At 54.9% G+C, this 139,845-nt stretch overlaps 2 protein-coding genes across 11 annotated transcripts; one reads left to right on the forward strand and one right to left on the reverse strand.

Moving 5' to 3' along the window:
- Window positions 1-825: 825 nt before the first annotated feature.
- Window positions 826-100,964, forward strand: NRXN2 (neurexin 2). 10 transcript variants are annotated; one of them, XM_061164491.1, is made up of 22 exons: window positions 826-1,549; window positions 14,109-14,126; window positions 19,063-19,092; window positions 21,329-21,400; window positions 25,705-26,006; window positions 33,896-33,919; window positions 41,422-41,583; window positions 42,269-42,707; window positions 47,098-47,484; window positions 47,644-47,847; window positions 53,725-53,751; window positions 55,469-55,588; window positions 55,927-56,308; window positions 56,938-57,128; window positions 58,958-59,131; window positions 59,503-59,622; window positions 72,407-72,588; window positions 77,078-77,249; window positions 81,347-81,436; window positions 84,833-85,158; window positions 87,545-87,623; window positions 99,518-100,964. In XM_061164491.1, the coding sequence occupies exons 1-22, from the start codon at window positions 826-828 to the stop codon at window positions 100,402-100,404; spliced, it is 5,112 nt and encodes a 1,703-aa protein (XP_061020474.1). In that variant the 3' UTR covers window positions 100,405-100,964. The 10 variants fall into 10 exon arrangements, with proteins under 10 accessions (XP_061020474.1, XP_061020489.1, XP_061020510.1 ...); XM_061164506.1 differs by having other exon boundaries at window positions 100,100-100,964; XM_061164527.1 differs by lacking the exon at window positions 81,347-81,436 and having other exon boundaries at window positions 100,100-100,964.
- Window positions 100,965-106,944: 5,980 nt separating this feature from the next.
- Window positions 106,945-113,652, reverse strand: SLC22A12 (solute carrier family 22 member 12). The gene is given in 13 exon segments (XM_061158730.1): window positions 106,945-107,134; window positions 107,388-107,455; window positions 107,457-107,497; window positions 107,989-108,204; window positions 109,200-109,317; window positions 109,396-109,401; window positions 109,495-109,612; window positions 111,766-111,805; window positions 111,808-111,921; window positions 112,041-112,093; window positions 112,555-112,660; window positions 113,254-113,616; window positions 113,619-113,652. Coding segments are annotated over 13 exon segments (1,467 nt in total).
- Between the last annotated feature and the right edge of the window lie 26,193 nt (window positions 113,653-139,845).

Consider the following 139,845-nt stretch of genomic DNA (forward strand, 5'->3'; position numbering starts at 1 on the left):
CTTGGGGCCTGGAAGTCTGGGTCCTGGCTGGCTTCTCTCCCTTGCCTCCTTACCAGCCAGTTTACCCAGGGATACCATCGATGAATTGGCATTTAATTAATCCCAATGAATTATTTAGCAACTTCATTATCCAGCATCAGGAACTGATGAGAGAGAGCCCATGGCAGGTAGTGGGACCATGCACAGAGGTTGGGTGGCTCAAAGAGGAAGGGGCTGTGGTCATCAGCTGGAGGAGTCTCTAGGCCTCGCCCACAGGAGCTGGCCCTGGTCCTGATGGGAGGCGAGGGTGAGGACATCTGGACTGGGCTCTTACTGGACTGTAAGGTGTCACCTCCCTACCTGTCTACCTCTTAAACCCTAGATGATGCCCCTAGAGAGTGTTATCTCCGCCCCTCACCCCCCCCCCCCAATACTGGGTCCCGTGTATTCCCATCCTGGTGGCGAGACCCTCTTCAGGTGGGTCCTCCAGTTCTAAAGGGAAACAGTTGAGCTTCTGCGAGTGTGAACGGGGAGCCAGACACCAACGACGCGTCCCCTCCTGCGAGCTCCTCAGTAACCCTTTCCTCTCCGTTTCCCTGCAGGCCTCCCTCCCCCATCTTCCGTCGGAGCCCGCAACGGGGGAGGGGCGCCTCTGCCACCGCTCGGGGGAAGACGGCATCTGGGCCTCTGCGCGCCTCGCCCTGCGGTTGGGTCCATGGCACTGTGAGCCGGCGAAGGAGCCCCGCTCGGCGCGGGGGGCGCCCGGCCCCCTCCCTGCCCCATGCGCCCGCGGCTCTGAAGCCTGAGCGGGGCCGGGGGCCGGGCGGGGCCGGGGCCGCCGGAGGTATGGCGCCCGGGAACCGGTGGCGGCCAACGTCGCTGCCGCTGCTGCTGCTGCTGACGCTCGCGGCAGGTGCGGGAGGCCTGGAGTTCGGCGGCGGCCCCGGGCAGTGGGCGCGCTATGCGCGCTGGGCCGGGGCGGCGAGCAGCGGCGAGCTCAGCTTCAGCCTACGCACCAACGCCACGCGCGCGCTGCTGCTCTACCTGGACGACGGCGGCGACTGCGACTTCCTGGAGCTACTGCTGGTGGACGGGCGCCTGCGGTTGCGCTTCACGCTCTCGTGCGCCGAGCCTGCCACGCTGCAGCTGGACACGCCGGTGGCCGACGACCGCTGGCACATGGTGCTGCTGACCCGCGACGCGCGCCGCACCGCCCTGGCGGTGGACGGCGAGGCCCGCGCCGCCGAGGTGCGCTCGAAGCGGCGCGAGATGCAGGTGGCCAGCGACCTGTTCGTGGGAGGCATCCCACCCGACGTGCGACTCTCGGCTCTCACGCTCAGCACTGTCAAGTACGAGCCGCCCTTCCGCGGCCTCCTGGCCAACCTGAAGCTGGGCGAGCGGCCCCCCGCGCTGCTGGGCAGCCAGGGCCTGCGCGGCGCTGCCGCCGACCCCCTGTGCGCCCCCGCGCGCAACCCCTGTGCCAACGGCGGGCTCTGCACCGTGCTGGCCCCCGGCGAGGTGGGCTGCGACTGCAGCCACACGGGCTTCGGCGGCAAGTTCTGCAGCGAAGGTGAGCCCGGGGGAGACGCCGCTGGGTGCCTGGGCGCGGGAGTGAGGGGTGGGAGGGTTGTCCGGGATCCGGGCCTGTGGGGGGCACCTGCGGTCCGCGGGCTCCGGCACAAGGGCGAGTGTATGTACCAGCACGCGAGTTGTGAGGGGCGTGTAAGGACCCCTGTCTCAAGGAGAGGGCGCAAGTGGTCAGCCAGGGAGCAGGAAAAGCGGCCGGGTGCCCCAGGTGGGCGTGACCTGCCGGCAGGTCCGTTGTGGGCGCGGCCTGTGTGGGCGTGGCCTGTGTGGGCGCGGCCTCGTGAGCCCATCCGGGGCGCCTCTCCCTAACCCGAGGGAGGGTTCCGTGGCGACCTGTGGGTAGGACTGTGTAGTGAGCGAAGGCTCGCGAGAAGATAAAGGTCAGGCCCTTGAGGGCGTGTGGGTCGGGTGTGTGACCGACTGTGAGGCGCCCGCGAGGGCAGGTGGAAAAGTTCTGTGTGGGCGGGGCCTATGTGCGGCAGGGTGGGGCTTTGTGGGCGGGGACGGTGGTTTTGGGGGCGGTCCAGTGAGAGAGTCCTGAAGGCTGTGTGGGGCTTGTGTCCTGGCGCTGGGTAGGGCTGTGAGAGTGAGAGTGAGGTGCCCGGGGCCTTCGAGCGCTGTGGGGAGGGGCGGGCCGGGCGGGGCCTAGGAGGCGGGGGCGTGGTCTGCCCGGGTGGGCGGGGCCACAGCCTGAGGGTCCGCGCGCCGGCTGGAAACTCTGCGTGAGATACCCGGACTGGACCTGCGCCTGAGGGCCCGGGCGGGAGAACTTTGGGCTCGGGGAGAAGAGCCCACGGCGCGTGCGAGGGTGGGTGGTGATTTTGAGGCTGTGACTGCACGCGCCAGGAGGGCGGGAAGCGAGTGCTTCCAGAGTGAATGAAGCTCGAGGGAGAGGGTGGCTGAGGCCTCTCAGAGTTGGTGACTAGAGTCGCCGGTTTTGATAAGGGGGAAAAAAAATGGCTGGTCGTCTCTCCCGGGTGAGAGACTGCAAGCGGAGGCTGGTTTTGACCATCGGAGCCCTCGCAAGCGTGGGATTTGGAAGGGAGATTGAGGGGCTGGAGAAGACTGGTGAGGACTCTGGAACTGGGTATGAAATCAGGACTTGAAGGGGAGGTTAAAGGAAGGTTGCATCCAGTACCCGGGATGCTAGAGGCCTTGATGAGCAAGATGGGGGGACAAGGTCGACGGTGGCTGCGCCAGGCCTGGGGTGGGGTGAGGTTTTAGGGGAGTGGGCAAGGGAGGGATTTTGAGGCCCCTGTTGTACTTTGGTTTGGCTGGGGAGTCCGGGAGAGGTTCCGCATCAGTTTGGAGCCTGGGCATAGGCACCTCCTTCCTCCCTGGGGTGTGGCAGCCGTTTGGAGCGGAGGTGTGCAGCCCTCTCCTTCAGTCCCCCTAGGAGCTGTGGGCTGCTTAGCAGTTGTGGGTGTGTCTGCCCTCAAGAGGTAGGGTCTTTGAGGAGTGTGTGTGCCCACAGACTAGTGTGGCCCTGGGACTGCTTTGTGGGTAGTGTCCTCCTGGCCAGGACCTGGGGATAGCCACAGGAGTAGCCACGTTTGCAGGTGAAGTCCTGTACTTTGCCCAGTATTTTGACTGTGTATCTGCAGTTGTGGTAGAGGAATGCATAAGGGAGGTTTTCAGTGGCTCTTGGGAGTTATTTGTACAAGGTGGTGGGATGTATCTTCAGGAACTGTGTGTATTAAGTCAATCTGGCACCTTCTCGCCTTTTCTCGAAGGAGTGCAGGTGCTCCTTAAACTGTGAAATTGTGTGTCTGTGTGTGTTTGCTTGCATGCAGAGGTGCGGGAGTCTGGTGGTGTGAATATCATGTGGGAATGGTCTGTTGGCAAATAAAGTCCCGTGCCTAGTAGAGTGAGTAGGATGTGAGTGTAAGGGTGTGGTTGCATGTGTAGGTATCCATGTGCGTGTGTTTTCATGGGAGACCTCAGTAAGACCCTGGACTTTATGAGGAATCTTTCATGACCTTTAACTTGATTCTCTGGTCCCTGTGATCTCTCCTCTCCAAGCCTTCTTAAGAAAATAGCATGAACCATGCTATTTTTTAAAAAATTATTTTTTAGAGATTATTTTTTGGCTGCATCATGCAGCAGCATGTGGGAATCTTCATTCCCCAACCAGGGATTGAACCCGAGCCTGCTGCAGCGGAAGCTCAGAGTCTTAGCCACTGCACCGCCAGGGAAGTCCCTGAACCACACCCCTCTGACTTGATGGAAGGGAAATTTGAGCTACAGAGAAGCCACTGGTCCATGATCTCACTGTGGCAGAATTGGCCTGGCTGTATGAAAAATGCAGCCAGAGTCCTTGTATTCATTCTCTGAAAGGATTCATTGGCCGTAGGCTCCTAGTGAGCCATACAAGATGTGTGCTTTGGAATGTGCGTTGTGTGGTTGTGTGTTTGAGATGTGTTTGGGTACCTGTGTGTGATGGGGTGGTTGTATCATGTGTATGTGTGTTGAATGTGTATCAGTTAAATGTTGTGTCAACTCTGTTGGAGTTGGGAGAGGCAGCTGCATATCTAACCCATAGTGTGTGTGTGTGTGTGTGTGTGTGTGCGCGAGATATCCATTGAGGGAGTTGTGCTCTGTCTGGGGTAAAAAGGTAGAGATATTCACCTCTGAATTCCCTGCACCTAGTGTGGTATTTGGCACTTAATGGGTGTTTCATAAACATCTCTTCGATGACTGAATAGATATTAACAAGTATTTGATAGAATAAGGCTTGGGGAAGGCTGTATGTGTATGTGGAACTATGTATGTGTATATTTTCAGATATGTATTGTGGGCATGGTGTTTATCAATGCTGATAAACTCTGATTACATCTAGTGATGACAGGCACAGTGACAGCTCTCCTGCTTCTCCTCCCACCCATGACCTCATTCCCTCCCTTTACATTTGTTCCTTATTTCCTGGGTAGGTTTTGTAATATCCTGTGCTCATTACACTTCTTTTAGTACATTCTCACCCAGCCAAGGAGGAAAGGAATGAGCTGCTCCCCCTTGGGTATTGGGTTTGGGGTTGGAAGATTTTAAGGGGAACAGGTCTGGCTCCTGATCAGGGCCCGAGTCTTCAAGCCTCCCTGGAAATTACAGTTACTTCATTCTTATCTGCTTTGAGTGATCCCCAACTTTTTCTGAGATTGAAGACACTTTTAAAAGTCAGTAATTCACAGTGCCCCTTCCAAATAGTAGTTATTTTTATATCTGTTTATTGTGAAAATAGATGACTCAAAGCTACTATGAATTCAGGAAAGCTTTTACATGGCTTTGATGTTATATTTGCCATTGTGGTTAATCAAATATACATTAGGAAAAATGTTTTAGCTTTATATGTAAGACATACCAATCTGCCTTCAGCTAGTTGGTGGATCCTTTGGACACCCCCTACCCCCAACTCTCTCGCCTTCCTGGGTCTGGGCCTGCCCATTGACTGAGAACTTCCATGCTAGGAAATTGGCTTCTGTTCTCTGGGGTTCTGGCCACAGGTGACTGAAGACAGGGCTGAGTATGAGTCAGCCTGAGTATTCCTGCTGACTGTCTGCCAAAGTGGGGATCAAGTAGACTGGGATTTTGCATTGATTTTCATGGGAATTCCTCCTCATGTCATTCATGTGTGGGGAGAAAGAGCTGAAGAGTGATCAAGGAAGAGGAGTGTGCCGGTATGTGTGGAATACCTCGAGTGGAGTGGGGGCTCAGAGGCACACGATGGCGTGTCAGGTGTGTGGTGTGTACCTCTCTTGGGAGAGAAATGAAACCAGCGGTGATGTGTGTGTTAATAGGAAGATAGATGCATGGGTCTCATGTGTATTTGGTAGGTTTGTTGGCAGTTTAATTCAGCAGGTTATTGTCAAGGCCTCCTTTGTGACAAACTTTGTATTGGGGGCTGTAGGTGAGTCAGACGTGGAGAAGACACTGCTCTGGGAGTTGCCTGCTTAACTGAGGAAGCAGATGAAAAGCAGCCCAGCGTGTGGTTAAGAGAACAGATTCTATAGTCGGCTGTCTGGGCAGTGACCTTGGACTTAAGCTCTCTCTGCCCGATTTCTTTATTTGTAAAATGGGACAGCAATACTACCTACCTTACAGAGTTGTTATGGGAATTAAATAAGCTAATTTGTATAAAATGCTTAGAATAGTGCCCCGCACATAGAAAGTGCTCGAGAAATAATAGCAAATGAACAGCATGCTATATGCAGCAAGATGCAGTGAGACAGTGTAGCTTAGTGACAGTGAAGCTCTGTCTCCTGAGGGTCAGATTTGGGTTTAAATCTGACTTCTCTACTCACTAGGCCTGTGAGTCACATGAATACCTACCTAATCTTCAGACTGTTTTTTTCTGACCTGCAAAATGGTAACAAGCATGATTATCTTACATGTTTGTTGTGGGAATTAAACGAGTATCTGGTATGTAATTAGTGGTGTAAAGTGAAGTGAAAGTCACACAGTTGTGTCTGACTTCACAATTCCACAGACTGTAGCCTGCCCGGCCTCTCTGTCCATGGGATTCTCCAGGCAAGAGTACTGGAGTGGGTTGCCATTTCCTTCTCCAGGGGATCTTCCCAACCCAGGGATTGAACCTGGGTCTCCTGCATTGCAGGCAGATTCTTTGCCAACTGAGCCACCACGGAAGCCTAGTGGTATAAATGATAGTATTCTTATAAGCAGAGTATTCTTGGGATTTTGAAGAAGGGGAGAGTTTACAAGTTGTGTGTGCATACATGCTCAGTCTGACTCTTTGCAACCTCATGGGGTATAGCCCACCGGGCTCCTCTGTCCATGGAACTTTCCAGGCAAGAAATCCTGGAGTGGCTTTTCATTTCCTTCTCCAGGGAATCTTCCCAACCCAGAGATGGAACCCGCATCTCTTGGGTCTCCTACATTGGCAGTTGGATTCTTTACCATTTGCACCACCTGGGAAGCCAAGTTGGGGGATTAGTAATAAAAGGCATACTATTTAAGACTGGTCTTGAATGTTGATCCGTAAACTTGGTTTGGGGAGGTCCCACCAAGCAAAGGAGCTAGTAAGAACAATGGTGTAGAAGGGGGAAGTGCACATCATGGCCATACAGGGGCACCAAAGAGTGAAGGGAAGACAGTGAGACCTAAAGCAGGAGAAGCAGCTTGAGGCCAGGTCTTGGCATTGCTTTTTGTTTGTTTTCCCCCACCTCATAGCTTGCAGGATCTTAGGTCTCTGACCAGGAGTCAAACCCAGGCGCCCCCCAGCAGTGAAAACACCGAGTCCTAACCACTGAACCACCAGGAAATTCCCCAGGTTTTGACTTAAATCATTCAACTAACATGTATTGGATGCTGTGTGTAGAGTATTGGTAAATGGAACCACAAAATAATTTTGAGCAGGTGTGTGAATAAGAATTGTGATTTGGAAGCTGGGAGCAAAGGGTAGAATGCAGTATGGAGGGCAGAATCATGCGGTGGAGGAATCAGTGGGAGAAAGCTCAGGAAAGAGACATTGAGGCCCTGAACCTCGGCTGTCTTGGGGAGCGGCGAGGAAGGGTGGGGGTGGCTGTGGTGGCAGCAGCAGCAATGCGGCTGAGAGCCGTGGTAGAGACTGAAGTGGTAGGATTCTGCCTTTCCCACGAGGAGGGGCCGAGGTGCTGAGGTTTCAGGTTGCTTGGTTAGAAGGATGGTGGTGGGGGTGACAGGGAGGGGAAAGTTGGGAGAAGGAGCAGGTTTGAGCTACAGATCACAGTCCTGTCTTGCTGTTCCTAGACAGAGGTGTCCTGGCAGTCGGAAATGTGAGACCAGAGTTTTGAGTTTTGAAGGTGGGGCTGCAGGTGGAGACTTGGGAGTCGCGTGTGTGGAGAGAGTATTGGAAACTTTTGGGTCAGATGAAGTGGCCAAGGCGGAGGTGAAGAGACGTCAGGGGGCTCATTTGGGAGGAGGAGGGAAAGCAGCGGCCGCAGACACTATGAGGGAGCAGTTAGAACAGAAAGGGAATCGGATCACACAGTCAAGGGAGGAGAGAGCAGGACCTCACAGCTAGTGGGCGTCTGCTGGGTGTGTTGAAGGCATGACCGCCCCGTGAGATTAAGAGCTGGGATCTGAACCTGAGCTGACTCCGGGGGCTCCCACCTTCTCCACGCTGCCTCTGAAAAGGAGAGGCAATCAGTCAGCTGTGTCATGGATGACCTGCGTTTGGTTTATTGGATGACCTGCGTTTGGTTTATTGGAGGTGCTTCGGGACGGTGTTTCATCCGAAACCAGTAACCACCCCGGATTCCTTGGGCTACAGCTTCATCTTTCAGCCAGTGTGTGATGAGGGTGTTCCCGTCTTTGTTGGCTGGCTGTTCTACCACTGAGAGAGGGCGGTGGAAATCGATCAGTAAACTCTCAGACTTCCGGAGCCCTCCGGGAGGAACTCATCCTGAAAAGGGGGCATTATCCCATTAAAATACTCAACTCACCTCCATTTACAACATTTCAGATGGAAATCTTTAAAAAGTATGTTGCACACCTCTCTGCCTGCCCAAGCACATTTGGAAGGTGATTTAGCCTTTTCCGGATGACTCAGGCTGTCATGATTCCCCTCAGGTATTGCACTGGCCTGTCACTCAGTGCTGCCTTTGTTGAGGTCTGTCCCTGCCTGAAATGATGCCAGACTGCTGTACTTTTGTGTTCTTATGTTGGTTTTTTCTAGTTTTTCCACCTCCGCCCTTTGGAGGAGTTGTCAGGTAGCAACCCACCCCCCCGCCCCCGCCTCTGTTTGTGAACTTGGAAATCAGCATCCCCAGCATGTTAGAATTGTGTGCCACTAACAGAGAGCGGATTCTGGGTTGGGTGTGAGAGGCTCCCCTATGAGAAAATAACAGTTTTTAATGTATAACTGTTATCATGTCAGTTGTGGCTGCTCAGCACTGTTTCTTTTCTTCGGTTCTGGTCTTCATCACTGTCCTTGATAATGAATCTGCTGGAATCCTGAATTCATGTTAGCCAAGACAATACCATTTATGCCCTCTGGGGAGGCAGTCAAGACCTGCGTGTATGAAAGTTGAGTAAATGAGGTCACATATGTGGAATCACTCTGTCAGCTCGAGCATCTAATAACCTGTGGTCCTGACAGCTTCTGCTGTTGGAGACAGCTCCAGGCAGAAAGCGATGGACAGCTGAGAGAGCTGGGTGGGGAGCGACTGCTGTAAGATCCCAGAGATGAGGTAGGTGTTCCCAAGGAGAGCCTCCTAGGGTGGAAGGGTTAAGAGCATGAGCTGATGGGCTTAATCTCGGGTTTGCTAACTGCTGGCTGTGTGAACCTGGACAAGTTGCTGAATCGCATTGTTTTTCTTTGTCCTACTCTGTGAAATGGAGATCATGTGTTGTTGTAAGGACTAAATAAGTGAATACATGGAAATATGATGTCACTGACTCAATGGACATGAGTTTGGACAAACTCCAGTAGATGGTGAAGGACAGGGAAGCCTGACATGCTCCAGTCCATGGGGTCGCAGAGTCAGACACAACTTAGCAAGTGAACAACAACAAATGGAAACCCTTAGATCTTCCTTGGTGGCTCAGATGGTAAAGAATTTGCCTGTAATTCGGGAAACCAGGGTTCAGTCCCTGGCTCTGGAAGATCCCCTGGAGAAGGGAATGGCTACCCACTCTGGTATTCTTGCCTGGAAAATTCCATCGACAGAGGAGCCTGGTGGGCTACAGTCCATGGAGTTGCAAAGACTTGAACATGACTGATCGATTAACAATTTCACTTTATGATGTGCCAGGCACTATTCTAAGTGATCAAGAAATGCTACTATGAAAAAAAAAAAAAAGAAATGCTACTATGATTATTAACCCTCATGGTCAGAGAAGGCTTCAAGGAGGAGGTAGAACTTGGCTAGATCTTGAAGGATGGCTGAGTGAAATTTGTGGAGGTAAAGGAAAGGCTAGGGCTTTACCACCAGGAAAATGGCCTAAGTGCAGAGTCTAGAGGATGTGAGTTGAGTGTATCAGACCAAGATGGTTGTGCTTTATTATTATTTTTTTAAGCTACTTATTTATTTGGCTGTGCTGGGTCTTAGTTGCAGCATGCGGGATCTAGTTCCCTGAGTAGGGATGGAACCCAGGCATTGGAAGTGCAGCATCTTAGCTGCTGGCTGGGCCACCAGGGAAGTCCCTGGTGTGCTTTATGGGAAATAAGATTGGAACTGCAGATTAAAACCAGCTTCTAGAAATGTTGACTTGCAGGCCCAGAATGCAGCCCATCAGAACTTTTAAAGCCAAACAGATTTGGTTCCGATTTTGATTCTGCCCCTCTGCCCAGCAGTGTGGCCTTGGGCAAGTTTCTTCCATTTTCCGAGCCTTGGTCTCCCCACCTCTCTGAGGGAGTAATAGTATCTATTGACAAAGTATTAACAGTAGGGAAATGGTGTACAGAAAGTCAGGCTCACTCAAAGTGCTGGGTAAGTGAGGAGTGTTCACTTTTAACTTTTTATTCATTCAACAAGCACAGGCCTGCTTTTTCTGAGCCAGGAACTGTGTGAGCAGCTGGATCCACAGAGATGAATGAGACATTGTCCTTGCTCTTGGAGATCTCACAGTCCAGCCAGGAAGCAGACACGGAAACACAATTGCAATAGAGATCCGATAAGTGAAATAACAACCCAAGGTACATCTTGAGAACTGGCACAAAAGAGGGATGGATAGCTAGGAGATCAGCTCAGAACACAGACCCACATAGACTGACCTAGTCTGAAAGCAGGAGTTGACTTCTCAGGCAGCCGAGGGAACAGTATGTATAGACACATGGCATATTAGGGAAATGGGGTGTGGCTGGAGCCTGGATTGTTGCAAGGAGGGGAGGTTGGAGGGAGGCATGGTAAAACCTTGAAAGGACTTTCTCAAGAAAATTGGACTGGGACTTCCCTGGTGGTCTAGTGGCTAAGACTCTGCCCTCCCAACATAGGTAGCTGGGGTTTGATCCCTGGTCAGGGAACTAGATCCCACATGCCACAACTAAGAGCTTGTGTGATGCAACTAAAGATCTGGCATGCTGCCACAAAGATTCTGCACAAAATTCTTGCATGCTGCAACTGAGACCCGGCACAGCCCCCCAAAAAACAACCCAAAGAAAAACAAAAAAAGACTGGACTTGGACTTCCCTGGTGGTCCAGAGGTTAAGAATCCGCCTTGCAATGCAGGGGATGCAGATTCAATCCCTGGTCTGCGAAGATCCCACATGCCATGGAGCAACTAAGACCATCTGCCACGACCACTGAGCCTGAGCGCCTGGAGCCCGTGCTCCACAACAAGAGAAACCACTGCAGTGAGAAGCCTGCTCACTGCAACAAAGAGTAGCCCTCCCTGCAATGAAGAGTAGCCCCTGCCACGACTAGAGAAAGCCTGGGTGCAGCAACGAAGACCCAGTGCAGCCAAAAAAAAAAAAAAGATTGGACTTGATCTTGTAGGTCCTGGGAAGCCTTGAAGAGTTCTAAGCAGGGTCATGACTTGGTTGGACCACTTTGGTGGTGCTTGGACTGAATTATAGTGTAAAAAGACTGCCATGGTGGGGATCGTTTAGGAGTGCTCTGATAAGAGGGTCTGGGGAGGGTTTGGCCTTGGGCTGTGCTGATGGTGATTGAGGGATGGAAAGGGTTTCAAGGAGTTGAGCTGAGCTTTTAGTTTTAGAAGCTGGAATTGATAGGACCTGGTGATTGGTGTAGAAAAAAAAAGATCAAGGCTGCTTTCTGGGTGCCTGATCCAATCAGGGAAGGCTGGCAGGAGGAGAGGGCCATCGTGGACAGGAGGACACTCAGCCCGTGAGCCACTCGAGTCACGCTTCTCTGAAGGCAGGTCAGGAGCACAGAAGAGGTTTGTACCTGAGCCACTGAGAAGTTCTGCCTATGTGCATGTGTGTGTGCATGTGTATTGATCACGATGGTACTTAGTCAGTTGTATCTGGTATATGTACCAAGAGAACCAGGCTGGGTTTGGACGGGGCTACCAATCCGCAGGAGACTAAGGCAGGAACCCGGGTCAGGGGTGAGTGTGGGGGCTCTGATGACCAAGGAGTGCAGTGGGCAAAGACAGAGGTGATTTTGTGCTCCTGGGCAAGTGTCCTTTTCTGTTCAAAGCAGGGAGGTAACATACCAAGCTTGTGAGGGTTGCCCGGAAGCTGGTGTGCGGTGGCATACAATGTGTGACGGACTCATGGCATCTCTGGAGCCCGGCAGAGTGTGGGGCATATACTCCATAAGAAGTGTTGGTTGAGGCACTTTTCTGGCATCCCAGTGGTTAAGACCCTGTGCTTCCACTGCAGGGGACATGGGTTCAATCCCTGGTCTGGGAACTAGGATCTCATGCCACTCAGTGCAGCCGAAAAATAAAATTAAAAAAAAGAAGCATTTGTTGAAAGCAGTGCCTTTGTTGAAGGCAGGGAAATGGGCACTTTGTTGCAGAGGGTGGAGATGTCAAACGTGGCTTGAGCGGGACTGAATGTCAGGAATTGAGTGATTGCTGAGCGCACGGCCGTGGGTGCAGGACTGGCTCACAGGGAAGAAGCCAGGGCTGCAAATACAGGTTTGGGGGTCCCTCAGCCATGAAAGTGAGCTCTCACAGAGGAGGGCGGGAGAAGAGAGCGGAGTGTGGAGGGCACAGGGCTGAGCCTGGAGGGGCCCATGATGGCAGGTGAGGGGCACAGGTGAATCAGCAGAAAGCGAAGTGCAGCCAAGAAGGAGAGGCCAATGAGTCCCCAGGTGCCTCGCTAGGAAGCCAGGAGACAGGGGACTCATGCAGGCAGCAAACTATCCTTGGTCATTTGACCTTCCTGAGTGTAGCACGACCCAGATTTGTGGCAGGCGGGAATAGAGTTTGCAATCCCCGCCATGTTGGATTATTCAGAAACACTGAGCCTGCTCGTTTGTGCAGGAGCTAGAGAGATGAGTGTGCTGACTGGCTAGGGCCTCAGCACATGGGGGCCAAAGTGATCCCTGAGACACAGGGATGCTCACGAGAGCCCAAGGGTTTTCCTGGGGGCCCCTTCCTAGCCAGCTCCCCTCCCCACCAAAATGTCATGTGATTCAGTTTATTTAAGCAAGTCATTGTACACATGGCTGTTGGGGGATGCGGCTGCCAGGTAAAAGAAGTCCTATGTTGTAGAGAAGTGTGTGTGTAACACATGTGGATACGTACAGGCTTGTGTGTGTGGGTTTGGAAAATGGGAGATGATAGATCATAGACGAAAAATGGGAGCTGTGTTCCTCACGGGGGTGGGGTGGGGTGGGGTGGGTCTCCAGCCCCTGGAAGGAGCGGGGGGGGGTGATGTGCTGTGTGCAGCTCACATTATGTATTAGATCACAGCGCGGGTATTGATTCTGCATGGAGCCTGTGTGAGTACTGTGGGGGCGGGTAGAAGATGTGACAAATGACAGTGAGTGCTTCTGGAGTTTACCTAACCCCCTGAGAGTGGATGAGACAATAACACAAAGTGAGGTTGGAGGTAGGAGATGGTGTGTGCACGCGGGCATGAGTGTGTCCTGAACAGCTGTTTGCCTATGCACGTGTGTATCCTGGGGTCCACTTATGCATGTGTGTGTGTGTGTGTGTGTGTGTGTGTGTGTGTGTGTGTGAGCTCAGCCTGCTTGAGCTTAGTTGAAGGAATCGCCTCTCGGCTCCCTCCCTCCCTTCCTTCTCTCTTGCCCTACGAGGTGAGCCCCAAGGACAGGCTCAGGCAGGCCCCTAAGCAGTGCGGGCTGACTGCCCAAAGGCTGTGGCATGACAGAGGGGTGGGCTCAGTCTGGCCCCTTGAATTTTGACCCCCTTCTACCATTGAAGTAGCCCATCCAACCTGGGGGCACTTTGCCTCACCCAGCTGTTGAAAAGTCATTTATCCCAGAATCACAGAACCAGAGCCAGAAGGGGCCTCAGAGGAGCTCTAGTCCTCCCATCTCCACCCTGGAGAGGTACTGGGGGCTCAGAGAGGCTGAGTGACTGGGATGGGAGTCATGCAGCACTTTGAGACAGAAGCTGTGTACTAACCCCCCAACCCCAAGGGTGGTGCTGGAGAGCACGGTTGGGTCTGAGTGTGCAGAGGCCTCAGGTGTGAGTTGTGTGAGATTATGCATGTCTCTGCATCACTAAGTGCCTATGTGTGTCAGTGTGTCGGTGAGGGTGAGCCCTGCGTGAGCGTGTCCCCGTCTGTCTCCGAGACGCGGTGGAGTGCTGGGAGAAGCGTGCTGGGGGAGGCTGGGCACCTGACTGCTGCTCCTGGCCTGGCCTCCAATTCTCGAATGGGTGCCTCCCTGTCCTGGGCCTCAGTTTCCTGAAATGTGACTTAGGCTCAGGTCCCCTTGGGCTGTGTGACTCTATGCGTGAGGTGCCAACTCAGGGAATAGCTTGGTCTCTGTCTCGTCCCCCAGGGGCCTTCCAGGCTGGGTGACTTGTGTCCAGGCCTGGGAAGGCTAGAAGACCTTGAACCCACCTCCCATCACTCTGTTTGGAGCCCTGTCCTTGGTACCCTCGTTAATGGCCCTCTTTTTCTCTCTCTCTTTGCCTCCCCCTTCCTGAACCTCGCTGGCCTACAGAGGAGCACCCCATGGAAGGTGAGTGATGCCTCTCGGTCTCTGGGAGTGGTGGATCAATTGCTGGGGGTCCTGGAGGTTCCCTCCCCTGCCCATGTGGGGGGCCCCAGGGAAGGATGTCTGGTTGTCCTCTTGGCTGCCTTGGCCCCGCCTCTCACCTGTTCCCTCCTTCTGGTCTGCTGGGGAGAGCTGCCTGGCAGGGCCAGTCCTTCCACGGCCTGTCCTCAGCACTTCTGCCCACCGGCCTGTCTTCTGCCCTGGGAGGAGACCAGACGGGGAGTGGAGCTGGAGGGGCGGGCTGAAGAGTCACACATGTCCAGAAATGACTGAGAAGATATGTTTTTGCTCCGCCCAGGGGAGGAAGCGTAGACGGGCCATACTGCCAGGGCCTGGGGGTGGTGCTCGGGTAGAATTCGCTCCAGGGTCTGAAGAGTGCAGGCCATGGGTGGGGAGCTGGGTCTCTGGGTCAGGGGGTGTGGGCTGGGTGGCCGTTTCTCCTCTCTGACGCACTTGCAGTCCCCAGTCCCCCGGGCTGGCATGAGTAGGTAGGGTGGTCTGCTTCTTCCTTCAGCCCAGGCCCGGGAAAGGGCCCGGAGCGTGCCTCGCTTCAGGGTCTCTGTCCATTCTTTCCCTGTCTTCTGCTTCATTTGCCTTTTCTCTCTCTCTGGTTTTTGTCTCTGCCTCTCTTTTTCTCTAGGGCCCTGTTCCTGGACTTCTTTCTTTGTTTCTGTCCTTCCCTGGGCTCCCTCTGGGTTCCTGTCATTCTCTGAACCTTCTCCTCTCACTGTGCTTTTCCACGTTTCTTCTCCTTCTTTGAGGTGGACCAGATCAGGGAGCAAAGACTGGGTTGGATGGTCCAGGCTTGAAGGCAGGGCTGCAATGGAGCTCACGTGGCCCCCACAGGAGGGCTGGCAGTGGGCTGGGAGGGAGAGAGGATCCCGGTCACCAAACCTGTCCCTAACTTTCTTCCTGGAGCAGCGGGAGTGGGAAGCATGTGGGCAGCCCACCCTGCCCTGGATGCGGGAGTCTGGGGCAGAAAGAAGGCAAGGGGGGCTTGGCTGAGTGTGGGGCTGGAATCCACTTTCCCTCGTGATGTCCACGTTTGGCTGGTCTCTCTCCCCGATGTCCCTTCTCCTTGAGTGTCCTCAGGTCCCCTGATCCCTGTAGGCAGGCACCCATGTGCGCATGCGCGTGTGTATGTGAACCTGCGTGCACACGTGTTCATGCAGCTCTGTTATATCTGTGTGCACGTCTGTACATGTACACGTGTGTACGCATCTGAGTGTGTGCGGAGCTATGTGCCCCTCCAGCGTCCTGTCTGCTGTGGCCCATGTCTCTGGAACCTCTGTAGAAGTGTCTGCATCTGTGTCTGCATCTGTCCTGTCTGGGTCTGCCTCTCCATGTGTCAGTGTTTACCTGTGTGTGTGTGTGTATGTGTGTGTGTGTGTGAGAGAGAGAGAGAGAGTGTGTGTGTGTTTGTGTGGACGCAGTCTTCTGAGGGCTGGAGATAAGATTTAGTGCTGATGTGACTTTTACTTGCTCTTGATGTCATGTCTCCTCCGGAACAAAAGGAGAGAGGCAAGAGGAAGAGGGGGAAAGGGTGGAGGAGAGAGCCTGGGGGGAGGGGGCAGACAGACCAGAGGAAGGAGGGGGGCAAGCTGAGGCGGGAAGAGGAAGGAGGCAGTGCAGGGAGGGGCAGAAAGGGGGGGAGTGGGCGGGGGAGCAGCCAGGCCAGGAGAAGAAGCCGGAGGGCTGGTCGGGGAGGAGCAGTGGCCTGGAACTGAAGGGGGGGAAATAGGGACCAGTTTTCCAAACAAGTAGACTAGAGGGACGAGAGAGAAGCTAGGTTGCGGGGACAGTGGGGACTGAGCTGTCTCTTGGGGACACCATGGTGGCCTGCTGGTCTGGATGAGGCCTTGTATGTGCCTGCATGTCAGTGCTTGGGCAGGGGTGTGTGTCTGTGGCTCTGTGTGTGTATGTATTATGTGTGTGTGTGTGTGCGTATACACACGCAGGGATGTGATACATCTGTGTGTCTCTGTGACGTGGCTGCTTGTGTGTCTTCCAATCTTGTCCCTGTAGCCTTCTTTCTTCTTTTGATGCTGGTCCTCCCTGGGGTTCTGGTAGGAGAGTGAGGGGGTGAGACTGAGGGTGGGGCAGTAGGTCTGGCAGGTGGTGGCTTCTTGGGGGGGTACTGGGGGACTCCTCGGTGGCGCTATATTCTGGACTCTGCAGGTCCCCCTTCAGATTTCTGAGTTGTCCATGCCTTCACCCCCTTTTCCGGCCCTTGGACACTGGCTCAGGCCTAGCTTTCTCCCAGGAACCCAGCCATCCTGCTCCCCAGGCTCCTGTCAAGTATCTCCTTTTGGGGATCCTGGTAACCCTGCCTCCTTTCCCTCTAGCCTTTTGGAGCAGGGAGAGGAGACCCAGAAGCAGCCAGACAAAGTGCCCTAGGAAAGGACCCTTAGTAATGCCATCCATCACTGCCGGCTCTTCTTCAGGGGCAGGCGGAGGGGTTGATGCCACAGGTGGAAGCAGGGAGGGGTGTAAGGAGAAGGGCCAGGGCCTGGGGAGAGCAGAGAATTCAGGCCGGGTGGGGAGGCAGGCTTTAGGGAGGGCACCCTCGGGCCAGGCTGGGCTGAGCTGCGGGTAGATGGGTAGACGACGGGGCAGGGAACCGGCCTCCCCTTCCCCAAGATGGCTGGTACTGTCATGCCTGAGGGAGCTGAGCAGCTGGTTGCCGTGGTGACAGAGGAGAGTGCCGCATGCTAATGAGGCTGGCGGGGAGCCGGGCAGTGCAAGGGTCTGTGAGGCAGAGAAGCCGCTGCCCCCAGCAGTGGTGCGGGCCTGTGGGGACAGAAGCGGGGTTCACAGGGCACTCAGCTCTTGGGCCTGCAAGAGCTGGATGAGGGTCTAGGGCCCCGGGTCTGGGTCCTGCATGTAGGGGGTTTGGAAGAAGATGGTAGTTTGGGGGAAACAGTTGGTGGGGGCATTCGGAGCAAAGAATGAGACCTGGTCCAAATATTTGGGTTCCCTCCAGTTTTGTGGATGAATCCTGTGTCTCCCCAAGAACTCTTCTGTCCGGAGGCAGCCCTCAGCAGCTGTGCTTCCCTCCCCCAGCTGGCCTCAGACCCAGAGGTGGGGAGACACCCAAGCGCCTGAGACTAGAAGCAGGCAGCAGGAACCATTCGCCCATCTTCCGCAGGGCCCAGGTCCTTGGCCCTCGGCCGTGCCCTTCTGGCCTTCTTGCTATTTTTCTTTTTGGAACCCAGGCATCCTAACCCTCAGCCTTGCCCCAGAGACAGCTGTCCTGGTCCTGCCTTTCTGCCTCCAGCGCTCACATCTTATGATCACAGCCCCCAGGATGGTTTCCAAGGGTGATGCGATGCTGCAGGGCCGTTCCTTCCCCACTCTCTTGGCCAGACCCGGCAGGTGCAGGGGTGGGGAGGTGACGGCAGAGGTTGGTGGGGCTGACTGGTTGTCTGGGGGAGCCCCGGGGTCTCAGCTCAGCTGTGGGACCTGGTGCTGCTAGTCTCTCTGGAGGGGAGTTTTCCTTGACTGGTGCCTTTCAGGGACTGGGGTACTGGTCGAGTGGGCCAGAATCTCTCCCCCTGAGGCTGAGGGGTCCCCCAAATCAGAGCTTACAAGGCTCTCTCAAGGGACCAAGGCGACTCTGAAAAAAACCCCAACCAATCTTGCTCTCAGTCTTGGATGTAGGGCTGGTGTTTCCCATTTCCAAAATTCAGTTTTTGGGTCGCCTCAGAGGGGACCTGGCCGGAGAAAGAGGATCCATAGAATAGGTTTTTTTTTTCATAAAATAGTTTTGAATGAGGTGTGTTGACCTCTCGGGGAGCTCCCTCCCAGGGTTCTTGGCTATCCTCTTTTGTCTTTGCTGTCCAAGGGTGCTGGCCTAGCCTCCCAGGCCTCCCCATGGAAGGTCCCAGACCCCCATTCTTTATTCAATTTTTTGGCCACGCCCCAGGGCATGTGGGATTTTAGTTTCCCAACTACCTGGGGCCCCCTGCAGCAGAAGTGTGGCATTTTAGCCACTGGACCACCAGAGAAGTCCCAAGACCCCCTTCCTGATCCAGCATGCCCTTAGATTCTGCTTCCTCCTACCTGCTGCTGCTGTCTGTCCTCCTGAGCCCCAGTGTTCTCGCAGAACCTGGGTGTCAAGGTACCTGCTACCCATTCCGAGGCTGTGGGGGGGGGTGCAGCTTGGGGGATGGGGCCCGGATAGAGGCTTTTCCACCACCCCCTTTGGTGGGAGAGGCTGTCCAGGCCCAGGCTCCTCACGCCCCAGTCCTCTGGTCTCTACCAGGCTCGGGGGATGGGGTGGAGGGTGGAGATCCCGCTTGCCAGCTCAATCCCATGCTAACAGGACACTCTCTCTCTCTCCAGGTGGCTTTGATTTTTGTGTCGTGTTTTATTTTCTCCTTCATCCGAATCGTTTTTCTCGTTGACTGTTTTTTTTTCTCTCCGCCTCCCGGAAGAAAAAAAAAAAAGAAAAAAAGAAAAAGGAAAAAGCAGTCCTCCCAGCCTCATGCTTCTCCTCCTTTTCCTTTTTTTTTTTCGGCAAGAAGAAAAAAAAAGAAACCAAACTCTCCTCTCCCCGTGCAGTAACTCCCTGCCCCCTCCTCCCTCTGGTTCTGCCTGTACCCCCTCCCCCTCTCCGGCGCCCCCTTCTCTCTCTCTCTCTCTCTCTCTCTCTCCCCCTCTCGTGCCCTCCACCTTCTGTTTCGGCATCGGGGCCCCTTCCCTCAGCTCTGGGCTGGGGGCTTTCCCCCGATGCCTGTCACAAGTTAAAAGGGTTTTTAAATTGTGGCAGCAAAAGCTTTTTTCTCCCCTCTGGCTGATTTTGATGACTCGTGTTTTCTTTGTTTCTTTCCCCTTTTCTTTCTTTTTTCTTCTTTTTTTTTTTTCTCCTCTATTTCTTTCTCTCCTTTCCCTTTCCAAGGTCCGGCTCACCTGACGTTAAACAGCGAAGGTATGGTTTGAAATTCTGGTTTGGTTTGGATTGGATGGCCCCCAACCTGCGCCTGGATTTTTCTGGCCCCGCCCCCTCCCCACCCCTTTCCCCCTCCTCCACCTGCCCCGCCTCCTTCCTGCCTTCCTCCCCCTTCCTCTGCCATATCTTTATTTTACTGGGTGCTGGGGCGGGGGTTGGAGGGCTGGTCCTGGTGTGTGCTCTCCCCTCCCCTAACTCCCCCGACTCACTCCATCCGCCCTCATCCCACCTTGGTTTCTGACATCAAGAGATGTTTGAACTCCTGCCGTTGTCTCCAGTCACCTTTTTTGCGTTTTCCTGATAGTGTATCTTGCTTTTTTTTTTTCTTTCTCATGGTGGTGTTTTATTTCCTTCCACTCATTCTGATCATTCTTTCTCTTCTGTGAACCCAAATACAAAGAGAAAAGCATGGGCTGGAGGAAGAGGATTTTAGGCAGCCTCATTCCCCTCACCCTGCTGCTGTGGGATGCCCGCTTTCCACAGCTCCCCTCTGCTGCCCTACCCTGGCCCATACACCCTCGCCTGGTGACTTGAGGATGTCTCCTGACCCTGTTTGACAGATGAGGACATTTAAGCCCAGAGAGATGAAGTGACTCGCTAGTGATTACACAGCCTTTAATTGGTGGTACCGTTGGGACTGCTCAGCTATTTTTAGCCTCCCTTCGACCAAGTCCTTACCGTCTTTAAAAGCCCTGGTGTTCAGCAAACCTGGAGACAGAGCCCAGGCGTCCTGACCACGATCCCCCAGCTCTGACCTTCCTGTCACTGTCTCCCTCCCAGACCCTCTGGCACTGCTCCCGTGCCCAGGGTGGTCCTCTGTTGGGGCTCACCTTCCAGAGAGATGGGGTGAGAGTCTCAGCTTGTAGGCAGGAGAGGCCTACAGGATGCAGGCTGGGCTGTGGGGAGCCACTGAGATCTGGAATGGGATGGATTTAGGCCTGGGGTGGTAGAGACCTGGAATTGGTTCAGGGATGTGAAATTATGACAAGAAATGTGTGGAAGGAGGAAGTCACGGGTGGGTAGTCAGGGCCTTGCTGTTTGATTCACATTCTTCTTGCCCCTCAGTGCCTGGTCCTGGAGATGCCGGTTGTGGCTTACCATTTTCATAGATGAAGGCCTGAAGGACCCTTAAAGCCGCCCCCACCCCCACCTCCCACCCCACCCCCGAAAGGCCACAGCTCAGGCGTTATTCTAGCTTTAGTTCTGGGGATTGGGGTTGGAGTCAGGGCCCAGACAGGGACTTTTAAACTCCATCCTTGAGTTCCCCTCAAGAACCACCTCCTAGGGGCTGTTGGTAGCTGTGGTGCCTGGGAGTCACTGATCCCGTCACTGGGAGTCACTGGTCGGGTCACGGGAGTCACTGGTCCCGTCACTGGGAGTCACGGGTGGGCGGAGAGCTCAAGGCTGCCTGGGTGCCAGATGTGGTGACGCGTGCCTGCGGGGACTTTGGAGAGGAGGCCCGGGGTTGGGGGACTGGGCAGCGGGGAGCGAGATGTCCTAACTGAGAAAGGCCTTCCCACTCCCACGGTGAGCTCGGCCTGGCAGGACCTGCGGGTGTGCACAGCCCTGCTGAGGGCACCCTGCAAGGACCAGGAGCAAACGGGGCAAGGCCCTGCCCCTGGGAAGCCCCTCAGTCTAACTGGCCAAGAGGTGGACGAAGGCAACCTCGAGAACACACACTGTAGTAAATGAACAGGTGTGGAGGGAGAACCAGGCTTGCCTTGAGGATGGGCAGAGAACAGAAAAGGGGTTTGGTGTGGGGACTGAGGTGGTTTCGGAAGAGGGGGTGCTGTGTCAAGCTATTGCACGAGTGGAAGAGCAGGAACCTGGCCCAGCAGGTCAGGGTTGAGAGTGGCCATGGACGTTCAGGGCCCCCAGGACCAGAGGGCTGTCCTGTTGGCAGGCTGTCGGGCAGAAGGGGCTCCTCAACCAGCAATGAGGCCTCTGCTCCTCCATCCCAATCTCCCCAGCCTTGGGCAAGGGGTGGAATCAGTGACTGAGTCTGATGGGGTTCCTGGGGCTGGTGGTTCTTGGTTTGTCAACCAGCTCCTTCCCCAGAGGCCCTGAAGCAAATGAGTATCCAGAGCACACCCCGACCCCCAGCGTACCTCCAGGCAGGCGCTCTGCCCTGGAAAGGGCCCTCCATCACCTCAAGGCTGGGGCGGGACTGCCTGGCTAGCCCCCTGTGCCTGACTCCCCAATTCTGCTTCTCCAGTAGGGTCCTTACTGTTCTCCGAGGGGGGGGCCGGGAGAGGAGGAGCCGGCGATGTGCACCAGCCGTCAAAAGGTCAGTGACCCCACGGTCCCCAGAGGGCCCAGCCCTTACCACCCCCGCAGGCCAGCTTCATTCCTGGAGGGCAGCAGAGTCAACAGAGGCCTCGCCCCTTCTACCGGCTCTGAGGTCCATCCTGCACCCGCAGTACCTGCCCTGGCGTGAAGGGCCACAGAGCTTCGTCTCTGTCCCAAAGCCCCGTTGTCCTGATGACCTATTTCTAGAACACAGATGTCTTCTTGTGGCAATTGTTTAGGCCAAAGAGCAGGGATGCCTTGAGAGTACCTGTTTCCCTGGGATAGTGGCTAGGCAGCAGGTTCGACACCCCATTTAACCCTCAAATTCTGACGGCACGCTTGGTGTCAGCCCAGGGGGATTCTGGTGGAGATATTGGCATTTTTAATAGGTATGTAACATAGGTGTCACTTCAGTGAGCCTTCACGCCCCCCAGGTGGAAGGGCTTGTGGCCCTTGGTTTACAGATGAGGAAACTGACCTCACCAATGCCCCTGAGGCCAGCCTGGGGCCCTTTATCCTGTCTCAGGGCTGTAGGTTTCAAGCTCCCTATTTTTCCTGCACAAAGGCTATCTCTTAAGAGAATCTCTTCCCTAAGAAGTTTGCAGGGCAGGGAAGCAACCCTCAAGGAGCTCCAGTGGGTGCCAAGCCCTACGGCTATCAAGTCCTGTTCTTTTGGACGTGCTGTTCTGTTGGCCTGGATTTCTGCCATCTCTGCCCTCTTCCCCAGCCATTTGGTATCTCTTTCAGCTGACTCTCGAAAAAGCAGCTAGGCCACCCGCACTGGAAGTCTCCCCCAAGTTCCCTCGGCAAACCCCAGACTCTGCGCGGCGTTCCCTTTGTCTGCACATTCATTATATCACTCGCCACACGGCATCGTAACTGTCACTTTACCTGGTTGCCTCCCCCTCTCAACCGAGCTCCCTGAGGACAGTGATTGGGTGTTTTTGTTCATATACCCCTGGTGCTTTCCACGGCTCCTGGCACATATGTAGGCGGGTGCTCAGCAGATTTATTTTAAATGGGTGAATGGGCTCTGTTCTCAAGGGGCTCATTGACGTTCTAACAAATAACTACAATACAGTGTTGGTATATGCAAAGTATAGGCAAAGTGCAGACTTTGTGCAGAGGAGTTAATTTATTCATTGATGGAGAGAGAGGCAGCACATACACACATAGAACGTTACATCCCAGTAACACGAGTCGTTTATTTGTGGAATGGTTTACAGTTTAAGAAGCTTCACCCTGGCCAGTCTCTTTCTAGATGCCCACAGCAACCTGGAAGGTAGGCAGACGATCAGCTCCTTTGTCCTGAGGAGGAAGCTGGGCCTTAGAGATGCTGCCTCTTGGCCAAGGTCACAAAGCTGGTGCAGGAGCCAGCATTAGTGCCCAGGTCTTCTTTTTCACATCATACTTCCTCTCAAGGGAGCAGTACAAGATGTTACTAGGCAGTAAGTGCCAAATGAGCAGAACAGACAGCTGTAGTGCTTGAGAGCAGGGAGGGGCTAAGGGGGCTGGAGACCTTCCCAGAGGAGGGCTTTGAGCAGGGCCTGAAAAGGAGGTGGCTGCTCTGCCCCTCACGGCCTTTAGAGGTCCTGGACCACAACAACTGGTCTCTAGCCACATCCAGCTTGACTGGGGACACTGGTGGTGCTCCACTTCCCCGACCCTGGAAGACAAATGAATGTCAGCAGTGACCCCTTCCCTGTGCCAGGGACGGTTAGGAGCCGTAATGTTCAGGTGCTGATGGGAGTTGTAGTTCCGGGGTGTCCACATGGTGGGATGGGAGCGAGCGCCCCCTGCTGTTTCAGGTCCCACTCCTTTCAGATCTCCTTCATGCTCTTGGGGGTTCAGTGGGCAGGGTGACCCCCACATCCTTACCTGACAGACCGCCCCCTCATCCCCACCAATCCCAAGAGGTCCTGCTGCTTCCTCCCCACTCCAGGGCGGTCTCTGTCTGTCCTTCCCACCGTTCTTGTGTTTTCTGGTTCACATTTACTCCTCTCTTCTCTGTTGCTGTCCTCCAATTCTTCCAGGTTCCCTCTGGCTGCTCCAAGCCTCTTCCCATCCCTGGCCTGCTAGATCTCTGGCGGTGGCAGGCAGTGGAGGACAGGTTTACTCTGGCTCCTCTCCCAGGAGACCAGAGCGGAGCCCCGAAGAGTCGAGGAATGGCCTCGTTTCTCCACTTTGCCTTGGCAGCCGGGGTCCGGCTCTAGGCCCGCCGCTCTCCTTTTCACCAGGCTCTTTTGTTCTGTTCCAATCACTTTTCCACGTGGTTGCCTTATTCTTTCCTTTCTTTCTGTTTGACTCTCCTTTTAATATTTTCTTTGACTGCAGTGAAGGTGAGGGAGTGGGAGGGGAGGCCGGGCTTTCGGGAGAGACTAGGACGTGGAGCAAACTCAAGGTCAAACATGTTCCCTGTTCTGGTCCTTGAGCCCCCTGGCTCTGCCGGTGCCTGGGCAGCAGGCCTGGTTGCTATGGAAACAGCAAGGCCTTGGCTTCCTTTCCCTAGAGGTCTCTGTCCCCCTTTCCTTGCTGGCCCTCTTCTTCTGTCACCCTTACCTGTCCCCTCCCGGTTAGCGCTTGTCTTTATCCAGATTGCTTCCCTATCACCTCTTGCTCCCAACTCGGTGCTGTCGCCACACCCCTTCTGTCCCCCATGGTCCATCTTTCTCTACATGGCCCGCCTCCACATCGCCATTCTTCCTTACTTTTCCCTCCTTGTCTCTCCTTGACTCCTCCTCTTCGTTTTCTGGTCCTCTCTGCTGGAGCCCTCAGGTGGGCAGAGTGGGGCTTCCGGCTGTCCCGATGTGGCCCGTGCCCCACCAGCCTCGCTGCCCCACAGCCTCAGGAAACCGGGCCTCGCCAGCTGCAGCGAGTGCCGTGCCAGGCTCTGGGGCAGCAGCTGGTGCTTTGGCATCCGGAGGCAGTGAGGACTGAGTCTGTGGGCAGCTTGCCCAGAGGGAGAGCAGGGCTGTTGTGCAGGGGAGGGACATCTGCAGGAGGTGCACCCGGAGAGCCCTGGCTTCCACACGCCGTGCTGATGATGGGGCCTGGCATACTGTGGGCAGGTGCCTTCTGAGGGCCGAAAGCCCTGCTTCTTTCTGGGCCTGGGGACCTGTACTGAGAACCTCTGCCCTCCATGAAGGCCCTCAGCTGGCTGTCTTGTTCACCCTCCCTTCGAGATGGGTGGGCCCAGCTGGGAGGAGAAGCAAGTCGCTGTCAGAGTCCAGGTCCTCTGTGCTCCCTTGACTTCATGGCCCATTTTCTTCCCTTGATGGATGTGGGCTCTGGCTTGTGAAGGTGTAGGGTTGGGACCCCACCTTCCCTCCACTAAGCCGTAGTCACCCATTTGTAGAATGCTAAATGCCCCTAAGACCCTTCCAATTGTTTTCACTTCTGTTTAAAGAGTGCCAGTGAAAGGAGCCTTGTGCTGGGTGTACACACACACACACACACACACACACACACACACACACATAAGAGCCAGGTCTGCCCCTGTATCTTGCCTCCAGTCATCTCCTGGCACACAGGGTCCCTACATCTGCCCTCTGGCCACCCTTGGAGGCTCTCCATCTAGGACCTGTCAGCACTGTCCTCTCAGGTTGGACTAGGAAGTTGGCAGGGATGGTGACAGCCATCACAGTGGCCTCCTGTGTAAGCCCCGCCCCTGCTCCCTGGCACATCTGTCACCTGCATCGCCCTCCTGTGTGTCTTCCCCCTGCCCCCCCCCACCCCATTCTCTCCATTTGCTCAGTGCTATGAAGCAGGCTACTAGTTCCATCCCAGGTGGTCAGGCTTGAGATTGTTCCCAGGCAGTGAGAATGGCCATCACCGGAAAAGAGGCAGGAGGGGGAGGTGGGCTGCACTCAGGAGACCCTTGGTGCCCCGCCATAGGGGGACACTCTAGGAAGACTTCAGGTGCAGCCTCTTGTTTCTCTTCCGCATCTTTCTGTTAAGGGGAGTGGCTGGGGGAGGGCTGGTGGGGGAGGAGACGGTGAGACTGCCTGCTTCTGTCTGCTTCGCCTGGCCCTGTGGCAGCTTAATTGTCAGCTGTCAGTGTGAGAGCCACTTAGCAGCCTCCTGCCTTGGAGATAGGCGTGGAGGAAGCTGCTTCTGACAGCAAAGACGGCGGGGTCTGGAGAGGAGGGGGCCAGCAGGGGGTGGGGAGAGAGCCTACTGCTTGCAGTTGGGATCGAGAGGCTCTGGGTGCCCTAGACCTATGCCCGGTGGCTGGAGGGGAAGAGGGAGGTCTGGAGTGCCCACACCGCTCAGCCCTTTCCATTTCCCCACGGTGGCGTCCAGGCAAGGAAGAGTTTGTGGCGACCTTCAAAGGCAATGAATTCTTCTGCTACGACCTGTCACACAACCCGATCCAGAGCAGCACGGACGAGATTACGCTGGCCTTCCGCACCCTGCAGCGCAATGGGCTGATGCTGCACACGGGCAAGTCGGCCGACTACGTCAACCTGTCCCTCAAATCCGGGGCGGTATGGCTCGTCATCAACCTGGGCTCGGGAGCCTTTGAAGCCCTGGTGGAACCCGTCAACGGCAAGTTCAACGACAACGCCTGGCACGATGTCCGGGTCACTCGAAACCTGCGCCAGGTAGGGGGAGCAGGAAGATGGCCGGGGGCCAGTGGCGTCTGGGGCAGAATGGGGGTGGGGAGCGAGGCCACCGGGATGTGGGGCCAGGCATCAGGCTGGGTGGCAGGGTGTGGTTCTGAAGGATGTTTAGGTTTTGGGTCGGCTGACAGGGGCCAGGAGTGTGCCCGCAGTGGGCAGGCTGCAAGGACCAGGATCCACGCTAGGGAGGAGGCTGCAGAGCTGTCCAGGGCCAGAGCCTAGGGGAAGAGGAAGGGCTGGGCTAGGGTTGGTGCTAGTGACTGGGGTTTCAAGGGCTGGGGCTGAAAAATCAGGCGAACTGGCAGCAGGGTGATTCAGGACTTGGAGGAGTGAGACAGAACATGAATGATGGGCCCTGGAGGTGCTCTGGGATGGGGAGACTCTGGCTGGACCCTGGAGGGGCAGGTGTCCAGTTAAGGCAGAAAGTTTAGGACACGTGGGGTGGGGTGTGGCCTGCCCTTACGCGGGGCCTTTGGGGCTGGGCTCAGAGCAGGTTCGGGGCAGCAGATGTGAGCAGGGAACCAGCTGGAGAGGTGCTTGTTCCTGCCTCTCCTCTGGCAGCACCCCAGTTCGCTCCTGTCCTGTCCTGTTCCTCCAAATGGGTGCAGGCTCTCCCAGGGGTTCTTGACTGTCTTGCTGTGGCTTCCAGGCCCGCCCTTGCAGGAGCTCAGGAGACTCTTGGGGCGGCCCCTGCAGTCAGGACAGGGCTCTTCACCTCAGCGTCCCCAGACGCCCCCAACCCTGGAGGAGTGCTGATGCTTCTGGGCACTGACTCTGTCCTCAGTAGCTCTTACCTCTCACAAGGCACCGGGAGGCTGTGGCAGGCGAAGCGCTCTCTCTGGCCAGGCTCCTGCTTGACAGCAGCCCCCACAGCTTGTTTCCAGCCCTGAGAAGTTCCCGCCTCAAGCATGGTCCAAACCAGAGCCTTTTTCGAAAGCAGATGAGGCCTCTGTGCATCCTTAATCGCTCCCGTCTCCACCTCCAGACTCCTTGCCCCACTCACTGGGTGCCTGGGGCCCGGGTGCCAGGCTCCTGCTGGTCCCTTTCTCTGGGTCCACTGCTTTCTCTCGTGGCTGGTGGCAGGGATGCTTTCCCAGCTCCACTCCAGCAGGCTAAGTGCAACCAGGACTGTGGAGCCCCTGAGCCCTGGGAGACACCATCTGGGCTGGTTTGGAGCTCTTCTCTTACCCAGTACCTTCTGTGTTTCCTGGTTCTGGCTGAACTTCTTGGTGGATGAACTTCTGTTGTCTCTCCTCTTCACCATCATTGGCAACTTCCTTCTCCTCCTCTCCTTCCGCCCACTGAAGGCTCCTGGAGGGCGGAGGCCATCAGACCTCACACTGTTCTTACCTGCTCCTCTTCAACCCACTGAGTCATGATCTAATGGGGCATCCCCCTCAACGGTGACTTCCTCTTGCTGTTGGGACACCATGACTAACAACCTGCTCTTTCGGAGCCGCTGCTCCCTGCTGTAGTCTGGCTCCCACCAGGCGCCTGTTCTCAGTGCTCCCCAAGCTCTGAAGAGCGGCAGCATCCCCTGACCCGCCTGGAAGGCTGTCCTGTGTTGTCACCGTTCACTGCAGGGCTGGGCGGAGTTGCCTTCTTGCTGCTGTTCCCTCCCCAGGGCCAGTGTTGTCACCTGGTGCTGCCTCTGGCAACACGCTGCAAGCCCGGAGTCCTCATCCATGTGTCGTCTGGCCAACACGCTGTCCATCTATACAGGATGTGTGCTCAGTCGCGCAGTCATGTCTGACTTTTCTGTGGCCCCATGGACTTCAGCCTGCCCGAGTCTTCTATCCATGGGATTTTCCAGGCAAGAATATTGGAGTGGGTTGCCATTTCCTTCTGCAGGAGATCTTCCTGACCCAGGGATTGAACCCCAGTCTCCTATGTCTCCTGCACTGGCAGGCGGATTCTTTAGCACTGTGCCACCTGGGAAGTCCTATACAGGGTACTGAGGGGAAAAAAACATGGTCCCACACTCCCAGTCCTTTGGCTCTCGAGGAGACAGGATGAGTCTGTTAAAAGTGATCAGAGCAAATCCACACAAGTGCCAGCTAAGCGGCAGGAATCTTAAATGTTCTAGGAACTCAAGAGACACAGACAAGTGGGAGAGGTTGTGACCAGGGAAGGTGGGAAAGCCACCCAGAAGTGGTGAGGCCTGGCCTCCATAGCACCAGGATGGACAGTGACTCACAGTAGCCTCCTTCGGGTGCTCACAGAGTTCTGGGTCTGAGCTGGGGACCGATGCAGACCACTTCCCCTGGCTGGCTCTACCAGATGGCTCAGAACAGAGTCAGGTCATATTGACCCAAACACAAGCCTTTGGGGCTCAGTAGGTATCTGCTTCAAGACTTTGATTGAGAGGTCTTTTTAGAAAGGGTTTCTAGAGAGATGTATTTGACTCAAGTTTGCATCCTTAAGTGTGAGCTGCAGCCCTTTTTGGGTCATTGTGACCATCAGGGGGATGGCTGTGTTCTGGATTCATTGCCAAGTCCATCCTCCCCAGGCCTTTTGAGGGCCTGGTTCTCAGTTGAGGGAGGGGGTGCCCCCAGGAGGTTCTGGAAATGTCTGGAAGCATTTCGGGTGTCACGTCTTGGGGAGGGTGCTACTGGGTAGAGGCCAAGATACTGCTAAACATCTCCCAGTGCACAGGACAGCCCCACAGCAAAGAACGACCTGGCCCCAAGTGTTGGAAGTGCCGAGGAGAAGAAACAGTGCAGAGACAAGGGCCTCGTGGCATCCTGGGATTGGAAAGATCCTTTTGTGATTTGAGGGATAATGTAGGGTCAGGAGTGGCCAGGAGCAAGGATAGGAGTAATGTGAGGAATGACATCTGCCCCAGCCTCTGCGGGGGCACTGGGGTCCACGTAGTTTTCCCCAAGTAATTAGAACGATGGGGGGACCACCACCTGGGGAGAGCCTGGCCCAGAACTGACATGGAGGGGGTCTCCCTTCCTCCTCTTGGTTCATCAGCTTTGGGTGTTGGTGAAGAGGCCGGCTCCTATGACTGGAAGAAGGCAGAATTTCTCCCCACCTCCCCTGAACCAGATAGTGACCCCTGGAATCATCCAGCACCTCTTAGAACAGTCAGGGCCAGAGGGAGCATGACTGAGACCACACCCTGCCTTTGCTCTGCTTTCCCCCTGCATCCAGGCTTGACGACTCTATGCCCAGTGGTGTCTCCTGGGTGATCTTGCCAAGAATGATTCCATCTGAGGATTCCCTGGGGCCTCTTTTTTTTTGGTTATGCTGGGTCTCTGCCAGCTTCTCTAGCTGTGTAGGGCAAGTTCTAGAGTGTGTGGTGCTCAGGCTTAGCTGCAGTGTGTGGGATCTAGTTCCCTGACCAAGGATCAAACCTGGGCCCCTTGCATTGGGAGTGTAGCCTGTTATCCCCTGGACGACCAGGGAAGTCCCTGAGGCCTATTTTTAATCTTGGGCACACTCTCCTCCCACACTGGTGTGCCTCCCCCACCACACATGCCAAGTGCCAACCCACTTCATCTCTGGCCAGCTAACCAGCACCAGCTCTGGAGACAAGCTGGCCCTTGAAGTATCATGTGGAGCTTCCTCCCACCCAGCTCCTTTGAGGCCATGCCTCGTATGGAGGCCCCCTGGACCCCAAGGAGGGAGTCCTCCAAGGATGGGGTCTGGCAGGCACTTGGGACTCCCTCCCCTGCCTTACGGCTTGGCCTCCGGGTTTCTCAGCCTGTCACACACCCTGCCTCAGAGCCTAACTGTGCTGCTGGGCACGCCCTGTCTACACCGGCTTCCGGAGCTGCCCGCTTCATTCCCATAGTGCTCCTTGAGGACACCACCATTCACCCTCCTTTCTGCCGGGTGAAACCCTAGAACTGGGGTTTGAGCTGGACTGACTGGGTTCAAGTCATTGAGTGACTTGAAGCAAGTTATCTAACCTGTGTGAGGTGAGAGGGGCCTTTGAGGAGTGACTGAGGTGACGCCCCGGGCTTGGCACACGTGAGCATCGTGGGCTCGCTGCCGCCTTTACCGTTAGTTGTGGGGTTTCCAGTCCATCTCACCAGCTTTGTAAGGCTTTTCTTGAGCTGCCTCCACTGCCATTCCCTGCCCTGGCCCGGTCAGTCTCCCTTTTTGCTGTATTCTGGCCCTGTCACCACACTCTTTATCTGTGGGGTTAATTTGTGTTCATCTCTTTTCTCTATTTCTAGGTGGTGAGCTCCTTGAATGCTCTTTTTAGTCTGCGTCGGGTCTTAGTTGCGGCGCACGGACTCTCTAGTTGTGGCGTGTGGTCCCAGGAGTTGCCGCGCGGGCCTAGTTGCTCCTGGGCATGTGGGATCCCAGTTCCCTGACCAGCGATCCAGCCTGTGTCCCCTGCACTGGAAGGCAGATTCTTAACCACTGGGCCACCAGGGAGGTTCCCCTTGAGGGCTTCATACCAGAAACTGAGTGTTTTTATTTGTTTTTCTGGTGGTTTTGCTGGTTCCCAAGGCTCTTCCTTGAAGCCAGTTGGTGAGGTTTTGGACAGATTAGCAGATCTAATTATTTCATGTGAGCCGGGAACTACTGTTGTCCTCTGGGAAAAACTCCTTCCTTTATGCTCCCACCCTCTCTTTGGAGTTTCATCAGGACCTGTTCCTTTTCTTACAGCACTGCTCAGATCGCACCCTCACATCTCTCCTTCATAGGCCCCCAAGTTCTAGGGTCTCGTTTCTTTTTTGTATCTCATCTAACTTTTCTAACAATCCTGTGAAGTGGGAGATACTTCCATTCACCAAGGAGGAAAAAGCAAGTTGAAGAGCTGGCCCAAGGCTATTCTGTGGGAGTGGGAGGGTGAGAGTCTGTCTGACTTCATTCCTCTGCCTCCCGGGAGGGCCTGGCTGTCGTCCTTGGTGTGCAATGCTAAAGGGCCTGTCACTTGCCTTTTGGTCCTGCCATTCTTGGATGTTCCCATGTCTTGAACCATTTCAATGTTCTGCTGTCTCTTGAAAAAGTGGGCCTGTCTTATCTGAGTCCTCTTTTCTTTGTCCTGATTTTTCTTGCTCCGTAGAGATTACCTTCATCCAGATTGTTGTGATTTGTGTGTATAAACCCCTTCTTGGCTTTCTTGAGGGGCTGGAGCTATGCTGAGACTTCAAGGTAGAGATGGGGCAAGGTTTTGTCCAAAGGCCCTTGGTTGTGGTAAGTTATACTTGCTGTAATCACTGACCTCTTTCCTCTGTGATTGATGTCCTCCTCCTTCATCACGCATGGTCCTCCATGTGCTCCTGTCCTCCAGGGGCCCTCTAGCTGCTTCTGTGGCTGGGGCAAAGCCTTCCTTTCCCAGTTGTTAGTCTGAAGCCCCAGCTCTCCAGATCCCAGCATTTGGAAAGGTGTGGGCTGCTGCATCATGGGCGCAAGCTGGGTTCCGGTGGAGCCTCCACCCTAGTGTCTGGCCACAGTTGCCCGCTCGGGCATGACCACCGAGTTCTGGATCTGTACTCTGTAGATCTAGAGGGGTCCTGTCTCATCCACTGCAATGTCACTGTTTTTCAGAGGAAGCCTAGATCTCTTGACACATCAGTGGGAGGCCCAGGCTTTGAACGCACAGCTCTTCCCTCTCAGTCTTGTTTCTTAATTCACTCTTCTATTTGTTAAAAATGAAGTTGTCCGTGAAAGTTGAAAACTGCTTTTTCCTTATTTTAGTTTCTACAGCCAGTTCTAACTTCAAAAGAGTGGCAGTTGGACTTTTACCTGCAATGCCTCTTTTTCCCTTGTCTTGTTTGACTAGTGCAGTGGTATCAGCAAACTTGCACCTTTTTTGGTGCCATGGATTTAGCTGTCATGAAGCTAATGTTTCCTTGCCCTGAGTAGTTGGCCTGTTCATTTCCCAACAGTCCTACTGGCCGATAGGACCAGTCTTTGTACCATGTGTTAGACTTTTTGTCTTCCTGCTAGGTAAACTGCTTCTGCATCACTAATAATTAATATTGGTCACTCAGCACTCTAGCTGCTAAATATTGAATTCTGTTATTTTTAATTATACAAGGCCCTTATTAATTGTCTTACTGAATTAGTCCTGTGCCCACTGGTTATAACAGCTCTCTAACTAATGGGTCTGTCCCCAGAAGACCTTTCCTTCTCACAGTCACACTCTTGGGCTTGCAGTTTAGTATTTGATGGACATTAAACAGTAGTGTCCCAACATCTCTGTCACACTAGGTGAAGCTGCCCCAGCCCCATTGACACCTCCTCCTCAAAGGGAAATTTTGAAGGTGGTTCTTGCTGCCGTCTTTGACCATGAGGAGAGGAAATGAACATAGAGCTGCATGGGGGTGGGGCTTCTAGAGTCTGGGGTAAAAGAAACTGGCTTCTAGTTTAGAGAGGAGTGAGGGATTTTAGAGGGAGGTGGGTCTTTGTGTTCCTTCTTATTTTGTGGTATGTGGGGGGAGTGGATTTCTGGCTGTGGGGAGTGGATGCTTGAGGGTCTGTGGGTGTGGGGAAGGAGGGTGGGCTGCTGGGAAAGCCTGACTGATTGCACAGACTTGCATGAATGATGGTGGAGGGCGGGGGGAGTACTTCATTGTGGGAGAAACAGCTGCCCACAGGGGCATAAGAAAATAGGGTGGAATGATTGAAGAACCAAGGAAAATTTGGGGGCAGTGTGGGCTCTGAAAAGTCAAATTAGGATTAATTTAGGAGCTCTGGGTGGGAGAGTGGGTGAGGGGAGGAGGGTTTGGGATGAGGTATGATGTGAGAGTGAGCCCTCTGCCAGCCCATGGAGGGCAAAGTTTCCTTTTCCCTATTTTGGTGGTGACTTGCTCTCTCTTCCTCTCTGAAGGAAGAGAAACAGGAAAAAAATATAAAGAGCTGCCCTTCCCTGTACCATGACTCCCTGGGTCTATTTGCTATCTTCCATCCCCAGGAAAAGCAGACACCCATATTTCCTCCTTTACTCCTTGGCAACCCCTTCCCTTTTGCTCCAAGTGAAATTGCCTCTCATTTAAGCCAGTCCTGGGATTCTCTGGGGGCCTTGACCATTCTTCTCCCAGTCTCACAGCCAACTGGCCCATCACCAACCAGTTAACCCATTAACTCAACATGGTCACTGGTCAGCCAGTTGGCCAGCACCAACTTGTTCTTTAGGCAGTTCTCTGGAAAGCCATCTGGTCGACCAGTTAGCCAACAAACCCCTGCGTTCATTACCTGAGAGTCAATAGCCCATGCCTTTTTCACACCCCTATTCCCCTTCCTGCCTTCCTCTCAACTCCCTAACATCTCAGCCCACAGGACTTACTAATACTGCATAATTGGGTCTGCTTCTTAACCCCCTGCCTTCCCTCTCTCACCCTCTGTTGGAAAACCCCTTTGCCAGCTCTGTGTGTGTTACTAACACGCTTATAACCCTGGGGGGACCAAGGGATGGGCAGGGACAGGTGGGGCAAGGTATGAGTGAAAAACCGAACTAACCTTTCTGTCTCATCTGCGGAATGTCACCATCTTTAAGTCTTTGCTTTCTTGGTCTAGTTCTTTTGTTGTTTCCTTCTCTACTAACCAAGGTCTTTAACTGTTCCCCTTCTCTGCAGCCGGCTCTTCCGGGAGGGGATGGGGGGAGGGGACTCCAGGGCTGGGGTTGGGGGGGATCGGGAGAAGGGATTTAATTTCTGTGTGTGTTTTATTTCTCCCTCCCATTATAATTTAATTTTTTTTAAACAAAACACTTCAGCTGAACTTAAGGTGGGAGGGTCTGAATAGACAACCAAATATATATGGATATATATTTTTCCTCCTTCCTTGAGTTTCACAGTTGGTCATTTTCTTTTTCTTTTCTTTCGTTCTGTTCTTTTGTTGTTGTCTTTGTTGTTCTTGTTTTTTTTTTTGACCCCCCCACCCCCTCCCCCATATCTCCGGTGAAGCACGCAGGCATTGGACACGCTATGGTAAACAAACTGCATTATCTGGTAGATATCACTCTAATTGTCTTACCGTTTGGTTTGCCGTGGGTTTTTTTAACTGTTCGATTCTCCCTCTTTTGTTTCCTTTCCCCATTTGGTTTTGGTTGTTTTGCTCTTCCAATCGTTTTCTGCGTCCTGGACAATCTCTAGATTTTGCTTCTATCTCTTTGAGTTTTCCTCTTTCCCCTTTCTTGCCTTTTTTGGTCCAAACGCAAATCCAAAAGACAAATGGAAATCAAGGAATTTGGCCTGTCCCTGCCCTAACCTCCTCCCTTAATTTCTGAATTCAGATTCCTGGCCAGAGAGACCTGGGGCAGACCCCATGTTCATCGGCTCTGGTTAGACCAGCCCCGATGCCAGGCTGCTTATTTCTCTTGCTTTCTTTTGTTCCTTTTCTCCCCTGCCCCACCCCTTGTTTCTTTTCTTTGATTTAGTTTCTTTCTTGGTCTCCTGAAAATCCATGGAAAACACCATCCCATGACATGCTACGCTCTGCTCAATGTCAGCTCCTGGACAGGCCCCTCGAGCTGGGGGAGGGGGCTGGGGGTGAGGCCTCTGGGGGCCATGGGCTCCACAGGTCACAGGTGGGGAGGGGACCTTGGGGGATGCAGAGCTCCTTCACATCACTGTTCACGCCAATTTAGGGGCTGCCCCAGGCTGGTTGCCTGAGAAGGGACAGCATCTCCTGCCTCACTTCCCAGCCTTGAGGGGTCTTGGTTCTGGCTCCCCCACATCTTGCATGGCATGAATGGTCTTTTCCCCCCACCAGGGACAGTGTCCAGTTTTCCCACCGCTCTGCCGCTCTGACTAACACTGTGTCTCACACTGTCTTTCTTCCCCTCCATCTCCTGTCCCCTCTCTGCCCCCCACTGCCTGTCCCGCATGGCCTCTGACTGGGGTTGGTTCCCTTCCCCATTGAGGGGGTGAGAGGAGGAGGCCCAGCGGGGTGAAGTCGGGGTACTTGTTGCTGAGCTCCTCTGTTTGGGTTGGGCTCAGGCTGGTGAGCGTTGGTGTGGGTGTCTGTGTAAACGCAGCTGGTGTGTGTTGGTGTGTGGGTGCAACTGTGTGTAAATGTTGGTGTGACATTTAGGGGGTGTTGGTGGGAGACGGTACTGTGTGTTTGAGACTCTCCTGGTGATTCTACAAGTGTAAACGCTGATATGAGCTGAGGGCTGTATGACTGTGTTTTTGAGCCTGTGAGGGCTCTTAGGAGGCGGGTTGTGGGGCTGGGATGGATGGGAGCAGGGAAGGAGCTGAGGCTGGCCCTTTGTGCCTCGCCTCGCCCGTGAGTGTGTGCCTGCAGGCCCTGCTGTGTGCCCTCCCCTGGGATTCCCTCCTGCCCGCCTGGTCCAGGCTCTGCGGCAGCAGGCGGTTAGTCATCGTCTATTAATAATGCAGAGTGATTGAGCGCCAGGCTGGGGACCCTGCAGATGGACGTGTCTGCTCCCACGGGGCCCATGCTGCTTGGGGTAGCTGCCTGGCCTGCCCAGCCTCCCAGGCCCACGGAGCTGCCTGGTTGGAGAGGATGCAGCTTGGGAGCTGGGGCTTCCTGTCTTAGAGGTTCCGCATCTTCCCCAGGAGGATGTAGCCCTGAGAACACGTCTGGCCTGTCCTGATACTCTGGCAGCACTGTACTTCCCTGCACCCACAGACTTGTGGTGGTCCTGTCCTTTGTCCGGTCCCCAAGCCAGTGCCAAGCCATGGCCATCCCAGCCGTCCCCAGTCTGAGGCCTCCTTTGGCCATTCTGTCATCCTGGTGTTCAGATGGAGCTGTGTGATGGTCCCAGGACTGCTCTTCCACAGGCTGTTTTCTTTTGCTGCTGCTTTCGAAGTTTGCCATTGCTTACCTCTCAGACCAGGCCACTGAGTACCTGTCAGGAACTGGGCGTTTGAAATTCTTTATTATTAATTAATTTTTTGGCTGCCCTATGTACAGCATTCAAGATCTTACTTAGTTCCCTGACCAGGAATCAAACCTGTGCCCTTGTAGTGGAAGCGTGGAGTCTTAACCACTAGACTGCCAGGGAAGTCCCTGGAACTCTCTTTACAGACCTTCACTGGACAGCCAACCTGTGACTTTGCGGACAGAAGAGAGGCAAGATAAAGGCAACCCCTAGGGTAACTATCTGAGAATTAGGGCCCAGAAGACTTCCCCTTCCTTCCAGTCTCAGTTCAGTTAAAAACTGTGAACTAGGGCTAAAGCTGTTTCTCATCTGCCAAACGGCTGACATTCCTCACTTGCCTTTCAGGGAGTCAGTGTGAGGGTCAAGAAGAGTAGCGGAAGTGAAAGCGTCTGTACTCTGTAAAGGAAATAATAATTTTATTAAGCTTTATAAAATGTTAACTGATTATCTCCGTGTTTCCAGGGCAGGGATATTTTGTACAGAAGCGATTCCCTTCCCATAGCAAACCCTGGAGAATATAGCATCTCTGGCCCTACTGGAGATCCTATTACCATCCTTTCTTGGGATTCAGTCCTAAAATAACTACATGAAACCCCAGAATGCCCCAGGAACTGGGCCTGAGGAGGAGGAGGGAAGATGGGATGACTTGGTTAAGTTGGTCAAAAGGCAAACAACCTTGCCAAATCCTGGCAAGGAAAGTCCCTGTGAAATTCTAAGTCTCTGAAGCCCACACCTCCTAGTGTGAGTGTCCCTGCTTGACAACCAGAGCTGGTGCCTCTTGATGGCCTGAGTCACCTCATTAACCCTCAGACACCTGTCCCAGGGATCAGCTCTTTGAGCCAGGAGTGGAGTCAGAGAACCTGGCACCCAAAGAGACAGCGTTCAACCTGCTCTGATTTCCCAGGCATTCCTCAGATGGGCTCTGGTTGGTTTTGCACTTATTTTTACTAACTCCTTTGTATGGACTCTGTTTGTTATTTGAGCATTTCTCCTTGGGGGAGAGAGTGGATCTAGGTCAAAAAGGCCAACCAGTGGAGAGGTTTGGGTTAGGTGTGCTCAGGCTGAAGGGAGTGTTCTTTGCACCTGACACTGGAGACTTTGCTTCTTCTAAGTAGCTCTCACTTTTTGAATATCATTTAAAATTGACAAATGCCTAGATTGCATGTAGCAGGCAGAGATTATTCCCAGTTAACATATGGAGGAAACTGAGGCCTGAGAGGGCCCGGGGCCATGTACCAAGTAGCAGAAGAGTTCAGTGCTTTCACTTTGTTGATCTCATTTGAGCCTCACAGTAAGCCTGGGAGAAGCAGGAGTCATGGAAGTTTATAGATGAGAGTCAGGGAGGTGAAATGAGGATTGTTCTGGAAGATGGTAAAGACCAAATAAGAACTCAGGATTTCTGACCTGAAGTGTATGTTCCAGCACCATTGAGTCCAGTCATCAGGATTCCCTGTGCGGCTGCACACCCTCCTTCGGCTGTCCTCCTCTCCTCACGCCCTGCTCCCACCCTCTGCAGTCTTAAGGGCAGGCCAGGACTGTCTTCCTAAGCTAATTGGCCTCACTCATCTTTGGATCATGAGCCTTTTGAGAGTTTGGTGACAGCAGTGGGCTCTCACTGGAGGAAAAAAAACCATTGAAGTGGTTTGCATACAATGCCAAGGGATTTCTTGACTCCCCAGAGCCCATCTAACCTGCTTACAAGTTAAAAAAACTCTGCCCTTGATCTTATTCTCCCCTTAATAATCCCCCTCCCAGGAAGGTCAGTGACCCTATAATCATAGCAGGGAGCTGGGGAAGGCTCTGGGTGATGTCAGAGGGCCATTCCCCTCTTTCCAGCCTTTCCTTTGGGGCTGTGATGGGCATGAGTGCCTGAGGCAGAACATTTGTGGCCAGGACCTGGTTTCAGGCTAGCAGCCTGCTTAAGGGGGGAGACCAGCAGAGCAGAGCAGGAGGGAGGTGGGGCCAGCAGGAAGGGTTGAGAACCCATCAAGGTCATAGGCTGCCCCTTGCAGCCACCTCCGGCCACCCTCCCCGTCCCTGGGGAATGGAGCAGAGGCTGGGTGTGGGGCTCCTTCCCCTCTTCCTTGACTGGTCATGGCTCTTCCGGGGCAGAGCTGTGGCTCATTTGTCATGTTCTACTCAGCTCCACTCAGGGCCCGGTCTCTCTGTGTTGTGTGGATTAATGCGGGTGGTGTGCAGTCTCTGCTGTGTCTTGGGGTGCTAGCTGTGGTCCTGATGACAAAAAGGATGATGCTTGGAAATGAGGCTGTCCGGACTCCCTCCCACCGCCTTCAGTAAGATGTGGTGTGTGAGCAGGTGTGCCTGGGGTCAGTGATCAGTGGCGAATGGGTGGTGGGAATGAGTGTCTGGGTTGCCCTCTGGGGAGAAAGGTCTGAGTCTAACATCCCTTCCCTTTCTTTCTCAACCTGTACATGTCTCTGTCCTAGTGGCAGCTCCTCTCCCCTCCTCTGTTGGAAGGAAGCTTCTCCTTCTGCACCCCTGCAGCTCTTTTGCCTCCATCTGGGCTCTTCCCTATGACCCCTGGCCCTGCATGCTTTACCCCCACCCCGGCTGCCTTTCTCTCGCCTGTCCTGCCGGGCCGGGACCCCCACCCAGGCCCTCTAACCCGCACGTGTCCAAGCTGCCATGGCTGTTGTGTGTTGCATGTCCCCCCTCTGCCCTCTTCCCCTGCCAGAAGCTGTGCGGGGGGGGGGGGGGGTTGGGGGGCAGGGGCATCATGAACCCCTGGGGTGGAGGGGGACTGGGGGAATTATCCCCCTGTTTCCTGCTTTTACTAACGAACCTGCCATTTTTGTGTCTGGACTTTGATTTGTCTGAGGAAACAGTCGGGTTTTACTAATCTCACTCATCTACCTCCTTGCCTTCCCCAGAGACCTTCCTCCATCCCCTCCAATCCTCAGCTTCCTTTCTCCCTGGTGCCCGTCTCCCCCTTTCTCTCTCTTCTTCCCTTACCCCGCCCCCCTTCCTCCATACACCTCCTTATGTGACCCTGCCTCCTGCTGCCCTCTCCCCACCCCCTGGGCCAGGGAGGCTCTAAAACACCAGGACAGATACACAAGGGGTTAAGGCAGCCCTTTTCCCATAGGGGTCACCACGTGGCAGAGAGTCGTATAAAGCAAGGTGGGCAAGGTCAGATTTGCACCCAGTTGGGAGGGGTTCAGGGAGGGCCCCCCAAGTCATGTCCTTCTAACTCTAGGGCGAAGGCAGGTGAGCTGGCTGCATGGAGGGGCAGAAGAGAGAACATAGGATGAGGAAGATGCCAGTAGCTCGTGCCTTGGCTTCTGGGGCCGGGGAGGGAGGACAGCTGAGTGGCTCAGGCTGCTGGAGCGAGGAAGAGCCTCTTCCTGAGGAGCTACTGGGGTTGGGAGGGCCCCCCTCTCCCCCAATCCCTGCACAGGAGCAGGGCGTCCCGTCCCAGCAGTCTCAGAGGACTGTGATTCTGTCCGTGTTCGCTCCCCAGGCACTGGGTTCACACATGGCACACAGGCAGTGAGTGCCGTGTGGCCCTGATCGTCAGGCCACTTGACGGTCACCTGAATGGTGGCCATGTGTCCCCTGGACTGTACTGGGATTAGTAGGGTCACAGGGACACATCAGGCCAGGGGTCCGGCCTTCAGGAGCTGACTCTCAGTTGAGTTTCTAGACGTAGGCTCAGGAACTACTAGTGGCCCGATTCCTGGTCTCTCAGGGCGGCCCTGGGAGTGGAGGGCGGGCTAGAGGCCCCTTCCCCCGGCCACCTCTCCCTGTCTTACTCCCAGCCCTGCATCCCAGCCCCCTCCTGCCCGTTCTAATCTCGTCTGCATGTTTTTGTGACTAATACTTTGACCCTTCCCCTTTCCACCCAGAGCTCCACTTCCTAGCCCCGGGTGGGATGGAGGGAAGAAGCAATAAACAATAATGACCAGCCCTCACCTCAAAACAAGACATCTTCAAAGTGCCCACTTCCACAAAGACATGCCCTCACCTCTGTCCTTGAACCCAGTCCCCCCAGCACAAGGTTTGATGGTTCCTAGGAGGGAGCCCCTTCAGTCCCACACCCCCACACCCTGTGAGGCTCCAGCGCAGCATGAGGGGGACTCGAGGGTCCTGTGAGCGACGGTCCCCTTGGCCCTGTTCCTCTCATGTCCCTCAAGTGTTCCTAACACTCACTCCCCATCCCCGCAACAGTGGAACCTTGGAGACCAGTCACTGGAAGATGGCTGGTGGCATGTGTGTATGGACTGGTGTGGGAAGGACACTGTGGGCTGTGATCGGAAGGCCCCAATCTCCAGACTTTGCCCAGACAGGGGCTGCTGAGGCACATTTGTGGAATGGGAAGCAGGAGGAGCTGTAGCCTGCAGAAGCATGGTGTTGGGTTCACTGTGAGCCAGCTTCCTGATCGCCCCCGTAGGAGCCTGACTGTCCTAATCCACCGCCTTCTGAGTGTGGGGGCTTGTGGTCCCCCCACCTTTCACTCTGCACCACAACCTGGCTGGGTGTGGGTGCTCCTCTGGCTAGACTTTTCAGGGCTCGGGTGGACATTTGCCTGGGGAGCAGGGACTCATGGAGTTCCCTGCACTTGTCACTGTTCCGCCCCCCCCCCCCCCCCCCCCCCCCCCGCCCAGGTCACTTTTCACTTTTGCCTTCCCCAGGCCACTACTGAGCCCCTTTCACCTCCTTGGAACACCAGGTATGCCCCCATCCCTACCTGTCTTGTTTTGTTTCCAGAGTTTTCAGCCCAGGGACAAGGTAACAGGAGGTTAGCCTGTCTCCCTCTGTTCCCTAGCCTGGCCCTGACGCCATAGCGTAATTGTGAGGATGAATGAATCAGGCAGGGTGATGAATAGGCCAGTGGCTGCCTCCTTGTTGGGGGACAAGAGAGTGACCCCAAAACAGAGGGACCCGGATAGCAAGACAGACCCAGCAAGGGGGTTGGGACCAGTTAGGAGGTAGTGATGGGAATCAGCCCTCAAGGATGCTGTGCGTCTCTTGAGAAGTGCCAAGGCTCCCCAGCAGTATCTGGGTTCCTGGTCCTCATGCCCTTGCCATCGTCCACCTCCCCACGGGCTAAGACTGAAAGGACTCTGCCATGCCCTGGAGGGAGAGCTGCAGGGGTGTCGATGCCACCAGGACCCCAGGAGAACTGGTGCTCTCTGCCTCTTTTATGAGAGATGCTCTTAAATCACATGTGCGTCCAGAGACCCTTTAAGAGGAGAGAAGCATCAGTGCCATTTGTACCCCGGGGGCCCCACTCCCATTCATCTGTCCATCTGGGGCCACTTCTGAGAGCCACTTCCTGCTGCTGCGCACAGTGAACACCTTGAGCACCCTTCGGGCCTCTGTCTGCCGAAGGGGCTGTGGGGCCGGCCTCAGCCCACCCTGAGACCATCAAATCTTGTGCTGCCTCCTTCTTTTCCCCCTCCCCACCCCCACTGTTCCTCCTCCAAGACAAGCAGACATAAAAATGGAGAGTCCCTCTCCCCACCGCCCCCCGGCCCCTCCCTTGCCCTGCCCGTGGCTCTTCCCAGGGAGCTGATGCCAGTTGTCTCCTCGTCTCTCCCCCTCCCTCCCTGGGCTGGGCAGGTGACCATCTCGGTGGACGGGATCCTGACCACCACAGGCTACACGCAGGAGGACTACACTATGCTGGGCTCTGATGACTTCTTCTACATTGGGGGCAGCCCCAACACAGCCGACCTGCCGGGCTCGCCCGTCAGCAACAACTTCATGGGCTGCCTCAAGGACGTGAGTAGGGCCAGGAGAGGCGGGGGGCACCCCAGAAACCCCGGTCTGACCAGCCAGCTGCCCTGGGCCTCTGTACCTCTCACTCTGTGGTGGGAGACCGCCTCTCTTCAAAACCTGAGGCCCACTGACCCTGGCAAGGGGCTTCTCCTATCTCGCTTCCTTGAGCCCTGAAGGCCCCCTTCTTCTCAGAGGACCCTTAAAGCAGCTGTGTACAGAAGAGAGAGTGGTGGGCATGAAAACTAAAGACCAGTGTTTCAGGCCCACTCACCAGCTCTGTGACCTTGGCTGGGTCCCTTGACCTGTCTAACTCTTAGTTTTCTCAGCTGTAAAACGGGTATTTGGTACCTACTTCTCGAGGCGGCTGTGAGGGGTAGATGAGAATGTCAGTGTCAACCACGTGTTCCTGGTGGTTGTCCTGCAGTTATTGTGAGCTGCAGTTCAGCAGCGCTGAGGGCTGCGGTGCTCATGCTGGGCAGGGAGACAGGACAGAGAAATAAGTCCGCGAGGGAAGCGCTGCCCCCAGCCTCTCAGCCTGCAGTTCTAGAATTGTGGTCTGGGCTGCTGAGCAGGGGCCCCAGGCCTGGGTGGCAGGGCCCCGAGCTGTCAGGCAGGAGTGGTCAGGTCCTAAACTGCTTCCTGTTCTTCATCCTGGGACCCACCCATCCCGCCCCACGGTCCTCTGCAGGTGGTCTATAAGAACAACGACTTCAAGCTGGAACTGTCCCGCCTGGCGAAGGAAGGAGACCCCAAGATGAAGCTGCAGGGGGACCTGTCATTCCGCTGTGAGGATGTGGCTGCCCTGGACCCCGTGACCTTTGAGAGCCCCGAGGCCTTTGTGGCACTGCCCCGCTGGAGCGCCAAGCGCACCGGCTCCATCTCCCTAGACTTCCGCACCACGGAGCCCAACGGGCTGCTGCTCTTCAGCCAGGGCCGGCGGGCCGGGGCGGGGCCTGGCAGCCCCAGCACTGCCCAGCGGGCCGACTACTTTGCCATGGAGCTGTTGGATGGCTACCTCTACCTTCTGCTGGACATGGGCTCAGGGGGCATCAAGCTGCGGGCGTCCAGCCGCAAGGTCAACGACGGCGAGTGGTGCCACGTGGACTTCCAGAGGGACGGGCGCAAAGGTCAGAGGCCTCTGCATCTTCCCCTTTCCCCTGGCCACCCCTCTCTGGGCTTCCCTGATAGCTCAGTTGGTAAAGAATCCATCTGCAATGCAGGAGACTCTGGTTCGATTCCTGGGTCAGGAAGATCCGCCGGAGAAGGAATAGGCTACCCACTCCAATATTATAGCCTGGAGATTTCCATGGACTATACAGTCCATGGGGTCGCAAAGAGTTGGACACGACTGAGCGACTTTCCCTTCATTCACTTCACCCCTCTTCACCCACACTGACCGTCCAGTCTGCTGTTCTCCTCCACTCCCCTTCTCCTGGCCCTCCCAACCCCTCCCTGTCCTTGTTGCCATGGTGCCTTGGAAAGAAGGAGGAAGAGCCTCTTCCCAGGGAGCTCTGGGGCCAGGAGGGCCCTCCCCCCACACAGGAGCAGGGTTGTCCCATTCTAGCAGTCTCTGACAATTGAGGTTCTGTCCATCAAATGCTCCCAGAGCACTGGGTTTACACACAGGACACAGGAAGTGAGAGCTGTGTGGCCAGTGATGGTGGCGTGTCCCCTGGATAGTGCTGGGATTAGAAGGGTCACAGGGACACATCAGGCCGGGAGTCAGTCAGACCCGTCAGATCAGGTGTGGGTGGGTGCACGCCTGACACTCCCACTTCCTGCATGTGTGATGTTAGGCCAGCACTCAATGCCTTGCAGCTTCCGTTTCCTTTTCTGTAAAAGGGATCATTAAACTGGGTTCATCAAGAGGGGAAATCAAGGAAAAATCTATAAAAGCATTCGCTCAGTGCCTAACACAGTGGTTATCCCATTCTCCTTAAACAACAACAACAACAAAACCTTCCCAACCTTGCCTTCCTTCTATCTAGATCCTTTCGCCTTTCTTTATTAACTCACTCAAATATCTAGTGAGCACCTCCAGACGCCAGGTGCTGTCCACGGTGCTGTAACGAGGCAGCAGTGAGCTATAGCCTTGGCTGTCCTGGAGCACATCTTCCAGTGAGGAGGCCGCCCAGTAAACACCACACTCTGCCTGGTGAGGGGTCTTACACAATAAAAGAGCAGGGTGGAGGGTGCTGGGACCAGGCAGGCACTGTTCTTGAATCTTCTGCTGCTTCTAGCCACCCCTCCTCCACTCTTCCTTTTCAGCCTTCCTTTCCCATCCTCTTCTTGTTTTCTTTCTAATTTTCTTCTTTACTCTTTTCCATCTTGTTGGACAGGGGAGAAAGAACTGATACAAATGAGAACTGACACATTATCCAATTTAAGGCCTTATCACCGTCAGCTAAATTTTCATGCTCCCCCAGCTGTCACTGCACTGGGCCTTCATCTCGGGGTGGAGCGACCGTCCCCACACACGCAGGGAGGAAGGGGGCTGCCACGGCTCCTGGAGGCATCAGCCTCTCATGGGCCTGCTGCTGCTTCTCAGAGAAATGTAGCCTTCCCCAGGCTTTGCGGTAAATGGGTTTATCCCCTGGTTTCGTGTTATGAGGGTACCAGGGAGTCTTCACAGAACACAAATCGCCTCCCAGGGTTTCCACGCAGGGGATCTGTGACTCTCTAGGTTGGGAATCTTCTCAGGCCTTGTAGAAAACCCCAGGGCCCTTCACTCTGCTCTGTCTTCAGGCAGTGGTTTCCTTAGGCTCACTCAATCGCCAGACCCCATATACCAGGCCTGGCTGGCCTGTGAGTCACTTCGGCCATTTCTCATGGCCCAGCACAGACTTGGGGTCATCACTCCAACAAAGCTCTCTTTGCCTTTCCCATGTTTTAACATTTTCTTTTGGTAATTTATATACAACATAAAATTTACCATTTTAATCATGCGTAAGTGTACAGTTCAGTGGTGTTAAGGGCCTTCACTGTTGGGCCTTCACTGGCTTCAGTGTTGTGCAGCCAGCACCACCATCAATATAGAGAATGTTTTCATCTTTCCAAACAGAAAATCTGTCCCCATAAATACTAACTCCCTGTCCCCCAACCCCTGTAAACCACCATCCTACTTCCTATGAATTGCCTACTCTAGGGACCACCTATACCTCGATCACACGATATTTGTCCTTTTATGTCTGGCTTATGTCATTTAGCATAGTGTCCTCTAGTTTCATCCACATTGTAGTACGTGTCAGCTATATGTGTCAGGCTTCATTTTTCATGACTGAATAATATGCTGTTGTATGAATAGACCACCTTTTGTCCATCCATCTGTCATTGAACACTTGGATTGTTGTTCCCTTTCCATGTTTTAGAATGACCTTGAAACAAGATCTGTATTCATTTTAGTTTCCTTTTTAAAAATTTTTATTGAAGTATAGTTGCTGTACAAGGTTGTGGTAGTTTCTTCTGTGGCAGTGTGAATCAGCCACATGTGTACATATACCCCCTCTTTGTGGGCTCCCTTCTCATCTAGGTCACCACAGAGCACCAAGCAGAGTTTTCCTGTGTTACACAGTATGTTCTCCTTAGTTACCTATTTTATACACAGTAGTGTATACATGTCAGCCCTGGCCTCCCAGTTCATCCCTCCACTTTCCCTCCCTTGGTGTCCGCTACTGGGCATATACCTGGAGAAAACCATATTTTCCAAAAGATATGTGTTCCCTGATCTTCACTGCAGCACTGCTTATTAATACAATAAACAGGATATGGAAGCCACCTAGACGTCCACCAACAGCGGAATGGATACGGGGGATGTGGTACACTGCACCTCCTCCTGACGTTCCATTATATACTCCTTCCCCACCATGGCCTTCCTTCTTTCACCTTCTGTTCATTTGTGGAGTGTCCACTTGGGTGGTGCCCTTGTCCAGGAGACCCCATAGTGGGTGGGTGGAGCAAGCATTTGGGGATCTTGCTGCAGACAGAAGTGTAGGTGATCAGGGTCATGTTTGGGGGGCTGGGAGGGGGAGTGGGGATCTGACGCCTTGTCAGAGAGGACAAGCCAGGGACCCTAGTGTTAAAATGGGGCAGAAGGGGAGGGCCTCTGGTGCAGGGAAGGGTTTGCACAGAGGAGAGCAAGCTCCGGATCAGGAGCCAGGTGTGTCGAGGAGGCCCTGCTCCTGTTCCTGCAGACCCATGCTTGGCACCCCCACCCCCAGTCTCTGCCTGTTCAGGCCTTGTGTGGTCAAACTATCCTTACCCGATCCTTTAACCCGATCGAGATAGGCAGCCTTTTTATTTTTTAAAGAATTCTTCCAAACTGGAGAAAAGAGAGAGGAAGGAGAATGTTAGAATAAAAATTACAAACAGAATAAAGCTTCTAATTTATAGGTTTTGGCTTCTTAAGATCTCAGGAAAAGCTTTGAAGCTCCTACCTGACCCCAAATCCTTTTTTCTAAGATAACCAGCCCCTTCTTCCAAAGAACTGTTGGAGCCCACAAACTCTGTGCCTGGTTTTCCTTTCCTGGCTGCCCTCCTGTCTCAGAGGCTCCAGGAACTGATTGGAGCCTGCCCATCTGCTCCACCAACCACACAGGGGCTCCAGGTCCAGGGGTGGGGGACGCAGGCTCTGGAGTCCTGCCACCTGGGTGGTACTTCGGCTCTGGTCCTTAACTGTGGTGGCATTTTGGGCAGCTTCCCTAGTCGCTCTAATCCTCATCTACCATTTCCAAGTGGGATAGTAAAGGATCAATTCCTCAGGGTTACCATGAGATTTAAGTGATATAATATATGTGAAGTGCTACCATAGGGTCTCAAGAGTCGGATACGACTGAAGTGACTTAGCACGCATGTGTGCAAGAGCCTGGTATGCTATGCGTGCTAAGTCGCTTCAGTTGTGTCTGACTCTTTGCGACCCCATGGACTATAGCCCAGATTCCTCTATCCATGGGGATTCTCCAGGCAAGAATACTGGAGTGGGTTGCCATGCCCTCCTCCAGGAGATCTTCCTATCCTGGGATCAAACCCATGACTCCTGCATTGGTAGGCAGGTTCTTTTTTTTTTTTTTTGGTAGGCAGGTTCTTTACCACTAGCACCACCTGGGAAGCCCAAGTGCCTGGTACACAGTCATAAAAGCCCAATAAATGTTAGCGGGGGAAACTCTTCGGATTCAAGTCTTTCAGCCTCCTTGGGGGTCTCTGCCTCTGACTCCTGGTCTGAGGCGCTGGCTGGGGGAAGGACATGTCAATGATCCAGCCCTTTGGGGGCATGTCCACTTCTGGTACATTCTCTGAGGACTTGCTCAGGTGGGAAGAAGGCGTCTGGACCGAGGCCCATCGCACACTGCAGCTGGGCTCCAGCAGCTCACACGGGTTCCTGAACTTGGGGGCTTCGTTAAGCAATGTCTGCAGCCCAGGGCTCCCGGGGTGTGAGGGCAGAGCATCCTTTTTTCTCCTGGGACGTCTCTTGGTCCTGCCTTCTCCACTGCGGCCCACACTCTCCCTCCATCCGATCCGCAGGCTCCATCTCGGTGAACAGCCGCAGCACGCCGTTCTTGGCCACCGGAGAGAGTGAGATCCTGGACCTGGAGAGCGAGCTGTACCTGGGCGGTCTCCCTGAAGGCGGGCGGGTGGACTTGCCCCTGCCCCCGGAGGTGTGGACCGCAGCGCTGCGGGCTGGCTACGTGGGCTGCGTGCGGGACCTCTTCATAGACGGGCGGAGCCGAGACCTCCGGAGCCTGGCCGAGGCGCAGGGGGCTGTGGGCGTGGCCCCTTTCTGCTCCCGGGAGACTCTGAAGCAGTGTGCCTCTGCTCCCTGCCGCAACGGGGGCGCCTGCCGGGAGGGTTGGAACCGCTTCGTCTGTGACTGCATCGGGACCGGCTTCCTGGGGCGGGTCTGTGAGAGAGGTGAGGCTGGTCTGCACGCCTGTGCCCCTGCCCGTCCCCGTGCCCCATCGAGGAACATCCCTGGGCCTGCCAGCCCTGTATTGATTCTCTTGGTCTTCTCTCTCCCTTCTCTGGCCCCCGCCTGTTCCCCCCTTCTCCCTCCCCCAACTCCTGGGGCAGAGGCTACGGTCCTGAGCTACGACGGCTCCATGTACATGAAGATCATGCTGCCGAACGCCATGCACACGGAGGCGGAGGACGTGTCCCTGCGCTTCATGTCCCAGCGGGCTTACGGGCTCATGATGGCCACCACCTCCAGGGAGTCCGCGGACACCCTGCGCCTGGAGCTGGACGGGGGCCAGATGAAGCTCACTGTCAACCTCGGTAACCGCTCTGTCCGTGCCCCCGCCCCTTCCCTGACCCTGCCTCTCACCCACACCCCCTCTGTCTGGAGAAGCTTGGTGGTGGCGCCAGTGAGAGAAGAGAGGTGGGAGGTGCCAGCCCGGGTCTGAGCCCCGCCCCCCGCAAGAACTTCCTCCCAGAGAGGACGCGTAGTTTAGGTAGATGCCTCGCGCTCTGCAGAACCGTGGGGAGGGGACCCGACTGTGTCTGGGGTGTGATAGTCACCCTCCCAGGGCACTCCTGGGGCTTGGAGGCGTCTGTTCGGCGCACACACGTAAGGAGGTCGCTCATGCCTGGTTGTCGGCTCATCGGCTTGCTCATACCTTAGTTCATTCATTCGCGAAGCAAACGCCTACTGGTGTTCAGCCCGGCTCCCTGCCTAGGCAGATCCAGAGACAGAAGGACCCGGCCCCCCACACAGCCGCCCTCGTCTGCTCTGAATTTAAAGAGCCATGTCTGTGTGTCTGTGTATGTGTGTGTGCAAGCGTGTGTGCATGTAGGTGCACAAGGGGACCCATCTTGGCATGTCATCTTTCCCGTGTCTGCTTTCACGTGAGTCCCCATGGCTACCCGGATTTTATAGACTGGGAATGCCATATACTGACCTATCCAGCATCACACAGCTAGTGATGGTCAGGGAGGACCCAGACTCAAACCCAGGCCATTTGCTGAGGTTCAGTGCTTCCTCTTTGTTTCTAACAGAGCTGGGGGGTGGAGAAGTATCAAGACCCTTGTCACCTGACGGCTTGATGCCTCTGCCCCGCCCAGAGAAGGCGTGGCTCCATTTCACCTGGCAGTCCCTGGGGCATCCATGTGGGCAGTACCACGAGGCCTATCAGATACACTGTGGCTACAGCAGGGTCAAAAGGAAAACAGCAAGGCCACTCATTCAGCTGTCACTTATGGGCCACTTCTTAGTGCCAATGTGTTCTGAACCTGGGTGACAGTAGTGACCCCAGGACCCCAAGGCGAGGTCCCAGCATCATGGAGCTTTCAGCCAGGGCAACCTTGGCAACTAGAGGTCATAAGCTGCTCAGGCTGGGTCACATTTGTCCCTTTCAGACTAGCCTCCGGGCATATGGAGGTGGAGCACCCAAGGGCCTGTCACGTGGGAAGATTCGGGCCTCTGGGGTGGCTTGTGTCCTGGATCTGGAGGAGAAGTTAGGCTCCTCTGAGCAGATTAGAATCCTCAGCTGGGGAGAACACAGAGCTCTGAGCTTAAAATATTCACCTGGAGTCTCATCCTAACATTAGTCTCCAAGGCATTTGGGGGACACACTGTGGCCTTTTGGGGACCCATTCCCTCGCTAACAAATTTCCACTGTGTCCTTTCCCCTTTGGGCCACCTGGCCCTTCTGCTCCTAGGACAAAGAGTGAGACAGGGGCCTTGGAGGTGGGGAACTTTAAGGTTCCCTGAAGCTCTGTTTCTAATCACGATCACAGCCTACAGAGTGGGTGGCGGGTGACAGGTGAAAGCAGGATGGGAGACACCCTTTGCCAGCATCCCAAGGGCCTGTTCTGAGTCCCCTGGCACCCCTGAGAGGGTCATAGGAGGAAGACACCAGCCCAGGACCCCATGAGTGGCCCTGTGCTTCTCAGACTGCCCAGGTCTGTGTACCCAGGGTCTGTGTACCCAGGGTCAGGTACCCTTTGCCCTGGAACATGTGTGTTCCCTGTGTGGTGAACACGTGGCTCTGTACTTGGGGACAGTGCAGGGGACATCTGGGGCTTCCACTTGCAGGGAAGGCAGATGCTTCTTCCTCCACTTGGACTGTCTTAGTTCCCTGCGAAGAAGCATGGGGCCCTTGAGATGAGACAGGAGGCAGCAACCTTGGCCAGGACAGTGCGCTCGGGTGGGCCCTGGGGACATTTCACCCTCAGGCCCTCTCTCCTTCTCTTGGACATGCTCTTCTGTCTGTGCCACATACGTCCTTAGAAGTTAAGGGACAAGGTGGCTAGCAGGACAGTGCTCCCACCCACCTCTCACTCCCTGCTGTGCCCACCTCCATCTACAGAGATGTTGTCTCTAGCAGCTCATGACGAGCTGCGACCAAACGCTTGGTACAGTCACAGCTGTCCACAAATACCAAGTGATGGGCATACAAGGAGGTGTGTGGCTGTTGTGTGAACCACACAGACACACAGGTGGTCCACTCTCTGCCACAGAGCCTGCAGCTATGATGGGAAGAATACTGGGCTGGGGACCAGAAGATCTGGGTTCTAGTCCTGGTCTCCTTGACTGCTGGATAAGTCATATCCCCCTAAGCCTCTGTTTCTTTGTCTGTAAAATGGGGATGAGTTCTCACTCCTTCCTGTGGTTGTTTTGAGGCTTAAGTAGAAGCGTGGAAGTAACAACATTATATGATACAAGGCACACACATAGAGACTGACTCAGCCGAGGGAAGGGAAATCATACTGGGATAGAGACTGAAGCTTAGAGCCAGGCCTGGGACTCGCCTCCACATCCCTTGACCCTGTCTGGCCCCACCTCAGGAGCCCCATCCCGATCCCCAGCCTGCTTGCTACCCTGAGGGCTGGCAGTCTTGGTCTGTGGCCTCATGGTCTCATCTCATCGGCAGGGAAGCAAGGCTCCCACAGGCAGCTCATCAGGTGCTCACTGGGTTAACGCAGACTCGGTCCCGAAGAGAGTGGAGCTGGTGACCACGTGGTGGGAGGAGGCGCTTAGAGCCAGTCTCAAGTGCCTGGGTGTTTGCTGGGCTGGAGAGAGCCGGGAGGGCCTGAGGCTGCTGCCCCTGTCCAGGCAGAGAGCCTCAGAAGCCGATCATGCCTTCTGCCCTGGCCTCCACCGTGTCTGCCGACCCTGAGCCAGTTCCTGGAGCTCTGCTGTCTACGGGCCCTGAACAGGGTGGTTGGTCTCTGTTCCCAGAGTCCCTGATGCGTCACCCTGTTCCAGTGTGATCTGGGTTCCTGGGTTCCTTCTACCCTGGGCGTGGCCTCTATGGCCAGCGCCCAGCATGGCCTGCCTCTTGTCACCCCCCTGGGGTTGCCTTTCCCGCTATGTGCCTGTCGGCCGTCCCAGTTGCCAGTGAGGCTGACACGAAGGGCAAATTGCAACTGAAGAATCTCCAAGCTGGAGGGGCCCTTAGAAGTCACCTCCTTTAGCCCGCCCCCGTGTGTGCATCCGCCGTGCCTCCCCCCACTGACGAGAGGCTCTCCACCTCTATTTAGATGATTCTGTGTCAAGAGCACCCCACCTCTGAGATGGCCGTTCTCATCACTGGGTCATTTTTCCCTGCTAGCAACAAACTCCTCTGAAATCCCCACTTGTGAATTTAGTTCTGCCGTCTCCAGCTGTACACAGCAAGTCTGACTCTCGCTGGTGTTGTAAGCCAGGCTTAATGCACATTACATTCCAAAGCCCGTTAATCTCTGAGACCATGGGGCAGTGCCTTGTTCCCACAGGGTGGTACTTTGTTTCCATGGGGCTCTTTTAAGAGGCTCTTGAGCTCCTTTGGTGGCTAAGCTGCTGGGCAGATGGCTCTGAACAAGGGCTATGCCCAGGGCATGCTGCCACCCTGCGGAGTCACCTCCAAGATTCCAGCCAAAGGGCTCCTGAGGCTCCTTGCAAGGAGCTCCGGCCCCCTCTCCCCCACCTCCCAATTCGCAGGGTGTGGATGGGGGAGCAGGTGGGATGAAGAAAGCAGAGCCTGGCTTCTTTTCTGGAGTTCCTTTCCATGCAGATGACTTTTTCCCACCTGTCTTATCACACATTCATACCATCACCCTGGTCTCCAGGCCCAGCCAGGGCCTTGGTGGGTCTGTGCACACCTATCACTTCTGTCCATTTGCTGAACTTGAGGCACAGGTTTCTAGTTAGTTACCAGGGTAGCAGTTAAATCTCCCTGAGCTGCGCTCTGGGAGGCGCGGCCACCAGAGGGCAGTCTCTCCCACTTACCCGCAGTTGCTGGCTTTTCTCTGGGATGGTGCTGGCTGCCTCCTGGATGCTCATCTTCAAGGGGAGTTTGCTCCCCTCCAATCCCACTGGAGGGGTGCTCCTGGGGGTAGGGTCACTTCAAGGGTGGGCATGGAGCTAACACCTCTTCTCTGGACAGACGGAACCCTCTTCCTGGAGCCCCCATGCTTGGGAGGGGCAGAACTATGCTCCTCCCTAGGCCTTTTCTCCAAAAGGGGATCGGCCTGCCCTCCCAGCTCCCTTTTTTCTTTTTTGGACCCTTCATTGGTGAAGACTCTGCTGGCCCTGAGAGAGCCCCCGTGACCTGAGTCCAGGCCTGGCACCCCGCCATCACCCCAACATCCTCCCCTTCCCCCTTCTGTCCAGCTCCCCTTCTTCCTCTTTTCTCTCTTCCTCTCTTCTCTACCCTTTCCACCTCCTTCCTCTCCCTGTGACTTGCCCCGAATCTGCCCCTTGACCTCCTTCTGCCCCTCCCTTGGTGCCAGGCTGTGGCTTCAGGTCCCGGCTGCTCCCCCCACTCTTCTGCTGCGGTTGACGACGCGTGTGGGGCTCAGCCGTACTGCCCGCGGAGCCCATGCCCCCAGAGCCACGGGGGAATCTACCTCCACTGCAGGAACCTTCAGGGGCTTAGCGGGATGCCAGGTGACCCCACCCCACTTTGCCTTCTGGGCCTTGGGGTTATGGGCAGAGCCTGTTCCAGGAGACAGAGGATGGCCGGATACACTGCTGTTAAGAGAGGCCTGGAAAGTGCCCTTCCCTGAGAGGGAGGGCTGGCCCATTGGACACTTGGTTCTTGTTTCCAGGTCAGGGTGGTTAGGTTCAAGCCCCTCAGCTCACAGGGAGGGGAACTGGGGCTGGGACAGAAGAGAATTGCCCACAGTCACTTGATGAGATTAGGACCCAGCGTTTTGCCTCCCTCTGCCCCCTGCTGTCTGGGTCTGATGGAGCAGGAGAGGCGTCCGAAGACCACAGGACTCAGTGCTCTCTGTCCTCGTGAGGCTGGTGAACTCCCGTCTTGTAGGTAATGCGCCCCACTAGGGGCGTGGCCAGAGGCCCCAGGGCTCTGGGCTGCAGGTCCATGTAGACAAGTGTGCTTTTTGAGTCCCTGGGGCCCTCTGAGTCTGGACTTGGAGGACAACAAGTTACCTCCCTTGGTGGGGAGGGGCAGGAGGCTTTGCCGAGGGTGCCTGCTTGTCCCTGAAGACCTCAGAAGTCACGCTGGGGGCCTCAGTGTCCTCATGTGTGAACCTCTGGCCCTTGCCTAGGAAAAGGGAATAATACTAATTCTTGTTCAGGGTGAAGAGAACCCTGGTCCCCAGGGACAGCTGGTACCCTCCAGGTTAGGAAGGGTAGCAAGAAGGTTCCTGTAGGGGTGGTGGTAGCCCCCTGGGGCTTTGGGAGCTGTATGGCTGCGGGAAGGGGGCCCTGGGGCAGGCCCCTCCATTTAGCTCGGAGCCCAGCGGACAGGGGATGATGTGTGACAGCCTGGGCTCTGAGCAGGGGGTTGTCCCAGAGCAGGGGGAGCAGGGGCTCTGGCCCTCCCCGCCTGTCTCCCTCTCAGAGATGGGGAGATGTGGGGTTGGTCAAGCCCTCGGCCCCCCAGTGATCCCCTGTACAGCTGGGATTCCCAAGGTGCCCATCTCCCTCAGACGTGAGAGGCCCGGGCTTCTCCAAGAAGGGAGATGTCAGCCTTCTTCCCATCACCTGGTTGCCCTGCCTCCCAGTTGGGGGAAGGAGAGGGAGGGGGCCGACTGAGGAAGGGGAGAAGGCACCTGAGCACGCGTGGTCCCCGGAAAGTGGCCCTGGGGGGAACCCCTGCCTGCAGACACCCCTCCCTGTGAAGGATGTAAAAAAAAAAAAAAAAAAAAAACTTGTTCTGCCTTTTTGTCTCCCCTCCCCCTCTGCCCGCCCCATGGCCCCCCCAGACTGCCTGCGCGTCGGCTGCGCACCCAGTAAGTGGCTTCCCTCTTCTTCTGCAGAGCCCCCGGGGGCCTGGGATTCTGGACACTGGGGTTGGGGAGGGGTGCGGGGCAGGGGAGGAGACGGCGTCGTCGCCGGCTTGTGCGGGGCTTGGGCAGTGGGTGTGGAGGGGTGGGGCCGGTGTGCTTGTGGAGGGCAGAACGAGCCAAACGAAGCTGAAGCAGGGGGAGTCGGTGGAGGTATGGGGTCAGCATGTTCACTGAGACTAGGACTAGCAAGGGCCAGAAACTTCAGTTCTCCTCAAATCCTCTGGAGGGTAGAGCAAAGGCTTGGGGTGGCACCTACCGCAGGAGGGCAGGAAGGAGCCGAAGAGGGGCTGGGCTATCCCGCTGTACCTCCGAAGGTGGCCACAAGGGGGAGGTCGAGGCACGCGGGAGAGCAGATGAGGGCTGGAGGTGAGTGGGCGGTGAGCCCGGAAGTTCAGCCCTCCACAGCCCCTGTTTGGGGTGCGGGGGGCGGGGGTGAGATTCTGCCAAACGGGGGCGCTCTCGGAGGTGACAGTGAGGCTCTCAGCAGGGGTGAGGTGGAGAGCGGGTGTGGACATTTCTGAGCTCCCAGTGTGCCTGAATTCAACCCTCGTCTCTGAGTGTGTTTCTGCCTCGTGTGCCCTGAGGTCAAGTAAGAGAGCCCAGGGACGCGGCAGCCACAGGCAGAAAGAGTGTACTTAGCTCGGTCCTGTGTGTATTTGGACAGGTGTGCGCATGCGTGGTGAGCCCTGCCCTGCTGGTGAGAGCACTGGGATGGGGGGGGGGGGCCCAGGAGGAACCTTGGGGGGGGGGGGTCCCGCAAATGGCCTGCAGCACCGTTCTGAAGCTAAACGTTTTTAGTCTTGGAAGCGGTTCATCCAGGTCTTGAATAAATGGCCGTAATTCCTAAAAAAGACATTCCACTCTCTGGCCACTCTGGCCGTGCTGTGTATGTGATTGTGTGTCCGGGTGTGTGGAATTAACCAGGCGTGTGCAGAAAAGTCACACTGGGTCCCTCTAGATCAGGGATCCCCAACCTCTGTGCCACGGACCGGTGCCTCCTGTCAGATCCATGGTGGCATTAGATTAGAAATAAAGTGCCCAATTAATGTAATGCACTTGAATCATCCCCAAATCATCCTCCACCCCTCCTGGTCTGGGGAGAAATTGTCTTCCATGAAGCCGGTCCCTGGTAGCCAAATGTTGAGGACCGCTGCTCTAGATGGGGGAGCTATGTGTGTGTGTGTGTGTGGAGTGCTCATGGACAGCCGTGAGGCTGTGGGTGCACATGCACATTTGGGTGCGTGGTAAGGCTTTTGAAAGTTTGAGGCCTATGTCTATAGGCTGGGAATTCAGCTGCTGGCTACACACAGACACTGAAGGTCCTGAGGAGAGGCGGGCTGAGTATGCTAGTTGTAGGTGTGAGTCTCCAGGTGCAGGGCCTTAGGGCACAACTCTGAAGGCACCACACCATTCATTCACACCGCGTTCTTTTCCAGTGCCACCCTGGGAAGTTGCACCAAGTGTGGCGATATGTTTATGACTGTGTGTCTGCGTTTATGACTGGGTGTGTGAAGGCTCTGTGTGTGTGTGTGTGTAGGGGGTGGTGTACCTGTGTGCATGGGTGTGTGCAGGGGTGAGGCTGTGTGCCTGGGGTGGTACTTGAAGCAGCCACATGAGGGCAGGAGGAGGTGCCGGGCTGACTCCCCCCTCGGTGCCGCAGGTAAAGGCCCCGAGACACTCTTTGCGGGGCACAAGCTCAATGACAATGAGTGGCACACAGTGAGGGTGGTGCGACGGGGCAAGAGCCTGCAGCTGTCGGTGGACAACGTGACCGTGGAGGGTAGGTAGTCTGCAGCCCTGTTCTTGGTGACCCCTGCCTGGGTGCCATTTCTCCCTTAGGGGTGGCATGTCATGGGCTCCTGGACCCCAGGGGCTGTTTCAACTCCCCAAAGGCAGCATTGCCCTGCAAGCCTGTTGGCCCAAAGAGTCCCACAACTCCTCCAGACCCAGGAGAGGTGTGTGCTGCCAGCGCCTACCTGTGGGGGGTTTGCTGATGTCCTTCCCATGCGGCCCTTGAGTGGAGGGGAGGCTCCTGGGGCCCCAAGACCCAGCCCCAGGAATGATCCTACAGTCTGGGCCCCAAGCCGTGTCCCCGTCTCTGTCTCCTGTGCTGAGCAGGACAGATGGCAGGGGCCCACACGCGGCTGGAGTTCCACAACATTGAGACGGGCATCATGACGGAGCGGCGCTTCATCTCCGTGGTGCCCTCCAACTTCATCGGGCACCTGAGCGGGCTGGTGTTCAACGGCCAGCCCTACATGGACCAGTGCAAGGACGGAGACATCACCTACTGTGAGCTCAATGCTCGCTTTGGCCTGCGTGCCATTGTGGCCGATCCTGTCACCTTCAAGAGTCGCAGCAGCTACCTAGCGCTTGCCACGCTCCAAGCTTATGCCTCCATGCACCTCTTCTTCCAATTCAAGACCACGGCCCCCGACGGGCTCCTCCTGTTCAACTCAGGCAATGGCAACGACTTCATCGTCATCGAGCTGGTCAAGGGGTGAGGTGCTGGGCTCTGCACCGCTGACAAGGACGTGGTCCCCCCTGTCCCTGCCATGACCAAGAGGCACCTCCCTCAGCCACTGGCTGAGATGTCCAGTCCCCACAGACCGCAGGTCAGGATTCAGGTCCCCCTGCCACCAGCCAAGATGGAGAAGCAGCACCCTCTCTTCCACCCTGGTCACCCCCCAATTACTTCCTTGCCAGGGGTTTCTCAGTCATATCTGTGCTCCATTCACTGTCCTGGCTCAGGCCATCCAGCCCTACTACAGGCAGAAGGCAGGGTTGGGTCCCTGTGACCTCTGGCCTAAGAGGCCCCCACCCTAGAGTAGCTTTGTCCCTGCCCAGAGGACCCTACTGCCCCCACAAAGCTATCCCTCTACCCACTTCTCTTCAGAGCCTGTCCCAGGAGCCAAGTCCTCTGCGGCCTCTTTCCCCACATCCCCCACAATGGGACCTCACACCTGAGTGCTCCTGTTGTTGGTTTGGGTTCTTCCACTCTGAGGCCTCCCCTCTGCCCCTTCCTCCTACAGCTTCCAGCCCCACCCCCAGCCCGCAGCTGTAGCTCCTCCTTACCCCGCCTTCCCAGCCCCCACCTTGACCCCGTGTCTCCTCCCTACTGTGGGGCAGGTACATCCACTACGTGTTTGACCTGGGGAATGGCCCGTCCTTGATGAAGGGGAACTCAGACAAACCAGTCAATGACAACCAGTGGCACAACGTGGTGGTGTCCAGGGACCCGGGCAACGTGCACACGCTCAAGATTGACTCCCGCACTGTCACGCAGCACTCCAATGGCGCCCGAAACCTCGATCTCAAAGGTGGGGCCTGGGGCCTCTGCAGGAGGCCTGGCCCTAGCCCAGATACCCCTTGGCCCTGGCAAGATCACCCCCCGCCTGGGATGCTCTTTCTCTTGTGTGATTCTGTCCCGCCCCTGCCCGTTTCCCTCGCTCTTTGCCATTTTCCAGTGTGTCCAGCCTGACATCTTCCTATCAAAGTTCTGCTCAGCTCCCCTGCGAGGCTGCCTCTCAACACTGAAAGCCTGCCTGCAGGATGTGTCTCATGGGGAGCTTGGTGGACTCACTCTAGAGCTAGGAGTAGGCAGCCGGGCCTTCTGAAGACCTCTTGGCCCTCCAGAGTTGAGAAGTTGGCTGTGCTGGGGGCTAGAGAGAGAACAGAGTCCCTGCTGGGCTTGGAGGGGGGCTGTGATGATGGGAGGAAGGAGGAACAGTCTCCGGGTCCCCATGTGCTGCACTGGTCGTATTCCTTGGGCACTGGTTTGGACCCAGGCCTCCTTGGTGGGTTCAGCATCATGTGGGGGTCCTCCATTCCCCGGGGCTTCTTCAATAGTTAGCAGGCCATCACTGCCTGCCCCTAGAATAGTGGCGGGTCAGAGAGGAGAGAAGAGGGGGATGAGTTTAGAGACCCGGGGAGTTGGAACAACAGGAGTGAGGACGAGGCCTGTGGCTTCTCCAGAGCCCACTGGGCAATGTGAGCCTCTCTCACACGCCCAAAGCAGCCCCCCAGTCCCTTAGGGACCCCGGGTGTCACTGTGACTGTCTGAGCATGGGGAGGGTTCCTAGAGACTGGAATCTACCCTCCTCTTGAGGAGGCAGCAGTGGAAGCTCCAAGAAGCTATGTGGTTTGCCTGAGGTCACAGAGTGAGTGGGCCCCGGAGTTGGAGCCAGAAACTTGGTCAGATCCTGCGCCAGTGCTCAGACACTCACTTGTGTACAACTCTTGGTGACCCTTTGGGATTGTAGCACTCCAGGCTCCTCTGTTCATGGGGTTTTTCAGACAAGAATACTGGAGTGGGTTGCCATTTCCTTCTCCAGGAGAGCTTCCCCATCCAGGGATCGAACCTGCATCCTGTGGGTCTCCTGTGTGGCAGGCAGGTTCTTTACCGCTGAGCCATGGAGGAAGCCGCTAGAACGGATGGCATGGTGCTGACAATTATCCCTTCTGCCAGAAGGGGGCGATGTGTCTCAAGTAATTCACAGTGGCAGCAAACCCAGGGGTGGTTTGGGCTGGGCTTGGTTTGCACTGAGTTCCCGGCAGGGGCAGCAGGGTTGACCCATCATGTCTTGCTGGAGCTCTGCCGTGGGCCACCCAGGACTTCCAGGGAGTTGAGGTCCCTGCTGCCAGGCAGTGATGTGGAGGACCAGTGTCCCTGAGGAGGACTTCTTGCCCGTGTCACCCATCCCCAGTCTAAGCCCTAGCTGTTGGAAGGTGCCAGTCTTAGAACCCCCAGCAGACAACCCAGAGTTGGGAGAGCCTGGCAGAGGCCTGAAGGAGTTCTGGGGATGGGAGACTTCGGAAGGGAGGGAGCGAGGGTGGAAGGGACCAGGCTGCACTGCTATGAAAGGCCCTGATTACGGGCCGGAACTGGCATCAGATGTGTGGGAGAGAGCACGGAGCAGGTTCCTCCAGCTGCTTCCCTCTCCCCTCCCCGGGCATCTGGGCTTCTCTGGGAGGGGAGCAGACAGATGGTGAAGCGGAGAAGGAAGAAGGAAGGGTGGGGGTGGGCATCTGCCCCTCAGAGAGGAAGCTGGAGTCCGGATGAGACCGTGTGGGGCTGCGGGACCCGACACTGGGAGGGACTGGGGATCTGGGGACCAGGATCCGAGCTCTGACCCCACTCCCTTTGCAGGGGAGCTGTACATTGGCGGTCTAAGCAAGAGCATGTTCAACAACCTGCCCAAGCTGGTGGCCTCTCGGGATGGCTTCCAGGGCTGCCTGGCCTCGGTGGACCTCAACGGGCGCCTCCCTGACCTCATCGCCGACGCCCTGCACCGCATCGGGCAGGTGGAGAGGGGCTGTGACGGTGAGTGTGGGCGCGGGAGTTAGGTGTGACCCTGCGGGGTGCAGGGGGACAGCTATAGAGGCAGACCGGGGCCGGGGGGCCTTCCTCTCAGGCCTCGATGAAGCCTGCTGCTGCTGCACTGGGACAGTGTATGGGGAGAGTCAGAGGTCACTTGCCCTCCCTGCTGCCTCCTGCTCCAGCCCCTTATCACAGTTCCAGGCCAAGACCAGCTGTCATTGAGCTCCCCCACTCCCACCCCCATGAGTTCTTGGCCCTTTCTGCCCGGCAGGAACTGAGGGAGGGCTTCTGGCCTGGTCCCGAAGCTTCCGTAACTCCTGGGGCGGGAGGGGGCTTGGCTGAGCGGGGGTGTTCCCTCCTCCTGCCTCTTCCAGGCCCCAGCACCACCTGCACCGAAGAGTCTTGTGCCAACCAGGGCGTCTGCTTGCAGCAGTGGGACGGCTTCACCTGCGACTGCACCATGACGTCCTACGGAGGCCCTGTCTGCAACGACCGTGAGTGCAGGACTGGGAGGGCTGGGGTGTTGGGGGAGGCCCCGGGAGGAGGGGGGGGTCTCTCAGAGCCATGCTGCTTGCTTCCTTCTCATCCCTTCTTGTCATGAGTGAGACGGAGGGGAGCTACTGGCTGCTGTCGCCTCCTGGAGTCCCCTCTCAGGCCTTTGCAGGACTCCTGTTGTCTGTGTCAGGGGTGATCGTTGCTAGACAGCCTCTCCTCTTCCTTCTGAGCTGGTGGGACACTGCTCCCCTAACCCCTTGCCAAAGACGTGTCAGCCTCTGTCACTGTCCCGACGCTGGCCGTGGTCTCACGTGTCGTAAGCTCTGTCGCACAGGGCTGGTGGGGGGGGTTGCTGACCTGTACCCCCTTGCCCCTGGTGTCCTTGAAGTGTGCAGTGGAAACCCATTATTTCCTTCCCAGAATAGGCCTACACCCACAGAAGACAGGCTCAGGAGACACCCAGGAGGCCAGGCCTCCGGACAGCTGGCTTCCCTGGAGGCCAGCCATGGTGTCGTGCCCAGTTTCCCACCCAGCTGCAGGGTGTCCCTTGGATCCACAAGGACACTCCCTCGTGTCCTCGCCTGGTTCTTCTCCTCCCTGGCTGGGCATCTGCTGCCAACTTGCATATTGTTTGAGGCCCTTCCCAGAGAGGGCAGCTTTAGCAGCGGTTTCCAGTCCCTCGTGGTTGGTGGCCGGCAACTGGTTAGAGCTTGGCTGAGGGAGGGCAGTTGGGCAGGAATGAGGGAGAGACAACCTCCTGCTTGAGGGGGGTGGGCTGGGCAGCGTGTGGCCTCTTTAGGTGTCACCTGAATGGTCTTCCTTGGGGGTAGCTGGGCTGAGAGACCAGGGACATGACGCGCCAGCTGCCTGAAAAAAAGACACATGTGCACACACACTATAAATGACTTCTTCACTTTGCAAACATGGGCACTGAGGTCCGGAGGAGTCGGTGGATTTCCAGAGTGAATAGCAGATCTGGGCTGAGAACAGGGGTTCGTGCCTTTGCCTCCATGCCACACTATGGAACCTTAGTCATCGGGCAGAGTTCTGAGTTTCTTCAGGGAAACCAGGGAAATCCCTGGTTTCTGGGATTGGGCTCTTGGGCGGGTCTTGATTTTTCCTTCTTTGTAAGAATGCCCCCTCCGTCTCCATGAGTGCTTTCCTGGTGTTCTGAGGCAGGCCCATCCCTGGGTACCTCCACATCCTGTCCAGTCCTGCAGGATTCTTCCTGTCCAGCCTGCCACTCGCTGTACCTGCCAAAGCCCGCAGACGCCGGCCAGCTCAGGGGCGCTCCAGTCCTGGCTGTCGGGGAATAAGGACGGGGCTGGGGCCAGGCCTCTTCCTCTTCAGCTCATTCCCACTTTGTGCAGGCAATCTGGGGATGGTGGTAACTTTGCTGTTTAATAGTAACTATCCCTACTGACTGTTTCGTGTTTCACGGCTTACAAAGTCCTTTTAATTTGTTCTCAGAGAAGACAGTAAGATGGAGACCAGCCATCTGATTTAGCTGCTGACACTGAGGCCTCAGTAACAGGCACATCCTTGCCCTTAATCACAGGGCGCTGGGGGCGGGGTGCGGCTGGAACCTGGGTGTTCTTAAGGTTTAGTCCCGGGGTGGTGGTGGTGGAGGTGGAGGCGGTGCCCATGGATGGTAGGCATTTCTTGCCATGGCCGAGGGGGTCAGGATGGAGAAGAGCGCTGCCCCTCGTCACTACTGCACTCCCACATGATGGAGCCTTTTGGGAGGGAGCGGAGAGATGGATGTGGGTTTGGGAGTCAAACCATCTTTCAGCAGGGGTGGGAAGAGAGATTGGAACAACTTCCCTGGGTTGCAGGCAGGTGGGAGGCAGGGAGAGTTGGGGCTGGGGAACAGGGGCCTCTTGGGAAGTGTGACTGTCCCCAAGTGCTGGTCTCTGCATCTGGTGGCAGAGCCCGAGCAGAGCCTTGAAGGTAAAGACAAGGTGGGTGCAATCTGGGAACTTCTGAGCACTGGCCCTGGGGGTACCTCTGAGATCTCAACCCCTTTTCTCTTGAAGTTGTGCCTCCTCCTGATACTCCAGGCTTGGCTGTTTGATGCTCGTGCTGTCTCTATGACGGGGCTCCACTGATGCACAAGGTCAAGTAGGAACCTGGCCCAGATGCCTGTCTGCTCCACCCCAAGTGTGACGGCCCTGGCGGCACCCTGGGCATCAAGGGTCCTTGTGCCTGAAGAGACGGAGAGGGTGGAGATGGCCCAGGCATCCTCAGAGGGTTGGGCCTGTGGTGTGGAGCTGTCTGGTGGTGAAGAGACTGGGATGAGAAGGAGTCCGACCTTCAGGACAGCCTTTCCCTACATGTGGCCTCAGTTTCTCCATCTGGGACATGGGAATTCCACCTGGGGGTGAAGGCACCATTGTGAGGCTCAAGAGTCTGCTCTGGGAAGGCAGGAGATCAGAGGGAGAGAAGTCATTGTCAGGGTGAGAGAGAGGAAAGCAGAGAGAAAATAAAAAAGAATATGAAATGAGAGAGGAAGGAAGCTGGATGGGGGCCTGCTTGCTGGCAGGGCCTGAAGCCCCAGGGCTGAGGTCTGGACAGCGCTTCCCTGGGCAGCTCCAGCTCCGCCTCCCGGAGCCTGTCCCCGGGCTCTCCCAGGCAGTGGGTTCTTCCCCATCTCTGCCCCTGTTTCTCATCTCCCTAGTTGCTCTGCTGGTCTCCGCAGCCTCTATTGATCTCCTGCACACCTCTGTCTCTCCCTTCTTTTTTACCCTTTCTCTCCCCACCTCGCTAGCCAGTGTCACCCCCTCCGGCTCTCTCCACTTCCCACTCACTAGTATTGATTGGCCTCTAGGCGGTTTCCCTTCCTCTCCTCTCGCCACCGGCTCCTCCCTCCCTCCCTCCGGGACCATACATTTTCTGCCTGCTCAGAGCTCTGTCAGTCTCTATCCCAGAGCCAGGGCCAAGAGTGGGCACAGGAAGAGCGGGCAGGAAGCAGTGCTCCCCAGCTTGCAAACTCTCCTCCCTCATGGGGCCACACGCCACCGGGACACTGCTTTCTGTGTGCCTCTGAGGACGCCTTTCTTCCCTCTGAAAGGCTGGGGACCAAATGGGGCACTGGCATCTAATAAGTTGGGGAAGGTGGCCGCTGGGGAGGAGGAGCTGTCCCAGGTACTGACTGCATCCAGGAGCTGGGCGCAGCTCTTTCGGGGCCTCCTGGTGACAGATATTGCTCCAAAACGGAATGCTGAATAATAAGCAGAAGCCAGCCCCTCCCCTGCCCCCCCTCCTCTTTCGCAGCCCCTCCCTTTTGCCCTTTCGTCGCCACCTCTCCTGGTCTGCCTCCTTCCAGGTTCATCACTCCCTCCCTCCCTCTCTTCCTCCTCCTTATCTACTCTCTGCCTCCCTGCACCCCCCCCACCCCCCGCCCCAGTAAAGCCTCGTCCAAGCAGAACTCAGGTTGATGTCAGTGCAGAGGTGGCATCCAGACGAAGGGATGAAAGCCTCCTTGCTCTTACTTCCCAGAAGTGCCCCAACGTCTGAGGGGCAGGTCGCAGTGGAGGGGCACCCTAGAAGGAGAAATGGCTTCCTCAGCAGGACATAAGTGGCTCAGAAAGGGTTTTGTCCCAAGTGGAACACTCAGTGGATAGGTATCCTGAACTGCCCCTTCCCCACCCAAGAGGGCGAGGTTGGCATTAGGGGAGGGGCAGAGGAAGTGGACAGGAAGGATTGGAGGTGTCCAGGAGGGTTACCGCGGGGAGGGAAGCACCCTTCTGAGGAGGTGTCGAGGGACTGTGTGTGCGGTATGTCTTAACTCTTGAGCACCTTTGAGGCTCCCGGTACATTGTTTGTATGCATATGGGTGACCCTGTTCTTGGAGGGTGACCTGGAGGGGGGTGTCCGTGTGTACGCTGGCTGTTCATTCATTGCCTGTGACCAAACACGTATGTGTGTGAGCATGTGTACACACTCGGTTGAGTGTGAGTTCGTGTGCCAGGTGTCTGGGAGCACATGTATGCAATGTCTGTGTCTGAGCCTGTGTGCGTGCACGCGCACTGGTGCCTGTATGGGCACGTGGGTGTCTCCATACCCGAGCCCGTCCATATCCTAGCGTGCACGTGTGTTCCGAGGGGTGCGTGCAGAGGTGGCGGTAGCCACATCTCTGCGCACTGGGCCAGCGAGCACTATTGGGGTTCGTCCGGGCCGGGGGTGGGGGGTGGTGGGAGGAGGTGGAAGAGAGCGGCCTCTCCGGCTAGCCTCAATTCTGTTCAATTATTCAGCAGGGCCCCTTCTCCGGAGGGGGGCGGGAGGGGTGCGCGCACCCGGGCGTGGGGGAGGGGTGGGGCGCGCGCAGAGGAGAGGCGAGCGCTGAGCCGGCTAGCCAGGTGCCGCGCGGCGGAGCTGCCCAGCGCCGCCCGCAGATCGGGAGCCGCTCGGGTCCCTCCGCCCTGCCCCCTCCTCCGCCCGCGCTCCCCCTCCCCTCCCCTCTCCACCCCTCCTTTCCTCCCTCCTCTCTCCCTCCCTCTCCCTTCCAGCCCTCTTCAGCCTCTGCAGCAACACTCCGCTGCCTCCATCTCTCCGCCGGAATCTCGCAGGCTCGCGCCTTCCCTCCGCTCAGCCCCGTTCCCCTCCTCTCCTCTCCTCTCCCCTCCTCTCCCTTCATTCCCCCCTCACCCGGATTTGCTTCCCTTCCCCCCTCTCCCGCCCCCCACCCCCCGGCCGCTCCCTCCTCTCCCCCCGGCCTCCGTCGGGCGGCAGCGGCAGCCGCGGCGCGGCGGGCCCTAGTCTCCATCGGTCTCCTGCCTCTCTCCTCCAGTCCCCCCTCCCCGGCTCGGTTTTTCCGCAGGATTTCCCCGCTCTCCCCTCCCTGCTTGGCCCCCGCGCCTCCCCTCTCTCTCCACCCGGCACCATGCCCCCTCCCCCGGGCGCTCCCCCGGGTTTCTGACGGCCCTCTGCGCCGCTCCGACCCCGCCGGGATGCGGGGGGACCCTTAGCTCCTCGCGATGGACCCAGGCGTCCTGGACCTTGGCGTTGCCGCTCCGCGGACCCCGGATTCCCCGGCGGGATCCACTTGATTTCATTGACTCCGGACCGAGGCTTGGGCTCTGATTTTCCTTCTCTTCACCCCTCCTACCCCCCTCCAGGGGCTCGGAGCCGGAGGGGGGCTTCGCGGGGCTACTCGGCCCCGCGTCCCCGCCCCCGGCCATGGGGCTGTGAGGGGGCCGCCCCCGGGCCGAAATGCCCCCCGGGGGAAGCGGGCTGGGGGGGTGCCCGCGCCGCCCCCCCGCCCTGGCCGGGCCCCCGCCGCCGCCGCCGCCGCCACCTCTGCTGCCGCTGCTGCTGCTGCTGCTGCTGGGGGCGGCCGAGGGGGCCCGGGTCTCCTCCAGCCTCAGCACCACCCACCACGTCCACCACTTCCACAGCAAGCACGGCACCGTGCCCATCGCCATCAACCGCATGCCCTTCCTCACCCGTGGCGGGCACGGTAAGTGGCGTTGCCGATACCAGCCGGCCGGCCGGCCGGCCCCCGGGGCCTCCCTTGCGCGCGGCCCTGGCCCCCGCGGGCCGCACCCCAGCCGGTGCGCGCCGAGGCCCGGCCCCTCCGCTCTGCGGGCCCGCGCCCCCTCACCTCCCATCTTGGGCTCCATCAGCACCTCAGCCGCACCCTCTCCTCTCCAGCAGCATCCCCTCACCCCGTCCGTTTATCACCCTTGTCTCTGTCTTCACTTTCATTGCTTGCCTCACCTTCACCTCCGAATCCCTATCTCCAGGGTGTTATCACCTTCTGTGTAGGCCCCCTCACCCCCTCTCTGTCTGGCCGTCCATCCTCTCTGCCCTGCTCTCCCTTCCCTTTTTCTCTTCCTCTTCACCTCCTCCATCCCTGCCCCTTATCATTCCTCCATCTGGCTTCCCTCCACCTAGGCCACTGTCACTTTCCTGGCCCAGCATCTGGGTGCCCATTATCTCCCCCACCAACCTCTCACCTCTGTCCCATTTATCACCTCTCCTCAGATGTGTCCCATCACTGCCTCTTTCACCTCCTTGTGTCTGGTGATTTCACCTCTGTACCTCCAGCCACCGTCCCGTCTTTTCCCCATTCCTGTCCTTCCACCACCTCCCAAGCGATCAGCTCACTCCGCTGTCCCATCCTTTCCCAGCCTCATTCCCTTCATCTCTGGTTTTTCCTCTCCACATCTCTTCATTTCTGCCGTACCTCCACCTCCGATCCTCAGCATCTCCCAGCTCCCGCTGTTTGAATTTCTGCTCAGCACCCCATCTCCCCTTCCCCTCTCCAGTCAGTCCTCTGCCACTCTACACTATCACCTCTTATCTCAGTGTCTCCCCCTGCCATATCCTTCAGTGTCAAAATTTACTTCTCCTTCTCTCTCAGACCTTTTGTTCCTGACCTCTAGCACTTCTAGTTTCTTCCTTTTTTTCACCTCCCAGCCCAGTCCCTTCATCACTTCATACCTTAGACCCCTGAGATTCACTGTATGCCCCTCTTCCCATCTCTGTACCTGCCGCCTTCTATCTTTGTCTTCTGTATTCTCTGTGCCCCCAACACTTCCCATTACTGCGCCCCTATGACTTCCAACCCCAGGCCTCCTGGGTCTCTCCCTCTTCACATTTTATTATTTCATCTCCATGTCAGGTCCCATCATTTCCCATCTCAGTCTCTCCTTCACATTTCATCTCAAAGCTCCTGTTACCTGCTGTTCCAGAGATCCCATCACCTCCCATTTTAGTCCAGTTCCTTCTCTGTTCTCCACATTACCTCCCATCTCTGTACCTTGCCATCAGTTTCCACAGGGTACCACCATCACCTCCATTTCTATACCTCTCTCACCTCCCATGTGGTACAGCTCATCATCTCCCACCTCCGTACCTCCATGGCTTCCCATCCATATACTTCATCACCTTCCATCTTTGGTCCCCATCTCAGCCCTCCAACACTTGCCTTCTGTACTTCAGTGACTTCTCATTCCTGTACTCTCATCACCTCCTATACCCGTCCCCCCATCACTTCCCCTCTCGGTGCCTCTGTTGCCTTCCATCCTGGTACTCTGACATCTCCATGCTTCCATCGCTGTGCCTTCACCTGTTCACACTCTGTACCTTGTTGTCTCTAATTTTTGTACGTCCATCACTTCCACTTCTGCCCATCCATCCCCTCTCATTTTTTTGACTCCCTTTTTGTCCCTTCCTCATCTTTCATGCCCATATCTTCACTTCCCATCTGTGCCCTCGTGGTCCCCATTTCTGCACTCATCTTTGCATCCTCATCACTGTTCTTCACCTGTCCTTTCTTGCTTCCCAATCTTTGCTCCCCCATACCACTTTCAAGCTTTCCACCTCTTTGCTCTCCCCCTTCCTCCTTTTTCCTTAGATTATCTTTATCTTTTTCATGCCTCTGTGTTCTCTTCATCCAGTTCCCAGGAGCAGCCTCATCCAACATCCTTTCTCATTCCTTTCTTTTTCTTGCCCAGCAGAGTGTTCCTGGCTAACCTCTTTCCCAGCTGGGGTCATCTCCACGCCATGCTCTCCAGGCTCTTCTCCTTCTGCACTCGCCGCGCCCCACACCCCTGCTCCTGATTTTAACTCCCCTGTTCTCACCAGGAGCAATCTGGCCCTCCTTGCCTTTCTCCATCCTCTTCATGGTCCCCTCCAGCTCCACTGAGGCTCAGTCCCCAGAGAGACCCAGATAAGACATGGTCTTTCTGAGCAGTGAGGAGAGGCCTAAAGGGATGAGAAAAGAAAGGCTATCAGGGAAGATCTCTGTGGGGTGAAGAGGAGAGAAGGTCAAAGAGGCAGGGGATGGAGGGGGGCTGGCCCAAGGGAGCTGAGCAGAGTGGAACTGAAGTGCCAGAGGAAGGCTCAGTGAAGGAGCTGGTGTCAGGGTGCAAAGAGCTGGGGAGGGAAGGGAGAGACAATGGAGGAAAGAACTTGGGGGCTGTTGGGGTTGGGATCCTATGGAATGTTGGCATTGGGATGGCCTCAGAGGCAGCCACCCCCTTGTGCAAGAGAAACAGCCCCAAGAGGGCCACGGGCTGCCCAGGGCCCCAAGGAAGCAGAGGAGCTGGAGGGCCCTGCAGGGCAGTGAGGGAAGGTGATAGGTAAACGGGGTGGAGGAGCCCATGAAGGGTCAGGCAAGTGAGAGGACGGAGGAGGGTCCAAGGACAGAGAAGAGGAGGAAGAGGCCAGCAGTCATGGCTGAACCCTACCTCTGCATACCTCCGCTGTGGGGCGAGGTCCAGGGGCTGGTTTCTGTTGGGACCCAGGCTTGGCAAGAGACAGAGCCAGCTTGGGAGACCCATCCAGGCCAGAGGACACCTCTCCTTTCTGGGCGTCCCCAGGGTGAGGAGCTGCTCTTTCTGCACCTGTGTCTCCACTTCCCTTCTCATGGGCTCTTCCTGCCTTTCTCCTTGCTTCCTTCCCTCCTTCCCTTCACTCTTTCCTCCATTTCCCTTCCTACTCCCAACCCCTCCTGTTACATAATACCCCTACTGACCTCCCAGACACACCTCCACCTGGTGTCAGTCTGGGCCTGGGAGGACCAAAACACCTGGGTCCTAAAAATGGCCCGGGGCGGGGGTGACACTTCTGATCCTTGACCCTGATTCTGATTTCAGAGCCCTTGATGAGCCTCGCCACCCCTGACCTTCATTTCCTGTACCCTCTGAGGCCAGGAATAGAGGGGTCAATCCCAGTTCGTTTCTGAGTCAGGAGCCTCCAGGGGTTCTGCATTCATCACTCCAGCTTATAAAGGGGCCTGGCATTTATTTTGATTCTTGTTATGGGTGTGTTCACTTGGATGTCTGACTGAATGTTTTATGGCCAAGAATGAGCTTAAGAATTGAGGAGATATTGTTCTGGGATCAAGAGAGAGCTGAGCCTAGGGCTCTGGATCTAGGGAGGTACCCCCCCCCCCCCGGGCGGGGGGTAGTGAGGGTCTGTATACAAAGAGCTGGTGTGGGCTGTGGGCACTCAGGACTGCAGCCTTTCTGGATTGTGGAGGATATTTTATCCTCTCGTGATTCTAGATCCCCCAGAAGGTTTCTGTCATGGCTTCTGATGCGGCAGACAGAGGGTCTGCACGTGTGGTTTTAACCATGGGGGCAGCACTGCACGCGTGGCTTTTCACATGGGATGATTATTTTGTTTGGGTCTGGATTAGCTAACCATTATTAATGGTTGGTTGGGTTTTTTTCCCTCTAGAATGCAGGTGTGTGGGAATTGTACAGAAGATTCTTGATCATTTAGTGTTTTACTGGACCAGTGAATTTCTGGGTCCAGGAGGCATAGAGGGGACCATGTTGGATGTGGGCAGAAGATTCCAGGCCTGGGCCTTTGGGTGGTGGCCACTTAGGCCTTTGCATTTTGTGTCTGGCCAGAGGCAGTCTTGCCTTGGGCTTCAGGGGTGTTTCCCACCCTGCCACCTCACAATGGTATCTACATAATGTTATCTGTCATGTAGCTCAGTAGCATTTTCCTGGGGAGGTCAAGAACAGTGGGTCTGGACCACATGAGGGCCACATAATGGGCCTTAGCTTAGGCCCCCTTCTTCTCCAGAGCCCTTTCGGGAACCGGTCAGAGGTTCTAGCTGTGGTGTCCTGGGCTCCATGTGTGCCTTCCCCTGCGACCCGGGGTATCTGATGGCCAGGGCCGAGCACGGCTGGCGGGGCGAGAGGAGGGAGGCGCCTCCGGAGCGCGGCGGGGAGGGAAGGGGAGGGACCGGGCGGAGCCCCGCCCCCCGCCCGCGTCCGCCCCAACCCGAGCCCGCTGCCCGGAGGGCGGGAGGCGGGGGGCCGGGGAGAGAGATGCCTCCCCAGGGTAATCACTGCCGCCCCAGCCCAATAAACCATCCATCCTTCACCTCTTCGGCCCAAGACGTGTCTCTCCATCCGATCCCCCACCGTGTAATAAACGCCCTTAGGCTTTTACAGTCCCGCCCGGCGTAATAAACTGGCGGCAGTGGGAGAGCCGCGGGGTAGTGAATCCCGGGGGAGGCCCGGCCGAGCGGGGGCGCGGGCTGGGGACTGGGGTTGGCGGGGGGCGGCCCGTGCGCCGTGGGCCTCGGGGGCGGGGAGGCGTGCGACCGTCCCGTCCTGCGCGGTGCCAGCCGCTGCCCTCGCCGCCTGCCAGTCTTTGTGCGCTTACCGCCATGTTTCCCGGCTGTCTCCTGTCGGGGTCTGCCTCTCCACACTGGGTCTTTGTGTGCAGCTGGCTGCGGCGTGGCCTGTGTGTGGGTGTGGGGTCTGTGGATGCGTCACTGGGGACGCGTCGGCTACGGGGCCCGGGGCTGCGGGCACGCGCCTGGCCTCTGATCCTTCCTGCCTCACTGCTCTATGGGGCATGGAGATGGGGGGCGGGTTCCGTTCTCACCTCATCTCCGGGCTCAGGGTGACGTGCTGTCTGGGTTCCTGGGATGGTAAAGTGAGGAGAAAGGGTTTCTCTTTCCCGAGCCCTGAGGGGTTTAGGAAGCTCCAGGTAGATGGAGTTTCCTTTGTTGGTGGAGGGAACAAGAGACCCAGTAAGCCCTTCTACATCTGACTGGGAGGCCCTGGAATCAGGGGTGAAGAGGCCCATAGGCCAAGAGGCAGGGAGGAGTGTGTGTGCAGGAGGGTCAGCATCTCAGCTCCCCTGGTCCTCTTCACCCCCCAAATTTGGACGTGCAGCTTGTGAGTGAGCAGAGGGGGAAGGGAGGACCCTGGGTATTACGGTTACCATGGAAACAGCCGATTTTCCAGAGTGCTGCAGTGTTGGGAGTGGAGAGAAGGTTGCCGGCTGAGGCCTACTCTGCTCCTAGCCCTCACACCCTGCCCTGTCCAGGCAGTGACTGCCAGAGGGCGGGGGTGTGGCTCATGCCCCGATCGGATTCTCCGCCCTGATCTTGGGGCCCCATCTTGAGATTTCAGATCTCACCAGGGAGGCCCTCAGGGAGGAAGGATACCTGAGTTGGGAGGGGGCAGGGCCCAGCTCCCTCTGTCTGCTGGGGGTGCTTTCCCACAACTGTGGTGTGGCAGATGTCAGTTAACTGACACCCAGGTGGTCCCTTCCCCGTGATCTTGCCCCCTGGGAGTCATCTTTACCCTCTGGTCCTGCCTGGGGGAGATGGAGGGCACTGGTGACAAGTGCTCAGGGTGACAGCTCCTGCTCCCCCCCCCCCCCGCCCCCGGCCCCCTGCTGGCCTCACTGCCTCTCTGGGACCCAGACCACACACAGTGTTCCCTTGTCTCCTTGGCTCCTCCTGGGCCTGCAGAAGGTGCCTCCCTCCAAGGCACTCAGGGGTCCCCTCTCCTTTTGGAGGCCCAGGAGCTTCCTAGGATAGAGACCCTGGGTCCCATATTGCCCAAATTGCAACAGGGCTTCTAGTCCCTGAGGTGAGAGACCCCAAGGTGTGTGAGAGGGGCGGCCTTAGTGTTTCCCACTGGACTGCCATCTTAGTAGAGCAGGTTTGCTCCGGAAATACCTCAGACCCTCCCTGACCTGGAACTTTCTAGCCCATCCAGGGCTCTCCCACCCCACAGCCACACTTTTCTCACAGTCTACTCCAGGTTTTCCCCCTCAGGCTCATCTGCCTCTCTTTTCTGTCTGGATAAGTCCTCCCCTGAACCCCTCTCCCCCAAGAAGTGCTTTGAGAGGAGTCGTTAGTGGCTAATTATTTAATTAAGCATTTTATGGATCTCATCTGCTCCATTTATGTTCAAAAGAATGCAAGGTTGTTGTCTTCTCTTCTCTGGAGGCCCCAGAGCACTAGTCCTCTAGGCCTCCCAGACAGAGCTCCCTTCCCAGCAACTGGGTGACTGGCCCCCCACCCCCCACCGCGGTCATCAGTCTGCCCCCACCCCCCCACCCCCAGGGAGCCCAGGCAGCCGCAGGAGGGGACGTGGCGACTAATGGGGTTTATTTTGGGGCTGAGATCGTTAGGGACCTCACACCCCGCCCCCGGCAGCCGGATGGCAAAGAGGAGACAGAGGGGGAGAGAGGGTGGGGTGGGGGAGGGGTGGGAGAGGGTTCCCTTCACCATCTCTGGCTCCCACCCTCCTGCTTTCTCTCACCTACACCCCTCTCTGTCCCTCTCTGTCCATCTGTCTCTCTGCCTCCTTCCTCCTCTGGTTGTCAATCTCTCCCCCCCCCCCCCACCCCCTTGTCTGTCTCTTTTTCTCTGGGCAGGACTCCAGGACCCCCTGTTTTGGCACCCAGGCAGCCCCCTAGTTGGGAGTGGAAGCAGGGAGTCCAGGCAAACTGGGACCAGGCTTTGCAGGGGCTTGGGAGGGGGTGGGGTGCAGGTGTTGGAGGGGCGCCAGCCTGCGGGCTATGAGTCAGAGCCGAACACAGCCCCTGCTTCTCCTCCCGCCATCGCCTGGGGCTCCTTTTGCCTTGGTGCCTGCTCCACTCAGCCTGCAGAAGCACACACCTCACACCTGTCACCTGGGCCGGGCCTGGGAGCAGTCGAGCGGGGCCCTCTAGGTCCTGCCTGCCCCTGGTGATCATCTCTGCCCCCTCGCAGCATCTCCCCAGGCCCTCTCTCTCTGTGTCGGTCTCTCTATTACCTCTCTTTTGCGGTAATTAAAACTGGAATTCTTGATGAGGCAGCTACATCTGTCTGTGTGCGTGCACAGGCTCCCAGCCGGGCACCCGCCCGCCAACTGTTCCCTAGGACGGCAGGGCCTGGTGGCCGCTGTGGGTCTCACAGCTGAAGCCCTGTACCCTAAACCCATTGTCTCAGGGCGCTGGCCACAGCCCTAAGGACCTGCTAACCACCCCCCCTGACGTCTTATCTCCCTCTCCCTTTCCTTCTCTCTGCAGCTGGAACCACGTACATCTTTGGGAAGGGGGGAGCGCTCATCACCTACACGTGGCCCCCCAATGACCGGCCAAGCACAAGGATGGACCGCCTGGCCGTGGGCTTCAGCACGCACCAGCGGAGCGCCGTGCTGGTGCGGGTCGACAGCGCCTCGGGCCTCGGGGACTACCTGCAGCTGCACATCGTAAGAAGCGGGGCCACCACCCCCAACCCCTCAGTCTTCCTACCCCAGGTCCACTCGGTCTCTCCTGCCATGGGACCAGCACCTTAAATCTTTCCCTTCCGTGGAGCCCCCAGAATCTCTGTTCCCTGACCCCTGGGGTTTCCTCCCTGTGGTTCTGCTCCTGGGACCCCCTCTCCTGCCTGTTATTCACTGAAGCTCCCCAGCTCCGAGCTCTGAGACCACCTGTGTCTCTGACCTTCCTAAATGTAGTCAGGGGCCCCCTCCAGGCTTCCAGGCCATTCCCCTGCAGCCTTCGGGGCTGCCCTCGCCTCATGACTGCCCTGGGCTGCTGCCCACTCACTGTGACACCAACTCGGCCACCCACTGTGTGTCCCGTACTTTGTCCTGCTCCTCCTTTGGCCTCCCCGCCCCGGGACAGCCCACCCTTGTTTCTTCACCTTGCCTTTTGATCCTGTCCCGCCTCTGCCCTGCCCTTGAATATTGTTCCCATGACCTTTGCCCTCACAGCAGCCACCTTGCCCAGCCTCCTAGCCATAGCTACAGCCTTTCTGGCCACAGCCCTGCGCATTCCTCCCTGACTTCTTGGCCCAACCCCACATCTCCACCCTGACCTCCGAGCCCCATTTTTCTGCTTCTCTCTGTGCAACTCCCCTCCTTGCCCTCTGCTCTCTCCCACTGCCTCCCCCAGGCCCCTCTCCTCACAGTTTCCATCCTAACTCCAGTCTTGAAGCTGCCCCCTTTCCTCCCCATCTCCGGTCCTGCCCCCACACCCTTCCCTACAAGCTCTAGGTGGCTCTGCTCCATTTCTGCCCTAAGCCTCTCCCCACTGTCTTAGCCCCTGGGCCTCTGACCTACCTCCATCTCCGCCTGTGCAGCCCCTTACAGCTTCCTCCCTTCCCTGCTCGCACCCCAGGCTCTGACCTGGGGACCCTGAGCTGGGAGGGCTGAACAGGCTGGCCAGGCTCTGTGTGCTGGAGGGATCTTCGTGGGGGACCGTGAGCTTCAGGGGAGCAAGAGGGCAAGGGGAGAGGCTTCCCTGGGCTCCGGCCCTTCCTTACAGGACAGCTTTTTAGGCTCCCCAGGCTGCATCCTCTCCCCCAACATGGACAGGAGGGAGTGAAAGAATGAGGCCTGAGGGGAGATGGCCTGTAGGCAGAGTGGAGCTGGAGAAGTGGCAGCTGATGGGCTCCGGGCGGGGGAGGCCAGGCAGCGAAGCGAGCAGGAAAGGGGTGCAGAGGGAGGTGTGGCAGAGAAGGCTGGAAGCTCTGTGAGCGGGTGTCTCCGCCCACGTGAGAGTCAGTGCGATGGTGTGATGACTGAGTGTGACAGCGTGGGGCCGGTGCACGTTGATCATGTCAGGAGCGTTTGGGGGCACCGTGGGGGACAGTCTCGTGGCCTCTGGTTGGGCGTGTCGCTCTATATTTGTATTCCTTGGCCGTGTGGTGTTTGCTGCCAGTTCAGTCTCCTGAGCCTGTGTGGCGGGTGTGACTGTGCTCCCCCGTCCTTCGCTGTGGGTGAGGGCGGCCGCTGTCTCGTCACATAGTCGTGAGAGGCTGTGTGCCCTTCGGAGCAGATGCCTGGGTTTGAGTCCCCACCCCGCCTCGTCCTTGCCCTGTCTTCGTGCGGTCCCCTCATCTCCTGTGCCTCAGTGTCCTCCTCTGTGAAGTGGCATGGGCAGAAGACAGGGAACTGCTGGGGACGTTCGAGATGATGCACGTTAAGCCCTTAGGGCATTGCCCAGCCCCTAGGAAGCACCATGTCCGGTAATAGCCCGATCGCCCATGAGTGTCCCCTCGGATGAGTTGATCTGCAGGTGGTCTGTGTCTGCCTCATTGATGACTTCTGTCTCGGTGCCTGTGGGTTTAGGAGACAGGGTCCCCCCAGTGCTGAGGAGAAGGGGCGGGGGGACAGGGGGCGGGGAAGAGGCGCCTTTTCCCCCTCTCAGCAGTTACCCGCTGCCTTTGCTGGGTGCTGGGTTACAGACGCCTGGTGCTGTAGAGGGCGGGGCAGGGCGGAGTGGAGCTGGGCCTGGGATGGGGAGCCTGGCAAGGGTGGGGGGCCCTGGAGGAAGTGTGGGAGCCATGTGCAGGGTAAGCCGGGCACTCGACGGGCTCGAGCCCCCTGGGGCAGCCCCCAAGCCCCCTCTTCCCCTGGTGACACATCAGCTCCTACCGCAGCGTCATTAGCAGCTCTCAGAGAGTGGGGAGGCGGCAGCAAAATAAGAGAAAAGCAATTTGACGTTTCTAATAAAGCGTCGCTCCACTTTGCCAAATTAATTTTGACTCCCATAATTATTTGCTGTAGGAGCGGCCTCGTTCTTCCCGCCGCCGCCTAATGAGGTAATTGGGGAATTAGGAATTAATGACTTTAACAGAAGTGACAACTGACTTCACGTCGGGAGCAGCTCTGGGAGCTGCCTCTTCCCCCTGGAGTGCACGGCTCTGGGCTTGGCTGCCTCCTAGGAAACGGGGGTGTCCTGCCTTCCAGCCGCCCTGGACGGCCTCTGTTTGCCCGGCTCTCAGACCACTTCTGCTTGCTGACTGCCGTCACCACCCGGCTGAGCCTCATGGGGAGAAACCCTCAGAGGCGCCCAAGGGGCTGGCGCTGTTGGATTACTCACAGCAGTACTGAGGTCTGCTCCCCTCCTGTGAGGAGCAGACCATCACCCCTTCTCCCTGGATGTCGCCAGTCTGCAGGTGCTGGGTGGGTGCAGCTTGCTAGTACTCTTTGTTAGGCAAGCCCAACCTCAGTTTCCCTGCTTTGCTGCATCTTTGAAGAGGTGCTGCTATGTGTAGGGCTCTCTGTATGTGTGTGTGGCTTTCCCAGGTTCTAGGAGGGGGAGAAATGGACCCACAGTGGGGAAGGGATAGGGCCTGGGTCTTCAGGTAGACCACAGGTGACAGCCTGCTCCCACACTCTCCCTGCAAACCCCATGCCTGCCTCGTCTGAGCCACCCCGGCCCTCTTTCAGTGCCGCCGAGCCTCCTGACCCTGTTGGATGCAGGAGGTGGCTGCTGAATGGCTCCTCCTGCCCAGGCTGGACTGGAACAGTTTTTCAGGAAGACTCCAGGAGTGTAGTGTGTTCTGGGAGGATCTGGGTCCCCCTGACTGTGAGGGAATCTGTGTGAGTGTCTGTCCCAGGTGGAGGAGGGTGTGGGAACTCAGGAGGCTGAACTCGGGGTACTGCTACGAAGCACAGGGGAATGGAATAGGGGCTCAGGTTTAGGGCCCAGAGGGCCTTGCGCTGGCTTCTTTAGATGTCTTTGCTCTTGAAGGAAGGTTGGTCTCAGTAGCCTCTCAGATCACCCCCAGCTCCAGCACTCTGAGTTGGTGTCTCCCCAGACTGGTGGGGCAAAGCAGGAGAAGGCACTGGCTTTGGGGTCAGGCCAACTGGGGCTCAAACCTGGGGTCCCTTTCTTAATGAGCCATGGAATTTGGGGGTATTGTTTACCCTCCCGGGGTCTCCGTTTCCTCCTCAGTGGAACGCGGATGCTGCACATTCCTGAGGGTTGCCGTGGGGGTGAAGGGAACATGTGTGTGCAGTACCCACAGAGGGCCTGGCACCACTGAGGGCTTCAGTGAGGCTCTGGCACCACGGACAGAACTCTTCCTGGACTGGCTCCTGGGCAGCCTGTGCCTGGGGCTGGGCGAGTTGCTCAGACCGACTCTCTGCTCCCCTTCTCCAGGCTCAGTCCGTCTTTCCTCTTCCTGTCCATTCCCACCTGCCTGCAGCATCCTCTACCCTTATGCCCCCCTCTCACCGTTCCTTAATGACCCCGACATGGTTTGTCTCCTGGGTCTCTTTCTAACCCAACACCCTCCAAAACATGCAACCCAGACCCCCTACCTCTGCTCCCTTGACAGTGAGCCCCCACACTCAGGCCTGACCTACATGGGCTGATGCCTGCTGATGCCCTGGTGACAAAGCCCCCAGGGACTTGCCCAGTGCTGAGCATTCAGGGGAGGGGAGGCTAGAGCTCAGAGGTGTGTGCGTGGGGGGAAGCCAGACCCTCCCGAGGCACCAGGCTGGCTTCTGTGGACTCCCCTGTTGGTCGTGCCTTAGGGAGGCGTCTACCCTCTGTGCTTCCACTGGTCCTGGCTTGCTCTTGATCATCCCTGTCCGGGGCCCGCAGGCCCAGTGGCCCTTGCGTGGAGTAGGCGCCTCGTAAACATTTGTGAACATTCTGACTGAACCTAAAAGCAAGAGGCGAGTGTGGTCAGTTGATGTGCTCCAGGTCCATGTTCTGCACCCTACAGTGGCTTCTCCAACCTCTCTGAGCCTCAGTTGCTCCCTCACTCGCGTATGGGGGAGGGGGCAAGCCAACCTCCTTGGGCAGGTGAAAGGGTCCAGTAAAGACAGGGCTGGGAGACGTGTGTTGTAAAGGTGTTAAATGCAGCAGATCTGGACCGGTGGTGGTCACAGGAGGAGTTCTAGCGGGAGTGAATGGTCGTTCCCTCCCAACCCCTGAACTCTGCCTCCCTGTCTCCAGGACCAGGGCACCGTCGGGGTGATCTTTAACGTGGGCACGGACGACATTACCATCGACGAGCCCAACGCCATCGTGAGCGACGGCAAATACCACGTGGTGCGCTTCACTCGAAGTGGCGGCAACGCCACCTTGCAGGTGGACAGCTGGCCGGTCAACGAGCGGTACCCGGCAGGTAGGCGGCGGGGCGCAGAGGTGTGGCGGGAGGGGTGGGGCAGGGCGGCCAGGGCTGCCTCCGGTGGGAGCGCTGCTGCACCAGGGGCGGGGCTAAGTGGCGAGGCTTCCCGCTGCGGGAAAGGTGTGGCTTGTAGGGGCGGAACCAAGGTGGGGCGGGGCTAAAAGGAAAAAATAGGATTTGAAGGGTAGGGGCGGGACTGTGGGAGGTCAGCTCGCAGAGGGATGGAACAGCTGAGCCAGGAAGGATGCAAGGGCAGGGTCCCATTTGCGGGTGGGGGATGAGAGAAGCGAAGGAAGGTAGAGGTAAGGAGAGTCTGACGTAAGTGAGGGAAGGATGAGCTGAGAAAAGAGGGACAGGTGGAAATGGGGCGGCAGATGCAGACACCAAAGAGAGAAGATTCAGAAGTAACCCAAAACGGATCTTGGCAAGGAAACAGGGCTGTTCCCAAGGATAGAACCAAGGCAAGAACCAAGGTCTTTACAAAGAGCAAGTCGAAGGTTCATATTAGGTGAACTAGATAAAGAGAAGTAACCATGGAGACCTGGAGAAAAGGAACCCCAGTGTGTCAAAGAGTAAGGGACATCGTGAAAGGGAGAGAGCAACAAGTGACAACAAGAGCGAAAAATAGGTCAAGTGCCTCCAACAAGGCTTCGTCAACAGCCTACTGGTCTTAGGTCCTGTGCTAAGCTCCGAGGACACAGGGCACAACCCCTGCTTGCAGGGAACTCACAGTCACAGGGGCGGAGGAGCGCAGGGATGCAAACAGACGTGGTTCAACAGTGTGGCAGCGGTGGTGGCCGAGGGCCCACCAAGGTCTGAGGAGCACAAGGGAAGGACAGGAATGAGGACCTGAAAGACATGAGGAGGCAAAGACTCTGCCAGAATCTGAGGGAGGCAGAGAAAGAGCCTCAGAGTGAGAGGAAACAAGGGAGGAGCGATGGAAAGATATGGAAATAGTCACCGAGACAGAAGCAGAAACGGAGGCAGCGCCCAGAGTGATGCAGGGAGATATATGGAGCTGCTGTCTCGCAGATGCAGCCAGCAAAAGAAGAGGTGGCCAGAGCCTGGGGAGGGAGACGAAGAGAACCCCAGTGCGGGAGACGACAGGGAGGGGAAGTGGAGGTACCGTAGGAGAACCGCAGACGCACTGAGACGTGGAGATACAGGCTGAGTGACACTGCAGAGTCGTGTGCACGGGGCGACTGAGGAGCAGAGAGAGCACGTGCAGGCTCAGCCCCTCTCCTCGGCCAAAGTGATGCCCAGAGAAGCTGCCCTGTGCTGGCTGAGAGGGGCGGAAGGATGTGAGAGGTGCAAGTGTGCAGACCCTCACAGGCCCACTTACACTGGGATGAAAAGGCTCATGTGGGCTTTTGGCTCACCGACACATGGGCTTGTACCCAGACACTCTCAGGCAGCCCCTGAAGACAGAACCCCAAAGCCCCCTAATAAATATGGAGACTGACACAAATGCAGGCCAGCCCCAGACACACAGACACTGGCAAATATTCACGTGGTCAGACACACAGGGGGAAAAAGCCCTACAGAGGGATGCCAGCTTACACTGAGGCCTGGGCATGTGTGGGGCAACTCAGGCACATAAACGTTCCCATTGCAAGTGCCACAGACACGCCGACACCGACAGGCCAGGCTGTGGGCCTCAGACTTCGCTCTTTTCTTAGACACACACCAGGACAACCTTTGCAGCAGTGAAGACACCAGCCTGCACTGGACAGGGCTGGACTCGGGGAGCATGAAGCTTTATGTCAAGCCAGAGCTCCTTCTGCTGGATCCCAGCAGGGCAGATGCAAGATTAGAAGAGTCACACCCGCCCTCCTCTGCTTGGGATCCCTGGCTGGGGTTGGAGAGGCTATGGGGTGCCTCCTTGACTGCCAAGCAGAGTAACCTGAGGCCTGGTGCCCTATGAGGGCAGATCACCTACAAAAGCGAGTGTCACCCTGAGCGACACCAGCAGGCCAGAGTAGGGTGTGCCTGGTCCAGACTCTCAGGAAGCACAGACACGCAGCCCAGGGACCCCGAGTCAGCAGGACCTGGCTTTTCATCCTGCATCTGCTACTGACAAGCTGGGTGACTTTGAACAAGTCATCTAGCGCCTCTGCATCTCAGTTTCTACCTCTGAAAGTTGGGGATGATATCTGCATCATAGCCATAGTGTGAGAGTTCCTTGAGATGACCTAAGGAAAGTGCTAGAATGGCATGGCATAGCAGAGGTGCTGTGTAAATGGAAACTTGTTAGAATTGTGTGTGCCACTGAGGCAGACATACATTCTTCCCTCCCTCTCAGGACACACATACGGACAAATACATGACCACACAGACAGACACACACATACACACAACTATCCGGTGGGAGTAGGTGCCTGGATGCCCCCTGCCCTCCTGCCTCTGCGCCTTCTCCCTCCCCTCCCCTGCTCCTGCCGTCTGGCTGCTGCTGTCCTCCTCCAGACTCTTCTGGGGCCCCTCCCAGCCCCAGCCCAGTGCTGTGCTGCCTCGAACAGAACACAGGACTCTGCCGGTCACTTGCCAGCTGCAGCTCGGTGGGGGCTCCCCCTGGGCGAGGACTGGACTTCGTCTTTGCATCTCCAGTACCCAGCACCAGGAATAGAGAAGACGCTCAGGAGATGTTTGTTGAGTGACTAAACGAGTGGATGATCCATTTTTGTCTAAAACACAAGTGACCTGACTCTGTGGATTCAGAGTCTGTGGAACCTTTGGGAGGGCAGGGTCTCACTGCCTCATAAGCATCTAGGGAGGCCCCATCCCTGCTGGAGTGAACACACCACGGGAGGTTCATGGGAGGTGAACACAGGCAGGCCCAGGCCCAGGCCCAGGTCTCGCTGGGCAGGTAGCGCGGTCGTGCAGTGAGACATAAGAAGGAAAATGCCCCCAGAGTGCATGTTACTGAAGATCGTGTCAGTGGTTTCAATGGGTTGAGTGACCAGGTGCCCAAAGGAAATAACTTCCATTTCCACAGCTACAGTTTGGGGTCACCCACAGCCTTGGGGGAGAGCTTACAGAACACACAGACACACAGACACAGACACAGACAGACAGATAGACAGACAGACAGACAGACACACACACATCCTCCTTCCTCGCTGTGAGCAGAGAGAACAGTTGTTTATGTACGGGCAGCCAGGATTGAGAGGAGGAAGGCTCAGGTTGGGGCTGGGATGGGTCCCCAGGGCTGGAACGAAGCGGGGACCTGAGTGGAGAGGAGTCGGAGGGTCTTGGAGTGAAAATGAGAGAGAGGGGGATGAGAGCAAGGTGCCGCCAGGCGGAGGAGGGCTGTGGGTGCCTGCAGGGAGCCTGGGGGTGGGCCGGGGTGACAGAGGAGGCGAGATGCAAGGGTTGGGCGGGGCAGCTGGGGCGCTGTGACCAGGGTGAGAAGCCTGGAAGTGTCTTCAGTGAGAGCGGTGGGGGCTTGGCGGGGGAAGTGCAGGTGGAAACCAGTGGTGGGGTGGGGTGTGGTGTGGGGTGGGAGGTGAGGGGAAGCTGGGAGTTCATCACAGAACCTAAAGGGAACTGAGGGGACTTCAAGAAGTGTTTTAAATCTCACTGTTAAATGCGTGTGCCGGACCACCCCCTAAACGCCGCATAAACCCCCGCTTAACCCGTCCCTCCCACTTCTAAACCGCCCTCTAAACGCAGTAACCAGCTGGGTCGCTAAGGCCTTCCACCCCTAACTTAAACCTGCTAAATGCCCCTCCCCGCCCCTCTACCCCACTCTGGGATGGGGAAGGAAGCGGGCAGACAGATAAACCTGTTTAACCTCTGACCTTTGACCTTCCAGCTGCCTCTTCTTCCATTCCCCTCTCCTTTTCTTCCTTGTTCCCTCTTTTTCTTCGGGTGGCTCCTGCCCCCAGGATGGGGCTGGCTCTGCCTGGGAGCCTAGGGAGGGGGACCGGAGGGCGGACGAGGGACCGGCGTTTCTTCTCCCGCCTTGGGTGGACCTGCCCTCTCTCCGTGGGATGTGGCCGCTTACTCTGAGTCTCCTGAGAAATGCATAATTACTTTTCTAACTCCTTTGGACTTCGCCGCCTGAGAAACCTACTGTCTTTCTAAACTTTTCCAAGGAAACTTTGATAACGAGCGCCTGGCGATTGCTAGACAGAGAATCCCCTACCGGCTTGGTCGAGTAGTTGATGAGTGGCTGCTCGACAAAGGTAATTAACCAGAATTAATTAATTAATTAATTAACTTTAAAAACACTATCTTAAAGGTGCAGAGCTCTCTCTTTCCCCATCCGAGCCTTCCCCATCGCCCACCCCCTAGTGAAAGGACGATTGTCCGGCCAGGGTGCTCCCTTCCTCTTTGGGGTCATGGGTCTGTGGCTTCTAGAGGAGTGGTTGGGGCAGGGGTGGGGCTCTTCCTAGAAGTGGGAGAGCTCGGTCTCTTCCTAAACCTGTGATGGGACTAGGGTCATCGAGGAGATGCTAGACCCCTCCAGGAAGGTAGGGTGAAGGGCAGGCGGGGAGGGGGCTGCCCTGTTGGCTCAGAGGTTTAGTCGAGGGCCAACTGAGGACCACAGCACGCTGGGCAGTAGACAGCTTTGGGAAGCAGAGGGTGGTGGTCCTAGGATCCCAAGGAGGGATAGGAAGACCTCACAGGGCTCATCTGAGGAGAAAAGGGAGGAGTGGGGGGTGGGGCTCAGATCCTACTGGAAAGATCGAGAGCGTCTGTGAGGCCGCTGTCTCTGGAAGGGGCCCACCTGGGTCCAGAAGGTCTCAGATGCAGTGGAGGGTGGGGGGAGACTAGGAGGTGGGGGAGAGGTGGCATCTCAGGAGGATTTCTGTGCCCTCTGAGCTGATGAGGAAGACAGAACAGCTGGCTAAGAGGCGCTGCTGGGTGTGAGGGAGGAGGGAGAAGGCCACTTGTCACCAAGGGAAGTTGGGGCCAAGGGCAAAGCCATCCCATTCCCTTTGGAGAGGGGGCGAGCTCTGTACCTCTAAGGCTAAACTCTAGGGGGGAAGTAGCACTGTTAAACCTCCACCTAACCAGCTGATAACTGTGCTTTTAAATGTCCACTGGGGCCTGCCCCAACTAAAACCCCCAATGTCACTTCCAGCCCCCCACACGGCCAGCGGGGACTAAACATGCTGATAACCAGATGTGATAAATCCGTAGCAGGACAAAAAGTTAAAGGGACTGTAACAGATATCGCTAAAACCTACAGCCCCCAGCCACACTGGGCTACTCTCTCCAGCGGGGTGAACTTTAACCCTTTGAGGAGTTCATGGTGGGTGGGGCCCCAGGGGCCTAGTTGGCTCACCCGTGTAGCTTCCTCCCCATTACCCACCTCCCTCTCCCGGAATCAGAGAGGCCAAGGGAGCAGCTTGGGCTGAGGCTGGGACAACTTGTGACCCCAAGGGTAAGGAGAGCTGGACAGGCCAGGGAGAAGGGCCTGGGGGGCGGGCCTTGTGGTCCAGTTGAGAGAAGAACTCCTGCTGGTGGTTTGGAACCCCGGTCCTGCTTTGCTCCTGTAAGGTTGTACCTTCTCTTTAGGCCTTTGGTTCCCCTTCTAGAAAGTGCAGGATTGGGCCAAGTTCTCTAGTATTTCCCAGAGCGTGGCATGGCCTAGGTCAAGGCATCGGCTCCCTCCTCGGGGAGACAGGGACAGTGATCCCTGCTCAGCCTGCCTCACATGGGGTGCCGTGAGGATGAGATGAAATGAGGAGCAGGAAAGCATTGGAGAACCAAAGCTGGGCATTCTTGGAGAGATTACTTTACCATCAGCTCCTAGCATGTGGTAGGTTCTCAATAAATATTTATTGAGTGAATCCATTTTTCCAGTTCCAAAACGTATCCTGTGAAGCATAAGTCCCATGAGATGCTTCTTGATAAAGAGATTTGTGGTTAAAAAAAGAAGAAGAAAGAGAGAGAGAGATTTGTGGTAAAATGAGCTTGAGAAATCGGAATCCTGTTTCTTCCTCTTGGAGAGGCGTATGAACATGCAATTTAATAAAGGCTCTGAGAAGTCCTGCGAGAGAGAAACCTCTTGTTTAATTATGAAATGTTTATTTTCCAAACTCATTTGACCACTGTGAACCTTCTCCTCTTTGTTTTTCTCCTAATTCCCACGTGCGGGTGGAAACTGGACACAGTGATCCTCAGGGCCTGTCTCGTCCTGTGTTGAACTGCCACTCACTAGTTCTCAGCTTCTGTGGGCTCCAGCTGGCCCCTCTGGAAGATGATGGCCCTGCTTCAGGGCTGAGGGAGGTACTGGGCAGAAGGAGGGCTGCAGGAGGAGGAGAGGCTGAGCAGAGGGCCTGAGCAGACACACCCATGGCCGATCATTGGCCAGAGGCCAGACAGATGGCTGGGGGCCCCAGAGGTCTGGGTGTTCCGGGGAACCCGTATTTCCAGCAGGAGTGTGGGTTTCACAAGTTGGACTGTCCTCAGCCCAGGTTTCAGGGCAGGGCTTATAGGCACCTAACTCTAAACCAGATCTTTAACGAGGTACTAACCAGAGGCTAACAAGGGCTAAGCCAGGCCTTAAACCCCCAGCGCCAGCAGCTGAAGGTCCAGGGGAGCAGGGGGCAACCTAGTACTTCCTCTGCCCACCTCCCCCCACAAAATAAGCAACATCAAAACCAAAGTTAAATCTAAACTTAAACATAATAAATATCTTTTCTAAAAACCAAACCAAAGCAACAAACTCAGAGGGTTAAACTGACCCCCAGATCCACTAAAACCAAACAGAACAGCCAAAGCCCACCCAGGTGGGAATTCTGAGGTGTCACTGCTGAGTGAGGAGCGAGGTTGGAGCTGGAGTGGTTTTTTTGGCTGTCAGCGAGCGAAGCAAGGTCCCTTTAACATTTTCCATCTCTGTGCTTGCACACCCTGGCGGGGAGGAAGGACTCTGTTCTCCAGGGCGTGATCCCCAGGCTGTGGCTGAGCCTCGAGGGGAGGAGGGGAGCCTGGCCAGAGGTCCGAGGGCCGGGTGGTGGCTGGGAGGGCTGAGTGCGGTCCACGTGGCTGCTCCTAGCCTCACGCATGCTGGCCCTCCCCCCACGCACTGTCCGCCCGGGCCTCACCTCCATCCCTGCCCTGACACGCACTGACCATGTGGCCTGGCAGTCGCCTCCTCCGTTTCTGCCTTTTTGTCTCCTCTGTCTGCTGCTTCCGAGGGCTCCGTGGCTTGGGGCTGGACACGGGGTGTGGGAAGTTGGGGGGGAGCAGAGAGGGAAGATGGGGATCCAACTGAAGGGAAAGAAGGGGGCGATGCCCCCAGAGCAAGAGAGGAGGGGGGGTGGGAAGGCCAGAGGCCTGAGCATGGCGGGGAGAGGGGGGAGCTGGGCCCCCTTTCCCAGCCCATGTGTGCCCTGGGGCCCCTTCCCCTCCAGGGTCCCTGCTGGCTGGACCGGGCTAGTGGCTGACGAGGACTTTCCCTTTGGTGTCTGCCCCTTCCTCGTTTCTCCCTCCCCACCCAACCCCTACTTGCTGGTTTCCACCTCCACCCCTTTCCCCGCCTTGGACACCCCCTCCTTCTCCATCCCCTTTCTGGTCTCCCCCTACTGCCTGTCCCCTCTCTGTCACCCCTGCCCCTCCCCACCCCCCAGGCCGCCAGCTGACCATCTTCAACAGCCAGGCTGCCATCAAGATCGGGGGCCGGGATCAGGGCCGCCCCTTCCAGGGCCAGGTGTCCGGCCTCTACTACAATGGGCTCAAGGTGCTGGCGCTGGCCGCCGAGAGCGACCCCAACGTGCGGACCGAGGGCCACTTGCGCCTGGTGGGGGAGGGGCCGTCCGTGCTGCTCAGCGCGGAGACCACGGCCACCACCCTGCTGGCCGACATGGCCACCACCATCATGGAGACCACCACCACCATGGCCACGACCACCACGCGCCGGGGCCGCTCCCCCACGCTGAGGGACAGCACCACCCAGGTGAGGGCCCCTTCAGCAGCTGGACGAAGGACAGGGACTCAGGTGGGAGTAGGGCTGATGTCTGCCTAGCAACCCCAGCGCCCGGGAAGCTCTGAGGGGACGGTGGTTTAGATGGAGCCGGCAAGGTCTCCTTTCTTGAAGCGCTTGTCACCCTGGGAACCAGGGATGTCGTAGATGTGGAGGTGACCACTCTTTCTAGGGGGACCGTTCCCAGAGTCGAGGGGAAGTTAGATACCCTAGCTAGACCAGGGAAGACCACCCCCGACCTATGAGAGAGGCGCTGCTATAGGAGGAGAGCAGAGCTGGGAAGGAAGGCTTCCTGGAGGAGGCATTCCAGGCCTCTGCTTGATGCTTCTACCTGGAGAGACAGGTGAAGCCCTAGAGAGACCAAATTGGGCTGGGGGATGGAGTGACCCCTGCTACCTGCCTAGTAATGAAGGCCATACTTGGTGTTGTGTGGGCATCGAGGGGGAGACACAGGGAGCCAGGATGGCACCGCTCTGGGCAGGGCACAGAGGCGACAGCACTGGCGGGGTCAGCGGCTCACCCGGCAGCGGCCCTTCTCCAGAGGCTGGTGGAGGCCGGAGCAGCCTCTCCCGGATGGCTGGTGTCCTTGCGGTGGCACTGCCAGCCCGCTCCCATCACAAGCCCTCTCCGTGTGACCCCGAGTAGACGCCACCGTGTAGCAGGCCTCAGTGTCCTCCGAGCCTGCGGCTCAGAGCCAGGCAGTGCAGACAGTCCCCTGGTGCTTTACCTCCCTCCGCCCGGCCTGCCCCACCTGCTGAGATGCTCTCCCCGGGTCAGGTTTGAGTTCTTCTCCTCTTGCATCCAGGGGAGCACCCGAGGGGGCTGTATCTGAGAACGAGGCTCTGCTGGGACAGGAGAGGCCTGACTTTCCTGGTGGCCAAAGCTGACTGAGCATATGTGACTCACCAAGGCAGCCCCGGGTGCAGCTGAGTTTTCTAGCTGTTGCCGTCGGTCACTGATGGCCTGAGAGTGGGGGTTCGCACCTGGCACACTGGACCTTGCCTAAAGACCCTGCTCCCTCTGCCCAAGCCACTCCTGTCCCCCATCGCCCATGGCTGTGGGCCTCTGGGCCTGGCGGGACATCTGTCATCCCAGGTGAGGGAGGGGCTGGGTCAGTCACGGGGACAGGTCCTACCTCCACCACCAGCCTGAAGTTTCTGTAAATGAGGGCTGGGCTCTCTGAGCTCCCATCCCCTCATCCCTGCCAGTCTGTGCGGTAGGGGCCTGGATCTGGCTGACAGCCTTGTCCAGGCAAGAGAGTCAAGCCTGAACCCCCTTCCTTTCTGCCTTCAGAGCCAAGAAAATTGAGGGGACCCGAATGCCAGGCCTTACCCCAGGGAGTGGGGAGCCCTGGGGAAAAGGCATGGCTCTAGCCAAGGCTGGGCACTGGCCATGCCCAGTGCCTGATGGCAAGAAGGGCATCCAGTCTCATGTGAGGCGATGGGCAGACCATCTAGGCAGGAGAGAGGGGTGGGGTTATAGGGGTCACAGCTGTGTGGTGGAGCCTGAGGCCGGGAGAGAAGCAGAAGGAAAAGTAGTCTTCCAGGCCCCACCTTGCCCTTCGGTGGGCTGCAGAGTCCTGAGATCAGGGGGTGGGGAAGAAGTGAGATGTGACTGGCTCACCCCTTACCCAGCCCAGACTCCTCCCATCATTGACCTTCGACCTGGCTTGCTCCCTCCACCGAAGTCTTTAATTCCCTTCCTGCTTGGAGTCTGGGTTTCCCTCCTTGGGTTTCTTCCCTGTCACCCCCTGTGTATCCCCCCTCCCCTTACACTCACTCATCTTGGGGATTCTCTTTCTTTGCAATCAGGAGGAGAGAAAATGCTGACAAAGTCGACTCCTGTTGTCATGGCAACCACAGCCCTAATTATTGTGTGCAGCCCGGTTCCCGGGCTCCAGGAAGGGGGTTGGAAGAGAGATGAGGATGGTGGGGTGGTGAGGCTGGGACCGAGAAACCCCCCAGGTTGTGCTCTGCCCATGCCAGCCTCCAGAGGCCCCTGTGCCTCACTTCCCTGCCACCCTTGGACCCTCTTGCGCTGGTCTTGCAGTCACAGGTCCGGCTTGAGTCCCCCCAGCTTCCCAGAAATAAAAGGCACAACATGTGCTGTTTCATTGATTCCCCAGGAGCACGGGAGCTGCTGCAGGGCAGGGCTGTTCAGTCAGCCTTGCTTTGCCTGGGGGAGGTGGAGGCCCCTGGGTCACCCAGCAAGCTATGAGAGCTGGCATGTGGACCAGGGTGTGTGTCTCTGCCCAGAGCCCATCCCCCATCCTGTCCCACAACTCAGGAGGTGGCCGTGGGGCCTGCTGACCTGCCCTGGAATCCTCCTCTTTCCCCCCCACCCTCCTCTCGCCCCCCAGAACACAGATGACCTCCTGGTGGCCTCGGCCGAGTGCCCGAGCGATGACGAGGACCTGGAGGAGTGTGAACCCAGTACTGGTGAGTGCCTTTCCCCCCTCCCCTGCCCCGGGCCCACTGCGACGCTGAGGGGAGGGGGGCGACTGTCCCTGCCCCCGGCCCAAGCCCTGCCAGAGGCCTGCTGCCAGGCCTTAACTTTTCCTGATAGCTTCCTCTCCCTTCCTGCCATACCACCAGGCCCCATGAGTGCTCCCTGGTGAGGCTGTTTTTGGCCTTTTGGTGCCACAGCCCTCAGAGGCAGTGTAGTGAGGTCCTTAGCTTGGGGTTCTAAGGTTGAGGGCCAAGGGATGCCAGGAGGGAAAGAGAGAGAATTTACCCTAAGATGAGTAACTACAGGTCCCATGAGTCCTTATGGTGTGTTGGGGGATGGAGTATGGGGATGGGGAATGCAGGCCTAGGAACTACAATTCCCATCAGCTCTTGGGTTCAGAACTGCAATTCACATCAGTCCTTGAGGCCTAGTGTTCTCTTGGTCACTAGAAGAGGAGGTCTTTGCTGGCTCCTGAACCCTCCTCACTCCCAGTCTCAGGGAGGTGGCCAGACAATTCTGGGGCTCCCTGGCCAAGCTGGGGGAGTTAGGTGGGAGGTGCCCCAGCCAGGCATTAGGTCCCCAGGGAGATTGGGCCTGGGGAGCTGCTCTGGGAGGAGAGCAGAGCTGGGAGGGAAGGCTTCCTGGAGGAGGCATTCCAGGCCTCTGCTTGATGCTTCTAGCTGGAAAGAAGGGTGCAGCCCCACAGAAAGAGACCAGATTGGCAAAGCATGGGTGGGCCTTGGGTGCCAACTGAGAAGTATGGGGTGTGGAGCGGCACAGTGGGTGCACGTGAGCAGGTGGGTGGCAGCTGGGAGGAGCTGAGGTCCTCGTATGTGAGGCCAGCAGCGGGAATGGAAAGAGACTGAATGTGGCCTATAGGAGCACGTGGGCCTTGGTGGTGGCCTGGATGAGCTCCCAGGAGCCTCATCTCTTTCTTGGGTTTTGCAGAGACTTCTACCCATTACTTTGCAATGTGTGATGGCTGGGCTGTTAGTACTGGAAGCTGGAGGTTGGGGCAAGTGCCTGCAGGGTTGGGGTCGGGGAGGGTGAAGGGGTCAGCTGAGGTGGGCAGTGTGACCTGGGCAGAGCCTATGAATCTGGCCTGGGGGTGAGCCTGGGGGGGTCTACCAGCCACAAAAGAGCCACTCAAGCTGAGGGTGGGCTGCAGCGGGCATGGAAGAGACTGAATGTGGCCATTCAATGGAAGGAGTGTGGGCAGAGCCAGAAGACCCTGGAGCCTTGGGGCAGAGACCAAGGGTGAGGGATTTCTGGGGCACAGGCCTCCAGGCCTAGAGGCTGATGCCTGACCACCCTGTGTCCCCCAGTAGGCTAGAGTGAGGGAGTTGTTCTGGCAGTCCTGGCCCTGAGGGACTTGGGGGAGCCTCTGGTTACTGGGCTGGAAAGGCCTTCACACCCACAGCCAGGACAGTGCTTTCTGGACGGATGTCCTCCACTATGGGAAGCTCGTCTTTGGGGGGCTACCCCATCTCCCTTGGTGATCTTGGCTCAGGGATGCACCCTCACACCCACCGTTGCTTTGGGAGGCTCTGGGACTCTGGCACCTTTTACAGAGCACCCTCCTCGCACCCTGCTTTTCCCCAGACTAGTCACTGAAGGGGTTTCCTATAGGCGGACATGGAACTTCCAGCCCAGGCCTGCAGGAGGGGCTGTGCTGCAGGGTCCCATGGGAGCCCCGGGATGGGACTCTGGGGACAAAAGGCTGTGTGGTCATGAGAAAAAGGCACTGCTTGGCCCCACCGCACGTGTTTGCACACTTGGGGATGTGAACTGCTGGGGTGAGTGGAGAAGTCTCTGCTTTCCCCGGGCCCAGCAGATGGCCGTCCTGCAGTGACAGACAGGGCCACCCTGGGGCCATGTACCGTCCACTGAGGCTCGGGCCTCCCAACCCCACCCAGGATCTCAGGGGTCTGGCTGTGATGCTGAGTGTGTGTGCAGGTGGCCGGGTGCTTTTAGGTTGTGTTGGGACCAGGGATTGAGGCAGAGCTGAAGTGGGCAGGTCGGTTGCCTTCCCTCCATCAAAGGGTCAAGTCTGTGAGGGGACCATGGAGGGCGGAGGAGGAATGGAGGCTGGGGGCTGGGGAGAGGCTGGTGGGCCAGCCTTTAAAAATAAGAGGGTGGGCGGGCAGAGGGCATGCTGCGCGTCCAGAAAAAACCCATGGAATCCACCTTGAGATCTGCATCGCACATGTTTGCACCTCCACGTTCACGCTGCTCTGAAATGCTTAAATTGGATTTTTATCTCAATGAGAGGCCAGACAAGGGCCAAGATGACTCCCGGGTCCCTAGACCATGACACCTCCCACCTGGAGGGGGAGGGGCTCGGGCCATAGCCCCTCTTGTGCCCCCAGTGCAGGGAGGTTTTTTCTTCAGCAGACACCAGGCCTCCTTGGTCTCCAAGGTCAGTGTCAGAGATGGAGGCAGCCTGGCTAGAGACAGCAGCTACCTAGGGCTGGCCCCAGGCTCGTTGCACCTCTCTCACCTACCAGATCCTCCTCCCTGGGGTCTAGCTGTGAAGCCTCAGGTCATCCCTGACATATTTCTCACCTTCTATTAACTTGAGCCCCTCCCCAGGTGCCCCAGCTTGGAGAACCCATCATCTGACAGTCACTTTAGTGAGGGTGCTGCCCAGCTGAAGAAGGGCGTTGTGTTGATGGATGTGGTGTTCAGATTCTTTCTAGTGGGAGTGCCTTTAGGGAGCCATGTCCTGCAGAGAAGGCACTGTGACCCACCACCCACGCTGTCTTAGCCGGCCTGACCCACACCCTGTGTTATGGGCCTGGCCTGTAGGGATCTCACCTCTTAAGACACACAGAAGTGCACTCACATGCTCAGACCCACAGAGGGACCCAGCTACATGCACACATGTGTCTGACCAGAGGCACGCCCACATCCTGGCACACACATTTATAGACCTACTGGCAAGCTCATTCATGTCCACTTCGACAGGTCCACATATATTCAAATCTAAAGGGCACACACCACTTGTGCCCAGGCTAAAAGTGGCGCACATATGAAGTCTGGCACACACAGGCAACCCCGCAGATGTACACAGTTTCACAGAAGCACACATGTGTTTAGAACCCCAGTCCTGCATGTGTGTGCTTAGGGCTCCTCACCTAGATGCGGGCTCACAGGTGTCTGCCTGCTCAGACCCACAGCTTTCACACTCAAACACGAGCCCAGCTGCACGAGGGTGCCATGCAGCATGTCTTTAACCCACCAAGGCAGCCGTGGGTGCTCAGAGCTGCACATCCATGCACTCACAGCCCCACTGAAGCGTGCATGTGCACATCTATTGAGGGGTAGACCAGATGTTCAGAATCACATGCACGTGTTCAAAAGTACTCGCATATTTTAGATATTCATGAGACACATATGCCTGTGTGCTCAGACCCTTAAGGCCCATGTGTATACGAACCTGAGGCTCTCAGAATTCCACATCCACACTCAGCTCATAGCGGCACACACACATATACAAATCCACCTGTGTCACAGACATGCTCACACATGTGCTCAGGTCACAGAATCCTGCGTGTGAGCTCTGACTTGCAGATGTTCACAGATGTGTGTGTGCATGTTCTGAGTAGGCACACACACTCCGTGAGCAAACTTTCTGAGGTGCAAGCGCATGTGTGTACACACAGACATGTGAATTTAGGGATGTCCATGTCTGCCCCAGCCTCACAGAGGTGCACGAGTGTCATAGCTCCACACACGCACACACTCGGGCTCAGACCTAGTGTCACTTGCACATCTGTTCACAATCACTAAGATGCACACATCCTCAAAGGCATGTCCTCGTGTACCGAGTGTGTGCTCATATGAGACCCCTGAACGTGTGTGTGTGTGCACATCCTCAGGCAGGCTGTGTGTGCACAGACCCAGGGATTCACGCACAGACCCATGTTTCTTCAGCCCCACAGACCTGCACCCCTCCCCTACCACCGGGGAGAGGCGCTCCTCAAGGCCCATCTCAGCTCATTCCCACCTGCAGGCCCCTTAGCTTGGACACACACATGTGCTCAGACCCCTCAAGGCATGCATACGCATACTCAGTCCCACAGTGGTGTACACACACACGCACACACACGCAGAGTCAGGTCAGCACTGACCCACGTGGGCGCTCACAGCTGCTCATACACTGCCTCATACACTCAGAGATACACACGCAGCTACACATAGCACACCTACATAGCTGTGGACCCTCTGGCCAATCACACGTCTTCAGAAGCAGTACAGTGCCTGCCTCCCTGTTCACCAGGTGAGCTCACAGACCACAGCGACCCGCACACACACGTGTACCCAGCTTCACATAAACTCCCATGCTCAGACCCGGAGAAGCTGCCTCATGCACGTAGCCCACATGTGTGCATGCCTTCCAAGGCTCTGCTACAGTGCACACGTACACGGGGCCTCAGAGGCATACACACGCTTAATTCCACAGGCACTGACCCATTTGCTCAGACCCACACATCTAGCTCAGAATCAGAGGCACCGGTGTGTTCAGATTCTAGCCTGTCTTAAGATAACACTAGTTGTTATAACAGACAAGCTCTCAACACCATGGTTTAACACATAGATATTGACTTCTCCTTCACGTAAACACTTCCTGATGGGTGAGCAGCTCTTTTCCAAGCGCTGATTCAGAGTCGATCTCTGTCCACCTTGAAGCTGCACCGTGACTTCCCTAGTTGTGGTGGAAGGGGATGAATGGGAGGGGCACAAGGGGAGGGTTTATGGGCCAGGCCTGGGAGGGAGGGGGGCACGTGGGCCCTGCTGATGCTGCCCTCCAGAGCACCGTCCTGTGGCACAGCCTAGCTTCCAGGTAGGCTGGGAGGCATGGCCCTGCTGTGCTCATAGGAGGAAGTAAAAACAGATTTGGTGACCAGCTAGCCATTTATCTGCCACAGTCTGGGCTTTGGGTCACAAACAATCCATTCCACTCTCTCCCACACACTGAGCACACCCACCCCTCCCCAAGGGAGACACCCAAAGCCCCCTTCCCCGCACCCTGATTAGAACAGTCTTCTCAGAGGAGAGGATGTCTGCAAGATGGGCCCTCTCTATAGGGTCCAGACTTAGCTCCTGGGCACCCATTTGTGGTCTGGATACCCATTAACTAAAAGGATAATTGATCTCATTGCCCACACACCCAGAACACCAGAGACAACCACCACCATAAAACCCTGCATCCAAAGGGAAGGATGGAGGGCACACAGCAGCTCGTAGTTCCTAGTATTGGGGAGATCCAGCCAGCAGGCAGCTTGAGGCTCTGCCCTCAGTGGTGGGGACGTTTCCCCCTGAAACCGTGCTCTGCTGTCTGGAGAAACTTTCCTCTCCTTTGTCTGGAGCCCTGGTGCTGCCCTTTGGCAGGTCCCTCCAAGTCCTTTATCCTTCATGGCCATCTCTGGGTGGGTGTTGGGAAAGCATCCTCCTTGGAGGCCCCACAGCCTTGACAGTCCACTTCCTGTGCATATTTGGGGGCCGATAGGTCGTTTTGAGGCTCAAATAGTCAACAGACCCACACTCAGATTTCTCTCCTAGGCCTCATTCTCAAACCTGTTTATTTCCTTGTTTCTCTGTCCTCTCTTAACTTAGCGGTGACTATCTTGAGGGTGTTGTGAACAATCAGGTGGGGAACCGCTTCCTTATTCTGATCCTAGAAGCCAGGTTGAACCCTGTTATTCAGGTGGAAGTGTCACTGGGCCACTGTCCCTGAAAGCTGTCTCTAGTCTTCTCTCTTAAGATTTGGGGTTGGGGGGCAGTGGCTCTTCTGACATTTGCCGGCCTCATATTCTGGGCTCTCCTGGTCCCTTTATCTCTGTTGCAAACCAGTTCTTGTCTAACATTGTCTCTTTTTTGTAACACGTTACTAAATGCAGGAGGTGAAAGCCGGCCCTGCCATCCTGACTTTCTGAGCACTTTCCCCTAGTGCCTCAGCCTCAGCAGGCGTGGGGCGGGTCCCAATCCAAGATGCCAGCTGTCCTGCGGCTGCGTTATGTGGTCCTGCCTCTTTCCAGCCTCCAAATCCATCTCCTTGGATTGTTACCTGAGGGCCACAGGTTTTTGTTAATGTGACACCCACTTGGGGCTGTGTCTGTACTAGTGAAGGTAATGTGTGTTTCTGTAACAGATAACTCCCGAATCTGAGTGGGTCCTTCAAGGGAAGTTTCTCACTCAGGGGAAGCCCTACCTGGGTGACCAGCAGGAGTGCTTGGGGAACCCAGGTCCTCCAACCTGTGGCTCCTCCATTTCAACAGGAGGTTGGCAAGGTCACTGGAAGGAGGAGAAAGAGTGCAGTGGCTCACACCCTGGAGTGTTTATGGGCCAGTACTGGCACTGTCGACTGCTCCCTCCTATGGCCACACCTACTTGCAAGGGATGCTGGGAAATGTAGTCTCACTGCCCGAAGGAAGAAGGTGGTCACAGAGGCACATGGCATGTGCTCAGACCCACGGTGGTAGGCTCTCATCTTCTCAGGGACACATTCATGCATTCACACGGGCACACATGAGCTCAGACCACCACGCACAAACCACGTGCAAACCACGTACAGAGCACAGACTCACTCACATGCTCGCACGTCCGCTAAGACTCGCTGCCATGTGGACTTACGTGCCCAGATCCATCAAGGTTCATGTCTGCGCGCACATGCACACACATGCTTAGAGACACAGGCCCAGGCGCACAGAAACAGGCCCCTCCAAGGGGTGGGTGCACGTGTGTGCACACAGGATGCGCCGCACCGTCTCAGACCTTAGCTCCACCTTGGCCCTTGTCTGCCCCTGCTGTGCGGGGATTTCAGGTGGGGAGGGCCGGCACCCTTCAGGCCACTGCACACATTTGCACAGATTGTTCTCTGCTGGAACAGGTGAGCAGGTGAGTAAGGGCTGAAATCTTGCCAGTGCTCTGCTTGCCAAGCCGTGTGTCCTGGACCCTGGAGCGGGGCTGTGTCCACCAGCAAGCTAGGATGTCTTTTTCCAATTTTGCACAAAGATACAATCTGCCAAACCATGTGCCTGCAGGGCTGTGGCCACATTGAAGGGCTGCCGTTTTTCTAATCCACATTAAAATGCTGGACTAGTGGCCTTCTTAACATCACAGCCTGGACAGGGCACCCAGGGCTGGTGGATGAGGCCTCAGGCAGCTGATTGCTTCATCTCTCTCAGCCTCAGTTCTAGATGCTTCTTTGGAGTTGGGCAGATCTTGCTTGGGTGGGAATGGGGTTCCTGGGTAGATTTCCAGTCAAGGGCCTTCTGTGCCCTAAAAGCAGAAAGGGTCCGGCTTGCCAGGCCAGCAGCCCCCAGAGGCAGGGTTTGCTGGGGGAGGAGGGTGCTTGGGAGAGGCTTGTGGTCTTCTTGGCCGGAATGGAGTTCCCTTTAGTAAGAGGACTGCCATGCACTGAAATTCAGTTGCGGAGCAGTGGGTGAGTGGTATCTATGATAGATGCCCCCGTGAATATTCCCCCAGTGCTGCTTTTGCCTGAAGTGGGGGCGGGGAGAGAGGCTGCCTAGGGCCCTTATCACATCCCCAGAGGCACCCCATCCTAGTGTGCACCATTGGAGTAGAACTGGACCCAGGATTCCAGGCAGCATGATTCTTCCTGAGACCACACCCCAGATGCCCAGTGGGAAGGGCGACCTGGGGAGCCCCCAGCTGGACTTCTGCAGTGAGGAGTCTCAGAGGGTTCCTCCCCTCCTCTAGGCCCCACTTACTCCTCACTGGGGCAAGCTTGCCTGACCCTTTCTGGACTGATGAATGACCTCAGGAAAACCCGGCACCCTATTTTGAATGTGACTTGACTGCCACAGAGCCCAGGCTGGCTTGAGTGGGTGCTGGAGGAGGAAGGCAGTGTGGGGTTGCAGTAGTGTGTTGTCTTGTGGAGAGGGTAGGGGTTGTGGGGCCCAGGGGGGACATGGTGTGGGGGATGGAGGCTTGTATTCAGGGCCATGAGAAGGGGGCATCAAGGGGCAGGTGTGGCAGTGTGGGGGATGTGGGTGAGGGTAGGACACCCTCAGGAGATGCCCTCAAGGCCTTGGACCCAGGGGAAAGCCCCAGAGGAGCTGAGATTGGAGGACCACAACCTGGAGATGGAGGCAAGAAGTGGCTGGGGTTGAAGGGCAGGGGCAAGAGGTCAATGTGACCAGGCCTGGGAGGGTTTGGAGGTGGGGATGAGGGAAGTGGGGTACTTTACAGGGGGTTGCTGGGAGCCTGTGTGCCCCAAGGACTTAAAGAACCAGTGAATTACAGCAAATGGTTGTGGGGTGGGAGACTCAGGATGGGCAGGACTTGTCTGTAATCCAAGGCCTGAGGCCCCTGAACACCTTCATCTAGCGGGGTGGGGATGAATAAGAGGGTAGACAGCCAGATCTGTGCCCTGATTGGCCTGATCAACCCCCTCTGGGCTGTGATGTGTCCCCACCATGGGTCTCCTGGTCCCATGTCGTGGGCCTGGCATTCTGCTGGAGCCCCAGCTATAGCTAGCTTGTCAAGGAGAAGCCTGTCTAGGACAAGCCTTGACCTTAAAGTCTCCAGGAACAACTGGTGGCCCAGTCTAAGATGGAAGGTAGAGGGGACTGTGGGTGAGAGCTGGGCCCATGGAGCAGCTCCTGCCAGGCTGAACTCTCAGAAGTGTCTGCTGCCTGGGGTGGGGGGCGGGGGAGTTGGGGAGGAAAGATTTTCAGAAGCCAGCTGCTCTGGCCTATGAGAGGGGCTCCCAGCCCTTTTGCTCAGATACCTAGCTTGGCCTGGCTCAGAGGAAATGCCTGATGAAATTTCCTCTCCTTCTCTGGTCAAAACAGTGAGCTCCTGCTCTGTGCCAGGCCCAGTGCTGGATACTCGAGAGAGACAGATGGGCCTTGGGCCTTCCTGGCAGTGAGTCCAAACCTGTGCCTCCAGGACAGAATAGGGACATGGTGTCAGAGGCATCTAGGGCAGAGAGGAGCATCTGGAGGTCTGCCTGGAAGAGGAGGTGCTTGGTTGGATTCAAAGATAAGTGAGTTATCAGCAGGGGAAAGGTGCTCTGAACAGAAGGCAAAAGGTCAGGAAGAGGGTAGGTGATGTGGGCCAGCAGTGAGTACCCCAGATGTGTTCAGGGTTCATGCAGGGAAGGGAGCTTTGTCATAATTGGGCCCAGATGCCACCATTTGAGGGGCTACCAGCCTCCTCCTCAGACCTAACAGCTGAGTTTGCCCCTGATCTAGGGACCAGGTTGCTGGGCTATCCTTGGTGGGTGTAGGGTTCAGGGAGGGATGGGGGACCAACTATGTTCATCCCTAGTCTGGGAGCCAGGCCTTGGCCTCACTCTGGGCCTAGAGCCGAATACCCTACTGTTATAAATGAGGAAACTGAAGCCCAGAAGATGAAAGTAACTTACTCATAGTCACACAGGAATTCAAGATAGAACAGGTCATGGCCTCCCAGGTTAAAATCCAAGCCAAGAGGTAAGCAGCCTAGCAGATTCCTGCAGGCATGGGGAGGACGAGTCAGGCCTTCTGGGCTCCTTGTGAGACATGACCCTTCCCTGGCCTCCGAGAGCCACAGAAGGGACTGGATAATCCATTCATTCAAGTAGCCTGACACTGACGCCTGGAAGACCCTGGAAGTCCTGCCCACTCTAGGCCTCAGCATTCTCCTCCATGACAGGCTGGTATTGGACAGTCCTAGCCCCACAGAACATGCTTCTCTGTTCTTGGCTCAGTTTTCCAGGGTGGCTGAGCCTGTGGAAGGCCAGGTGCTCAGAGGCTTCACAATCTGGGGTGCAGGTGAGCTCCTGCCCAGGGGGAGGTTAGATCCTGGTGGGGAGAGCAGCCTGAGGAGCTTGGCAAGGCTGTGAGTTCAACAGCAAGATCTTGGCTGAGCTGTCTACTGTGACCAAGGACGGCTCTGCCAGATTGCTGGAGCTTGTGATCCAGAGGATCAACAGAGGTGTTTGAACAGCGGGACAGAGACCAGAGCACTTTGGGTGGGGGGAGGAGGAGAAGAGGTGCCAAGACATGGTGGTGGCACATGGCTGGCCTGGCTGCATGGGACAGAGGGATCTGCCAATGGAGTCCTGAGAAGCTTCCCATAGATGGGGTGGGAGGCCTGTGGTGTGATCTGTGTAGATCAAATGCTGGAGAGAGATCAGAGATAAGCACTCAGATGGGGGGCATGGCTTGAGCTGAGCTGGAAGGAGTACTAGAGATACCTACCACCCCCACCAGACCCAGAGCTGCCTCTTCAAGAGGAGGGAGTGCTTCCACCAGCCCCCTAGATCCAGGGCTCAGCTCCCTTCTGCCCCAGACCAGTGGGTTGCAGTGTTTTGGTTTGAGAGGGGCTGTCCAGGGGCCTGATGGGCATTGTAGTTGTTAACCCAGGGGCTGATGGGAATTGTGGTCCACACCCCTGTAAGGGCTAATGAGATTTGTAGTTCTCACTCTTTGGGGCTGATGGGAATTGCAGTTTCTGCCCAGGGGACCCCAGCTATCAGACCTAGGCTCCCACCCCCAGAGGCCCTCCCCAGTAGTTCTCCTGGGCCCTATGTTAGCAAGTACATCCTTCCCAGATGGCTGTGTATGTATTTTCTTTTCTTTTTTTGCTTTCTTCTTCTTTCTGTTGTTTTATTATTGTTTTAACAATAATAAGAAGGCCAGAGGCAGTCAAGCCCTGGCCAGGTCCTGGCGGCCCATGGGGGTTCTGGGGCGGGGGAGGGGGGAGTCAGTGGGGGTCAGAGGTGGAGGGTGAAGAAAGAGAAAGTTGGGGATTTAGGTTAGCTCGAGAATCGTGTGCTCCTGTCCAGGTCCTTCCCTCACCCTCCCCTCCCCCCCCCCCCATCTCTCCTCACCTCCCTAACTCCACATGGCTTCTCACGACCACTCCCAGCGCCCTGGGGAGGACCTCCTCCAGTGTGTCTGTGACTCCCTGCCACGCCTCATCCCTTCCCACGTTCAATTTCTCCTCTGCCCGTGGCCAACTTGCAGTTAGCCTTCAAAGCCGCTTCCCATGACCATCCCCTCCCAAGTCCTCTAACCTCTGAGGAGATTCCTACACCACTGCTTGTCAAGTACCTCCTCCCAAGCCCTCCTTCCCTCTGCTCCCTCCCTCCCCACACACTGCCACCGAGTTCTGGTAACAGCTCCTCAACGCCAGCCTTCACTGTGCACATTTCAGTTTTGTGTTTAATGAGGGGGAGAGGGCACAAGTGAGGGAGGAGAGGACTCTGGAGGAAGCAAGTTGTTCAGGGAGAGAAGAGTGAGGGAGGGAGATACCAAACAGATAGACAGGAAACGTTGTTCGGAAAAGTTGTTTTTTCTTATTTTTTCCGGGAGAACCCGCTTACACAGCTCTGTTTGTAATTTTTTTCTTCATGCTAAAATCACACGGCCTATTTGTTGATGTAAGTTGCCTGAATTCCGTGGTATGCTATCTTCTTTTTTAAAAACAAAAGCAAAAAAAAAAAAAAAAAAGCAAAAAAAGAGAAAAACCTAGAAAAAAACCCTAAAAGATATTGTTGTTAGGTTTGTTTAAATGCTGCTCTTGTATCTGTTTTTAAAGCCTTAAACCAGTAGAGTTTTTTTTTTTTTCCATTTCTTTTCTATTTCCTTTCCTTTCTGTTCCTTTTGGTTTCTTAAGACAAACAAAAAAACAAAACCCAGAGAGCCACAGAGCCCGTGCGTGGGGTGCCCAGAGCATCCGAGCCGCTGCCCGCTTAAAGCGCAGGGCTCCGGCCGGCTGGCGGTCGGGCCCAGCCCGCTCTAGTCTCCGCCAAAGCCAATTGGAACCGATTTGGGTGTGTGAGGCTGTTATTTCTCTCTCTGTGCCGGCCGCCTGCGCCCCGGCCCTCGCTGACGCCCTGTCTTTTCTCTTCTCTCTCTTGTTCTAGGAGGAGAGTTAATATTGCCCATAATCACGGAGGACTCCTTAGACCCCCCTCCCGTGGCCACCCGATCCCCCTTCGTGCCCCCACCCCCCACCTTCTACCCCTTCCTCACGGGCGTGGGTGCCACCCAAGACACCCTGCCCCCGCCTGCGGCCCGCCGCCCGCCTGCCGGGGGCCCCTGCCAGGCCGAGCAGGACGACAGCGACTGCGAGGAGCCTATCGAGGCCTCGGGCTTTGCCTCCGGGGAGGTCTTTGACTCCAGCCTCCCCCCCACGGACGACGAGGACTTTTACACCACCTTTCCCCTGGTCACGGACCGCACTACCCTCCTGTCCCCGCGCAAGCCCGCTCCCCGGCCCAACCTCAGGACAGATGGGGCGACGGGCGCCCCTGGGGTGCTGCTCGCCCCCTCCGCCCCGGCCCCTAACCTTCCAGCGGGCAAAATGAACCACCGAGACCCGTTGCAGCCCCTGCTGGAAAACCCACCCCTGGGGCCCGGGGCCCCTACGTCCTTCGAGCCGCGGAGGCCCCCTCCCCTGCGCCCCGGCGTGACCTCCGCTCCCGGCTTCCCCCATCTGCCCACAGCCAACCCCACCGGGCCTGGGGAGCGGGGCCCGCCGGGCGCGGTGGAGGTGATCCGGGAGTCCAGCAGCACCACGGGCATGGTGGTGGGCATCGTGGCGGCCGCGGCGCTCTGCATCCTCATCCTCCTCTATGCCATGTACAAGTACCGCAACCGTGACGAGGGCTCCTACCAGGTGGACCAGAGCCGGAACTACATCAGTAACTCGGCCCAGAGCAACGGGGCGGTGGTGAAAGAGAAGGCCCCGGCCGCCCCCAAGACGCCCAGCAAGGCCAAGAAGAACAAAGACAAGGAGTATTACGTCTGAGCCCCCGGCACCGCGCCCCACTGCCAGCTGCCCCTCCCGGGAGAGCCCGGGAGGAGGGTGCGGCCCTCTCCCTGCCGGGGCTCTGGGGACCCACTCCCTGGCTGCCTCAGACTTCTCTCACGAAGAGGAAACGCAAAAAAAGAAAAAGGAAAGGAAAACCCCGTGCTCGTCCCCTTCCTCCTGCCGGCTGTCCGGCGCGGAGTTATCGTCCGTCCTGGGGCTGTCTGTCCCTGTCAGCTCTGCGCCCGCCGGGCAGGGCACGTGCTCACAGCCCTGGGTTGATTTATTTTTTTAAGGGGGGTAGTTTTATTTTGGTGGGGTTGGGCGGGAAGGAAGGCTGGGGGTTTTGTACAGCGTCCGCTACTCGTCCTGTTCATTTCCCTCCATTTTTCTTCTTGCTCCCTCTGTTCCTCCTACCTTCCTTCTCTCCCCAAGCCCTTCAGACCCCACCCCAGGCTTGCTGTGTCTCTCCGTCCCCACCCTCCTTCCCCACTTCTCCTTTGTGTGTGGCAGGTTTCTCCCTTCCTTTCCTCCCTTTGGGTTTCCAGAGTCGGTGGGAGAAGGGCGGGAGGGTGGGCGGAGCGGCCCAGAGAGGGGCGGGGCGGGGCGGGGCCTGGGCGGCCTCGGGAGCTCTGGGCTCCGCCCGCCAGGAGGAGGAGCCTGCCTGGTGCCCCCAGCCAAGGGAAGGGGCTCGGGCCTGGGAAGGCCTGCTCTGCTGTGTGCCGCCGGGCGACGTGCATTGATGGGGAAGCTGCTGGAGGAGCAGGGTGGGGGGCGGGTGGGAGGGGAAAGGCAAATGCAGATATATATTGAAGACAAATAATCTAGATATCGCGAGCAGCAGCCTGTGGCACCCGTTGTTCGCGGGCAGCAGGGAAGAGGGGGAGCCAGGCATAGCCCGCGGACTGCTGGGGTCACTTCTCTGCCCACAGGCTCCCTGCTCCCCCAGTTTTTTTTCTCTCTTTGTTAACAAATGTGTCTGAGTCTTGGAAAACACCCCAACCCCGGAAATGTGTGGGAAAAGAAAACAAAAACTTTCCAAATCCAATGGTCCTGTGCAGTTTGTTCGGGTCGGGTGCTGTTGGGACACTGGTCCCAGCTCTGGGCTGGGATCTGGGCCCAGTCTGGAGCCCATGAGAGCTGGTAAGTAGCTCCCAAAGCTTTGTGTTGAGCAGAACTTTGAGCTCCTTGAGGCGGCTTGTCTTTGTCTCACCCTCACATCCCAACAGGTTGGGGACAGAGGCAGGGGACAGCCCCCAGGCCTGTGAGCAATGACTGGTCTCTGGCCCCACTGGCCACGGACCTTAGCTTCTCTCAGTGTCTGTGTGTGTGCTTAGTCTTGTCTGACTCTGCGACCCCATGGACTGTAGCCCACCAGGCTCCTCTGTCCATGGAATTCTCCAGGCAAGAATACTGGAGTGGATTGCCATTTCCTACTCCAGGGGATCTTCCCAGCCCAGGGATCCAACCCGAGCCTCTTGTGTCTCCTACATTGGCAGGTGGACTCTGGGGGCAGACAAATCCCCAGAGGTGGGAGCATTGTTTTGCCCTCTAGTGGCTAGAAAGGTGGCTAGAAATTCTGGGGGTGGCTACGTGTGTGTGGGGAGTGGGGGGGGACAGCTTTGATACAGCCCTTGGGGGAGGTAATGTTATTTGTGGGTGGGAAGAGCTTCAGCTGCTAGTCCAAGGTCTCAGGTGGGTCAGTGTCTGAGTCCACATTTTCCCCCAGTTCCGCCTAACTCCGGGTTTTCTGCCCCTTTTACATCTCTAGAGTTTGGACCTTGCCCCCCCACTGGCTGACGGTGGGCAGCCCCTGGGGCTGCAGGTGGGAGAAGGATTCATACACCTCAGACCAGCTGTTTGCTTCTTCATGGGGACAAGAAATGGGCCCAAGGTCCCAGACATTCACAGATGGGTATTTGTTCATCCTCTTGGTCGAAAGGAGCCGAGACTCTCGAGGTGGAGGTTGTACATGAGGGCCCGTGTACCAGCGCATCCTCAGGAGAGCAGAGTGTGGGTGGGTCTGCATCTCCCAGGGGGCTTCAATGGAGCCCCAGGCTGTTGGACACAGGATTCAGCCACGCTCCATCACTCAGGTCTCCTCTGCCTTCTGCTTGGTGGGTCTTGCCCCGCAGCCCGCTCTGCCTTCTCGAACTCTTGGCTCATCGTCACCCTTCATCGCCCTATTGTGCTTCCTGAGCTTCCACCCCCCAGCCAGCGCATTCTTGCAACAGTTTCATAGACTGGTCCTTGTTTAGGCCTGGATACCTCCCAGGGTCCTTGGGCTCAATGCCCACCAGAACCCCACCCAGGTCCACCTCATCTCCCCCCGCATCCCTCCATTCTGGGATGAAGCTTTTGTGGTGGCACCCTTCCCCTCATGGGGTGTGCCGCAGTGGCCCTTGAGATTCCTCCCTCCACCCTGAGTCCTAACAGGGGTTGGAGAGCGAGTCCTCCTCCAGCCTCCCCAGGGGGTGGATTTCCATGGAGTTGACCTCTCCTCTCTTTCCTGAACCAGTCACCAGGAGGGAGGGTTGGGCCTCGCTTGTCTCCTACCGCTCACAGTCCTGGAGGGCAGCCTCACCGAGGTCAGCTGTCACCCTCTGCGGGAGCCTGCGCGAGGCCGGACGGGGGGCAGGCTTGTCAGGATATCTTGTCCCGGTGCTGGTGATGGCCTTGCCCCAGGGTCTTCCGCTGCTGCTCTCCCTGTCCAAGGAATGGAGACGTATCTCGGGTTCTTCTGCCCCCATCACCACTAGTCAAAGAAAACAAAGACAGGAGGCAGGAGTTCCTTGGTGTCAAGAAGGGAACATCCTTACTCCAGAAATCTCTAGAGCAGCCTTGAATAGTCTATCAGAGTAGGGGGTCAGAAAGAAGGACAGTGCAGGACTTGGAAGATGGGACTCCCGTCTGACTCATTGCCTTGTGGCTGTGCGATTGTGCTTTCTCTCTGTGTGACGAAGCTAACAGCCCTGCCGCCTAAGGATGTGGTAGTAAGAGGAAAGCATCCTGGCCTCTGCCACTCACTCAGAGTGCTTGTCTGTAAGAGACAGTCCCCTTGGTCTTAACCCCTTCATCCTGTGCATCTGATGTTGAACTTACCGCCTGGGCCTGACCTGGGCTCCTGGTGTCTGGCTGGGCTGGCAGTGACTCCCGGGAGAGTCTGAACAGCATGGGGATGGGTGAAATTCTGGGTACCCTGCTCCTGGACACTGGTACTTGCAGGGATGTGTCAGGAGATTCTAGGGGGTGGGAGGGGAGAACGAACAACGGGGTTGGGGAAGAAGCTTGCAGTGAAGCCTGGCTGACGCCTTTGACTGCGAAGATCTGCGCTGGCCAGGCAGGCCCCCAGGGGAGGGAGCGCAAGCTCAGCCAGCGCGGGGGCTCTTTGGGCACGAGGCGCTCCTCCCGGCAGTGGATGTGGAGACTGTGTGGCCAGCGCTGCCCCTCCTCACACACCCTCCCGGGTGAGCTGCAGGCCTGGCTGGAGGCAGGAGAATTGCCAAAGCAGGTCTTGAGGCACTTTCCTGTCCCCGCTGCCTGAGGCTTCTACTGCTATGGTGGGGGGGGCGGGGTGGGAGGAAAGAGACTGAGGGGGTGGCTGTGGGCTCTTCTTTCCCACACCCACTTCCCTTGGCTCCACCCCTGCAGGGTGCCTAGCAGCTGCTGGGCCAGGAACTCCCTGTGATGGGTATCAAGAGGGAGGGTGAATCCCAGGTGAAGGCCTGCCCCTCGGGTGGCCGTGCCCAGCTGACTGCAGGCCTGTAGTTGCTGCTGAGGGAGGCCCCTTTGCCCTTGGCAGGGCACTCACTCCGCCATGGTGATGACACTTTCTCCCTCATTGCCCCAGAAGGCCAGGGCTCTGGTTCTCCCGGAGTCCAGGTCCTGCTAAGTGAGGCTTCCCAAGTGGCGCTACTGGTAAAGACCCTGCCTGCCAATGCAGGAGATGTAAGAGATGCGGGTTTGATCCCTGGGTCAGGAAGCTCCCCTGGAGGAGGAAATGGCAACCCACTCCACTATTCTTACCTGGAGATCCCCATGGACAGAAGAGCCTGGCAAACTGCAGGTCATGGGGTCGCAAAGAGTTGGATACAACTGAAGCAGCTGAGCACGCACGCACGAGTTAAGTGAGGAGTGCCATGTGGGAACTGGGTGGGCCCCCCTGGGTCCTGGCAGGCTGAGACCACCTGGAAGGACCGGGAGCAAGGCCATTCTGAATATGGGCAGACAGATGACTCCGAGCACTTGGTGAGCTGGAGGACACCCCTGGGGAGAGGAGGAGTCATCTTCCACCAGCCCTGGGGTCTGCCTTCTGGAAGCTTCTGGCCACCCTGGGGCCCTAGGAATGCTAAGCAAGGGGAAGTAAGGCAGCGGGGGCTCAGTTGGGCAGCAGGTGGACAAGACAGAAAGTCCAGGGCAGGTGGAACAGCCTCATCTTTGGGTATCTTTACCAATGTGATCTCTGCCCCATCCCCTTTGTCCTGGAGGCAGATAGCTAAAGGTCATGAACTCCCAGAGGCCCAGGCAGAGAAGACCAAGCCGGACAGTGAGCCCATCTCCTGGGGCCAGGGAGCTGCTTCCTGATCTCCGGATAGCCTTCTCATGTGTGTGCCCATGTGTGCGTGTGTACACATCACTGATACGTGTGTGTGTGCGTGTGTGTAGAGGTGGGTGGCCCTCTGCAGAGGCACCTGTAAGCAGAGACACAGGTGGACCAGAGACCACCTGAGCACCGGTTGGGGGTGGCTCCGCAGATGGCGTGGCTGGAGACCCGCTGGGCCCCCACATGCGTGTGAGCTGGGCCAGGAGAGCTCAGGGGTCACCCCTTTCCATCTGAGCCCTTGCGCCTGGCTTCCCTGTAAGTGGTGCCGGTGCAGGGGTTCTGGATGGTTCTCAGATGGCGTCCGTGCCCTCCAGAAGCTTCACTGGGTGCCCAGATTGTGAGGCCTGAGTGCAGGCAGGAGGGTAGTGGCCAGAGCTGGCTCAGGACACCTTCGGACCTGGGCTCGACTGCTGCCTCTCCCCGTTTAGCTTGGTGTCATGGCAGTCAGTTTCTGTGAGCCTTGGTTTTCCCACACGTAAAATAGGGCCACACCTACCTCAAAGACTTCAGGAAAAGATGCAAAGAGATGATGCCTTGAGGCGTCCAGCCCAGTTGGTGCCTGGCCCACAACAGAGGCTGGAAAACGCAGCCCCTTGGCTGGCACTCAGGGCAGGAAAGCTGGCCTGGGAAAGGGTGGCCCCAGCAAGGAGTCCCCACTCCCACTTCCAAGCAGACCCTGGGGGCGCATCACGGAGCCGGAGAGGGGCGGTTGTTCATTCTTTTATTCGCTCTCTTATCTCCCTCGCACCACTGCCCCTCTGCTCTAGGGGAGCTGGGGACATGGGGACACCCCACCCTCTGGGAACTCACAGGCTGGTAGGCTGGGGGACAGGCGTGTGGCCACAGCCATGGTGAGAATTTCACTAAAGCCCTGTGTTGGGCCCTGGGTCTGGGAGGAGGGGGGGTTGCTGTCAGGAAGAGAAGGTGGCCGAGGCTGTGCAGACAGAAGACGTGGCCGCGCGGCTGGAGTGGGGAGGGCGTGGGAGGGGCTGGAGCCATCTTTCTGATGAAGCTGAGGATCTGAGATGTCACTGTTGCTCCTGCAGAGCCCCTGGGGTGCAGTGAAAAGCTGGGGAGGTTGAGAGGGGGCGGTCAGCCTCCGAGCTCAGGGCAGTGAGTGGTGAGGAAGATGCAGTTGACTGCGGGCCCTGCTCCTCTCTGCGGCCTTGAGGGAGGGGCGGGTGACCGTGTACTGGGCAGACTCCTGCCAGTCACACCATCCTTTGCCGTTTCTGTATTGGAGGCGGCTCCTTAGATAGTGAGAAGCCAGGCTCGGCTGGAGGGGCAGCCCCCAGGCCCTCTGGAAAGGAAGGCCTTTGCTATCCTTCTGCCGAGAAGTCATCCCATCACAGGCTTCCCAGGAGGCCTAAAACCCTGTGGATTTCAGGACAGGACGTCCCTGGACGCGTGTTGCCTTCAGTACCACTCTGTTCAGAAAAGACACGGAGGGATTGTGTCTCGTGGGTGCAAGTTACTCCTGACCTGTGTCTATCCTGAGGACTCAGGAGATAGGGCTGCCCTGCTCTTGGGCACGTGATGGGGGATGAATGGGGAGTGACACCTCTGATAGGCATCTAGGGGCTTTAGTAGTAGAGTCTGGGGCCCATGAGAATGTCCAGTACGGCTGCCACACCCTCAGCTCTCCACCTCACAAAATGCTGCCCCCCTGACCTCTCTCAAGGTGGAGCTAGAGGTAGGTGGGCCACTCAGGTCTCAAATGGTGGAATGAAGGGTAGGGGACCAAGTCCACACTGTCAGCTGGGAGACCTAGCCCTGGGTCTCTAGTCTCCCAAAGAGGTGCTGTGTGACTCCAGGCCAATCCTATCCCTCTCTGGGCCTCTGCTTCTCCCTTGGTCTGGCGATGGGGGTGGGTGGCCAGGCCTGCCCTGTTCTGGGGCTCCTGGGAGCGGGGAGGGGATGGCCGGGGCTGCGTCCGCTCACTTGCTCTGCAGGTCTTGGATGGTGTCGGGCAGCGGCAGGTTCTGGGCCTCCAGGCCGCTCAGCACGGGTACCACCCTGTACACCAGCAGGGGCAGGGAGGCGCCATAGACGCCCAGCAGCCGGACCAGAGGCCCCAGGACGGCTCCTGCTCGGGTGGCCATCTGGCACAGGTCCCCTGCGGTCATCCTGCCGGCAGAGATGCACCTGTGAGGGGTCGCGCTGCCTGCCTACGGCTTTGACCTCTCACTTTGACTCTCACCCCTCTCAGCCCCAAGAGGCACCGTGGTTCAGGCTGGGCTGGGATGCACCTGATCAGCCCCGAAGTCACGAGGTCATGAGGTCACGTGAAAGAGAAGGTCGAGGCACGAACATCCGGTCTGGGGGAAGTCGAGCCCACGGCACCCTCCCAGGCCGGAAGTCCGCCCTCCGTGGGCCTTACCTGAGCACAGTGGGGAAGAGGTCGGTGGTGTAGATGGCGAAGCAGGTGAAGGCAGCCCCTACTCCCCCCGAGCACCAGCTCGGCGAGGGCTGAGCGCAGGGCCCCCATTTCTGTGGATAGAGATGGGGTTGGCAGGCTTGTTGCCGGGGGTCCCGGGCTCTCCCCATGACCTTCCAAATGTCTGCTCGTCACCTCCACCTGAGTGTCCCCAGACCCCACCCACGCACGGTGTCCTAAGTGACCACATTCCCTGCCCCCCCCCATCCCCCGCCTGGTCTGCTCCCACCCAGACTCCCAGATCCAGACTCTGGGAGTCCTCCTCCACCCCCTCCATTTCTCTGCCCTCCCCGACACCGCCCCCCACCACCATCCCAGCAATCCATCACAGTTATTGTTCTGTCTCCACAATTTTTCATGATGCTGTCCAGTGTGGGCCGCCACCATCTCGTCCAGACGGCCCAGCAGCCTCCTTCCTAAGTGGGTCCTCCTCTAGTCCAGTGCCCTCTTGATGGGGGAAAAAGAGGCCTCTCTTCGTGGCTTAAGCTCTCCCAGGTAGGGAGCCTCTGGCTACAGCCACGTGCACTCAGGCCCACCTGCTCACCGTGGGGCACCAGCGTGTTGGCCAGGATGCAGAGCCCCGTCAGCACCAGGAGCACAGCCTGTGTGGGCCGGCGGCCCAGGTGGCCCGGCAGCAGCAGGGTGCCGACCTTGACTGGGAAGTCCGAGACCCCAATAAGGGCCTGGAGCAGGAAAATGTTGCAGCCTAGGGCCTGCAGGTCCAGGATCAGGCCGTAGAAAGTGAAACCAAGGGCAAACCGAGGGTAGGGGTGCGCAGGTGAATTCAGGCTGGGGATCGGGCAGCTAGTTTGTTCTCCAACCTGCTTCCAGCCTCCCCTGCTGACTCTGTACCCATTGGTGGGGTGGTCGCTATGGACTACATTTCCCAGGTTCCCTTGCCAATGCCACGTCTCCTGAGCTTTGGCCAATGGGAGGCACTGGTGAGAGACTGGAGGCAGGTCTGGGTCAAAGCTGAAGTATTGCTCCCTTCCCCTCTCTGGGTACCTGGTCGGGCAGTGGCTGCGTCCCTTCCAAGGCTTCAGCTTCCACTGACCAGCCCCTTTCTCTGTGGTCCTGGTGGATTCAGTCTTTGCCAGGTAGTCCTGGCTCCTGGCCTCTGATAACCCCTCTCCCTCCTCTCTGGTCCTTCCAAACTAGGGTGCGTGAGTGCATGCTATTTCTTCAGTCGTGTCTGACTCTTGTGATCCTATGGACTGTAGCCCACCAGGATCCTCTGTCCATGGGATTCGCCAGGCAAAAATACTGGAGTGAGTTGCCATGCCCTCCTCTGGGGGATCTTCCCAACCCAGGGATCGAACCTGGGTCTCTAACATCTCCTGCATTGGCAGGTGGGTTCTTTACCACTAGCGCCACCTGGGAAGCCCCAGGGTAGATGTGCCTTTCTGCCACTGAGTTCTCCAACTGCCTCCTCTGCCTGTTGGGCTCTGCAGTTCTCCCAGCAACTTTGCGATGTATCCTCCTTACTAATCTCTTCTGGTGACCCGTCCCAGCCTGAGTCCTCCTGGCCCTGGGGCAGTTTCCTGTGGGAGCCTGATGGAGGGAGTCAGTGCTGCAGGCCTGGTCTTAGAGGCCCCCTCAGCCAGTGGGGCCAATAGAAGAGTCAGCAGAGCCAGTGGATGCCAGCAGAGCCCTGACTCCAGGCTCCCTGGCTGCTGGTGGCCCGAGGGTCGGCCAGAGGCGGAGGTTGGGGCCGGGTGGGATGGGGGTCATTAAGCGCACACTAGAGGGGCATCTACCCGCACAGGATGAAGACACAGGTCCGGAGGCCCAGTCCAGGAGTGTGGAGCAGAGCGACCAGGCTGCCAGGAGTCTGGCTCACACTCAGCTTTTGCTGCGTGGCTGAGCGCAAGACCTGGATGGAGGGTGGGGAGGGTTGTCAGCATGCAGTCACTGGCCTGGCCCTCCTCCCTACGACCCCCATCCTGGGGGCCTGGGGCTCTCTGTCCGTCTCCCAGGGACCCTGTTCAGGGACAGGAGAGGGTCTGAGGGTCGAGCCCTGGGGGAAGGCCCAGCCTCCCCTCATCTCGACAGTCAGCGTGTCCCCCACTGCCCTCTTCCCATTGACGGTGGCCACCTTCTATAGCTCCCACAGGCCCCACTCCAGCCTGCCCATAATGAGGAGCCATCATGCCGACTCTGCCAGCCACCTGGGGTTGGGGAGAGGGAGGAGGGCAGGAGGTCTCTGCCTGCACCCCCCCAGGGCCTGACCTGCAGGAGGCTTTCTGCCCCTTTGTCTCCTTCTAACAAGGGGGTGACCTCACTGGCAGCCCCAGGCCCCAGGCTCAGGGTGGCTGAAGTCGGGGAGGGCAGAGGGTTGGCAAGCAGCAAAGGGCGCTGGCTGTGGGGGCCAGGTCCTTTCTGCCTCCTCCCTCCTCCCTCTCTTGGGCTGGGGTTGGGGGTCCCTGTCCTTCCTTCCTGCCTCCCTCCTGACCCCGAGGCCCTTCCCCCGACCTCACCTGGGAGCCAGGGCTGGGAGGGCCTGTGTGCAGTAAACACGCCCCTGATGGCTCCGGGACCCACCAGGGTCCCCCGCTGTCCAGCCCTCCCGAATGTCACAGGGCCTTCCTGCCCACCTTTCACCCCCATGGCCACACCTTCCTGCCTGAGCTGGCCCCTCCCGTGGAGCCCCTTCCTGCAAACATCCTCACACCTATGGTGGGGCTCAGGCCCCCTCCACCTGCACCCATTAGTCACCAGAGCCCGTTGCCTCCAGCGCCCCTTGCAGGCGACCAGCCCATGGCCCTTGCCTCACTTTTGGCTTGTTCGCCCATGCCAGGCGACAGTCACCACCTCCTGGGTGCCAGTCAGCCCCACGCCTCCCAGCGCCCCCTCCCTGTGGCAGGACCCAACCCCTAACACTAACCCATCTCCCAGGCCCGCAACATCAAGCCCAGACCCCCTGCACCATCCAGGCCTTGGACCCCTTCCCGTGCCCACCACCCCGCACTGGCTCCTGCCGCTGGATGTCACAGGTGCCCCAGCCAGACATGCTCCCCGCACAGCAGGCGGGGCCCTGAGGTCCTTGGGGGTTTGCAGAGCCAGAGAGGAGGATTCAAGCGCACATCAGAGGTAGAGTTGACAAGACCCCGTGACCTGCCGGACTAGGTGTGTGGGAGCCGTGAAGGAGAGGAAGGTGTCAGGGCGACTCTGACTCCAGTACCTGTGGGTGGGGCTGCTGTCAATGTTGGGGAGGCCCCGGGGAGGCGTGGGTGTAAGAAGATGCTACGTTTGTGATGCTGAGACGGTAGTGATGGGGACGTCACCTAGGTGGCTGGAGGTTGCGGAGAGGAAGGCTGGGGAGGGCGTGGGGGCCTGCAGCATTTGGAGGGGGAGAGCCGTGGGCACAGGGGAGATCCTGGGAGAGGACAGCGGTGCCCTTTTGTGGGCTGCAGGGCCTGAGCGACAGGTGGCCGGGCGAGGGTGGCGGGGTCATTGGCATGGATTGGCACGTGCAGACGCGTCTCTCGACGAGAAATTGAGTTGGAAGAGAAGCAGCTGGGAGCTGAGGGGCTGTGGGGTCCCCTCCTCAGACGGGACCCCTGAACTGATGCATCAAGCCCTAAGCGTGGTCGGTGATACTATGATGTATGGGATTTCTGTCCTGCTCATCGCTGTCTCCCTGGGCACAGCCAGGGCCTGCCTGTGTGGGTGCTCAGTGGCCATTTGTTGGACTGATGAAGTAGTGGAGTCACAAACGCACGTGTGCCCATAGCCCCTGCGTGGGCCTGTCTGCCAGGGCAAGCGGGGCTCGGCCTCGCGCGCCAGCATCAGCACCGGGCCCTGGAGTCTGCCTCACTGACCTCTGCCCTTCACTCTCGTGATATGGGGGCCAGTCTGCCAACCCCAAAGGCCGCCGGCCGGGTACAGGTACCTCTGCTCAGAGCCGCTGCGTGAGATGTGATTGCCTCCTGCTCTGAGGAGTGACTGTGTTTTCGGAGTGGTGTGTGTGTCTGTGTGTCTGTGTGTGTCTGTCTGTGTGTTGTAGCTTTGCATCCCATTCCCCCCGACCTGGCCTAGTGCTGCCAGGCCTGGCATAAAGGAGGGGCTCAGAACCTGTGCCTGGAGGCACACATGCCAAGGCGGGCAAGGACAGGCGAGGGGACGGGCTGAGAGGTGAAGGAAGGAAGGGGGAGGAGACGCCTGGGGGAAGCGGGGGCGGAGCGGCCCTGGGTCGGGGGTGGGGGGTGTGGGGAGCTGGGGCCAGGCTCCTGCGGCTCCCCTCTGGCTTTCTGCATCCCAGGCCTCTGCGCCCAGGGTGAAGGGTGGGTCTCCTGCAGGGAGGGAGCTGGGTGGCACCCACCAGGGGTACACAAAGCGGGGGGAGTAGGGATTGGAGACAGCGTCCAGTTGCATGCGCCGTAGGCCACCGCAGCCAGGAGGACCTGGCCGAAGCTGTAGCCCAGGGAGTTCAGAGTCATGACCAAGACTCGGGCTTGTGCTGATGTCCACTCTGCCACTGCAAGGAGACCCAGAGGGTCAGCCTGGGAGCCCGCACAAGCCTCCCCTGCCCGGCCAGGGTCGGGGACCTACGGGGAATGACGGTGTTCAGCGTGGGGGCGGAGGCGGGCACCGTGCCTGCCGCGGCCGCCTGAAGGTGGCTCCAGGTCAGCACCCGCAGGCGCCCAAACCTGCGGCACACGCGGGAAGGGCGGCCGGGGGTGCCACGGCGCTGGCCAGGGGGGTCTGGACCACTGGGGCCCACCCTCTGCTTGCCCGCTGAGCGACTCCCGGGTCCAGACCCACATTCTGCATCCACGGAGGGAGGGCTTGTGAGCACGGGGAGCGCCCCCTGAGGCCCTGGGCAGGGGTGAGCTCCCCGTCAGCAGGGGCAGCCAAGCAGCAGCAGCCTGTGGCTGAGCAGGCTTTAGCAGTGAATGTTTGATGAGAACAATGACCCTTCACGGCCCCAGAGGGGAGTCCATGAAGCCGAGGCCCAGAGAGGGACTGAGGTTGCTCAGCAGCACAGCTGGAGGGTCTCGGGAGAAGGACCCACATCAAATGGAGTTTTCTCCCCAGACCCGCCAGTTCAGGGCCAGTCAGGGCCCAGGGTCTCGGGGCGCAGGGGCAGCGAGGGGACCGGGGACCTCACTTGTCAGAGACTTGGCCGCACATAGCCGCTCCCACCAGGTTCCCGGCCAGGTAGATGGACTGCGCCATGGGCTTCAGGGCCTGAGCGTCACACACCAGGTCCCATTGGTGGGAGAGGAGGGGGCTGGGGATCTGAGCTCAGGAGACCGGCAGGGGGCGGAGGGGCTAGATGGGAAGGCCCAGGGAGCTGGGGCTGAGTGTCCGGCCCTGTGACCTCAGGGGTCATCACCCCTTGCCTAAGCCCCTCCTTGGCTCCCTGTTGCCCCCGGTCCAGGGTCAAGCCCTCTCTGGGCTTATCTGCCTCCTCGCCGTGCCCCTCTGCAGCAGCCACCTGCGCTGGCACCTCCTCCCGGCTTTCAAAGGCCACTTCCCTCCGTTCCATAGAGAGTCCCCTTCCTGCTTGCTGGGTGGGCTGCCTCTCCTGTCTCCCGCATCCGCTGGAGGCTGCCTCTGGGAACCCAGTGACTCTTTGCAGAGTGCCTCTGAGGCTCCTGCAAGCTCATTCCTGCCACCAACCCCAGTAGGGCGATGTGGCCAAGGAGGAACTGGAAGCTGCCTGTGAATGTAGCCGCCAGCAGTGGTGGGACTCCCCCTGCCACCCCCCGGGATTGGGCCATTTTGAATCTAGCCGACTGTGATCTGTGACTTTGGCCTCTAGGGTGTCAGGACTTGGGGAGGGTCTGAGGGGAGGCCCCTATCTTGGTCACGATGGTGGAGGTGAAGGCGCTGCGGTTGTGGACCCAGCCGTCCATGCACGGCTCCATGTCAGCCTCGCTCCAGTTGGTGGCCGTCGCTTTGGGGTCCAGGAGCTGCCACTGTGGGTCGTGGAAGCAGTGACACTGGTGGGGCCCATGGTTGGGGCCTGGTGGGATGGAGACAGCCAGGAGGGCCCGGGGTTCCGGGGCCCCGGGGACACTGGCCTGGGCGGTGCTGTTGTCCAGGAGGGGCACCCAGCAGCAGTGACTGGGCACGGCGGCCGAGATGTTCTCCAGTATGTTCTGAGGGGCAAGCCATGTGATGGGGACCACCAGGACCACCATCTGGAGAACCTGGAACCAGCCCCGCTGCCCACTTGGTCCAGGAGTTCAGAAAAAGCCATGGAGCCTGCATGGAGGCGCCAGTGGAGGTGCCCACTGCACAGAGGCTGGCCCAGGGCAGAGGGGCCGATGCGGGGGGCCTGCCCCCCCCCCCCCCCCCCCCGCAGCATCTCCTGCTGCACCAGCCGGGCTGCCCAGGGCATGGCAGCGGTGCCCGCCATGCAGATCAGCCCGGGGGTCTCTGGGCGCCGTCACTCAGGGTGGCTCCGGCTGGGACCCGAGTCTATGGGGTGTGACCCTGCAGCCACCAGCACCTCCCCAGAGACCCAGCTACCCCTGGACCTCTGGGAGAAGCTGGGCTGGGGAAGTGGGGAAAGAGGAGGCTGAAGTCACCCAGGCCGGGGTCACTGTGACCAGGTGACGAGGAGGGCTTAGTAATCACTTCCTCGGGTAAAGTTTAACCCGGCTCTGAGGGAGGGACAGATTCAGAGGTCCCGCAGCTCCCACCCTGTGTGGGCTGGGCGGCCTCGGCTCTGCCCCTCTGCACCCCTGCCACCTCGTGCCTGCCTCTGCCAGGGGCACAGGGCTGACCCAGGAGAGGCACTGCCCGGGGTCCTCTCAACCTGGGGGCTGCCGGGAGGCTGGAGCAACATCGGTGCTCTGTGAGGACTGTGTGTGTGTGTGTGTGTGTGTGTGTGTGTGTGTAGCCTGAGTCATCAGCAGGCATCCAGACCCCACATGTCCCAGCCAGTGTGGCCCAGCCCCCGCCCCTCCCTTCCATGTATCTGCCATCTTTAATGTCTCCCCCCTTTGCTGTCACCCTCTCAGTCTTTCAGTGTCTCCAGACACCCCATGGGTTCCTCAAGTTCAGTGTCACCCGAAGATCTCTGCCCCATCCCCAAATCCACTCCTAGATCCCTAGTCTTGTTTCACATCTCCCGCACCCCACCTGTCAACTCCTGCAGTGGGCGAGGCCTGCTAACTTCTCCTCCACCTCTGTGTCTCTACAGCTGTCCCCTCCCTGGTCTCCCTGCCTCTGTTCCTGTCCCTTCAGCCCATCCCCACACTACAAAACCCTCCTGTCGAATCCTGCTTAAAAGCCAGCCCCCCGCCCCCAGCAGCGCAGCAGGAGCTGGCCAACCTCCCACGGCTAAGGTGGGGTGGGGAGCAGTGCATGCTGGCTGGGGGACTCAGGAAAGATGGACCCGAGCCAGGGGAGACCTCCTTGGTTGCAAGGGGGTTGATTGTCCAAGTTAAAGCCACAGGCCACATTCCCAGGTGGTGGTGGTGATAAAGAACCTGCCTGCCAATGCAGGAGATGTAAGAGACCCGGGTTCGATCCCTGGGTCGGGAAGATCCCTGGAGGAGGGCACAGTGACTCACTCCAGTGTTCTTGCCTGGAGAATCCCAGGGACAGAGGAGCCTGGTGGGCTCTGGCCCATAGTGTCACAAAAAGTCGGACACAACCGAAGTGACTTAACATGCTTGCATGTGTACATGAGTACACAGATGCATGTGCCTGTGTGTGTACATGAGTGCACGGATGTGTGTGCACATCTATGTACAAGTGTATTCAAGTGCGTGTGTGATGTCTGGCAGGTAGATGGTGGGCAATGGAACGGCGCTGGTGACCCCAATGTTTGTTCTCACGTGCTTTGGGTGTGAGGCCGCCCCTCCCCAGCCCACTACTTCTTTTTGTCTTGCCACTCTTCCCTCTGCTTTCATGTAGCTCACAGGTACAACCTCTCCATCTCCATGGCCTCTGTGCCCCAACCACCCACGCCCACGAGTGCCCTGTATTGGCTCAATGGGCTCCTGCCGTTGCTCAGTGCCCCTAGCCTGAAATGCGGTCTCCTAGCTCACCCTGGGCCACATCCTGCATGTACCATAAAAGCCTCCTTCTCCAGGGAGCTCTCCTTCTTTACTCCTGCCTCCCCCTGGAGCCCCATCTTTGCACCATCCTGCACTTTCTGTTATTGTCCGGCTGGCCTCATTTCCATCTGGTTTATGTTGGGCAGAAACCCTTCTTTAGAGCATTCTTGGAACCCGGGTTTGGACAGCAAACAAAGATTCCATGAAGACATGCTTCAACTGGTTTTAAAAATAACTTCTTCCCCCACCCCCCATAATAAAATTAATGTGTACACCTTCCAAAAAATTCAGAAAATATTGAAAGGTAAGAAGAAAATGAAGATCACTGCTAAAGTCACCAACAATGATCACCACTGGTAACACTTTGGTGTAAATACTTCCACACACTATTTTAGTCAATGTGAGTTTGATCCCTGAGTTGGGAAGATCCCCTGGAGCAGGAAATGGCAATCCCCTCCAGTATTCTTGCCTGGAAAATTCCATGGACAGAGGAGTCTGGCGGGCTACAGTCCATGGGGTCACAGAGTCAGACACGACTGAGCAACTGAATACAACACAGCTCATTCTGCTTCAGGAGCCTGAAATGGAAACTAAGCTTAACATCTTTTGTAAAATCCAAACAAAAAGCCCCTGCCTTTTACCTAGTGATTCTAGCTTAGCCACACTTATTGCAGTTATGATCATGTTTTCCATTTTAGTACATTTTCTTCTTTACTATATTTTCCCTTTAAATCTGTTTCCTTGTTCCTGTTTTCCATGGAATCCATTGACTTTTCGTGTTCTGTTTTTCTTCTGTTGGATTTGGCAGGAGTTCGTTTTACTTCCATTAGCTTTCTATTGAACACATGAACTAGGAGCTACTTTATATCATCTCCTCTCTTCAAACCTCCCACCCCACTTTCACCACGGCCAGTTTCTCCCTGTGAGCCCTCTTGCCCACCTCCCCACCTGTTCTCCTTCCTCCTTGGCACCTGTCTTTCCCTTCCTACTGAACAATTTCCATCAATGTACAAATATGTTCCTTTTTCTCCAAACTTCAGAAAGGACCCCTCCCTTTCAACCTCTCATCTCTGTTCAATTGCCACCCTCTTTTTCTGCGTCTCCACAGTACAATTCCACGAAAGGCTTGTCAACATGCAGTTCCCGTTTCTCTCTTCCCATTCTTTTATGGATCCATTCCCATTGAGTGTTTGCCCTGACACTCCATGGTCTCCAATGATATCCCTACAGCAAGTTCAGTGGCATTTTCAGTCTTCGTCGTACTTTGAGCTTCACAGCTCCTGAGCCTTCTCCTTTCCTATGACCCTTCCTCCCGGGACCCCAGGGTTCACCTGCAGCTGGCCCCTCTTCCCCTGCCCTGCTTTTCTGTCTCTTTGGCTGATTCCTTCTCTTCCCACACTCTTCCCCCAGGGCCACAGGGCTCAGTCCTCGATCCCCTCCTCTGTCTTTCTCCTCTATCATCGGGACAGTTCACCTCTTCAAAGACCTCTTCTTGGAGTGCTAGAGGCTTCCCTTGTGGCTCAGACAGTGAAGAATCTGCCAGCAATGCAGGAGACCCGTGTTCAATCCCTGGGTCGGGAGGATCCCCTGGAAAAGAGAATGGCAACCCACTCCAGTATTCTGGCCTGGAGAATTCCATGGCGGGAGGAGCCTGGTGGGCTACAGTCCATGGGGTCGCAAAGAGTGACACGACTGAGCGACTCATACTTTCACATTTTCAAACGTGGGGGTCTGTTGAAATATCCTAGGCCCCAGCTGGATCCACTCCTGCCTGGGGTGCCATGCCAACAAATGAAAGCTCAGGTAACATTTGTGTCCCTGTAAATGCTCTGCTTGACCAGAAACGCAGTGTATGCAGTCAGTTGGTCCCTAGACACAAGCCAACCCTGGGCCCTGTACTATTGCCTTGCTGCTTCTCATTCCAGACAAGGCTGACTATATGGTCTCAGCCAATCTGATATTTTCTTCTTTTCTCATCCTATTTTTCATTCTTTATCTTATTAGTCTTCTTGCCTTCCCCCTCCCTTATTTTGCAGTTCTCTGAATGGAGATGATCAATGTTATGAAGGGGTTTTTTTTTTTTTTTCAATTTTCATCTTATTCACAATTTAAAAAAAATTTTATTGGAGTATAGCGGATTTATAACATTGTGTTAGTTTCAGGTGTATAGCATAGTGATTCAGCTTTATATATATATATATATATATATACACACACATTTTTTTACAGATTATTTTCCCTTACAGAATATTGAGTAGAGTTTCCTGTGCTATGTAGTAGGTTCTTGTTGGCTGTCTATTTTATATGTACTAGTGTGTATGTTAACCCCAAGCTTCTAATTTATCCCTGACCCCTCCCACATTTCTTCTGAGGTCACCCTAAGTCTGTTTTTGAAATCTGTGAGTCTCGTCCATTTTGTACGTGAGTTCATTTATATAATTTTTAAAAAATTAGATTCCACGTATGAGTGATGTCATACATTATTTGTCTTTCTCTGTCTGACACTTGGTTTAGTGTGATAATCTCTCGGTCCATCCATGAAGTGTTAAACTTTGTGTCACCTCGGTTATCTTCTTTAATCATTTTCTAGCAGACCTAATAAACGTCTCACACTTACCGAGGCCAAAGTTGAGTTCCCTTTCAACATACTTCTCTGTGGCTTTCCGGTCTCAGCTGTCAGAGGCTCTCCTTTTCCTGTTGCTCAGGACAAAACCCTGGAGCTGTCCCTGTCACCCTGCATATGCCATTTGCCAAGATGGCCTGTTGGCTTGACCTTCAAGCCATGCCCGGGCCATGCCCGCTCCTCGCCTCCTCCACTGTGCCCACCGTGTCCCAAGCCACCACCCTGTTTCCCTGGATTATGACAGGGGCCTCCTCACCGGCCTCCCTGCCTCCGCCTTTCAGCCTCTGCCATCCATTCTCCACAGGCTCATAGAGGGATTCTGTTTTACTTTGTTGATGAAAAAATTAATCAGTAGTCAATCTAAGAAAGAAGTGGAAATTTTTATTTGAGGATTAAACTCAGGGTGATAACCTAGGAGACAGTCTGTCAGAGGCTGAGAGTTCTCCTGCATTGCAGGAGGGTTCTTCACTGTCTGAGTCACCAAAAAAGCTTCTGTTTTGGTTTTTTGGCCCCAAGGCTTGTAGGATCTTAGCTCCCTGACCAGGGATTGAACCTGCACTGCATTGGAAACCAAAGTCCTAATGCCTGGACAGTCCCAACTTAGCTCTTTTAAAAAATATTTATTTGGCTGCAATGGGTCTTAGTTGCGACACATGGTATCTTCATCTTCACTGCGGCTGTGGGCTCTAGTTCCTTGATCAGTGATGGAACCGGGGCCCCTTGCATTGGGAGTGCGGCGTATTAGCCACTGGGCCAGCAGGGAAGTCCCCTTTAGTGCTTTTCTAAATGTGAGAAGGCGCAAGAATTTGAGTTCATAAAAAATTTCTCCTGAAAGTGGCTAATTATCAGAATGCCTTTTCTGCAAGTTTTCCAGAGCCTAAAGTACCTCATCTTGATCTTTGGCCTCAATTTTTTTTAGCACTATTGTAGGTCAGAGACTATAGTGGCTAATGACTTGATTCTTGTAGAACTGGATGGTAGGCAACATTCTTTATTTTACAATCCCTTCCCTTTCGATCTTAATTCCAACCAAGGTTCAGGAGGCGTTTTGTGACTAGTTTGTCCAACCATGCTAGGAATGCTCATTTCAGGGTCAGGCAAGGATTTTGTTGACTGGCCACTCAGTGAGCTGTTCCTGGATTAGGCCCTGTTGGTGTGTGTGTGTCCAACTCTTTACAACCCCATGGACCCACCAGGCTCCTCTGTCCATGGGATTCTCCAGGCAAGAATACTAGAGTGGGTTGCCATTCTCTTCTCCGGGGGATCTTCCTGACCCAAGGACTGAAGCCCCGTCTCCTGTATCTCCTGTATTGGCAGGTGGATTGTTTCCCACTGAGCCATCTGGGAAGGCCTAGGCCCTGTTAACAGGAGCCAAAAGCCTCTGGGCTGCCTGTCTTACTAGTTTCTTATGGTTCAGGAAATGGTTCTGCCTTGTTGCTTCTTCCCGTGTTTAGTTACACTATCATTGCTCTTATAGAACTGGATAATTTATATATTGTTTCAAGGCCGCTGCACTGTGTGTGTTCCGTCGCGTCTGACTCTTTGTGACCCCATGGGCTGTAGCCCACTAGGCTCCTCTGTCCTTGGGATTTCCCAGGTGCTGCAGCCAGCACAGCCGGTAGGGATCGAAAGTGGTCGACGCACAGTTTGGGAAAAAGAAACTGGAGACAGAATGAAAGTTTTAAAGATGGGACTGGGGGACTCAAGATCTCTCGGATCAAGAGCCCTGTTCCTTGGAGCCGCATCACTTTTATTTAGTGTCTTGGCAAGCAGAAAGTATCTGCTGTGCTATGAGGAAGTCAGCCTCCTGTGTCCCTGGTCACGTCTCCCGTTTTATTGATTACTTTAAACTATCTTTGTTATTTTCTTGTACAAGGGCTACCACCTAGCTGGAGGTCATAGACCCGCACATGCCTTGGGAAAACATCTTAGTTTGTGCACAAGCAGTGTTCTGAACTTGTGCTGACCCGGCGTTCCAAGGTCCACACTATGTTTTTCCTTAGCTTAGCAGGGCCTGACAACCCCAACTGATCAACCTGATGTACTTTTATTTGGGTTATGCTGTAATGCTATATTTTGCTTTTATTCTTTTCCCATGGTGATTTTCTCATGGCTTAGCCAGAGCAACAGGCAGCAGACTATTAACCCCTGCATATCTCCTTTTTTGTTTTTATAGCAGAAGATATGTTGATCTTGCAACATCTTTCTTCATTCGTTCTCAGAGGACTTTTTGCATGCATCTGAGGACTAAAGAGAAGATTATAGTGAAACAGCAAAACATAGCTAGTGTTCCAGTGAGACCACCTCTGATACCTTTGATCCACTCGAGAGGACTCAATGCCAGGAGTGTTCAGATTGGTTATATTCCTGGGGGGTTACACAGAAAGTAGTAATGTTCCAGTCACACTTTAATGTATTTGTGATTTAAGATTTTGTACTTCTTCTCCTAAGAGTAGCAGTGCATTTTCTAAATCCATCAACCTGTTGTTAATCTCCTCATCTATATGAGATTGGGCTCCCCAAGCGGAACAGGCATTTTTAAGACATTCCTGCACAAAAGTGGTGGTTTGTACCATCTGATAGAGAGCTATTTCTGCCACTGGTGCTGTGGTGGTGATGGCAATAATGCCCATTACGGCAGCAATAAGGAGCCCAATTTTCCACAGTTTGTTGGGATCCACACAGTCAAAGGCTTTGGCATAGTCAATAAAGCAGAAGTGGATATTTTTCTGAAACTCTCACTTTTTCGATAATCCAACGGATATTGGCAATTTGATCTCTGGTTCCTCTGCCTTTTCTCAATCCAGCTTGAGCATCTGGAAGTTCATGGTTCATGTACTGTTGAAGCCTGGCTTGGAGAGTTTTGAGCATTACTTTGCTAGTGTGTGAGATGAGTGCAATTGTGCAGTAGTTTGAACATTCTTTGTCATTGCCTTTCTTAGGGATTGGAATGAAAACTGTGGCCACTGCTGAGTTTTCCAAATTTGCGGGCATATTGAGTGCAGCACTTTCACAGCATCATCTTTTAGGATTTGAAACAGCTCAACTAGAATTCCATCACCTCCACTAGCTTTGCTCATAGTGATGCTTCCTAAGGCCTACTTGACTTAGCATTCCAGGATGTCTGGTTTTAGGTGAGTAATCACACCACCTTGATTATCTGGGTCATTAAGATCTTTTTTGTACAGTTCTTCTGTGTATTCTTGCCACCTCTTAGTATCTTCTGCTTCGGTTAGGTCCATACCATTTCTGTCCTTTATTGTGCCCATCTTTGCATAAAATGTTCCCTTGGTAACTCTAATTTTCTTGAAGAGATCTCTAGTCTTTCCCATTCTATTGTTTTTCTCTACTTCTTTGCATTGATCACTGAGGAAGGCTTTCTTATCTCTCCTTGCTATTCTTTGGAATTCTGTATTCAAATGGGTATATCTTTCCTCTTCTCCCTTGCCTTTAGCTTCTCTTCTATTCACAGCTATTTGTAAGGCCTTCTCAGATAACCATTTTGCCTTTTTGCATTTCTTTTTCTTGGGGATGATCTGAATCACTGCCTCCTGTACAATGTTATGAACCTCTGTCCATTGTTCTTCAGGCAGTCTGTCTATCAGATCTAATCCCTTGAATCTATTTGTTATTTCTACTGTATAATCGTAAGGGATTTGATGTAGGTCATACCTGAATGGTCTAGTGGTTTTCCCTACTTTGTTCAATTTAAGTCTGAATTTGGCAATAAGGAGTTCATAATCTGTGCCACAGTCAGCTCCTGGTTTTGTTTTTGCTGACTGTATAGAGCTTCTCCATCTTTGGCTGCAAAGAATATAATCAATCTGATTTCGGTATTGACCATCTGGTGATGTCCATGTGTGATTTTCAACAAACTGTGGAAAATTCTTTAAGAAATGGGATTACCAGACCACCTGACCTGCCTCCTGAGAAATCTGCGTGCAGGTCAAGAAGCAACAGTTAGAACTGGACATGGAAAAACAGCCTGATTCCAAATCGGGAAAGGAGTACATCAAGGCTGTTTATTGTCACCCTGCTTATTTAAGTTAGATGCAGAGTACATCATGAGAAACGCTGGGCTGGAAGATGGACAAGCTGGAATCAAGATTGCCAGAAGAAATATCAATAACCTCAGATATGCAGATGACACCACCCTTATGGCAGAAAGGGAAGTAGAACTAAAGAGGCTCTTGATGAAAACGAAAAAGTTTGCTTAAAGCTCAACATTCAGAAAACTAAGATCATGGCATCTGGTCCCATCACTTCATGGGAAATAGATGGGGAAATAGTGGCTAACTTTATTTTTTTGGTCTCCAAAATCACTGCAGGTGGTGATTGCAGCCATGAAATTAAAAGATGATTACTCCTTGGAAGGAAAGTTATGACCAACCTAGATAGCATATTAAAAAGCAAAGACATTACTTTGCCAACAAAAATCCATCTAGTCAAGGCTGTGGTTTTCCAGTGGGCATGGATGGATGTGAGAGTTGGACTGTGAAGAAAGCTGAGCGCCGAAAAATTGATGCTTTTGACCTGTGGTGTTGGAGAAGACTCTTGAGAGTCCCTTGGACTGCAAGGAGATCCAACCAGTCCATCCTAAAGGAGATCAGTCCTGGGTGTTCATTGGAAGGACTGATGCTGAAGCTGAAACTCCAATACTTTGGCCACCTCATGTGAAGAGTTGACTGATTGGAAAAGACCCTGATGCTGGGAGGGATTGAGGGCAGGAGGAGAAGGGGACGACAGAGGATGAGATGGTTGGATGGCATCACCAACTCAATGGAGATGAGTTTGAGCAGACTCTGGGAGTTGGTGACGGACAGGGAGACCTGGTGTGCTGCAGTCCATGGGGTTGCAGAGTCAGACATGACTGAGCGACTGAACTGAAGGAGCCCAATAAAACTTTTGGATCTTTTCAGAATAGTATTTAGTACTGTGAGCAAAGTATGCATGTCAGGGGAGAGTTCCCAAGGCCTATTTTGAGATACTGGCAGCCAAACTCCTAAACATTTATGCAAAATCACATAGGAATGGTTAGAGTTAAATAATGAACTGTTCAAGCAGGTATACAGTTTGCAATCCTGGCAGGTCAGGTTCCTTTCTGTCTGATTAATAGTTTTAGTGCCAATCATAATCACACATGGCTCCCTAACACAACCTTGAATGTAGTGTCCAATTTGTTGATGTATTGAATGACAAAGTATAATTCATGGAGTAAGAATAATTTCCATCGCAAATTTGATATTTTTTCAGGCTTTGGCCAACTTCCATATTTCTGTTTGAGCCCTACCTAATTTGAGCTGCGGTTGTGGTGGAGACATGCCACTGTCATGCCAGATGATGGGATATTCTGAATGTGCAGTAATGTTAGTGTAATTGTATACAGACGTAGGCCAATGCAACTTCTTATAAGGATTGCAGGATGAGTTATGGTGTGAGCAGTTAGAGACTGCATACCCCTTAGGGGACCAGTTCCAGACAATTCCGTAGGAACCATTAAGTAAGACCACCCCTTCAATCCCGCAACAATTATCCCAGTGTATTTGATCTTGTCGGTTGGCCCATATGTGTCTGCTCTCATCCAAGGGTCTATCGGGCTTGGTTAGATTATTTTGATCAGTCTCTTGATATCCAAAGCTCAATCCAGAAAGTAAATGCAGTTGAGCATTAGTGTGATTTCTGTTCAAAGAATTTACAGAAAGCCAAGCCTGCGTTGATAGATTAAGATAGCCCTGATCAGCGCTTAGGCAAACAGGCCAAGTGTCAAATCCCAAAATACTATTAAAGCGGGTCCCCTCTTCCTTTATACGAATGGGCAAACGCTTTGTCTTCTTGACCAGGGATCTAGGAGGAGTCATTAACATAAACAGGAATAGATCCTTCACTCTAATTAACAGGCCTTAGCAATGGGGGATTAGGTATGGTTATCAAGGCAAACATAACCATGATAATGTTTCCTGGAATCACTGGTTTTTTCTGCTTGGTTTTACTCTACGAGCTGGAATCCACACAGGTTCTAGACCTTCTTCTGGGGAGATACAAGCAAACCCTCTTCCCCATGTAATTAGCTTCCCCAGTGACCAAGCATTTGTTCGTGGATCTTGCCACCGAATCACAGGCTTAGGTGTATTTGTGGATGCAGCCTGAAAATGTCGCTCAGCTGCAGTTTCCATAGTTTGTCCTGAAATATTAAAAAAAACTGAGAGTAAATAAAGCTTTATTCAATGTTGTTTGTCGTCCTACGGCATCTCCCCCTTTTTGTTTTTGTATCGTATGTTTAAGTGATTGATTAGCCCCCTCCACTATGGCCTGTCCTTGTGGATTATAGGGAATGTCAGTAGAATGTTTTATAGACCAAATTTTAAGAAATTGTTGGAATGCTCTACTGGTATAAGCAGGGCTGTTATCAGTTTTTAGAGTTTTTGGTAGTTTTATAACAGCAAAAAACAAGCATAGAGATGTCTTTGTATGTGTTTTGTATTCTCACCGGATTGAGTTGTGGTCTATATATATTGAGAGAATGTATCAATAGTCACATGTACATATGAGAGTTTACCAAAGGACGATATTTGAGTTATATCCATTATAACTACGGCTTTCATATGGAACTGTATTACCATCATTATATCAGTGGCTCAGTCACACCCTTGATAATGTAAGGGACAACACTTTTTGAAATAGGCAGTATAGAAAACAGTATAGTTAAGAGTAATAGTAAAATTGTAAGTAAGAACTTTCATTAGGTATAGCCCAGTGACATCTTTAAGTCACTGACTTAGTTTGTTAAATGACTGTGAAAGTGAAAGTGAAGTCGATCAGTCGTGTCCGACTCTTTGCAACCCCATGGACTGTGGCCTCTCAGGATCCTCATTCCATGGGATTTTCCAGACAAGAATACTGGAGTGGATTGCCATTTCCTTCTGCAGGGGATCTTCCCGACCCAGGGATCGAACCTGGGTCTCCTGCATTGTAGGCAGATGCTCTACTGTCTGAGCTACCAGGGAAGCCCTAAATAGCTTGCTGTTAATTTCCTGGCTGTAGATCCTGGAGCATCTAATCTTTATTTCGACGGGTTACTGAGATGAGCTTTAGAAACAAACTTAGAGTGTCTTTTTTAATGAAGGACCTTTTTAATTTAACTTAATGAATGTCCTTTTAGCAATGTAACATAACCACAAGGAACTATCTAAGTGAGTCTTAGTAAATACAGACTTTAATTAACAAAACTAGAACTTAATATTTAGTGAAACATATTAGATGTCATAGGCCTGACATCATTTGGGTGGATATTTTTTTAGAGCTCCAGTATACTCTGAGATTTTTGTATATGTCTGGAGACCGTTCTTTTTTACCTTGGTGAGGCTGTTTAGAACTCAAATGTCTCCCATTTTAGGGGAGATGAGGCAGAGAGAAAAGAAAAATGTGTTAATTTTACCCACAGGCATAAATCACTAAGTTGTTTTAAGCCATCAGTGACTTGAGGAGAAGATCTTTTTTATATCCGAAAACAAAGGTTAGAAGCCAGTAATATGTCAGACAAAAAGTCATGAAAATTGTAATCATATTTAGCAGTCTGTTCAATCTCATGTAACCAATCCCTTTGTTTTGTGGCCCTTGTCTGACGGCAAAGGACATCAATGAATGTGATAGTTTCCAAGAAGCTCATGAAATTTTTGTCAGTGTCTGTATGACCTGGCCAGCAAAGTTGGTGTCCTGATCACTGGAGATTGCAGAAAGTGCATTTTAACCATTTTTTCCATTGTGAGTTAGTAACCCTGCAGCTAGAAAAGGCTTTATCCTATCAAATAAAAGTCAGGTTTGTCAGGGAACCAGGAAAAGTCAAGCGGCCATCTTGGACTTCCCATAGCCCTGACTGTTTGGCTTATAGCCATTGTTTATCCGTTTCAAATTTCCTGATGAGGGGTTAATTTTGTAGAAGCAGAATGAGCTTTGTCTATGTGCACCATAGTTTCCATAGATCATTGTGAAATAGCACTCATTTATTTTATCAAACTAACAAAAGATTTTAAAAGCAAGTATGAATCATTAAATACAAAGAAATTTACATAGTGTGTTATCAAAAGCTGTATTCCAAGAAAACTTTTTTTTTTAATAGGAAGAGAAAACCAAATTTCAGATTGATACCAGCTTATATTCATTGTGAAATGATAATTATTTACTTAGTCAAAGTAGCAATAAGACTTCAAAGGCAGTTTAATGTCTTAAGAAACTTGTACCGTGCACAAAACTCTTTTTTTACTTGTCATAAACCTTCTCTTACATTTTCTGTAGTCATCACTTCATTTATCTATTTACAGAATAGCCACCTATAAGTATAGATTTACTTTCTTTTTTTAAAATAGACTAATTTTATTTTTCATATCTTTTTATTATTATTAAAAACATAAATCTTATTTTCCTTAAACAACCATGAACTGTCTTGTATATTAGCATTTTCTAGGTTGGTGAACATAAATACCAGTTTTAATTTTTTAAAACATTTGCTTTTTTTTTCTTTTTTAATAGAGAACATCTCAGGATGGCACCAAACATATTTATTAATAGTCTAAAATCTCTTTACTTTCTCTGTAAGAGGAAGTTAGTGTTTAGTAATTAATGTTTCAAAATCTTACTTTATTTGGAAATGACCTAGCTAATAAACTTTTACCATTTAGTTTAGTACAACTCTAGAAATTTAAGGTACCCCAACCCTCAGAGGTTATTTTAAATGGACATTTCTAAAATATAATTATTTTTAATAGAGTTTATCTAAAAGTTTTCATCTAATTTATATATATTCATATATATAAAGAGTTACTTTCTTTGTGGCAAATTTAGTTTACCTTAAACCTAGGCACAATAAAAGTATTACACAATGTTGATGACTTAAGACATGTCTTAATTAGATTAGCAAACAACATTAATGTTAGATATTTAATATTGAATATTTTTCAGTTCACATCAACCTGAATTTAAATAAAGCTCATTTATAAATTAACCTCATATTATCCAAAAATAAAGACACACACTGAAATACAGATAAATTTAGACAGACAGAGATCTCATAGTTTTCCACTTGAAATTTAATATGTCTCTTTGCCCCTTCTTTTTTCTTCTTGGTTTGAGTTCTACCAATTTGTTCAGGGCTGGAGTCCCAGACAGAGTGGGCTGTGTATCCCAAGGACATGATAAGAGTTAACTTCAGGTTTTTTTCCCAAGTGTGTTTTTGTTTTTCAGGCAGAATTGGAGCTCTAAAAAAGCATTGTAACAAGCCAACTTTTTCTTAATTGTACATGCAAGAAGAACTGGTTTTGCAACTTCAAAAAAGATTTTATTTTAACCGGTTTTCTCTGGAGCCTAAAGAATATCATGGCCATTCAGTGTCAAAAATGTCATCTCTCTTTTTTGTAGTCATAGTTTTATAGCTAAAAATTAAACCAGGGAATGTTCAAATTGGTTCTGATAACAGGGGTTCAGTTCAGTTGAGTCGCTCAGTTGTATCCGACTCTTTGCGACCCCATGAACCACAGCACGCCAGGCCTCCCGGTCCATCACCAACTCCCGGAGTCCACCCAAACCCACGTCCATTGAGTCAGTGATGCCATCCAACCATCTTATCCTCTGTCGTCCCCTTCTCCTCCTGATGACAGGGGTAGCCTAACTGATAAGACATTGTCCCAGCAGGGATTGTCTCTCTGGGGAGGTGAGGTCTTCTTTTAAAGTAAAGAAAGCCATCCTTTAACCTCTATTTTCTCCCAGGCTCTTGTGCAGTATCGCCTCACCTGTTCTATAGCCTGGTCTTCCATAAGCACTTGATGTTGAGTTCTCCCCCAATTTCCACTGCCTATCAATTGATCTAAAGAGATGGGGATCTGCCTGGCTTGGTCATGAGCCACCATAATCAAATGGGAGCCCTCAGCTAGTCCCGGAACTATTCCCAAGGTAAAAGGAGAAAGTGTTAGTTGCTCAGTCGTGTCCGACTCTTTGCGACCCCGTGGACTGCAGCCCAGCAGGCTCCTCTGTCCGTGGGATTTTCCAGGCAAGAATACTGGAGTGGATTACCATTTCATTCTCCAAGGGATCTTCCCAACCCAGGGATTGAACCCGGGTTTCCTGCATTACAGGCAGAATCTTTGCTGTCTGAGCCAGTTGGGACACTTACTCCGTAATTCTGAACAGCTTGCTTAAATTCCTTTAGTATTTTGAAGGGAATCTGTTTGTGTCCAGCCTCAATACACCCCATTAGGACTATTAGGACCTGTCCCAGGAGCTATCCATTCATGTATTGTCACTGGAAATGCCATAGTCATAGCCTCCAAGGCCCCCTCCTGTCAAGTCCGACAAATACCTTTCTGGCGGGATGACAGAAGTGCTGTCTGTTGTAAGGAAGGAAAAGCTTGAGCCTCTCCAGCAGTTAAGACAGGAGGGGAATGATAATCCTATACGTGAGACAGCAAAAGAGACACAGATGTAAAGAACAGACTTTTGGACTCTGTAGGAGAAGGCGAGGGTGGGATGATTTGAGAGAATAGCATTGAAACGTGTATATTACCATATGTGGAATAGATCGTCCAGGTTCGAGGCATGAGACGGGGCGCTCAGGGCCGATGCACTGGGATGACCCTGAGGGATGGGATGGGGAGGGAGGTGGGAGGGGGGCTCAGGATGGGGGACACATGCACACCCATGGCAGATTCAAATCAATGTAAAAACCACTACCATTTTGTAAGTAATTAGCCTCCTATTAAAATAAATAAATTAATTTTAAAAAAAAAGACAGGAGGGGGAGGAAGAGGAGGTAAAGGAAATTCATTTTTCCAAAACAAAGGTACAGAAGGAACTGCAGCTTTAAGAGCCTCTTGCGTTTTTTGTTCTACCCCCCCCCCCCCGCCCCCCCTTCTATGCATCAGAGGGTTCTCCCTCTGATGGGGTTTCACATTCATCTTCACTCCCTTCTGAGCTTTCCGGGGTCTGAAGAGGTTCCAAAATGGATTTTATCATCATCCAAGTCGACCAGAGAGATACAGGCAAGGGCACTCCCTTGCAAAGAGGTTTCTCTAATTCACTACCTACCTTCTTCCATGTTCCTAAATCTAAAATACCAAGAGAAGGGAACCATGAGCAATGCTTCTCAATGGTTTGTAAAAGCTCCAATAGCCGGCCCTCACTTGTTTTTGTTCCCCCTGCTTTAAAAAGCTGCCTTTAAGAGGTATATATACTGCTGGGCATCTAGGTTGCTTCCACGTCCTGGCTATTATAAACAGTGCTGCGATGAACATTGGGGTGCACGTGTCTCTTTCAGATCTAGTTTCCTCGGTGTGTATGCCCAGAAGTGGGATTGCTGGGTCATATGGCAGTTCTATTTCCAGTTTTTTAAGGAATCTCCACACTGTTTTCCACAGCGGCTGTACTAGTTTGCATTCCCACCAACAGTGTAAGAGGGTTCCCTTTTCTCCACACCCTCTCCAACATTTATTGCTTGTAGACTTTTGGATAGCAGCCATCCTGACTGGCGTGTAATGGTACCTCATTGTGGTTTTGATTTGCATTTCTCTGATAATGAGTGATGTTGAGCATCTTTTCTAGATGCCCATCAGCAGACGAATGGATAAGGAAGCTATGGTTCATATACACAATGGAATATTACTCAGCCATTAAAAAGAATTCATTTGAATCAGCTCTAATGAGATGGATGAAAGTGGAACCCATTATACAGAGTGAAGTAAGCCAGAAAGATAAAGACCAATACAGTATACTAATGCATATATATGGAATTTAAAAAGATGGTAACGATAACCCTATATGCAAAACAGAAAAAGAGACACAGATGTACAGAACAGACTTTTAGACTCTGTGGGAGAAGGCGAGGGTGGGATGTTCAGAGAGAATAGCACTGAAACAAGTATACTATCAAGGGTGAAACAGACCACCAGCCCAGGCTGGATGCATGAGACAAGTGCTCAGGGCTGGTGCACTGGGATGACCCAGAGGGATGAGATGGGGAGGGAGGTGGGAGGGGGTATCGGGATAGGGAACACATGTAAATCCATGGCTGATTCATGTCAATGTATGGCAAAAACCACTACAATATTGTAAAGTAATTAGCCTCCAACTAATAAAAATAAATGAAAAAAAAAATAAAGTTCAAAACCTGAGAAAATACTCTATGGAAGTACAAGTCTTAGGTAAGCAGTCCTCCCTGGAGAGGAGGAGGACACAACTATTGGAAGGCAATAGTGATTCTATGGTGCTATGAATGTTCTCTTTGTAGATCTAGGTTGGGGAACATGACCTAGGTATACACTTATTGTTTATACTTTTTTCTCTGTTATTATCCTTAAATAATAATGTTTCATAAAAAAAAAAAAAAAAGAGGCATATATATGGCCAGTATTGTTTGGAGTTTTCTGAATTTCCCATATTTAACCCCGGTTTCAATGCCTGAGAGAGTGTTACTTACCACAAAGGGGGATTTTCAGAGGCCTCCCCCCACGCATCTCCAGGACCGTGTGCTGTCATTTCAGCTTCAGTTTTGCTCTCAGTGATCCTCACTTTTGAGCCCCGCATCGGGCGCCACTTGCTGCAGCCAGCACAGCTGGTAGGGATGGAAAGTGGTCGACGCACAGTTTGGGAAAAAGAAACTGGAGACAGAATGAAAGTTTTAAAGATGGGACTGGGGGACTCAAGACCTCTCGGATCAAGAGCCCTGTTCCTCGGAGCCACATCGCTTTTATTTAGTTTCTTGGCAAGCAGAAAGTATCTGCTGTTCTACGATGAAGTCAGTCTCCTGTGTCCCAGTCACGTCTCCCGTTTTATTGATTACTTTGAACTATCTTTGTTATTTTCTTGTACAAGGGCTACCACCTGGCTGGAGGTCATAGACCTGCACATGCCTTGGGGAATCATCTTAGTGTGTGCACAAGCCGAGTTCTGAACTTGTGCTGACCCGGCATTCCAAGGTCCACACCACATTTTTCCTTAACTTAGCAGGGTATGACCACCCCAACTAATCAAGTTGATGTACTTTTATTTAGGTTACACTGTATTGCTATATTTTGCTTTTATTCTTTTCTCATGGTGATTTTCTCATGGCTTAGCCAGAGCAACAAGCGGCTGACTATTAACCCCTGCACCCAGACAAGACTACTGGAGTCGGTTGCCATTTCCTTCTCCACGGGATCTTCCCGAGCCAGGGATTGAACCCACGTCTCCTGCATTGGCGGATGAATTCTTTACCATTAGCTCCACGTGGGAAGCCCATCAGCACTAGTTTTATCAGAGGCTCAGTTATACACTTGGTAATGCAAGTAATCTTATAATATAGGCAGAATATGAGTAATACAGCCAGTAACCTTAATAAGGTTGTAAGTAAGTATTTAAGCCAAGAACTTTCACTAGGTGCAGCCCAGTGTACCACCCCAGGACATCTGACCAGTCTGTTCTGGGCTGTACAAGGTGAGTGGTGGGTCATTGTGACTTCTTACAGAGTTGAGAAAGGAATGTTGTCTTCTACAGAGTTACATGGCTGGTGCCAGAGGAGAAAAATGGATCTTTATGGTTGAGCAGTTATGTCTGCTGTTGGGGAAGTCGGGTTAACACGTAACATGGATGCACGATGCACACCAGAGGGGAGGGAGGAAGCCAAAGGGCAGAGAAAAAGTTTTATGTTGGTATTTTTCCCGTCTTGCCTTAAGATGTCAATTTTTATCTCGTCGACTTCCATTAAACTGTGTCACTTCTGTGCTTCCTCAGTGCTCACAGAGTGAAAGCCAAAGTCCCGTCACTTTCCGCCTCTGCCACCTCTGCAGGCTCCTCTTCCATCCTTGCTGCCTCCGTACCAGCCCCATCGGCCTCCCCTTGTTGCTCCACAGCTCTGTCTCAGGGCCTTTGCATTTGCTGTTCCTTCTGCTAGGAGCCCTCTTCTCCCAGAGACCCACACGGCTCACTTAGTCCAAGTCTTTGTGAGGAAGTCTCATTCTCTTTTGACTTTCCTGGAGGTACAGTGGATGACAGTCCACTTGCCAATGCAGGGGACCTGAGTTCTATCCCTGGTCTAGGAAGATTCCACATGCTGCAGAGCAACTAAGCCCTTACACTACAACCACTGACGCCCAAGCACTCTAGGGCCCTCACGCTGCAACTATTGAGCTCACATGCTGCAGCTCCTGAAGCCCCTGCAATGAGAAGCGTATGCCCTGCAGTAAAGAGTAGCCTCTGCTCGACACAACTAGAGAAAGCCTGTGCACAGCAATGAAGACCAGCACAACTGAAAATAAATGAAGACTCTTATTCTCACTGAAGCCCTCCCTGGCCCCTATTTAAATGTTAGCTGCCTTCACCTTTACACTCCCCAGTTCCTTTTCCTGAAAAGAGAGAAGTCCCTGCTTCCTCTTCTCTCCATTGCACTTCCTATCATCCAACACCTTTCATCTTCCACTCATAGATTTCCTTGTTATCTGTCTTCCCACCACTAGAAAGTAAGTTCAGTGGGGACCTGGTCAATTTCATTCACTGCTTACTCACATCACCCAGAGCAGTGCCTGGCACTTGGGAGGTATTCGTTAAGTATGGATTGACTGAATGAATGAATCAGAAAATACTGAGAGTGCCCACTACAAACACACTCCAGAATTCATCAGGATCAGCCTCCTCCTGGTGGGAGGTATTCCCCTCCAGCATCCATCTCACTAACTTTTTCTTTTATTCTATGCATTCAGCTCTCCAGCCCTTCAGCAGAGACTCTGATTTTCCAAATCATGGGAATTTAAATTTCAGAATTTATACTTCTCATTTCAAAACTACTAGTTGGTCCTTCCTACAATGGCCTGTTCTTGTTTCCTAACTTCCACTTCTTGTTTCATGGGTGGCATCATTTCCTTGCACTCTTGGAGCATGTGTGCCTTAGTCTTACTATTGTGGAGATTCATTCATTCACCAGGCAGATTTTACCAACTGCTAATTATGCACCAACCACTGCTTTTGGCAGTGGAGACAAAGCAGGGAACAAACAAGCTAAGTCCCTGCCCTTGTGGTCTGTGGAGGCTGTGATGGTGGGGGAGGGCAAGCAAACCAAAAAATAGATGAGTATAATCCAGTGATGGGTAGTGATCATGCCACAGTGAGAAACAAGGTGGCATAAGGGGTGAGACTGAGGGGCTCCTTTAGACACGGCAGTCAGGGAAGACTTGGAATATATAGCTTTGGTTGGGGTTGGGTGTGGTTGCTGAGAGGGGAGGTAAGGATGACACTGTAGTCTGGTGGGTGAATGAGGGGTAATCTACCGAGATGGAGAACACTGAGGTGAGCGAGTTTGTTGTTGATGAGTTGCTAAGTCATGTCTGACTCTTTGTGATCCCATGGACTGCAGCACACCAAAATCTTCTGTCCTCCACTATCTCCCGGAGTTTGCTGAAACTCATGTCCATTGAGTTGGTGATGCTATCTAACCATCTCATCCTCTGCTACCCACTTCTCCTTCGGCCTTCAGTCTTTCCCAGCATCAGGGTTTTTCCCAATGAGTCGGCTCTTTGCATCAGGTGGCCAAAGTCTTAGAGCTTCAACAAGTGTGAAGGGTGGTCAGTCCTTTGGCTTCAGGTGTGGTGAGACTGAGAGCTGTCTATTGGCGGAGGTGTGTGGAGTGAGTTGGTCTTTGGAGATCACTAGGGCTGAAAGGCATTGCAAGTCCAGGACAGGCTGAGCTCACATAGGGAGCGACCTTTCATAGCAGGGAGAAGAGGTCTGAGGCTGAGCCCTTGGTCTCCAGTTTTTAGAGGCTAGGAAGACGAGGCTCGCATGAAAGGGAGTCTAGACCATGACCATGGGGCTGAGGAGTGGATGGAGAGAAGGTCAAGGAGAAGAGAGGTCAGGCAATTGGGGTGAAGGGACAAGGGCAGGTCTTGTTGCCAACAGGCTTTGGGGTCTTCTCTCCAGAGCCAAGTCCTGGTGACTCTCAGGGGAAACGACCAGTGAGATTGCATACTTTCCAAAAATGGGCACAGACAAGCTGTTCATCAACACGCTCTGTTTTGTGGACCTGGGGAGGCACTGTGCACCTTTCTGGCCGGATGGCACAGCAGGGCTTTTGTGATTCTTCCCAGCCCTTCCATGTCCTGTGGCGACAGCAGCTGCCTCTGGTCCCAGGCCAGGCGGGAGAAAGGCCGGTAGGAATGCTTACTGTCAGTGACTCAGCAAAGTCTCCGGTGGCCCACAGGGCTGGCTGCGTCCAGGCTGGTGGCTGGAGGAGGCGGCAGCCATGGCCAACTGGGTTTGTTCATGCCCCTGGGGTCCCTCAAACTCGGGACTTAGTATGAGGTAGCCCCTGAGCTCCGCTGTGCTCCCCCCTCCTCCCTCATCTGCTTTGAGACGAGATGACCGAGACAGCAGTCTGGGTTGGTCCCTCTGAAGGTATCTGCCAGCCTCCGGCTCATCGCCCTTACTCAAAGCCACTGATGACTTCCGAGAGTTTCAGGAACAAGGCCAAGCCAGCCAGAGCCCTCCGGCCCCAGCCTGTCTTCAGGGCCTTCCCTTTGCTTCTTCCTTCTGTTAGGGGAGTGTAATCTCCTCGGTTCTGTCTCATCTCAACAAAAATTTGAAGCGACGGATGTTAAAGCCCTCGGCGTGTCACAGCTCTCAGACAGACTGTGTTATAGCTCTCGGGTCTCGGACAGACCGTGTTATAGCTCTTAGACAGAGCAGTGTTACGGCTCCGTGTTACAGCTCAATTTTATTTAGAAAATAGCAGGAAAATACATCCTCGAGGTGTGAGGGCATGCTGACCCAAAGACATGAAGAGGAGAGAGAGCCCCAGCCCTTTGGCTCCTCTTTTTATATGTTTTTTCCTCCCCCTGGGCCTGCCCTATATAAACTGGGCTAGCAAGGAGTGCTGTTTGTCCCACCTGAGGTCCTCCCTCCAGTCCTCAGTCCTTCCTTTGTTCTATTTTCACGGGCTTTTCCCTTCCTTGTCTTTTAGCCACCACCATTCTGGACTCCTGTTTCCTATTCTAACCACATAACACTTCATGTGGCCTGTCTTTCCTTGTGGGCCATTTCTTCTGAGGACTGTTGCCACCATCCCACCAGTCCAAACTCACCCCTCCCACTACGCTTCTGCCTCCTGTCCCTACCCATCTCCACCACAGCCCCACCTGTGGGAGGAGCCTCGAGCTCTTCCCTCAGTTGGGTGATGGGCTGCAGGCGTCCCAAGGGCTGAGCCTGTCATCATGTCCCCCACGGCGCTCAGAGCAGGACCCGGCATGCAGACCAGGGACCAGGTAGTGCATGGGGGTGCCACGTGGTCCTCAGGGTCTCAGTCTGAATTGGCGCTCTCAGGGCTTCTTTCCCCTCATCTGTAAATAGAGCATCATAACCCCTGCTTTGCAAAGTTTTTTTTTAGGACAAGAAGTCATGGTTCTCACCTTCCCCAGTCACCCAGAGAGACCAAGTAAGGATAATTCCTTACTTGTTCCCAACACACGTGATGCCTGAGTTCCAACTCCTTCTCCAGAACCTCTGAAGAGCTGGTCTCCTGGGTGTTCCTTTTTCCAAATTGCTCTTCCAGGCAGTTCTGAAAGTCTGAGCTACCACCTTTCTGGGAAAACACACTGGCCCGCACTCTTCATTGCTACCAAATGTGCCCCAAATGTGACCACAGGCTCAACTCAGAATTCCCCTAGAACAGCTGAGAGATGCCTCAAGGCTTAATGAAGACGCTGAGGGTGATGGTGGTGAGGCTGGTGATGGTGTTGGTTATGGTGAGGGTGACGATGGTGATGGAGGTGATACCTAATGGTCATTGATGCTTCCCCTCCCACCAGCTTTATGGAAATGTATCTGGCAAATTACACTGTATAAGTTTAAGGTGTACAGTTTGATTTGATACATCTGTAAATTGCAAAATGATGACCATGGTATATTAGCTACTACCTCCATCCCATCACATAGTTACCATTTCTTTTTTGTGTTGAGAAAGTTGAAGACATATTCTTTTAGCAACATTCACATATATGATACAGTATTTTTAGCTACATCACCATGCTGTACCTTAGATCTGCAAACTTGTTAATCTTGTAACTGGAAGTCTGTACACATTTAACCAACATCTCCCATTTCTCTTATGCCCCCAGCCCCTGGTAACCACCATTCTACTCTGCTTCTCCATTTGTCTTTTTTAGATTCCACATATAAGTGATATTCTGAGTCTTTTTTTAAAAAATAATTTTGTTTGTTTATTTTGCCTGTGCCGGGCCCTCATGCAGACTTTTCTGTAGTTGTGGTGAGCAGGGGCTACTCTGTCGTTGTGGTGTGAGAGCTTTTGATTGTGGTGGCTTCTCTCGTTGCGGAGCACGGGCTCTCGGGCACTTGGGTTTCAGTAGTTGTGGGGCAGGAGCTCTGTAGTTGCAGTTCCCAGGCTCTAAAAAAGCACAGTTTTTGTCAAAGATAAGATGTCCATAGGTTCGTGGATTTATCTCTGGGCTTTCTATTCTGTTCCATTGATCTATATTTCTGTCTTTGTGCCAGTGCCATACTGTCTTGATGACTGTGGCTTTGTAGTAGAGTCTGAAGTCAGGTAGGTTGATTCCTCCAGTTCCATTCTTCTTTCTCAAGATTACTTTGGCTATTCGAGGTTTTTTGTATTTCCATACCAATTGTGAAATTCTTTGGTCTAGTTCTGTGAAAAATACCGTTGGTAGCTTGATAGGGATTGCACTGAATCTATAGATTGCTTTGGGTAGAATAGCCATTTTGACAATATTGATTCTTCCAATCCATGAACACGGTATGTTTCTCCATCTCTTTGTGTCCTCTTTGATTTCTTTCATCAGTGTTTTATAGTTTTCTATGTATAGGTCTTTTGTTTCTTTAGGTAGATATACTCCTAAGTATTTTATTCTTTTTGTTGCAGTGGTGAATGGTATTGTTTCCTTAATTTCTCTTTCTGTTTTTTCATTGTTAGTGTATAGGAATGCAAGGGATTTCTGTGTGTTAATTTTATATCCTGCAACTTTACTATATTCATTGATTAGCTCTAGTAATTTTCTGGTAGAGTCTTTAGGGTTTTCTATGTAGAGGATCATGTCATCTGCAAACAGTGAGAGTTTCACTTCTTCTTTTCCTATCTGGATTCCTTTTACTTCTTTTTCTGCTCTGATTGCTGTGGCCAAAACTTCCAACACTATGTTGAATAGTAGTGGTGAGAGTGGGCACCCTTGTCTTGTTCCTGATTTCAGGGGAAATGGTTTCAATTTTTCACCATTGAGGGTGATGCTTGCTGTGGGTTTGTCATATATAGCTTTTATTATGTTGAGGTATGTTCCTTCTATTCCTGCTTTCTGGAGAGTTTTAATCATAAATGAGTGTTGAATTTTGTCAAAGGCTTTCTCTGCATCTATTGAGATAATCATATGGTTTTTATCTTTCAATTTGTTAATGTGGTGTATTACATTGATTGATTTGCGGATATTAAAGAATCCTTGCATTCCTGGGATAAAGCCCACTTGGTCATGGTGTATGATTTTTTTAATACGTTGTTGGATTCTGTTTGCTAGAATTTTGTTAAGGATTTTTGCATCTATGTTCATCAGTGATATTGGCCTGTAGTTTTCTTTTTTTGTGGCATCTTTGTCTGGTTTTGGAATTAGGGTGATGGTGGCCTCATAGAATGAGTTTGGAAGCTTACACCTTACCTTTGACAAAGGAGGCAAGGATATACAATGGAAAAAAGACAACCTCTTCAACAAGTGGTGCTGGGAAAACTGGTCAACCACTTGTAAAAGAATGAAACTAGAACACTTTCTGACACCATACACAAAAATAAACTCAAAATGGATTAAAGATCTAAATGTAAGACCAGAAACTATAAAACTCCTGGAGGAGAACATAGGCAAAACACTCTCCGACATAAACCACAGCAAGATCCTCTATGACCCACCTCCCAGAATATTGGAAATAAAAGCAAAACTAAACAAATGGGACCTAATGAAACTTAAAAGCTTTTGCACTACAAAGGAAACTATAAGTAAGGTGAAAAGACAGCCCTCAGATTGGGAGAAAATAATAGCAAATGAAGAAACAGACAAAGGATTAATCTCAAAAATATATAAGCAACTCCTGAAGCTCAATTCCAGAAAAATAAATGACCCAATCAAAAAATGGGCCAAAGAACTAAACAGACATTTCTCCAAAGAAGACATACAGATGGCTAACAAACACATGAAAAGATGCTCAACATCACTCATTATTAGAGAAATGCAAATCAAAACCACAATGAGGTACCATTACACGCCAGTCAGGATGGCTGCTATCCAAAAGTCTACAAGCAATAAATGCTGGAGAGGGTGTGGAGAAAAGGGAACCCTCTTACACTGTTGGTGGGAATGCAAACTAGTACAGCCACTATGGAAAACAGTGTGGAGATTTCTTAAAAAACTGGAAATAGAACTGCCATATGACCCAGCAATCCCACTTCTGGGCATACACACTGAAGAAACCAGATCTGAAAGAGACACGTGCACCCCAATGTTCATCGCAGCACTGTTTATAATAGCCAGGACATGGAAGCAACCTAGATGCCCATCAGCAGATGAATGGATAAGGAAGCTGTGGTACATATACACCATGGAATATTACTCAGCCGTTAAAAAGAATTCATTTGAATCAGTCCTAATGAGATGGATGAAGCTGGAGCCCATTATACAGAGTGAAGTAAGCCAGAAAGATAAAGAACATTACAGCATACTAACACATATATATGGAATTTAGAAAGATGGTAACGATAACCCTATATACAAAACAGAAAAAGAGACACAGAAATACAGAACAGACTTTTGAACTCTGTGGGAGAAGGTGAGGGTGGGATGTTTCAAAAGAACAGCATGTATACTATCTATGGTGAAACAGATCACCAGCCCAGGTGGGATGCATGAGACAAGTGCTCGGGCCTGGTGCACTGGGAAGACCCAGAGGAACCGGGTGGAGAGGGAGGTGGGAGGGGGGATCAGGATGGGGAATACCTGTAAATCTATGGCTGATTCATATCAATGTATGACAAAACCCACTGAAATGTTGTGAAGTAATTAGCCTCCAACTAATAAAAAAAATAATAATAAAAATAAATAAATAAATAAATAAAAATAAAAAAGCACAGTCTCAACAGCTGTGGTGCACGGGCTTCGCTGCTCTGCGGCATGTGGGGTCTTCCAGGACCAGGGATCGAACACTTTTCTTGTGCATTGGCGGGCATATTCTTTATCACTAAGCCACCAGGGAAGTCCTCTATTGAGTCTTTATATATATTGACCAAATCTTGAGTCATCTTCCTGTAGTACTTCCTTTAATCCTTTCTACAACCCTTCTAATGAGATACATGCTTCTTGCACCTATTTTTGCAGATGTGGGAACTGAAGCTCAGGGAGGTGAGTCCAGGTCACGCAGCTACTCTGTGGCAGAATCAGGACTCCAGTCCATGTCTGCCCAGCTCCACTGTTTACGTTTGTCAACTCCTCAAATAGGCTGAAGGCTTTCGGGTAGCAAAGGAGGACTCCAGGGAGCATCCCTGCCTCAGCACCCTTGCCTCTCTCCCTGGGCTCCTGCTCCATCAGGTCAGAAGCTCCTTCCCTCACACCCTCCTATCCTTGAGCCCAAGGACCCCTTCCCCTAGCTCAGAACCTCCGTAGAAGGAGCCCCAAGTCAATCGCTCTCACAGCCCTTCAGCGTCCAGGAAACAGATCCATTTACTTCCCAATGCTGCCAGCTCGCCCTCTCT

The sequence above is a fragment of the Dama dama genome, chromosome 2 (genome assembly GCF_033118175.1).
Source record: "Dama dama isolate Ldn47 chromosome 2, ASM3311817v1, whole genome shotgun sequence".
NCBI classification, from domain to species: Eukaryota; Metazoa; Chordata; class Mammalia; order Artiodactyla; family Cervidae; genus Dama; species Dama dama.

Excerpts from the sequence above, each read along its gene's own strand:
- NRXN2 (XM_061164491.1), top strand. The coding sequence starts at position 826 with ATGGCGCCCGGGAACCGGTGGCGGCCAACGTCGCTGCCGCTGCTGCTG. Across the intron at positions 19,093-21,328 it reads CCTGACGTTAAACAGCGAAG|TAGGGTCCTTACTGTTCTCC; the intron begins GTATGGTTTGAA and ends CTGCTTCTCCAG. Across the intron at positions 57,129-58,957 it reads CCGAAACCTCGATCTCAAAG|GGGAGCTGTACATTGGCGGT; the intron begins GTGGGGCCTGGG and ends CTCCCTTTGCAG.